Below are 142,515 nucleotides of genomic sequence, written 5' to 3' on the forward strand. Positions count from 1 at the left end.
CACTTCAATAGTTTAAAAAAAAAAAAGAAAAGAAAACCCAGAACACCCCACACTCCTTAACCCCTTATTATTGACCACTTCCTTCTTGCTGCTAAATAATATTCCATCATATGTATATATCACATTTTATTCATCCATTCTTGACCTGAAGACCTGGAAATAAAGAGAAGTTATCTCCCTCCCCTTCAATCCCTACACACCCAATGTATAATGGTGGCACAAGCGTAGGTTAACTGCTAGAGATATCTCTACTCAAAAAAAAGGGGAAAGTGGGAGGTGCAAAGGAGTCACGAGTGCACAGAAGTTCTAAAATCCAGAAGTGCACGGATGAGTAGTTCCTTGATTGAGGCCTGGACATAATTCCTCAGAGTTCTTGACTCTGCACTCTTGGTTCTGCACTCTTGGTTCTGCCCCCGGAGCCATTTTTCCTTTTCAATGAGAAGTAGCCTGTGTTTACAGCTGGCTACTTATCTGCCTGCTTCTGGCCTGCGGGAAGTTCACAGGCCCAAAGACCTCTTCTCGTTTTGTAGTTTAGCTTTTCCTTTCAGTCTAAGCTGGTGGTGGTTCTATCAATATAATTCTCTCAAAGTGTTTGTGGAACTTCTGTGAGTTTTACTGGGATCCTCAAAAGTCATACCCACAGATCCCATGGAGAGAAACTCTTGTCTACCTTGGGCTGCTGCTGAGTCTGCTGAGGGAGAACATTCTTAAGCCTCTTTGAACCCCTATTTTTTTCTTTTTGCCATATGTATATAACCAAATGTTTTTCTGAGGTACAACCTTAGGTCCTTCTGAGATTGTAACAAAGGATTTTATAGCCAATCTCGGCTCCATCTTTATATCACGTTTTCCTGAGAGTGCTCTGGATTTGAAATGGCCCAAAAGCCATTTTTTTAAAATTTTTAGCATCATTTGCTGTCTGAAGAGGCTGAGAATCTTAAAATCCACTGAATATTTTTGCTAGCTTATTTCTATCCTTTATTATTTTACTGTAAGCAGCAAAAAGAAACCAGGCTCACCTTCAACAGGAGGCTTAGAAATCTTAGCTAGATCTCCTAGTTCATTCGGTACGTTTCCTCTTTTCGTGTTACTGCAGGCGACAGTGTTCCTACACTTGCTGTAGCTACTTAATAAGGCTCCTCCTTCCTCCAGTTTTCAAAAGAACATTTTCTTCACTTCCCTCTAAGCCTTCACAGGCCATCGTGGTTCCACGGTCACTTCTAGGCATTCGAGATTTTTCACTAACATTCTTCCAATTTCTGCCCACTCCCCACTTCCAAAGTCGTCATTCCATTTGTTACAGCAACACCCCACTTATGGGACCCAAATCTATGTTGGACATCTATTGCTGTGTGACAGAGTACCCCAAAACTTAGCTCAAAACATAGAATAAACAATTATTATACCACACAGTTTCTAGGGGTCTGGAATTTTAAAATAACTTGGATGGTCCTGGCTCAGGGTTGAACTCAAGATATTGGGCAGGATGCCAGTCATCTGAAGACTTTTCTGGGGCTCCAGGCTCAGCTTAAAACACTCCAAAGCCTTCCTATTTCAATCAAAGTAAGAGTCAAAGTCTTTACAATAACTTAGAAGGTCCTATGAGATCTTTCCCTGTTTCCTCCCTAATATCCTCTTTTCCTATGCTCTTCCTTGCTCATTCTGTACCTGCCACGCTGCCCTGTTCATATGACTCTCATCTCAGGGTTTAGCATTTGTTGTTCCTTCTACCTGGAATGCACTTGTTCCCGAGAACCATATGGCTTATTCCTCATCTTCATCAGGTTTTCCAGGACCTTCCTCAGCTACGCGATCCAAAATTATATCCCCAACACTTTCTTTCTTTTTTTTTTTTTTTATTAATTAAAAAAAAATTAACTAACACAACATTTAGAAATCATTCCATTCTACATATGCAATCAATAATTCTTAATATCATCACATAGATGTATGATCATCATTTCTTAGTACATTTGCATCGATTTAGAAAAAGAAATAGCAAGACAAAAGAAAAAGAAATAAAATGATAATATAGAGAAAAAAATAAAAAATACAAAAAATATATATAAAAAAACAAAACAAACAAAACAAACAAAAAACTATAGCTCAGATGCAGCTTCATTCAGTGTTTTAACATAATTACATTACAATTAGGTAGTATTGTGCTGTCCATTTTTGAGTTTTTGTATCTAGTCCTGTTGCACAGTCTGTATCCCTTCAGCTCCGCCCCCAACACTTTCTAGCCCTCTTTTTCAATTAAAATTTTTTCTTTAGCATGTATCACTACCTAACATACTATATACTTGACTCGTTTATCAAGTTTTTTGCTTGCTCCTCTCATAAGCATGTAAGTTTCATGAAGGCAGTGGTCTATTTGTTTCCTACAGTATACCCAGTACCAAGAACAACGTCTGGCACACAGTAGAAGCCCAAGACATGCTTTTGCAATAAATGGATGAATGTCAGTCACAGCATCACATTGCTTATGTCATTTAACCCATTCATCTACCCCTTGTATGTTAGTCCCATTTTGCAGATGAGGAAATGGAAACTCTGGGAGGATATAGAACTCATCAAAAGCCACCCAGCTTGTAAGTAGTGAGGGCTAGATTCAAACCCAGACCATCTAACTCCAGAGTCCTTCTCCCTAACTAGTTTGCAGCACTGCCTTCCTAGGTACCGAAAGTTATGTTTTAAAAGAAGCATTGATCAGTTGAAATAATCCAGAGGAGGGTGATAGGAATGGTGAGGCGGTCTCAAGTCATGTCATAGAAAAACTTTTAAACTAGAGAAAAGGCTTGACTTTCATGAGAGATCGAATACATGAAAACTAGAATCAAATGTTTGAAGAGACAACTGCAAAAAAACAAACAATCCAATTTTAAAATGGGGGAAAGCAGTTTGGCGGTTCCTTAGAAAAGTAAAAGTTTCCAGATGACCCGGAAATCCCACTTTTACATATGTACCAAAAGAAATGAAAGCAGGAACTTGGCTGGATACCTGCACACTAGTGTTCACAGTGGCATTATTCATAATTGCCAAAAGATGGCAGCATCCCAAGTGTCTATCAACTGATGAATAGAAAACCAAAACATGGTATATACATACAATGGAATATTACACAGCCCCTAAAAGGAATGATGTCCAGATGCATGCTACAATATGAATGTGACTTGAAGACATTGTGGACTGAAATAAGCCAGACACAAAAGGACAAATATGATATGATCTTACTGATATGAGATAATTAGAATAAGCAACTTCAGGGTCAGAAACTAGAGTACAGGATACCAGGATTGGAGGGGGAAAGGGGAAATGGAGAGTTAATGCACAATGGGTGTAGAATTTCTGTTTGGAGCAATAAGAAAGTTCTGGTAATGAATGGTGCTGAAGGTAGCACAACATTGTGACTATGATTAATCCCACTGACCTGTCTGCTTGGGAATGATTGAGATGGGAGATTTTACATTGCATATGTGATTCTACAGTTAAAAAAAAAAAAAGTCCCTAAAGAGACAAATGCAATGCACAGTCCTGTGTTGGATCTAATAGCAGAGGAGAAAATGCCCAAAAGGACATTATTGGGACATTTGAAAAAAAAAGAATGTAGACTATAAGCTTATATCAATGTTCATTTTCCTGAATTTGATAACTGGGTTAAGGTTGTTACACAAGTGGATATCCTTGTTCTTAGGAAGTATACATGAAAGTATTAAGTGTTCAAAGAGCATGATGTATACAATGTACTCCCCAATATTTACAAAACAGGTAGATAGAGAGACAGATGCATAGATATTTAGATAGAATGATATGGCATGTGTGGCAAAATGTTAAAAGTTGATGCTTCAGGGTTTCTAGGTGGAGGGAATGTTGGGATTCTCTGTATGCATTTTTTTGTTTCTTTGTTACTTTTCCTTTGTGGTTTTTTTTTGTATGCTATATGGCGGGTGTCATATTTCATTCTTTTTCCATGTAAGTATCCCGTTATCGCAGCACCAGTTGTTGAATTTTTGTTATTTGTTGTTTTTTGTTTGTTTTTGGAAAGTGCATGTGCTGGGAATCAAACCCAGAACTCCCGCATGGCAGGCGAGATTCTACCACTGAATCACCCTTGCACCCCCTCTCTGTATGGATTTTGTATTATTTTTGCAAATGTCCTTGAAGTTTAAAATTATTTAAAAATAAAAAGCTAAAAAAAAAATTGAACAGGTGTAGTGTGTAACAAGAATTTGTTTACTCCTTACAGTCTGGAGGGCAAAAGCTGGAACTAATGGAGCAAATAAAGAATGTCTACTCCCTGCTTGAGGTACAGCAGCTGAGGGTGAATGTAAGGTAGATGCAGAAGGATGCCTGACCAGGGCCTTCGGGGTTCTTGACAACTCTTAGACTATTGGATTTCAGGATGGCATAAGGCCACAGATGACAAGGGCGAAGGGAGCTTCTAGAAGCCAGCTGCATAAGAGCTAAAATGAGGGCAAAGGACGTGAAGGCAGAGAGAGAGAGCTGTGGGGTGGAAGAAGGGGATCAAAAAGGTTTTTGAGGGAGCAGTTTCAGAAAAAGCCTGGGTTGGAATTCAAGCTGTAGAAGTTGGGTTAAAAAGAAATGACTGGTGAAGGAATGCAGACCGCTTTTTAAAAATTTTTAACTTGAGAGGAAAGAGAAGGATGGGGGAAATCATTCAAGACTGCAGCAGTATCCAGTAGAGAGCTTTTCAAGATGGGGAACATTCTGCAATGGAAAGAGGGAGGGAGATGAAGAGTTTGCCATATGGGAGCAAGTTTCCTTATGTGTTCCAAGAGAATGAAATGCAGTTCAACTTCTTAGGTGGGTGGAGACACCCTCCGAGGTTTGAGAGCCACCTCAGTCATGTCCAATTTTTGAGCCTCCGGTATATTACAAAATTAAGAAATACCAAGATGGTTTCAAAAATACTCGGTGTATTTTAGATGAAAACTTTCAGCACAAAACACTGCAAATATTACAGTGCTGTTCACAAGATACTTATAGGAGTTTTTAAAGTTACAAAGTTAAAAATGTAAGGGCCTCTCTGAATGTGAGACTGGAAGCAAAGGATCTCTTGATCCCAGGGTGGGGATGAGGATGGGAAGATTGGTGCAGGTTAGAGACCCCCCAGGAGGAGTGGGCGTGCTCTCCTCAGGGACGTGAGCTCTTCTATCAAAGCCTTCTCAGGTTCCAGGGTGCAGCGTCCCACCTGGAGCCCTCAGTGCTGTCGGCGTCCACAGGAGGGCAGTGCGACAGCTGGGCGTCCCTCTGAGAAGGGCGCCGAAGTGCCTCCCCGCTTTCTTCCGCAGACCCAGGGCCCCGCACCCTTCCCGCACTCCCGCCCCCTTCCTGGAATAATTCGAGGGCTGCCCAACGGCCCCCACACGAGGGCTGCAGACGGGAAGTCTGACTTTTCCCTCTCTGCAGCTGGAAGTCTAAGAAAGGCTTGTTTGCCTGTCTTACCCATCGTCCCACCCCTTTAAGTACAGGTGTCCTGAGAAGACACCGGGAAAGGGGGGAGGGCCCGGCTGATGTTCTTGGTGACTTTTGGGCCTCGCCCCCGCCTCTCCGAGTTCCCTGCGCTCGGACTGCAGTGCCATCGCCCAGCACAAGGGGGCGCCACCAGCCTGCAAACCCTGCCGAGCTGGTGGGGGCTGCAAAGTGCGTGCTCTCCCGCCAAGGGGTGGGGGGTAAGTGTTCCTCCGAGCCCTCTCCCCAACTTTCCTCCACCCGGCACTTATATGCAGTCTTGTGCGTGATGCGGGGGTGGGAGGGGAGAGTTTGGAGCTTGGAGGGGAGTAGGGAATAGCAATCTCTTTGACTGGGCCCCCAGGCTGGGCTGGGTTAGGGGTGCAACTGGGAGGTTTGGTGTCCCAGGAAGAGCTGGGCCGACACAGCCTAATCCCGACTTCTTCCAGACTAAGGGCAAGGCGTGGGCGGAGAGTTAGTACGCGAGGAGGGGTTAGGGCCTAGAGGGCCAAAGCCCTCTAGGTGGTTCTGGAGGTTCAAAGCTCTTTATCTCATTATATTTTTCTTCTTCTTTTTAAACCTTTTACAAGTTGAGGTAAAAGTATGCACTGAAGGTCAGAAAGTGCACTGAATTTAAATGTACAGTTCCATGATCTTTTTTTCTTTTGTGCATGAGCAGGCACCGAGAATCGAACTCGAGTCTCCAGGCATGGCAGGGGAGAGCTCTGCCACTGACCCACTGTGGCCCATCCCAGTTTCATGATTTTTAATTTATGTGTTCATCCTGGTATCCCCACCATGCTTCTGGGATATTTATGATGGTTATTCAATTGAATAAACTTTTATTGGGAGCCTTGGGCGTGCAAGCACCATACCGCCCTTTAGTAAGAAAGATGAGCACAGAATGTGTTTGTCCAGTGGCTGGGAGGGAGTCGGTATTATTAGGAATCATAGTAATTCCTTCTCAGACCTATACCCTTCAGTTCCTTGGAGGGCAATGGCTGTGTGATTTACTCACAGTGGCTGTATTTTTGGAATCCAGAATGGGATTGTCTGCAGTGCCTGAATCTCCGAACTCACAGCTCTGGGGGCATTATTGGGTCTGGACTATATGCTTCGGGAAGCCACGCTCCTCGCACAGAGACAGGCACTGCCGGGCGAGAAGAGTTTTTTGGACTCCATCCTGCTGTCTGGCCTGGTGCCACATGTCTCTGGGGTGAAGGGTGACGTCTCTGACCACAGAATAGATCAAAATGAGCTGGAGTCTGTCGCGTGTGTGTGAATCCGCCAGGCCTTCAGAGGTACCAGTCTGTGTCCCGTTTTGTGGTTAGCCTGGCCCTGCCCCACCCAGACCCCAAGTGCCCCTCACGGGAAGTGGAGTGAGTGCGCAGGATGTGACCCAGGGTGAGGCAGCACCCAGGCTTGCTTCTTGAATCACCGAGCTACTTTGGGCACTCAAAAAGGAAGTCCTTCCGCCTGTCCACTGCAGTGCTGTTGCCTCTTTTGTCCCCCCTGCTGCGCCTCCCCACCCAGGTGTAGGTCTTTGGGGGCAGGGAGCTGGTCTCCTCCCCCTTTAAGGCAGGAAGGCCCCAGGGACTGAGGAATAAGGGGCTCTTGGGAGACAGGTTTCAGCATGGAGGCAAGGAAGCTGCTCCCTCGGGATGTGGCAACAGTTCTGGCCTGGGTGCCGAGTCTGGCTGAGGAAGCCCCCAGGCCAGGATGGGTGGCAGGGGAGGACAGAGGGGGCTGGGTCTGCTTGGGGAAGGCTGGCCTGGAAGGAGCTCCGCCCGAGGCCCTGGGCCAGGGTGGAAAGTATGTGTATGAGCTCATTTGGAAGGTGGCCTCTGGCCAGTCGGGCCTGTTTCTCTTCCAGGCCCCGGCTGCCCACCCCCCTCGCAGGCAGGCTCAGGGTCTTCCCAGCCTCCCGAGAGTGGTGGGGAGTGGAGGATGGCCGGAGCCCCTGGCGGGGTGAGGTGTGTAGGAATTTGTCTCCGGACAGAGGTGAAGTCAGTTTGGGGGTGTGGTGAGGAGAGAGAGAGTACAGGGGCTGCAGGAGAAGGGAGCAGCCTTGCCTGAGGTTGGACCCTGCCCCTGCAGCCTCGACCTCCCCACTGAGCCCAGACACAGCCGCTCACCACCCCCACTCCTCCCCCAGCTCCACCATTGTCCTTCTCAGTCGTCCCTCTGGCTTCCGAGGCTTGCTGACCCCTTCCCTCTCTGAGTGCCAGGTTCTGCTCCCAAGAAGGGAGGCAAGGGGCGGGCCTGGAGAGGCGGGAAAGACCTCTTCTCCGCCTCGCTCCCACACCTGGTGCCGCCGCTGCTACACGCAGGGCTCCATGGGCAAGCGCAGGGGTGCTGCAGGGTCCCACAGTGCTCACTGCCACGTGGTCACCCGCCTGCATGGGTCCATGCGGGAGGAGACACCCAACGGACAGCGTCAGAACATGCCTGCGCAGAAAAATAAAATACAGGTGGACCTGGGTGTGAATTTTGGACTTACAGGCTGTGTGACCTTGAGCAAGTCATCTACCTTTCTGGGCCTCAGTTTCCTCAAATATGAAATGATACAGTGCCTGTATCATTGGGTGTTATGAGGACCTCAGTAAACGTTAGTTTCTTGTCCTTTCTCCTCCCCATCACTAGAAAGGGAAGTCGGGATCCTGAGGGCAAGGAGGACGGAGAAGTCAGGTAGATTGATGGGACCAGGGCCTGTGGTAGAGGGGCAGTGAAAAACCAGCAGAGCCAGCCAGATTCTGTATGTGTGTGTGTGTGTGTGTGTGTGTGTGTGTGTGTGTGTGTGTGTGTCACTCTATCTAGTCCTCTCTCCTCTTTAGGGCAGGGCTCCTCTTAGATTTTCCTATCCCATCCTGCTGACCTAGCCCCTGGCCAGCAGCCCTGGAGTCATGGGCACAGCTGGTGGCAGGAGCATTGGAGAAAGAAAGGCAGTGACAAGGGAGTCCCTGGTGCCCCCTGCAGATGTGCTGGGTACAGTGGTAGGCAGAAAACTGTCTCTCCTCATCCCTCACCCCCAGCTTCTCCTCAGTGCCCCGCTTCCCTGAGTCCTGTCCAAACCTCCTCACAAATTCCCCTTGGCGCTCTCCTGGCCGCTCCAGCTCACATGTGCTGCTTTCGAATAAAGGAACTTGGAACCATAGAAACTGGGTCAGACCCAACGGGCCAAGCCGCGTAGGGCCAACAAAAGCAGAGCTTGCAGATCTGTCAGGAGCCACGGGGCCCTCTGTTCTCCCCTCACACCAGCCTGGTCCTGGGGACTCAATCAGGTGGGACCTTCTGATCCCTAGGGGACCTTCTGGGGTCTCCACGCAGTCTCACTGGGGTGGATAGGGCAGGCACCAGCATGTCAGAAGCATGAGACCCGTAGCCTCCACCCCTCAATTCTCCCAGCTTATGGAGCCCATCATCTACCTCTCCCCCTTTGTCTCTGGTCCTTCGTTCCCTGCTCTCCCCCTTGGCTTTGGAGAGCATCTTGTGATTCCAGAATCAGGGCCAAACAATTTCCTCGTGATGGGGAAACCGCACTCCAGCCGCGGGAGCCCTGGGCTCCCCCTCCTCTTCCCTCTGGCAGCCCCCCCCTCCCCAGGCTCCTCCACTGGCTCCAGCTGTGTTTTGCAGAACTCCCAGTGGATAACATCTGTAATTGCCTCCAGATGTGGACCACGAAAACACAAAGGGGCCATGAGCTCATCTTTGAGCTCCCTGCCACACGCGCGAGCCCCACCAGCCTCGGATACCCCTGGCTTCCTTGTGCGGGCTTCTGGGGGTCCTCAACCTGAGGGTGCTGGAAAGGTGGTGCTAACTGCAAGATACCCAGGCCCTGCCAAACAGCTGTTGGCAGGGGAGGAGCAGGAGGCCAGGCAGAGGGTCAGGATTCCTGGCTGGCAGGAAGGTGGGGGACCCCCTCTGCCAAAGCAATCACACCAACCAGCCCCAAATAGCAGCTGGATAGACCGACAGGCCTAGGTGGGGCCAGGGCTCCGAGAGGCCGGCTGGGAGGGGGCCGGGGCAGGAGCCCGGGTGGGCTGGGCTGAGGCAGGAAGGGGCTGCGTGCCTCCAGCTGAGCTGACTCAGCAACTCAGAGATTCCTCCCTCCAGGCTGGTTTTGGAGGAAGGGTGGGTCGACAGCCTGGGAACCCTGTCTGGAGCAGCAGTTTGTAAGGAAAGAGGAGACAAAGCCTTGTTATTTTGCCCTTCCAACCTGACCATCCTGGTTTTCCTGGGCAAATGGGATGAGGCCTCTGTTCTGCCAGAGACCAGCTGATTGCGACTACCTAAGGGGCAAACTCATTCCGCCTTCCCCTTTGGTTCCTTCTGTCCACCAGCTGTGCTCAAGCCCCAGGCCTGGAAGAGGCTAAGGCCCTGAAGGCCGGGGTGACGGGTCCGCCACCAGGCTGGAAGCTCAGTGAGACCAAGGGAATCCCCTGTGGCGGGTGGAGAGGCAGCAGGGAACCCAGGGTCTGCGGCCAGATCACAAGACAGGGTAATGCAATTTAGGAAGATTTTCCAAGTGGCCTCAGCTTGACCACTTCCTCTTGTTGGCAGCCTTGGGTCTCAAAGGTAGCCTTTTAAGCCAGGTTGGCAGGGGAGCAGCTGGGCTCTGCCAGTCACTCCTCTGCCCTCAGATGGGATATGCTCTCCTCCCCAACTCTGGTGCCTGAGTCCTTTTGACAATTAAGAATCAACATATTGGGCGGTGCAAGGGTGGCTCAACAGCAGAATTTTCACCTGCCGTGACAGAGACCTGGGTTCGATTCCCAGAGCCTGCCCATGCCAAAGAAAAGAAAAAAAAAATTTTTTTTTTGCAAAAATACCCAAATCCTACCTCATGGAAAACAACTGCTCACACTGCATGTCCCCCACCCCCCTTCGTATTTCTCTCTTAAACACATCTCATTACCCTAATACGGACCCGCAGCCACGCCGAAGTGTGAAACACAGTTTATTCTTTGTGGAAAGGTTGAACAAGGTCAAAAATGTCCTTAGAGGGCAGTGACCCAGCCCCGCCCTGCAGGTTCCTGGGGTCAGATGCCTCTGCCCCCCACCCCCACCCCTCCCCATGCCCCTTGTTAACAAAAAGGAACAATTTGAATGGAATTCATATATAATAATTATCATAAAAATATACATTAAACAAAACAAAAAAAAAGAAACAAACGACAGAAATGTAGCCGAACTGCCAGCACCGTTCAACCCGTTCCCCCCCCCCACGCCCTCCCCCCGCCACCCCTCTCCTCCCACTCCCTCTTCACAGGGTCTCGCTCTCCGGAGTCTCTGGTACCATGACCACCTTCGGTGGCTCAAGGAGACTTCAAATAGGTGGGCCAGGGGTGGGGTGGAGAGGGAGGGCGGGACAGCGCGGGGTAGGCTGAGGGAAGGGGCGTCAGGAAGGGTCCCCAGGCCCAGGCAGGCCGATGGCGCCGGGCCTCTGGGCCTCTCCTCCGCTCTCTAACCGGGTGGTCCCACTTATGAAGGTCCCCGAGTGCCGGTCTCTGTCGTGTGTGCCCTCTCTGCTCCTTTCTCTGCGCTGCCCGCCCTTCTCCTCTCCATCTGGCTGGCTGGTGAGAAAGGGGACCCAAGAGGAGCAAGCCTGCCTTTCTCAGGACCCTCCTGAGAGCTCCGATGAATCGCGCCTTGCCCTGGGCACCACGGCCCATCCCGAGGCACCTCTGCTGGCCTGGCCTGCCCGAGCCCCAGCCATCCACTCCTGTAGCACCTTCCCGTTTACCATTTTGGTCCCGTCCTGCGCCCTCTGACTGCTCTGCCCCTGGGTCCCAGCCCCAGCTGCCTGCATTTGAGCATCGTTCTTTCTCGGCCTCTGTGATCTTCAGGCTCACCCCCAGGTCTCTTCCCCTGGCCCCAGCCCACCGCGGTAGTCATGCCCCGGGGTTTCAGCTCTCAGAACCCTGAAATCCCCATCAAAGGCCAACATTTGAGAGGCGTAGGGCTGCCAAGGGTTTCTCCAGCCCCACTTTAGTCCTTAATGGCTCAGACTCCTTCCCTGGAAGCTCTCCGGGGTAGGTGGGACAGAAGCAGGTCTTTGTGAAGAGGAACTGAACTGACCTAGCAACAAAGACCCTCTTCTGAATTTGCTCCCAAGGTCTCAGGGTGGCCAGGAAGTCCTGAGCCCCTAGAGTCTCTCAGGGTCTCCCAGAAACAAAGTTAGATTCCTTCGGCCAGAAAGAGTGATGGGAGGCTGCCAATTGGGTACATCCGGGGTGGGGGCTTGTGGGGCTGGGGTGCCCAGAGCCTCCTGAGGTCAGAGTTCAGAGGTTAAAGGGAATGGAAAAGGAGCAGATGACCCCAATTTGACCTTTACCAGCGAGGTCTGAGGGTCCTGCCTTCAAGTGCAGAGCCCCCAAGACATTCAGTTGGGGCTGGACACGCACCAAGCTACAAGGGTTCCCCAAGGGCAGGGGATGGAAGGGTCTGCCCCTGCTCAACCCTCAGGGGACCCACCTAGGAAGAAGCAATGCGAGGGGTGAGGGTGGGAGAGGCCAGTCAGGGGACGGAGAGAAGAAGGGGGTCAGGGGAAGGGGACGGGTTTAGAGGGAGACCGGGAGGGCCCGGGACAGGCAGAAGCAGCCCACCCACCACCCCCTGCTGCCACTGGCCTTCAGAGGCAAAGTTCTCGTGGTAGGAGTGGGCGAGCCAGTGGTGGGGGTCAGACCTTGTCCAGCAGGGAACGCTGGCAATACAGCAGCTGCTTAGGGGTCCCATGGCGTCTGAAGAAGAAGATGGCGAGGCCCACCACCAGCACCAGAAGCAGCAGCAGCACAGGCAGCACCACGGCGGCCGCACTCACTGCCCCGCTGCCTTCCTCGTCCACCTCGATGATGATCACCTCTGTCTCCTCCTCGGCCCCCTCGTCCGGCCGGCCCCCCGACGGGCAGCCCATCCAGTCCCTCAGCGCGGACTTGGGATAGCCTGGCTCCACCTTCAGCTTCTGGTTGTTGAACTTCCAGTATTTGTTCCCCTTGTAGAAGTAAGTGAAGACTGCAGGGGGTCCACAAGGAGGTGGCAAGGAAGGCAAGAGATGGAGGCAGGGTCCAGGAGTGGACGTAGAGAGGGGGAAGAGCAGAAGGAAAATCTGTTAGAGTGGCAGCTAGCTGAGCTGACATCCTCAGGCTGGAGGAGTGGTGGAGACGAAGGGCATGGCGCCTGGAAGGCACGCAGTGCAGTGCCTGGTGCCTGGGAAAGGCTCCACCATTATATCAGCTTCATTATTCTCCACGCAGTACTCTCAGTCTTTCCTCCTGTTCTTACTTAACCCCCCATTCCCCCGCTCCCCGCATGGACACCTTCTCTTGGTGCTCTCACCTTCATCGCTGCCCATGAATGACCCTCTGGGAGACTCAGGGATTCCTTCCCAGACTTTGATGTTTTTGGGGTACTCGCTGTCCACTGCCCGGAGTTCCTCATTGAAACGGTAGTACCTAGAGGAGAGGAGGGAAGGGGAAGAGGCTGGATGCTGGGCATGTCCTCCGCGGACAGTGGGACCCAGCATCGAATTTGCCATTTAGTGAGTAAAAGGTTGGCTGTGGAGAGGGTGGGGGGCAGGGGTTTTGAGTAATGAGGGCCTGGAGCTGAAAGAGACGGAAGGTAGAGGCAGGAAGGATGGCTCAGGCTCTGAGGAGCCACCAGCAGCCCTTAACGACAGTGTCCAGCTGCTGGGGCGGAGGCACAGTGCTGGGGACAGGAGGGGTCAAATGACCAGGCCCGAAATGATGACCCGGCCCCAGCCCACCCACTCAGCACCCAATGGAGGGTGTCTGTTGCTAATCAATAACTCTGCCAGCTCCTGCTGCAGGGGAACCTCTCCGAGGTGACGGGGATCTGCCTCCAGAATTGAGAGAAGTGGTGGGGGTTTCTGAGGAGAGAGGCCTGGGGCTAAGGGACTGAAGTCTTACTTGTTTCCCCGGAAGAAGTAGGTCTTCCCACTGGGCATCCAGAAGAGAGCGGCATCGATCTTGTCGGTAGGAAGCCCTCGGCCCAGCTCCTTGATATGCTTGGGGTAGCCAGGTTCCAGGGAAGCCTCGTCAAACACCCAGTGCTTGTCTCCTGGGGAGGAGAGAGAAGGGCAGAATCTGGGGCCAACTGGGGATATGATCTTTGGAGGAATCAACGAGAACCAGCCTCCCCCCACCTCCGAAGACTGAGGCGTATTGCTTGGTTACCTTTGAAGAAGACGAACTTGCCATCCTTCCTCTCGTACGCGGTGTTGACGGATGCAGGCAGTCCCCGCCAGAACTGGCCGATGGGCATGGGGTACCCGTCCATGACCTGGTTATTCCTCACCCGCCAAAACCAGCGCTCCTGAAAGCCAGGCAGTGGGAAGACACATGGGACCCCACGCGCCCCCACGGCCCCTGCACCGGGCTCTTAGGTGTAGACCCCCTGTTTCGTTTTAGACCAGCCTCTCAGCAACAGAGGCTTTGTGCCCCCCAAACCAGCCCGCTTCTTCCTCCTCTCACCTTGAAGACAAACATCTCCCCTCGGAGCACGGCCACCGTGTCAAAGTTCCCGTCACAGATGTTGGGCCCGTAGGTGGGGTTTTTGGGCTTATCGGGGACAGAGGGTCGGGAGGTGGTCCTGGGTTGATGGGGCGTCTTGGTGGGGAGCCCTGCCTCACTCCCTGGGAAAGAGAACACGAGGGCCACTTCAGACTTGTTGGTGGAGGAGGAGGGAAGTATAGACAGATGGATATAAAATACCCTTTCCAAGGTGGGGATGGGACTCTGGGGGAGGCTAAGGCAATCAGCTGGGAGGGGAAAGAAAAGGTGGGATCAACAGTGGGAGCCGAAGGGCGGGGAGGTGAGGGGAGATTGTGCAGGGCTGGGCAAGAGTGAAAAAGGAGTGTAGGGTTGTCAGGGAGTGGGAGAGACACACAGACTAGAGAGATGTGGGTGGGGAGAGGGCACAAGCCGCAGAGAGAAAGAGCACGTAGGGGGATAGGTTACTCGCCATAAAGCTGTTGGATGCCCCGGCGGTCGTCGTCCGGCAGCACGAAGTTCTCTGTGTCCATCCATTGGTAAAAGGGTGCCATGATGGCCGAGGGGTCACTGGAATGCTCCAGGCCCAGGGCATGGCCCAGCTCGTGCACCGCCACCAGGAAGATATCGTTTCCTGCAAGAGATGGGGATGCTTCTGACGGCAGCCTGAGTCCTGTCTCAGATTCCCTTCCCTCCTTTCCCACCGTAGGGCTCAGTTTCACTCCCAGGCATGTCTGCCATATTTTCCACCCAAAGCAGCCAGCTAATGAGCTCTAGCCCCATATTTGTCGGAAGAGGCACAAAGGTAGTCAGCAGCGTCCTCTGGGAGGAGGTGAGAGAGTGCTCTGGGGCGAGATCCCAGGGAGACCTCTGTTAAGGGAAGCTGAAGTCCTCTCTGGGCCTCAGTTTCTCCCAGGAGCCAGATGTGACACTGGCCTGGAAGAGTGGGTAAGAATGCTTTTAAGTCTTTGTTTGGGAAGGAAGTTAGCCAGCAAGAGAAGATATCGGCTTTGATTAGCTCAAGAGAGGAGTCCCCCGCTTTGTTTGGAAATCAGACTTTTGAGGTCCCTTCTAGTCCTAAGATTTTGGGGGGTGAGGCTCTGTGAGGAGGGAGTAGAAGCCCACCTACAAATGACCGCTGACTCTCGCTGGGGTAAGAGTTCCAGGGCTACCCCACTTACCACTGAGGTCCTCATTCCTGACAGTCCAAGGCTCGGCAGAGTCAAAGTGGGTGTCCCCTCCAATGTTGGGGCCCGGGAAATAGGCATGGGCCAGGAAGCCGCCTTCGCCGTCGAAGGGCGTGCTGTCACCGTGGAAGCCCTCGGCAAAGAAGATCATGATGTCCGCCTGCTTCTCGTGGCCCTCGCGGACGTAGGCGTAGGGCACCTCGCGGAAGCGCAGCGGCGTGGCGCTCTCCCACACGCGGAACGCCTTGCGAATGGCCTCGAACGTGGCATATTCGCCCACCTTGGGGGTGTAATTCTGGATGCTGAGGTCCAGCCACATGGGGAGAGGATGGGCAGGGGTTAGGATAACCAGGGCAAAATTCTCCTTCCCTGCGCTCTCCCAGCTCTGACTGAACTGCCCAGCCACTTTTGCCTGACCCACTCTTCCTGCTCCCTCGTGATGCCCTTACCCCAAAAACTGAGGGCTAGGGGCTCCCCCCTCAAGCTTTGGCTCTCAGGCACCTGGGTGCACCTTCTGCTGAGTGCCCCTCTCCTGGGATTACAGCCATTTTCTTCTCCATTCCCAAGGAGGCTTCCCAGGAATGCAGGGGAGAGGGGATAGCGGGTCCCTGCACCTCTGCATAGGTGCCGCTGATGGGGCAAGGGCACCAGATAGGAGAAACGCTGCTGGCTTGTTGGACTCACCAGAAAGTGATCTCGTTATGCTGCCATTTGAGGCCCTGGATGGCGTAACGCTTCCTTCGAACATTGGCCTTGATCTCAGCCCCAAACTTGTCTGGAACACCACAGCGGGGGCGTCTCATAGCCCTAGGGTGGGTTGCAGTGTGAGGACTCGGGTCAGTACAACGTATAAAAGAGAAGCGTCTTCAGGGAAGAGGGGGACTGTCTGGAACCAGGGTCAGGGTAACATAAGGCTCACTGTGTGTGTGGGGAGGGTCAGTGCAGGGAAAGGCCAAGGTTATGGGGTGTGGGTGAGCATGAGCGCGTCAGGGTCAGGATGCAGGGATGCGATATGGGGGACAGGAGCCAGGCATTTAGGTAGCAACATCCCTGGTGTGCCAGTGGTTACTGGGACTGAAGAGTTCCTTCCAGGGTCTGGCACTTACTTCATGGTGTTCGTGTCGGCCTTGCCTGTCACTTGTAAACCGTAGAACCTCTGCATGGCAGCGATGGCAGCTGACAGTGACTGGGGTGAGCGCTGGGTGTGGGTACGTAGGTCGCCAGGGGGCAGGTAGCCATACTGCTGCAGCCAGGCCTGCAGGGAAAGGAAAGCCCAGCCTGCCTTACCCACAGTACCCGGCATACACCCTCTGCTTGGCGAGGAAAGAGCCATGGGCTCCCAGCCTGGCTCTGGCAGGGGGCCTGGGGGAACTCCCATGCTGGACCTAAGCTCTGGCCCTAGACCAGGCATGGCTTATCCCCTTGGAGCTGTGAGCTCAACAGGGGTGGGGAGCCATAAGCTCTGGATTTTGGCTCTAGTTCTACTGAGAAGGGGGCCTTCACGGTTTAATAGAGTTCTAGGATGTCTTCTCAGACCTGAGCTTCCTCCTAGCACTCTCCCCCTCTGTGTTGGTGCTTTTGCTAATACAACAGCATTTCCCACCAGGGAACGGGGTTGTACCCATAATGCGTGGTGGGTGGGTGCAAGCTGAAGGGGCTCTGCTGTTGCACCTGGCAGAAAGCCCTCCTAGGACAGGGGTACCCATGCTCCAGGACCCACAGGTTGAGATCTGTACAGAAAAGAGAGCAGGAAAGGAGCTGGGGCTGAGGCTAAGGCTTTTGGAGGTGGTAAGATGGGTGATTTGAACCCAGAGCCAGGACCCTGCCACTGTCCCTATAAAGCAGCATCTGATCTGGGGCTCGTGGGACCTAAAGGCTTGTTTAAGGTTCTCAGTAGCCCAGAGGGGGAGTGGAAGATGGTGGAGGCTTGGTGATTATATTGTATTTCTTGTATGTTGTGAATTGTTCATAATATAAAAACTGGCATAGTGCCTGAAACTCAAAGTTAGGCTTTTGGTGTTTGTTTGAAAGGTACACACACTGCAAAGTCCTGTGGAGGAAAAACTGACCATTTTCATAAAGCCTGGAAAGGAAAATCAGCCAAGTTATATGTGGACTATGAGGGTACTTAGATTCTCCTACGGGGAGACACTACCCAGACTGCTCTGGCCCCTGGTGCAGCTTTGTCTTCCTAAGAAGTCCAGAGTGGGGTTGCGGGTGGCTTAGGATGGGAGCTTGGAGGGCAGAGGGGCACAGGCTGCTGCTGGGTGCTGCATCCCTTACCCTCCCCACTCCAGGTTCTCAGGCTGGATCTCCAGCTGGTCCACCACCTCCAGGCCCAGGCTCTGGGTGGCAGATCGGTGACTTTGCATTGGAGTCGGGGGTGATTCAGGAGCAGCTGACTGGGGACCTGAGCCCGCAGCAGCAGAAATTGCAACACGGTTCTGGGAAGTGATCCCCCAAGGCTGATGGGAGTTAGGGCCCTAACATGTAAACAACCCAGCCTTTCCCCAGCCAACAGGCCTAGCCAGAACCACCCTAGCACCACCCAGCTCTGACAGCCCCTCCTCAGGGAGTGAAGTTTAACCTCTGATATATCAGAGGGCAGCCAAGCAGGGTGCTCCAGTCGCGGGCTGCTCGCTGAGCTGTGGGCTTGTCCTGACCTGTGCAAGCTGATGCCACAGCTGGTGGCCAGTAAGAGGCAGGCCTGCAGGAGGCCTGCTGTGGCCTGTGCCCAAGTATGCAGGTAACTCCCTTTGCCCCTAGTCTCACCTGTAAGGTAGACACACCCCAGGCTTATGACCCCTGGTGGGGGAACAGCCTCTTCAGGCTTTGGGGAAGAATGGGAGCGGCTGGCTCCTGGATGGAGCTGGAAGGCCAGGCTCCCTCAACCCCAGAGAGCAAAGCTGAGGGGAATCTGTTAGAACAGGACAACAGAAAGGAAGGTGGCAGGGAGGTAGGGAGAATCCATACCCAGTAACTCTTCCTGATGAGTCGTTCAAGAAGGTAGGCAGGTCTACATATTCATACCTACGACTTTTACCCCATACTCTACAGAGCAGAATGGAAGCTTAGTCAAGAAAAGTACTTCCCTGGAGTCAAGAGAGCCACAAGGACTGGACATTATTCCCTCCTCCTCCTAGGCCCAGCCTTTCTTCCCTTAATCTCACAGGGACAGCCTCTGAGCAAAGCAGGAACCACAGAGAAGACTATGAGGTCGGAACCACAGAAGAGAGGACTCTTGTGTCTGCGGCTGGATGGGGGGCGGGGGTGGCGGGTAGGGCCGAGCGTCAGACAGGCCAAGGGGAGGAGAGGACAGTCCTGGACTGGTGCACAACTGTGGGGGGCCTGGTGGGAGGGACCTGGCTGCCTGAGGCCTGGGGCGTTCCAGCTCTCTCTCCAGATTGGCCTGGAGAAGGAGCAACTATTTTGAATCAAAGAACTTAGTCTGCTGGCTGTTTTGAGGAATGAGGGGTGCAAGGTATTCTAAGGGGAAAGTTAGGGGAACTCTTCCACCTCTGGCCTAGTGGTTCTGGCAGGGCTAGGGGTGGGGATCTCTAGCTCTACAGCAGACCCTAGATCTTAGCCTCTGGGCCTGCTCCTCCTCTCCTCTGCCTCCCACCCCCCGTGGCCCAAAAGCAAATGGTGGTTCTGGCAGTGGGACTGCCCATGACCCATTTAAAACAGAGCCAGGGCTGCTGCCCCTCCCCTTGGGGCCTGGCAGGCAGGGGAAGGAAAGCAGGCAGGACAGTGAAGTTGGCAGCCAACAGCCCCCCAGACATCCAGACTCCTTTTGTTGGGAGCCTTCAGGCCTCAGATGAGGACACCCGGCCTGGGAAGTTGGAATTAGGGCTCCCCAGTCCTGCAGAATCTCCAGCCCCAGGGCAAATTTTCACTCTCCCAGAACTGGTTCTCCACCAGCCCCCACTCCTAGGGATACACTTTTTCGTTCTGCCCAGATCCCATCAGGGACTGGAGAGGGCTGTTCTTTCCAGAGAGGTTTCCTCAGGGAGTGGGACCAGTGCAGAGAGAGCCAAATCCAGATCCCCTCCCCCTCCTCTGGCCCTTCCGGGCCCCTCCCAACCGCACCCAGGCCCGCTGAGGGCTGAGTGGGTTGGGATGGCCCAAAATAAGAAGCTGATTAAATCCGTCTCCCACCTTCACCCCAAAATAAAAGAGAGAGAAAGGGAAAACCTCCCCAGACAACTCCCACGCGTTTCCTCCCCGGCCCGGTGGGCCAGCGCAGGGCAGAAGTAGGGGACGTCCAGGTCAGTCGAGGGATGTGCAGGCGCCTTGGGCCAGGGCGTCACCCCACTCCCCGGCCGACATCCTCAGTCTTCCCGCAATTAACACAGAAAAACAATTAACAACGACAAAAAAGGGCCTGAGGCGCCGACCGGGCAGGAGGAGCCGCCCAGGCCGAGCCCCCAGCTCACAAGGAGAGCTTTGTGCGTACGGAAACGCGGCCGGAGCGCCAGTCCCGCGACCCTCCACGCTGGGCTCCCGCCCCCCGGGCCCCGACTCAGCGGGGTCCTCTCGAGGAGGCGGGAGTGGGGAGGCCGAGGCGTGGGGGGCCCCCCCGAGACCACCCTGGCCGACGGAGGGCGCGCTGGCCCGGGCTCGCTGAGCGCCGGGGCTGGAGAGCGCTGGGTAGCTGAAAGTTGAAGAAACAACAAACTTGCACATGACAAGAAACATGGACAGCGCGGGGTCTGCGCGGAGGCCAAATATTTATCAGGCTCCCAACCGGTTGCAGAGCTGAGCTCAGAGCCCAGGGGAATTGGGGTGGAGGAAGGGAGTCGGCCCCAGCTGGAAATTTCTTCCAAGGCAAGGAAAGAATGGAAAAGAAAGTCTAGAGGAGGGGGGGATAGAGGCAGGCTGAGGTTGGACCGACTTGGAAGTTAGGAGATGAGGAGGGGAACGGGAGGGGGAGCCTGCAGGCCGGAGCAGCTGAGACCGTGAGAGCCCGCCTCCCTGAATGGAGGCTGTCCTCGTGGAGACCCCCGAACGTGTCCCCTCTTTGGGCGCGACTCTGGGAAGGACCGAGGAGCTCACTTACTTCGGGGCTGAAGCTGCTGCTTTGGGCTGAGCCGAGGGAGGCGAGCGCGGTACCCAGCGTGAGCAGCGGGAGCAGCAGATTGCCGGCGGCTCGCGGGGTCGGAGACATGGTCCGCGAAGGTCCGGGCAGCCGACTCCGCGGCGAGGCCCAAGCCCTGGGGTCGCGCGGCCACTCCCTCGTTGTCTTTGTTTTCAGGAGTCCCTGAATTTGGGTTCTTAGAACGCTGCCGGCTTAGAGATGAGGGGTTTGTTCTTGAAAGTGCCTCTCCTCTTCTGTTTTCCGTTTTTTGATCTTTCTTCTGCTTAGTAGGCAATGGGTCGGGAGTCTCGCTCTCTTCTTTGGTCCCTCCCTTCTCCCGCAGCCTCTCCCCCGCCCCCGCCCCAATGCCCTCCTTTCCTGGTGGGGACGTGGTTGTTTCAGCCTGAATCCAATTACAGCCAAGAGCTGGAGGAGGGAAAAGAAGAAGTGGGGGGGGGGGGGGAAATCCCTAAGTTGTCTTTCTGTGGTGCAGGCTGCCATCTGCAGGGGTTGGGGCCAGGACTGGAGCAGGGGGCTGTGGTGGGGTTGGGGACCCAGGGGACAGGATGCGGGGAGGCTTTCTCCTCCTAAGCATATTTTGGGTGGCTTGTTTCCTCTGGTATTCAGCGTTTGTCTCACCTCAGAGTGGGAAGTATGGGGAAGCTTGGCAGCTGAGGCTACCAAGGACCTCAGAGTGTGGAATGGGGATAGCGGGAACTGTCTCATCTATGTCCATGAGGCTTGGGTTAAGACAAAGGGCCACTTCAGTAACAGTTTGGGGGGCTGTCTGTTGACTGCTGGTACCTGTGACCTGACCAATTTGAAACTTCTGTCCCTTATTCTTGACAGTTACCTCCCTCTGAAACAATAAAACCCAACAACAAACCCCTTGAAGACAATGGCTATGGGAGCTGGTCATTATAAAAAGAATATTACACTGCCATTATTATTGCTCTTTGCAATGTCTGCTCCTTAAACAATAGGACCGGCTGGGAAGGAAAGGGATGCAAGCCCACAGGATATGGGGAAAAGCAAATCAAGTTTGGTGAAGTTGTTGAGAAAAAAGGTATAGGGAGTTAGGACTGAGGTTTAGTCAGATCTCCACAATGGAAAAGGAAACAATTCCTTAAAGTAACGAAAATGCCCCTTCAAGGACTGACTAGATTCTGAGAACAAATGGTGGAGATATGTAGGGAAGGGGAAAGGCTGGCTAAAGCTGAGGGTGGGAAAGGGAGACAGATAGGTTGAGAACTAGATTTGGAAAAGCAGGACAACGGAAGCAGGAAAAGTGTGGGAGACAGAAAACTCACCATCAGCGAAATCTAAGATCCAAGAATTGCATTTGGTCAGCGAGAGAGAAAAAAAAGAAGGGGAAGGAAGGGAAGGAAAAAAAAAAAAAAGAAGGGAAGATTAACAGAGGTTGGACAGGAATTAGGTCAGGTAGGAAGTTTCAGAAATCCTAATCAGGAATGACTACACATTTGTGGCAGAGGAGTGGAAGAAAAATCCACATCTATGTACCGGCAGCTTCCAGGGTTGCAAGAAGTATATAGTGGGTATTAGATATCTATCCTACAGTAACTGTTTGGAGGGTCTGAGCATTTTCTTGCATTAACTGGGGTGGGGAAAAGAAGGCTTCTCTCCAGTCAACTTCTGGAATTCAGTCAGAACCATGGAGATCTAGAATCCAACTTTGGAGCGGAACATGTAACCCCCAAGTCTAGGGCCATCCATGTCAGCTTTCCCTATGGAAGTATCCTCCTAGGCCATGTATCTGAACCCTATTTCATGCCAAGAAATGGACCTCAGGGGGAAAAAAAATGGAAAGCCTTTTTCAGTAAAGCATTTATTAAATGTTTTAATTGTACCTGGCCTGAGTTGTATATGAGCTGTTAAGGGCTTGAGTACCTGGTTAAAACCAGGAAAACTGTGCCCCCTTGTAATGTTTGCAGAGCAGCCACTGGTCATAGTTGGGCCAGTCTTAGAGTCTGGAAAGGAGTGAGGTAAAAATCCCAGAGCAAGATTTGGCTTAACTGGGATTGAGCAAAGGTTGACAGCACTGAGACAAATCTCCTTACAGTGTGTTCTTGGTAGCAGAGTTCTTGCTCTGACAACAAATGGGGAACATAAAGGCTCCCTTCTGGTTGGGATGAGGCATATATGTGACAGAAAAGAAAGTCACAGAGAGGCTGGGGAATGGGGTAGGAATTGTTTTATTGACTTGGAAATGGGCTCTGCAACGAAACCCCTTTGGGTTTAAGAGCATTTTGCTGTTTCCTTTCCTCTTCCTGCAACTTCTCTTGCTGCCTTAGCTGCCATGCCTGTAATCCAGCATCCATTTCCTGTGACAGCAGTACAACTCGTCTCTAAAACAGACAGGAAAACAGTGAGGAGAACATCTGGGCTTTGAGCTCTGCACCATATATCCTTTCACTCACAGATCAAAGTCAGAGGTTTCAGCTGGAAAATGACATTGCTGACTGGGGAAGAAGTGGGACAAAATCCTGGGTGTGGAAGCAGAAAGCAGGCAGCAAAATGTGGGGCAGACTATTTTCTGTTGGGTCCCGCCCTAGGAGTGCCCCACTCTATTCTTCCCTTCTCCCAGTGCAGTTACAACCTAGGTGTGAGGTACTTATGTTATCTTAGGTGCTAACACAGCTCAAGACAAATGACACTTTAAATTTTTCTTCTCCAGTTACACACAGGTTGAGGCTATAGCCACTCACTGCAAGCTTCTCCCTTTGGGCTTTTCTTCGAAGCTGGCCTTTCATTGGAGGAGCAGGGCGGCCATCTGCAGATATAAGTGAGAGAAAAGGCAAGTGTTAGAGGTGACCTACAGCATCTGTACAAATACTGTGATAGGAATGAATGAAGAAGCAATCTCTAGCCCCTTTCTTCTTTTTCTCAACCACTGTAGCTTAATTCTCCTATAATATGTTTCTCATTTTCAAGGATGCGGTATAACAGGAGCTACCAAGAATAAGCTCCTAGGCATGTTTAAACTTTATTTCACTTAACTGTCTTTAGTCTGGAGGATTCAAGGTACTCTGTAACGCTGAATCTCCTACTTTATCTTCAGAAACCCTCCAGTGATGCTTCCCTTAAGATAATTTAATTCCCTTAATGAAAGTGCTTTACAATTTCCTTAAATTATCTTTAGATCTACCACAAGCCCTAACTTTCTCAGAAACCCTTAACACCTTCAACCCCTTTCTCAAAGTGTGTAGCGCTCTCTTTTCTTTTCTTTTTTTAAGTAAAGGTAAGAGGCTTTTCTAAAGGGAGCCTGCCATCCTCAAACTTCATCCTTCTATCCCTCCCTCTCTCTGAAAGGTTCATTTAGGCAGAGACCTCCTTCAAAGACCTCTCCCAGCATTTCATACCAAACTGTCAACAAGGTACTCACCACACAGAAGGGCAGTGCTGCCTTACTTTTAAAAAACCATATCCCCGTTTGAGAACCATAAAGGTCTTATCACCACCTCCCACCCCAGGGCGCTCCAATTTAGAATTGTCTTCTGCTTAACCTCCAAGCTAAAAAGATCCCGTCTAGTTTTACTTTCCGTAGACGTATTTTAATTTTCAAAATAAACAAGACGGCCTCTTGCGCCAAACTCCGTTTTCCAAATATAAAGTTACAATACATTTTCCACTCAGACACGCCGCCACCCGGACACTCCCCCCACCTCCAGGAGCGTTCCCTCTGGGTGAAAATCTCCGAAGGTCAGGTCAGCGCTCACCCGCGTAAGACCAGTCTGGGAGCTCCGTAAGAGGTCCGTATCCGGAAGGGTTGGCAGCCAGGCCCTGACTAGGAGAAGAAAAACAGTCCGGTGAGGATCCGGCCCTACTCTTGGACCCCCACCTCCCCGGCCCGCCCCGAGCACTCACCCGAGGCGCCACTCGCCGCCAGCCCGAGCCGCTGCGCTGCAGTGCACCCTCCGGACACCTGCTGGGAAAACAGGGCAGGGTTAGGGGACAGGCCTCACAGCCAGCTCGAGTGGAGGGAAGCTAGCCCGCCTCCCGCCGGCTCCCGAGTCGGCCCTCCTCACTTGACAGCAGAATTCCTAGAGCGGCCATGCTGTTGCAGAGGAGCCGGAAGTGGGTGTGGCCTCGGGGGGTCACGCGCTACGTTACGATAAACCGGAAGCTGCCATCTTGACTTTAGATTTCCAATCACGGGCCCCGCCATGTTGAACTGTCGTACGGAAGCGAGGGGCAAAACTGCAGTTCGAGTTTTTTAGTAACGATCGATGGTTCTGCGCCTTCCCTCTCATGGCGCTGGTATCCTCAGACTGCACTGTGAACGAAGGTTCCCACGACCTTCTTACAGCGGCCTCTAGTTATTTGAAACTCATAGTAACTTTTCTTTCAGAGGAGTAACTTCCACATTATCTCATTCTACAGCGTCCCGCGTCACTGTTTATTACATATTTATTGCAGACTACAAAGTGGTCCAATCAGGAGTAAATTAGAAAACTGGACTTTCAGTTCAGACTCATTTATCCAAAAAGTTTACTGAGGACATTTTCTGTGACAAGTGTTGTGTTAAGCATAGGAGATTCTGTGGAGATCAAAAGCAGACATTATCCTATCAGTGTAGAAGAGGGGGGACAATAAACAAATAATCACATAAATTAAGGTAACATGACAGCTGAGGTGAGTGCCTGGGAAAGAAAGATAGCTGGTGCCTATGAGCAGGTAATGGGGGTTGACCTAGAGTAGGCCGCCAGAGAAGGGGTATTAGCATTGAGAACTGATTGCAATTTAACGAGAGCTACCACCACAGATTGCTTAATATATTTCTTGCAACAACCCTGTGAGGTAGGTACCAGGTAAGTGGCAAACCCAGATGTGACTCTTCTTCTTTTTGTCACTTGCTATTCAGGCCTGCCTTGGGGGAGTCATTTATCCTCAATTTCTTTATTCAAAAGAAAAGCTTAATAATATAGCACATTTGTGAGAACATTTTAAACGTGATAGGAGAATGAAAGTGCTTTACAAATGGTGAAGCTCCTATAAAAGTGCCCAGTACTGTGCTAGGCTGAACACTCAAACACTTGCTGAGTGGGGGAACCTGAGGAAGTGGTATAATGGTGTTTCTGGAAGCTTATCATTTCCTTCTCTAAGATTGGGAAGTTTTTCCACAGGAGGTGGTTCTGAGCTGTGGTTTGAAAGAGGGGAAGGGTGGATCCTGTTTTAAGAAGCAGAAGCTGCTAATTCGATAACAATAAGAATGGTATAGGCTGGAGCTGAACCAGAAGAGGGGATAGGAAAAAAAGAAACTTGGCTAGAAGCCAACAGATTGACAACCCTCCCTCCAAAAAAAAGGGAAGTAAGACAACACAGTGCCACTACCGTCTTACATCCATACATTTCAGTTTTACTTATCAAAACAGCTCCATATAAATGATTGCATAATAAACTTGTAGACAGGATGGTCCAGGAAGCAGTCATTTTACATACTGCTTGAAGTCTTTCAGAGATCAGGAAAATGAATTAAAAAGTCATTGTTGATTGATTGTTTTACATTAGTGGTAGAATAAAGACTGAGTGACACCTTTCTCAAGCTTGGCTACATAAGCCTTTGTCTGGTGCTGAAATAGACAATTGAGATAAACAGCACTGGAATCCCACGAAAAAATTTACACTTGGGGAATCAAGTAGTAGAAGCCAAGGGCTAGAAAAATAACCAAAGTGTGATTGTTCAAGATTGACAGGAAAGAAGAGAGGCTGGCACTAACACTAACACTGTACAAAGGAGTCAGACTAGCCTATACTAGCTCACACACTGGGGACACAACACTGAACTTGCAAAATCATAGAAAAGGGTACATGTATTAAAATGAGCAAATAACTTGAACAATATGAGCTCCACAGGCAGAAATGAACACGTGATCATTTAGTAGTTGTAGGAGTCAGAGCTGGTGGATTTTGGAGACAGGATGGGAAGTCTGATTAGAGTTGGGAAATCTGAGACGGGAAAGGCTTTGGAAGGAAGACAAATGCAGCCTTTGACGTGGTTAGAGTGATGTGGCAGGGGGACAATCCATGGGTTGTAAATAGTAGGAAGTATGGGTTGGGATTTTGAGAGAGAGCAAGCTGACATCATCAGTCTTCTAGGGCGGAGGTGGGGGGTGCTCAGGGAACACTATGTGGGGAGGGGTCAGGCACCTGGACAGCGCTCCTCGATGATTTCATCAGTGTTACAAATCACAGGAAAGCAGCTTCATTATCTCAGATTAGATTTCTTTAAACCTTTGAACTTCGTCTGGCTAGGGCTGGAGTTAAGAGCAATGTGAGGCATCGAGAGTCTCAGCTTTGTGTGTCTCTCGGATCCTGGCAGTCTGGGAAACAGAAGAGGGCCTTTTTTTCTAGTGTTTCTTCTGGCCACAAAACAATTCTTTTTAAACTTGTTTTCTTCTCAAGGGCATTATGTCCTGTATTTGACTTTAACATTTCTTTATACACTTTTTTTTTAAATAAGATGCTCATTCAAATATTCTTCTGATCTAGTAGGTCTGTATAGAATTGCTTTTGTACAAATGCTTGGCTCTGGGAAATTAGGTGCTTTTTAATGGTTGTAATGAATAACAATGACAGAGAACATTAGTGAAGCTGACACTGGATATTTGACTCCATCTCATTTTCCAACCATTTCCCTTTTCTGCGTGCTTGTGACCAAATTCTAAGGTTGAGCAAGTTGTGGAGAGGAGGGTGGACTGCTTGGAAAATATCTTCTTTAACATTCTTTGTCATCCTCTTCAGGACATAAACCACCCACCCACGAACACACACTGCTGTGCATAGTATTTCTTTATTACCTACATAATTTATTGTAGTAGACTCCTTTTCTTTTCCCAGGGCTATCAAATCTCTGCTCAATCATTACTCCGCTAAATTCTGCATTGAATGACCTAGCTTCAAGATGGGTACATTATGACCTTAAGACTCTTCTTTCTTGCCTGGCAGCTGTGAAGTCCCTCAAGCTGTGTGTGCCTTTCCACCAGTCTGGTTTTGGAGGTGGTGACTAAAGACCTTTTGTGCATCTCTGCAGAGCCCCAGTCTGGGCTTTAAAAAATGCCAAAGCTGAACTGTCCTAAAGGTATGAAAAGGTGGTTGTATTATTTACAAGTCATCTTTTAAAGCCTTAGAAATATAGTGAAGCATTTCCAGATCCCTCTTCTTGAACTGGGCCAGCAACTCCCTCGTTCGTCTTGTCCATGCTAAAGCTCCCCAGATGAAACTCGTTTAGGCAACTCCAGCCCCCAGCCTCCTCGGCCGGGCCAGCTTTGGTTGAGTGCTGCCGCCTGGCGGTGGCTCTACCGCTCACCACCTCCTTCCCGGCCTGGCGGACACCACTTTCTTTAAAGATTGGGGATTTCGAAGCTGATGCAAAAGCTCTCCTCACGGGGCGGGGAATTTGGAACGCCCTCCCTGGAGACCCCTCCCCGGGCGGCCTGCCCCGACTCCTCCCAGTGTGGCTGCGGCCTCCCGGGTCCCTTCCTAGTTTCAGCCGAGCATCTCGGGGCGTTGCCAGGGTTTGGGGCACCGGATGTTCCCCGTCGGGCCTCCAGCTAAGGCTGGATGGTGAGGGAGGGAAGAGGAAGCAGAGCGTTCCTGGGGCTGACGGCGCGTCTCTAGGAATCTCCTCCTTGGTTTTCGAGTCCCGCCGCAGCGCTGCTGTGCGGAGCCCCCAGGGGCAGAGCCGCGGGGTCGCGGGGCCTCCGGGACCTCAGACCTTTGCACCCTTCGCCAACACCCAGCACAACCCCCCTCTTCTAGTGCTTTCTGGGGCCCAGGGAGGGGAAGGGACGCCGGCTGGGGTTGGGTCCTTGTTCCCCAACGCACAGCCTGGCGCGACCCGACAGCCAGACCTCGACAGTAAGCCCCCCCGAGCTCTTCCGGGGGGCTGGGGTCGAGGTCTGGGAAGGCGAGGTCCTGGGGCCGGAGACACGGAAGCGAAGGCCAGGAGATAAAGGGCGATATGGAAAGGCCTGGGGCGACGTAAAGGGGCCGGGCCCCCGGAAAGAGAGGGTGGGTGGAGGGAGTGTGGGAAGAAAAGGTGCAAAGGTGAGCGCGGTGAGCGCGGCCAGCCGGCTGGGCGGGGGCGGGCCTGGGGCGGGGGTGGGGGGGTGGGGGGACGGGGATTGGCAACCGACGCAGGACCGGCCCAAGGTGAGCGCGAGGGAGGGCAGGAGAGGAAGCGCGCTGGGACAGGGAAGGCGAAGGCTCCTGGAAGAGTCCGTGCTTCGGAGTTTGCCTTTCAGGTCTTGCTTCTTGAATCTACCTGCTTTGCGTGAACCTGAGCGCTTGCCTCCCCTCCTTTGACCTTGTGAAAGACAAAGGAGTTCCTGTGTCCTTTCACCCTTTGGGTGGTCGGTGGGCGTACTTCACCTCTACTTTCATTGTGCCCAGCCCAGTCATCGCCTGGGCCTGGGTGTGGACGGAGCAGCATAGGGCTCCCGGGACCCGGGAAGGAGCGTTAAGTGAGGGGCTTTCCACCGCTCGGACCCGGGAAGGAGCGTTAAGTGAGGGGCTTTCCACCGCTCCCACCCTGGTTGATGACGCAATACTGAAGATGAGAGATTTATGCTATTGTCTACTTTTTAAATAGTTTAATATGCCTACCAAGAAATTGTCTGCTTCGGAAAATTGCACATGATGATTCAAACCATTCTGAGTTCCCAGTAAAACGGTTAAAATCTCCTCCCTCCCTTCAATGCATTACACCCAGTAGAATACTCCTTGCTTAGGAGTTAGAGCAGCTGAACTGGGGGCCCTGGAAGGCAGGTTCAGGAACGTTCTGGGAAGCCCATTCAGCTGGGAGATCAGTCTAGGAAGAACAAGATTCTTCATTCATTCATTTACAATGAGTGGATCAAGCCAATCTTTCTTTCTTTTTTTTTTTTTAATTTTTAGTAATAAAACCGATCAACATTCAACATGAACATTCTTAACATATGACCATTCCATAATTGATGTGCAATCAGTGGCTCACAATATCATCACATAGTTGTATATTCATCACCATGATCATTTCTCAGAACATTTACATCACTCCAGAAAAAGAAATAAAAAGAAAAAAGGAAAAACTCATACATACTATGCCCCTTACCCCTCCCTCTCACTGATCACTAGTATTTCCCTCTACCCAATTTAACATTTGTTCCCCCTAGTATTTATATATTTGTAATCCATATTTTTTACTCATCCGTTTATACCTAGACAAAAGGAGCATCAGAGCAAGGTTTTCATGATCACACAGTCACTTTGCGAAAGCTGTATCATTATACAATCATCTTAAAGAAACGTGGCTACTGGAACACAGCTCTACAGTTTCAGGCACTTACCTCCAGCCTCTAATACACCTTAAACTAAAAAGGGATGTTCTAGTTTGCTAGCTGCCGGAATGCAATGTACCAGAAATGGAATGGCTTTTAAAAAGGGGAATTTAATAAGTTGCTAATGTACAGTTCTAAGGCTGAGAAAATGTCCCAATTAAGCAAGTCTATAGAAATGTCCAATCTAAGGTATCTGGGTGTTCTAGTTTGCTAGCTGCCAGAATGCAATGTAACAGAAACAGAATGGCTTTTAAAAAGGGGAATTTAATAAGTTGCTAGTTTATATTTCTAAGGCCGAGAAAATGTCCTAGTTAAAACAAGTCTGTAGAAATGTCCAATCAAAGGCATCCAGGGAAAGATTCCTTGGTTTAAGAAGGCCGATGAAGTTCAGGGTTTCTCTCTCAAGTGAGAAGACACATGGTGAACACAGTCAGGGTTGCTCTCTCAGCTGGAAGGGCACATGGTGAGCATGGTGTCATCTGCTAGCTTTCTCTCCCGGCTTCTTGTTTCATGACGCTCCCTGGGAGGCGTTTTCGTTTTTCATCTCCGAATCGCTGGCTTGTGAACTCTCTGCTTCATGGTGCTGCAGCATTCTATGCTCTCTCTGAATCTCTTTCATTCTCCAGAATGTTTCCTCTTTTATAGAACTCCAGAAATTTATCAAGACCCAACCAAATGGGTGGAGACACATCTCCCCTAATCCAGTTTAACAACCACTCTTGATTGGGAGACATCTCCAGGGAGATGACCTAATTACAGATGCAAACATACAGTATTTAATAGAGATTAGTCTGCCATTTTACGAATGGGATTTTGATTAAAACATGGCTTTTCTAGGGGAAAACATACATCCTTTCAAACCAGCACACTGGGGAAAGATACCTTGATTCAAGAAGGTCAATGAAATTCAGGGTTTCTCTCTCATATGGAAAGGCACATAGCGAACACGATCAGAGTTTCTCTTTCAGCTGAAAGAGCACACGGCAAACATGGCGCCATCTACTAGTTTCCTCACCAGGTCCCTGGGAAGTGTTTTCCTTCATCTCCAAAGTCACTGGCTGGTGGACTGTCTGCTTCATGGTGCTGTGGCGTTCTCTGCACTCTCAGAATCTCATGGCTTTTTCTCTTGAAGTTTTCTAGCTTTTTCCAAAGTGTTCCTTCTTTTAAAAGATTCCAGTAAAACCAATCAAGACTCACCTAGAATGGGTGGAGACAGGTCTCCACCTAATCAATTTTTAATGGCCACACTGATTGAGTCATATCTCAATGGAGAATTTCCAACATTCAGTATTGAATAGGAATTAGAAGAAATGGCTGCCTTTATAAAATGGGGTTAGGATTAAAATATGACTTTTCTAGGGTACATAAATCCTTTCAAATCAGCACAGAGGGTTATCTATATAATGTGTAAGAATAACCTCCAGGATAACCTCTGTATACTATTTGAAATCTCTCAGCCACTGACACTTTATTTTGTCTCATTTCTTTCTTCCTCCTTTCAGTTGAGAAGGTTTTCTCAATCCCTTGATGCTGAGTCCCAGCTCATTCTAGGATTTCTGTCCCATGTTGCTAGGGAGGTTTACACCCTTGGGAGTCATGTCCCATGTAGAGAGGGGGAGGGCAGTGAGTTTGCTTGCTGTGTTAAGCCAATATTTCTTTTTTTTTTTTTAATTAATTTTTAATTTTTAAAAAAAAATGACAAGAAAGAAACACAAACATTTGTAACATATGATCATTCCGTTCTACATATATAATCAGTAAATCACAATATCATCAAATAGTTGCATATTCGTCATCATGATCATTTCTTAGAAGAGTTGCATCAATTCAGAAAAAGAAATAAAAAGACAACAAAAAAAGAAATAAAACAAAAACAGAAAAAAAAAATTATACATACCATACCCCTTACCCCTCCCTTTCATTGATCACTAGCATTTCAAACTAAATTATTTTAACATTTGTTCCCCCTATTATTTATTCTTATTCCATATGTTCTACTCATCTGTTGACAATGTAGATAAAAGGAGCATCAGACACAAGATTTTCACAATCACATAGTTGTATTGTGAAAGCTATATCATTATACAATCATCTTCAGGAAACATGGCTACTGGAACACAGCTCTACATTTTCAGGCAGTTCCCTCCAGCCTCTCCACTACATCTTGAATAACAAGGTGATATCTACCTAATGCATAAAAATAACCTCCAGGATAACCTCTCCACTCTTTTGTAATCTCTCAGCCATTGATACTTTGTCTCATTTCACTCTCCCCCCTTTTGGTGGAGAAGGTTTTCTCAATCCCTTGATGCTGAGTCTCAGCTCATTCTAGGGGTTTTCTCAATCCCTTGATGCTGAGTCTAGGATTTCTGTCCCACGTTGCCAGGAAGGTCCACACCTCTGGGAGTCATGTAGACAGGGGGAGGGTGGTGAGTTTGCTTGTTGTGTTGGCTGGAGAGAGAGGCCACATCTGAGCAACAAAAGGGGCTCTCTTGGGGGAAGCCAATATTTCTTGACCGTCCACATGCGCGGGGCCCTGGGGATACAATGATGATATAGTATAATGCTTATACTCCAGCGGGGAGTCAGACAACAAACAAATAAGTAAAGTGCAGGTGATACTAAGTGCCCAGGAGGAAAAGTGAAACATGGTGAAGGGATAGAGATTGATAGAAGGAAGGAGTTGCTTTTTCAGAGAGGCCTCTCTGGAAGGGTGGTGTTTGAGTACAGTCCTGAACTGAGTAAGGGAATAAACAGTATTATGGGCAAGAATGTTCTAAGGATAGGGAAGAGCAGTTGCAAAAGCTGTGAGGTGGGCGCGTGCTTGACGTGGTGGCAACAGCAAGGAGGCCAGTGTGGTTGGTGCAGAGTGAGGGGGAAGCAGGGGCCAGTGCCAACAGCGGCTGCTTTAGGTCTGTCTTCGTAGGGGTCCCTTACTTACAACTTGAACCTGAAATCAGAATAGGATAAAGATATAAGCCTGCTGGACAGCAGCCTGGGTCTAAAGAGACTAAATATCATTGGAATAATTCAGACATTTAGTGTCAGTGAACTCTGATTTCTCTCTTTGACTCTTGGTGAGATTCAGATTGGCTCCTGCCCGCGGACATACACAGAATCCTTGATGACTCCTTGCCTGGACTACCTGTCTCTGGTGTAATTTTGCAGCAGGCAGGTGCTAGTTGCAGGGTATAGTCCAGAAGTCACAGCTGGAATTCTGAAAATGCAAAAATGCATCGCGAAAAGCCACTCCCTGAGGATAAGAGATATATGCTACTGTCTATATTTTAAGTAGTTTAATACGCTTACCAAGAAGTTTTCTACTTCTGAAAATTGCGTATGATTTATTCATGTATTAACACCTAATTGTGAATATGAAGAAAGAGATTTAAAGGCTTTATTCTGAGAAAAGCAGTTTTTTCCCACCCCACCTCCGCTAAGTAAACATTGAGCAAATATTTAAATAATCCTGGTTTGAAGGGTGCCAACTCAGCCTTCTAGGGTGCCCACTGCTTGCTAATGGCTGTAGTTGGCTCTTTACCTCGTGTAGCCTATAAACCCTAAGTAGTTGGGAATTTGAGCTGTGAGTGGACTTGCTTGATATTCAGGTGTGTGTTTGGCTTTCCTTGGCATCCATTTATCAAGGAGGCAGAAATGGCTCTGAAACTTGGGATGGGACTGCAAAATTCCATGGCCCTATCCTTGGGATAATATGCCTTCTGCAGGTCTAAGGACAGTGCTGAGTGGGAGATGAGTAGGAACTGGAATGCAAGGAAGAGGGAAGTTGTTGGAACCATCAGGACTAAGTGCTCAGTAGACATAGGTGAACAAGGAAGTACTGGGGCTGAAGGAAAGAAGAGGAGGAGCTGAGATTCCAGAGTGGAGAAGGTGCCTGGAGGCGGGCCGGCTAGAGGTCCTCTGGGTCTGACCAGGCAGTCCCGGCTCCAGCCCGTCCCCTGGCCCCTCCCCGCTGCCGGCCGGAGTCACACATGTGTTTTCCTGTTTTCCATTTCGGTCCCCGTCACCCTCTGCCTTTTCTGTTCCTCAGAGTCAACAGCTGCTGCAGCTCGAGCCATACCCCAGTTCCCCTTCCTAGCGCTCACCCCTTCCCTCCCACCCCCCACCCCCCACCCAGCGTGCTGGTAGCCCCTCCTCTCTACACCTGCCCAAAGGTCCCCGGGACAGGTAAGAGGTGGGACAGGAGGGACAAGGGGCGAAGAGGGGAAGTGCTGGAGGAGAAGGATGGAGTAAGAGTCCTAAAAACTGGGTGAAGGGCGTCCTAAGAGCCTCCCTGCCCCAGCCTCCTTAGGTAGAGCACCTCTGCCCAGAGACCTCAATCCAAAATTATGGAAACCCTAGCCACAGGAGTAAATCATTTCTCTCCTGTTTCACTTTTTTCAAAAGAGAGATCTTAGCCACAGTGGAATATAGAAAAACAAAGTGGAGAACTGGGGAGGGAGGAGCTTTGCTTCTAGCTTGGGGTGATGGGGAAATCTAGCCAGACAGAGCATGTCTATTTTCTGTTTCTGTTGTTAGGGAGGCAGCTTAGACTAGTTGGAGCCTGGAGCCAGGGAGGCAGGACATGGGGTCTCTCGGGGAGAAACCGTGTTCTCATGGTATAGCTCCCTTGGTAGGCTGAGAAGCTGACCCTGAACTGCATGTTGGTTCCTGGAAAGAAGTGTTTTGTTTTGGTATTGCCATTTGCAGGTGGGCTCAGGGTGAGGGGTTCCATTGGCTATTCTGCCAGGCACTGTGTGTTGCGGGGGCCCTACAGCTTGAGTTCCCTGAACCCCTGAATCTGAAACTTCTCCCTTGGCTGTAGGATTAGTTGTTCTGCAATCTCTGCTAGGACGTCAGAGGGGACTGCCTTTCAGACAGGGGAAGAAGGCATGGATGCTGAGTACCAGGAATGCTTTACCTCAACGGGTTGCAAGGTTCCTGTAAAGTCTTGTGTGGGACAGCCCCTTCAGGAAAGCCCCGGGGGTTGTGCTGGTACAGGCTGCTTGAGTGGTGGAAGCGTTACTCCAAGATCCAGGGTCCCAGGAAGGAATGTGAGCTGCCAAAGACGGCGCTTTCCTGCCCACCATGCTGAGCAGTGGTCGAGACAGGAGTGGGCATCCTCTCAGTGAGTGACAGCGTCCCCTGTCCAGTTCACGTGGGCGGGTTGAAGAAGAGGGTAGGAAGGATTCCACTTCCAGCGCTGCCTGGTAAGACCACTAGAGTATGCTGTTTGCTGCCTGTGGGTTCCATACCCCACTGGGTTTCTTTCCAGATACCACCACTCAGGAACTAAACCTTGCACATGTGTCTCCCTGTATTCCCTCATGGTTTTCCCTTCCTTTGCTCCTTCTTGGTTCCTTTTTTTTACATCATATTAGGACACATGCCCATCCCTTGGTGCCAGTGAAATTGGTCTGAAAAGGGCAGGCGTGATATGTGCTATGTGTTTTTGTTTGCTTTAAAAGTGGGTACCCTGGCAATAGCAGCACTGCCCAGAGGACTTGTAATCGCCTCTCATCCCTGCAAAGGGGAGGAGCAGCCTGAGAGAACAAGCTTTGTGGGAGCCTTTAACCTAGACTATATAACTCAAGGACCTGCAGAGGCCACAGGCATTCTTTTAATCAAATCACACCTTCCTCCAGGTAATTCATTAGGGAGCCACCTGAAGTGCTTTCTTGTCTAAAAGGAATTGTAAGAGACTAGGGCAGGTGGAGGGGGTCAGAAGTTTCCTGAGACAATTCAGTCCAATGGTTAAGAGGGTGACCTGCCTCCCTCTCAAGTTTGGAAGCCTGGCAAGTGGCTGAGGACCTGTCCAGAGACTGCGGGAGGATTAAATTAAATAACGCACCTAAATGTTTAGCTGTGTATCTGGCTCTGGGAAATGTTAAAAAAATGTTAGCTTTTATTATTATAGGAGCATTTTGGGTGAACTGGGAGAAAAGGGCATTCTCTTTGGATGACGTTCAGACATTTGGAGGCTGTGTCATGGAAGAAACATAATCCCTAGGAAGGCTAATGTTAGGGTCCTTTCTAGGTTAAAAAAACAAACAAACAAACAAAGAAAAAGGTTTAAGGGGCTAGAATGGAAGGAAGTGGAGTAGAGGTAAGAATCCCCGGAATTTTTAGGTCTCTATTCTCTGGTTGTAGGATAACCAAACAGGATTAGAAAGACAGACAGACATTTGGATTTCTGAATGGGTAAGGTGTATTTTTGTAGGTCAAGGAGACCTGGAATATCAGACTTAAAATAGACTGTAACAATAGAATAAATGATGTGGTTTCTAAAAAATACTTAACTTCCTCTGCTTGTTTTGGGCCTGTCCTGGATCGATCAGTAAAATCATATTTCCTCCATATTTATAGGAAATTGGAGCAAACTTGTATTTAGGAAGGTGTTTATAGGTGTTTATGCTTACCCCAAAGATCTTGGTGTATTTTATTAAGGATGAAAAGGTGTGGGGTGGGGGTGGGCAGGCAATCAGTGGTTTGAGTCTCATTCCTTGGACATGTTTCCTTTGAAGCAACCTGAGGTTCAGTCTTATGATAAAGGCCCAAGCTTCGGGTCAGCCACTCCTTGCCCTGCATGGGGAAGTATAGGGAGTTCTCCTCCCAGATGCCCAATCACGGGATGTAGGGTCCTCTCTTACACTTCCTCTAATCTCAGCATGTGAATAAGCTTTTGAGTCACACTGTGCAACCTTCCTGCCTTTCTTAACTGAGGCAAGAGAGAAGTGGGCTAGGGTGGGGCATGGAGGACAAAGAGAGGGCTGTATATTCCTTCTCAAACACAGCCTGCGCAGTCTGGGGACAGCTTCCTCAGTGCTGCAGAAATGGCACCCAGCTATGTGCTCTTTCTTCTGGGTCCCCAGCCCCAGAGTAGAGCTGACAAAGGAGATTCCTGAGGGAGGGACTTCTTATCTCAGAAAATGCTGAGCCAAGAGCTCCTAGCCACCCCTTTTGCAGATGTGAAGGGCCAGTGAACCTTGGAACCAGATGGTTGCTCAATTCTCCCCTCCCCTTCCCTCATCCCCTCCTTCACACACTCCCTTACCCCCGCCCCCCGCCCTTCTGGATTTAAATCCATAAGCATTTGCCTGGCCTTCCCTTGAACTGCTGCCTGAGAAGCAAGCGGTCTGACCACAGTTTCTTCAGGGGCCAGAGGGTGCGTCTCCTGGACTGTTGTCGGCTGCTCTGAGATCCTGCTTATACCCAGGACGAGGGAGTGAGTGTGCCTGCTGCCCTCTCCTCTCACCTCACTCATCTTGCTCACCCTAGCTCTTTGCTGTTCTGCAAGTATCCAATCACTTCCCTTCTGAGTGCCCCTTGCCCCAATATCTCTCCACTTGCTTGAGTAGCCTCTCCTGTCTTCTCCTCAGCTCTCTTCTGCTCTGGGTTTCTTCCTGCATCTGTTGCCCTGTTTTCAACTGACTCTTTGCCTTGGCTTTGGTTGACATCCCTCCAACAGTAGCTCCTGGTTGGGTAGCAGTCATCAGCTGCCTCCAATCATCTCTAGGTTTGGCTGTACGTTTGGATTACCCTTCTCTCATTTAGGCTTTTTTGGATGATGCAACTATGCCATTGTGTGGGGTTTGATGTCAGGAGGCCTGGAATTCCGGAGACTGGGAGAGATACCTGGGAAAGGAAAAGCAGGGAGAAGAGAATAGTTTATCTTCTAGGGTGGGATAGGAGGGCGTAGGGGCTTTGCTACGACTAAAGACCCCAGCTGAGGTTTGTCAAGGGGTGCTCCCTGAGCAGGGAGAAGATTGTGGGTTCCTGCAAGAGATCCTTTAGGTTTTCTAGAGTTACAGTCCTTGGAGAAAAGAGCAGTGTTTTAAGGAGACCCCTCAGGTTAGCTGCTTGCAAAGTTGGTTCCTAATGTTGCATCTCAATGCAAGTAGCAGATGAGACTGAACTTGGAGGGAAGACAGACTTTTTGGGGTAAGGCTGAAAACTCAGACTAAAACCTATGATTACTCCTTTGAGCTGCCAAACTGTCCCCGTTCCTGCCTTGTTCTGTATCACAGTGGGTTTAAGATAGAACCAGGATTTAGTTTTCTATGTTGTAAATCAGGTAGGTGATCCCATCCCAATGGTGACCGACAGATCCTCTCTCTCTCTGGGATATGGATGCCTTCCCTTAACAATTCAAGCTGAGGTTGCTTTGTTGAGCCAGCTGGAGGAGATGGGAGATGGGAGCAAGAGCGAGGTCTCTGAAATGGTGGGTGGGGTGGGTGGCCCCTCCTGGTCCTTATGTGTGTGGGGGGGCTTCTATATAATTGCTAATTGCTCAATCATATTGTCATCTTTTTCTCCATAGGGGGCAATGCCAGGAAGCCGGTGAAGGCTTTTCTCCTCTTCTCCGCCATGGGTGACAGTGTGAAGTACGAAGCGGCCCCCCAGCGTGATGAGGCTGCCTCTGCGTTGGCTGACGGAGCCAGCCCGGGGTCCGAGCAGGTTCAGCTGAAGAAGGAGATCTCGCTGCTTAACGGCGTGTGCCTGATTGTGGGAAACATGATCGGTTCCGGCATCTTTGTCTCCCCCAAAGGCGTTCTCATGTACAGTGCCTCCTTTGGCCTCTCCCTGGTCGTCTGGGCCGTCGGGGGCCTCTTCTCTGTCTTCGGGGCACTTTGTTATGCGGAACTGGGCACCACCATTAAGAAATCTGGGGCCAGCTACGCCTATATCCTTGAGGCCTTCGGGGGACTCCTTGCCTTCATCCGACTCTGGACCTCTCTCCTCATCATCGAGCCCACCAGCCAAGCCGTCATTGCCATCACCTTTGCCAACTACATGGTGCAGCCCCTGTTCCCGAGCTGCCTCGCCCCCTATGCTGCCGGCCGCCTGCTGGCTGCTGCCTGCATCTGTAAGTGGGGTGGGGTGGGAGGCGGCAGGGTGCCCTGGCACAGGTGGCCATGTGAGCCCAGTCGGGGGGGAAGGAGATGGAAAGGAACACCTCTGACAAGGCTTTTTTTTTTGGTTTGTTAAATTAATATATGCCTTATGTGAAATGTCAAATAGTACCAAAGTGCAAGAAAAGGAAACAACGCACTCTTCTCCCATCCTCCCACAATAGGCACCTGTTAGCTGTTTGCTTGCCCCTCCTGACGTGTATTCTGTGCTCATCTGATAGATGTAGTTTTGATTTGCCTTTACAAAGTGGGATCATATTATGTATATAATTCTATAGTTTGCTTTTGTTTCCAGCATTTAGCGGTAATTCTTTTCTACGTGCAATTTTTTTTTAATGCTTCATGTTATTCTATGTTAATTAATTTTAAGAAGTACTATATATAGGTTATTTAACCAGTCTTTGGTTCACGACCATTTCAGCTGGTTTCAGTTTTTCAATCTTACAGATAATGTTTCAGTGAATATCCCCGCTGCACTTGTATGAGTATTTCTGTGGGCTGGATTCTTAAAACTATAATTTTTTTTTTATTAATTAAAAAAAAAGATTAACAACATTTAGAAATCATTCCATTCTACATATGCAATCAGTAATTCTTAATATCATCACATAGATGTATGATCATCATTTCTTAGTTCATTTGTATCGATTTAAAACTGTAATTTTAATCCCTTTTGACTCTTTCACCATCTCAAATATTATTTACATCTGTGCATTCTGCAAATCCATATTGGAGGTGCTGAGAGGATGACCTACTATGAGCCGGTGCTTCAGGTGTCTCTGTCCTCGAGAAATGCCTTCCAGCCTTGGAGGGTCAGGGACCTTAGAGACTCTTCCACTCTTGTCTCCCCCCCCCCAACTATGAAGAATCTCAGAAATTCTGCCAGGTGAAGGGCCAACTACATGGTAGCAACAGAAATGGGGTGCAGGAATTTGCACCAGGACCGTTTGCTCATTGGAGCACTCTGTCCTTGGCTGTCTGATGAGTCTTATGTCCTTTTCTCCTTCCATTTGTCCATCAGCCTGTTTTACACCTTAACTTCTTTTCAGCCTCACTGTTTTTACTACTGTGCAGAGTGCTGGCTGTCCTCTTGTGATTCGTGTGTCAACGTGTATGGCTCGCATTTGTCTCTGTGTGGATGGGCATGTTTGTCATACATGGCAACAGTCAGGGATGGGTGGAAGGCAAATGTGTTGCAAGTAGGGTTTTTTCCCTTGAGGTCTTAAATGTGGTCTATAGTTTCACTTGCACCGATAACCTGTAGATTGCCTTGTGGGCAAAACAAGTTTTAGGATCTGTTGGTCTGGAGCCTCCTCAAAGGTAGGTTTGCATATCCACATTGTGTGTAGAGTAAGGATTGTTCCACCTAGGTAAATTTTTCCAAATGGCTGTGTCCCTTTAAGCACTAGAATTGTATTATTATTATTATTTTTAAATTTCTATTAATAAAACCAATCAACATACAAACATGAACATTCTTAACATATGAACATTCCATAGTTGATGTGCAATCAGTGGCTCACAATATCATCACATAGTTGTATGTTCACCACCATGATCATTTCGCAGAACATTTACATCACCCCAGAAAAAGAAATAAAGAGAAAAAAGAAAAAAACTCATACATACCATACCCCTCCCTCTCACTGACCACTAGTATTTCCCTCTACCCAATTTAATTTAACATTTATTCCCACTATTATTTATTTTTAAGCCATACTTTTTACTCATCTGTCCATACCATAGATAAAAGGAGCATCAGAACAAGGTTTTCACAATCACACAGTCACACTGCGAAAGCTCTATCATTACACAATCATCTTCAAGAAACATGGCTACTGGAACACAACTCTACATTTTCAGGCAGTTCCCTCTAGCCTCTCTAATACACCATAAACTAAAAAGGGGCTATCTATATAATGCATAAGAATAACCTCTAGTATGACCTCTTGACTCTGAAATCTCTCAGTCACTGATGTTTTATTTTGTCTTATTTTTCTCTTCCTCCTTTTGGTTGAAAAGGTTTTCTCAATCCCTTGATGCTGAGTCCCCAGCTTATTCTAGGATTTCTGTCCCACTTTGCCAGGAAGGTTTACACTCCTGGGAGTCATGTCCCACGTAGAGAGGGAGAGGGCAGTGAGTTTGCTTGCCCTGTTGGCCGAGAGAGAAAGAGACCACATCTGAGCAACATAAGAGGTTCTCTGGGGGTAACTCTTAGGCCTAATTTTTTTTTTTAAAGGAATTTTTTTTTAATCATCATATATTAACTTGACATTCATAAGTGAAAAGTTCCATGAATTAAATGCATGTCATAATAGAGCTCTTCAGAGAAACAGAATGAACAGTGTGAGGCCTAATTTTAAGTAGGTTAGCCTGTCTTTTGCAGGAGAAACACTCCTTTCTAATTTGGTGTTTCTAATTTGAAAATAGAGACATACTTAAATTCTGGTATACCCACATACATATTTGCTTACGGGCATACCCTTGTGAGAATGCATGTAAAGTAGCCACAGTTATGAATTAGTCCGCAGGGCCCCCCTGTGAAGTAAAGCATAGGCACAGATTTTTGTGCATGGATTCATGTATTTGAGACAATTCTGGTAAAGTAAAAAGTGCACCCAGACATGTGTTTGAGATGGTGGTGAAGGTGTGGTGACTGTTTACTTAAAGGTATTGTGAGAATGAAATGAGATTCAGTGAAAATCATCAATCATGATGCGAGTGTAATGTTTTGATGATTATGATTAAAATTTTATGTCTTTTGACTCCTTACAGGCTTTTTCCTCTTCCTGCTTCTTGGCTTTTTCTTGAGTGGTTATGCTAGATAAATGAGATATTACTGCATAGGTAGTGTCTGGACTTTGTTCTATCTTTAATAAGTTAAGAGAGAGATAGAGATCCAGGAGAAGGTTCAGAAGGGCAATCAGGATTGTGAAAATTTAGACATATGCTTCATGGATTCATTCCTTCAGTCACTAATGGATGAACACCTGACACAAGATGCTAAGACCTCTGAGGATGTTCTAACATCTGAGGATGTTCCTGGACTTGGGCTAACTATCCAGATTTAGCAAGAGAAGGGCTTCCATCCATTCACTCCCTATCCATTCAGGAAACATTTACTTGAGTGTACTATGTGCTGAATGTTTTGCTTTGTCCTGGGAAACAAGGAAGAATAAAGTATGACCCTTGCAGTCCAGGAGGGAGACAGACATAAGACATGAAATCTAGTAAGTGCGGTGATGAGAGGCACAACAGGAGCAAGCGGAACAACTTTCTTGTGGGGAGGAGGCCTTAGGAAGACTTCACAGAGAAGTTGTTATCTGAACTGAACCTGAAAAAGATGTCTGGTCATTTTCTCACAGGGTGAACTGTATGTGTAAAGGTGAGGAGGTACAAGAAGAGGCAGAATGTTCAGAGAATTCCAGGTATTGGCAGGGCTGGAATGTGGGGTGGGAGGGAGATGAGATGGTAGCAGAAACTGGAAATGTAGCCCAGGGCCAGCAACAAGGAGGGTTTTATATGGTGCATAAACAGGTTGGACTATCTTGAGGGTAGGAGGAAGCTGTGAGTGTTTTTTTAAGGAATTTTATTGCGATAATTTCACATACCATACAATCCTTCTAAATTTTACAATCACTGTATTCTGGTTGTGCATTTAATTAATTCTAGAATATTTCCACCCTGAAGAAGGTTAACTATGTTATACAGTTGCAACTTTCATCCTCTGGCTTTCCTTCTAGTGACGTACATGACCACAAACTTTTCCTTTCAACCACAGTCGCACCCACATACCACTGCTGTTAGTTATACCCGTTATATTGTGTTCCCATCACCTCCATCCATTTCCAAACATTTATAATCAACCTTGTTACATGTTCTTCACAAATTAAGCATCAGCTCCACATTCCCTGCCCTCATTCTATCTTTTGGTGACCTATTGTGTAGATATTAACACCAGGAATTCGCTGGTTATGTTTAGTTCACATTAGTGAGGTCATATAATGAGGAAGCTAGTGATTTTAAGTAGGGGCATGAAATGATCATGTTTGCTTAGAAGGTGGATTCTGGTGACCAAGGTAGAGGGTTCTTTTGGTAAGAGGCAGACAGAAGATGGGGAGACTGGTTTAGGAGTTAAAACCTGAGTTCATGTGCAGGGTGAGGGAGTGGCCTGTGGAACAGAGATGAGAGGGTAATTAAAGAAATAGTTACAAGGCAGAATTTCTAGGACTTCTGGATGTGGGAGGACTGGGAGCCTCAGGAGTTGTATATATATTTAAAAATATTTTTATTGAGAGAGCTTCACACACATACAACCTATACAAGGTATGCAATCAGTGGCTCACAATATTATCACACAGTTGTGTATTCATCACCTTGATCATTTTTAGAGTATTTGCATCACTCCAGAAAAAGAAATAAAAAGAAGAAAGAAACAAACTCATACATTCCAGACTCCTTACCCCTCCCTCCCCTTGACCACTAGTATTTCAATCTACCCAGTTTTTTACCCTTTATCCTCCCCATTACTTATTTATTTTTATCCTTATTTTTTAACTTATCTGTTCATACTCTGGATAAAAAATAAAAGGAGTGTCAGACACAAGGTTTTCTCAATCACACCGTCACATTGTAAAAACTATAGTTATACAGTCATCTTTAAGAATTAAGGCAACTGGAACACAGCTCAACAGTTTCAGGTACTTCCTGCCAGCCACTCCAATACATCATAAACTAAATAGGGATATCTATATAATGCATAAGACTAACCTCTAGGATAGGACAGCTTCTCGACTCTATTTGAAATCTCTCAGCCACTGAAACTTTATTTTGCTTCATTTCTCTTCCTCCTTTTGGTCAAGAAGGCTTTCTTAATTCATGATACTGGGTCCTGGCTCATCCCGGGAGTCAGGCCCCGCATTGCCAGGAAGATTTACACCCCTGGGAGTCATGTCCCACATAGAGGGAAGGGCAGTGAGTTCACCTGCTGAGTTGGCTTAGAGAGAGAGGCCACATCTGAGCAACAAAAAGGGTTCTCTGGGGTGACTCTTAGACATAATTATAAGTAGGCTTAGCTTCTCTTTTGCAGGAATGTTTCATAGGGGTGAGCCCCAAGATTGAGGGCTCAGCCCACTGATTTGGTTGTCCCCACTGCTTGTGAGAATATCAGGAATTCCCCAGATGGGGAACTTGAGTATTTCCTCCTTTCTCCCCAGTCCCCCAAGGGGACTTTGCAAATACTTTTTTATTCTCTGCTCAAATTACTCTGGGATATATTGCAGCATCATACTAATCTGTACAAACCAACAGGATCTCATGCCCTATTCAAGATTCCATGTAATTATGGTGTTCAGATAAACTGATCATACAAGTTAAATTAGAGAATGTGCTACTGAAAATATAAATTTTGCACCAAATAAACATCCCTTCCTTTGATCTCACACAGGAGTTGAAGTTTTAAAATATAGACCAAATCATCCTTTATCCTGTATTCTGATTTGCTTTAGTTCTATGCAAATCAGCTTCATTTTTTTTATCTCTAGTTGAAGTCTGATCTGATTGCTGCATGGTGTAATGATAACTTTCATAGCTTCAGTGCGCCATCTCAGAGTCTCAGGTGTCACATACATACCCAGAGTTTCAGGGAACAAATACATCAGTATCTCAGAATTTAGAAATAACAGTTAGAACTCCTGAATATATGTGACTGGTGTAGAAACTTACAACCTAGGCCCCTTTACAATCGGTCCCAGCCTGATAATTCATGCTCTTGACTTCACTTCTCTGGGTTTGCACATTATAGTTAGACCATATGAGTGAGGCATGATTATTTCTGCCATTTCATTCAGCATATTGTCCTTAAGTTTCTGTCACCTAGTTGCATGCCTCACACCTTCATTCCTTCTTGCAGCCACTCAGTAGTCTGTTGTATGTATACACAACAGTTCCCCCTTCCTTCCCTCAGTCATTGTCCCCTTAGGCTCCCTCCATACATTGTGAATCATGAACACTGCTGCCATAAACACTAGTGGGCAAATATCCATTTGTGTCCCCAGACTTAGTTCCTCCAGGTATATACCTAGCGATGGGGTTTCAGGATCATATGGCAACCCTATCCCTAGCCTCCTGTGGAGTCACCACACTGCACTCCAAGGGCCTGCGCCTCTCAGCTTCCCTACCAGCAGTGAACAGGTGCATCTCTTTCTCCACATTTTCTCTAGCACTTGTTTCTCTCTGTTCATTTTTAACCAGTTTATTTGCACATCATACAATCCAACCTAATCATACAATAGACATGCCTTTGCCACCATAATCTATATGAAGACATTTCTTTTTCTTCTGCAAAGAATCCATACCCCTCCCCCTTACCCCCCACTTGTTGACATTTAGTTTTGGCATAATGCCTTTGTTACATTCAGTAAAAACATATTACAATATTGCGGTTGACTATAGACCCTAGCTTGCATTGACTATATTTTTTCCTGTATACCATCCATTTTTAACACTTTGCAATGTTGACATTCATTTGTTCTCTCTCATGTAAAAATGTTTTTATATTTGTACATATAATCACCATTGTTGTCTACTCTAGGCATTCCTAAGTTATACTGTCTCAGCCTTTATCCTCTATCTTTCCTTTGGTTTCATTTGTGTCCCCAGCCCTTCTCCCTAAACCATACTTACATTCAGTTTCATTCAATGTACTTATGTTGTTGTGCTACCATCAGGTAGTATTGTGCTATCCATTTCTGAATTTTTACAATCAGTCCTGTTGCACAATCTGTATCCTTCAGCACCAAATGCCCGATGTAGACCCTATTTCTCTCTCCTGATAACCTGTGTTTTTAACTTTAACTCTCGAAGTTTACTCATTAATGTTAGTTCATATTAGTGGGACCATACAGTATTTGTCCTTTTGTTTGTGGCTAATTTCACTCAGCATATGTCCTCAAGATTCATCCATGTTGTTACATGTCTCATGACTTTATTCTGTCTTACAGCTGCGTAATATTCCATCATATGTGTATACTACAGCTTGTTTAGCCACTCATCTGTTGATGAACATTTGGGCTGTTTCCATCTCTTGGCAAATGTATATAATGCTGCTTTTAACATTGGTGTGCAAATGCCCTTTTGTGTCCTCGCCTTGAGTTCCTCTGAATATAGGATCAGAGGCTAGATCATATGGAAATTCTGTACTTAGCTTTCAGGGGTTTTATTGAGGGTTCAAGCTTGGGGGGTGATGGGGCCTTTATCTGAAATAGGGATGGTGGACTGAGTGATGAGATAAAGGGGGTTATTTGGGCTTTCTGCTGGGCTGCTCATATGGCCCTCCCTTGAGCGGGGCCTACCTGGGTCATTGTGACCCAGAGTCTGGTCATTTTTCCACTAGCTGAGTCACATTTACCTAAAAAAGAGGCTGATGTATAAATGAGCATGTCAGTTTACACTGTGCAATGGTGAGCAGATATGTGTAATTTCTGATGACCAGAATGCATGTGTCTACTATCAGGACACCACCTTCCTAGTACCATTGTCACTGGGACCCCATCTAGTGACAGAAAGTCACTTACAGAAGATGACATAGGAAGAAGGCCTTGACTATTTGAGAAAAATTTCCTGAATGCTTTTTCGAAAGCTGGGACAGTGATGAACTCTACAAAACATGGAGCTGAACGGTGGAGTTCCTTCCTACCAGGAATTCATGTGGTGATGGAAGGCAAGTAAATAGCCAATGAAACAGTGTACATGAAAGTGCTAGGAGAGGTTGGAGAGCAACTTATTCAGGAGATGGCATCTGCTCTCAACAGTGAAGGACAAAAATAATCACAGTACAGATAAGCACTCAAGTCTTTGCTGTGACCTACAAGGCCCTATTCCTTCTGACTTCTTTGACTCATCTCGGACCACTCTTGCCCTCTCTCTCTCTGCTCCCACCACTTCGGCTTTCTTGCTTTTCCTCCAATATGCCTGGCATAGTTCCATCTTAGGGTTTGTTTTTACTTATTTATTATTATTTTTATTGTTGGTAATACATACACAATAAATATAACATTTCCTATTTTAAATACTTTCAAATACACAGTTTAATGGTGTTAATTACATTCATAATGTTGTGCTACCGATGCCACCATCCATTGCCAAAACTTTCCCATCACCTCAAATGGAAAGCCTGTTCCCATTAAGCATTAACCTCTATTCTTTCCCTCACCAACTCCCATCTGTACACTATTATCTGCTTTCTGTCTCTATGAATTTACATATTCTAGTTATTTCATATGTGAGCTCAAACAATATTTGTCCTTTAGTGTCTGAATTATTTCATGCAATATGACATCTTCAAGGTTTATCCAGGTTGTTGCATGAGCTAGAACTTCATTTATTGTTAGGGCTAAATAATATTCCACTGTGCATATATACCACCTTTTGTTTATCCATTCATCAGTTGGTGGATGCTTGGGTTGCTCCAGTTTTTAGCAATTGTGAATACTGCCACTATGAACATTGATGTACAAATATCTGTCTGAGTCCCTGTTTCCAATTCTTTTGGGAATATATTTAGAAGTGGGATTGGGAAGTACTTTGGCTGGGAATCGAACCTGGGTCTCCCGCACGGCAGGCAAGAATTCTACCACTGAAGTACCCTCGCACCCTGTGAACTGTATGTTTTAAATCAGGGCTATATGGTATATAAATTACATCTCAATAAAACTATTGTTAAAAACCTGCATATGATGTTCATAAGAATTCTAGTCGTAATAACAAAAAACTGGAAATAGTCCAGAAACGTCCTTCAAGGGGAGAATGTTGAACCAGCTGTGGAGTGGCCACAGCATGGAACCAGCTGTTGTACACAGAACAACTTGGACAAATCTCATGGGAATTATGATGAGTGAAAAAAGCAATCTAAAAGTTTACAAAATGTATGATAAAAAAAAGAAGTGGGACTGCAGGGTCATATGGTAATTTTATACTTAATTTTCTGAGGAAAGCCACTGTCTTCCTCAGTGGTTGCAGCATTTCCATTCCTACCAAGGATGCATGAGGGTTCTTCTTCTTTTTTTTAAGTATTTTTATTATAAACCTTAACAAACATGCAAACATTCTTTTTTAAAATTTATTGGGGCGGGCCGCGGTGGCTCAGCGGGCAAGAGTGCTTGCCTGCCATGCCGGAGGACCTCGGTTCGATTCCCGGCCCCAGCCCATGTAAAAAAACAAACAAACAAACAAAATATAATAAAAAACAAGAAAATGTTTAAAAGATGTTTCCCTTTCTTCCTCCCTTCCTTCCTTCCATCCTTCCTTCCTTCTCTCTGTCTTTCCTTCCCTTCCTCCCTCTTTAAAAAAAAAAAAAAAAAATTTATTTATTAATTAAAAATAAGAAACAAAATAAAACAACATACATAATCAATAATTCACAATATCATCACTTAGTTGCATATTCATCATTTCTTAGAACATTTGCATTAATTCAGAAAAAGAAATAAAAAGACAATAGAAAAAGAAACAAAACGAACACAGGAAAGAAAAAAAAAAGATTATAGCTACCATACCCCTTACCCCTTGCTTTCACTGATCACTAGCATTTCAAACTAAATTTATTTTAGCATTTGTTCCCCCTATTTATTTTTATTCCATATGTTCTACTCCTTTGTTGACAAGGTAGATAAAAGGAGCATCAGACATAAGGTTTTCACAATCACACAGTCACATTGTGACAGCTGTATCATTATTCAATCATCCTCAAGAAACATGGCTATTGGAACACAGCTCTACATTTTCAGGCAGTTCCCTCCAGCTTCTCCATTACATCTTGACTAACAAGGTGATATCTGTTTAATGTGTAAGAATAACTTCCAGGATAACCTCTCAACTCTGTTTGGAATCTCTCAGCCATTGACACTTTGTCTCATTTCCCTCTTCCCCCTTTTGGTCGAGAAGGTTTTCTCAATCCCTTGATGCTAAGTCTCAGCTCATTCTAGGGTTTTTCTCAATCCCTTGATGCTGAGTCTCCGTTCATTCCAAGATCTCTGTCCCACGTTGCCAGGAAGGTCCACACCCCTGGGAGTCATGTCCCACGTAGAGAGGGGTAGGGTGGTGAGACTGCTCGTTGTGTTGACTGGAGAGAGGGGCCACATCTGAGCAACAAAAGAAGCTCTCTTGGAGGTGACTCTGAGGCCTAAATTTTAAGTAGACTTGACCTATCCTTTGTGGGGTTAAGTTTCATATGAACAAACCCCAAGACTGGGGGCTCTGCCTATAGCTTTGGTTGTCCACACTGCTTGTGAGAATATCAAGAATTCAACTTGGGGAAGTTGAATTTCTCCCCATTCTCACCACTCCCCGAAGAGGGCTTTGCAGATACTTTCCCACTCACTGATCGAATCACTCTGGGATTCATCGGGGCATCACTCTGGACAAACCAGCAAAATCTCATGTCCTACCTGAGATTCCAAGTACTTATGGCGTTCAATCAAACTATCTACATAAGTTATATTAGGAAATGCTATAATCAAAATATAAATTTTGTAACAAAAAACATTTTTTGCTTTAGTCTCACACATAAGGTGACATTTTAAAATATTAATTACCATCTATTTTCAGCACCCTGCAATAATGACATTCCTTTGTTCTTCCTCATGCAAAAACATTTTTAAAATTGTACCTTGTACATTTCACTATTATTGTACACTCTAGGCATTCCTAGATTATACCATCTCAATCTTTAACATCTATCTTTCTTTCTGATTTCAATATGTCCCCAGCTCTCTTCCCTCTATCATTCTCATATGCAGCTTCATTCAGTGTTTTAACATAATTGTATTATAGTTAGGTAGTATTGTGCTGTCCATTTCTGAATTTTTGTATCCAGTCCTGTTGCACAGTCTGTATCCCTTCAGCTCCAATTACCCAATATCTTACCCTATTTCTATCTCCTGATGGTCTCTGTTACCAACAAAATATTCCAAGTTTATTCACTAATGTCAGTTCATATCAGTGAGACCATACAGTATTTGTCCTTTAGTTTTTGGCTAGTCTCACTCAGCGTAATGTTCTCAAGGTCCATCCATGTTGTTACATGCTTCATAAGTTTATTCTGTCTTGAAGCTGCATAATATTCCATCGTATGTATATACCACAATTTGTTTAGCCACTCGTCTGTTGATGGACATTTTGGCTGTTTCCATCTCCTTGCAATTGTAAATAATGCGGCTATAAACATTGGTGTGCAAATGTCCGTTTGTGTCTTTCGCCCTTATGTCCTCTGAGTAGATACCTAGCAATGGTATTGCTGGGTCATATGGCAATTCTATATTCAGCTTTTTGAGGAACTGCCAAACTACCTTCCACAGCGGTTGCACCATTTGACATTCCCACCAACAATGAATAAGTGTGCCTCTTTCTCCACATCCTCTCCAGCACTTGTCATTTTCTGTTTTGTTGATAGTGGCCATTCTGGTGGGTGTGAGATGATATCTCATTGTGGTTTTGATTTGCATTTCTCTAATGGCCAAGGACGTTGAGCATCTCTTCATGTGCCTTTTGGCCATTTGTATTTCCTCTTCTGAGAAGTGTCTGTTCAAGTCTTTTTCCCATTTTGTAATTGGGTTGGCTGTCTTTTTGTTGTTGAGTTGAACAATCTCTTTATAAATTCTGAATACTAGACCTTTATGTGATATATCGTTTCCAAATATTGTCTCCTGTTGTGTAGGCTGTCTTTTTGCTTTTTTTTTTTTAAACTTTTTTTATTAATTAAAAAAATTAACAAACAAAGCATTTAGATATCATTCCATTCTACATATACAATCAGTAATTCTTAATATCATCACATAGTTGCATATTCATCATTTCTTAGTACATTTGCATTGATTTAGAAAAAGAAATAAAAAGACAACAGAAAAAGAAATAAAATGATAATAGAGAAAAAAAAGACTATACATACCATACCCCTTACCCCTCACTTTCATTTACCACTAGCATTTCAAACTGAATTTATTTTAACATTTGTTCCCCGTATTATTTATTTTTATTCCATATGTTCTACTTTTCTGTTGATATAATAGCTAAAAGGAGCATCAGACATAAGGGTTTCATATTCACAGAGTCTCGTTGTGAAAGTTATATCATTGTTCAATCATCATCAAGAAACATGGCTACTGGAACACAGCACTACATTTTCAGGCAGTTCCCTCCAGCCTCTCCACTACATCTTGAACAACAAGGTGATATCTACTTAATGCGTAAGAATAACCTCCAGGATAACCTCTCGACTCTACTTGGAATCTCTCCGCCATTGACATTTTGTCTCATTTAACTCTTCCCCCTTTTGGTTGAGAAGTTTCTCTCAATCCCTTGATGTTAATTCTCAGCTCATTCTAGGGCTTTTCTCAGTCCCTTGATGCTGAGTCTCAGCTCAACCCAGGATCTCTGTCCCACGTTGTCTTTTTACTTTCTTGATGAAGTTCTTTGATGCACAAAAGTGTTTAATTTTGAGGAGTTCCCATTTCTTTCTTTCTTTCTTCAGTGCTCTTGCTTTAGGTGTAAGGTCTATAAAACCACCTCCAGTTATAAGATTTATAAGATATTTCCCTACATTTTCCTCTAACTGTTTTATGGTCTTAGACCTGATGTTTAGATCTTTGCATACAAACATTCTTGGATATATAAACACTGTATGCATGGTGTACAATCAGTGGCTCACAATATCATCACATAGCTGTGTATGCATCACCATGATCATTTTTTTTGAGTATTTGCATCGTTCCAACAAAAGAAATAAAAAAGAAAAAAACCATACATATCATACCCCTTCCCCTTTCTCTCATTGACCACTAGTATTTCAATGTACTCGATTTATGTTAACCTTTGCTCCTCCTATTATTTTTTTTCCATTTTTTTATTCATCTGTCCATACCCTAGATAAAAGGAGCATCACACACAAAGTTTTCACAATCACACAGTCACATTGTGAAAGCTTTACCATTATACAATCATCTTCAAGAAACATGGCTACTGGAACACAGCTCTATAGTTTCTGGTACTTCCTTGTATGATGGTTCTTATTTCTCCACACCCTCTCCACCACCTCAGGAATTTTAGACTAGTTCCGGCTATTGAGAGGATTCTTCGCCTAGATGCTGCAGGGCTTATTCTCATATTTCATGAGTATTACTTTACCAGAGACCTATCCTACTCCCATTTCCCCATCTCATTTTGTTTTTCTTTATAGCATTCGTCATTATCTGACAGATTAATTCTCTACTTGTTTATTTTGTTTATTGTTTGTCTTTCCTATTAGAATGTAAATATCATGAAAGCAAGGACTGTGATTTGCCTACTTTGGAATCCCCAGCACCTAGAATAGTGCCTGCCTTCTACTAGGTTCTCAATAAATATCTGTTGAATAGAGAAGGTGACATGGACACTGTAGGCATAGGGAAAGGCAATGTAAAGGCATGAAAGTGAGGAAAGGAGGAGGTGGGAGGTGTGCATGAGTGTTGTGGGACATAAGGGGGGAAAGGTAGGTAAAGGGCTAGTGCATGAGACATGCTTTCCTAGGGGTTTAGATTTTATCCTAAAGCATATGAGGAACCATTGAGGGATTTTGAGCAGGGGAATGATGTATCTGGGGTACGACATAGGGGTCAAGGCTGGAAGCAGAGAGACCAATTAGGAAGCTCTCATAGCAGTCTAGGGAGGAAATGAGAAAATCCTGAAAGGACAACCATAATTGAAATGGAGAGGAAAGGATAGATCAGATAACAATTTAGAAGGATAGATTTCAAGAGCATATCAATACAATCGGTAAGCCTTACTGGAAGGTTGGGATTTGGGGTGTAAGAGAAAGGGAAATGTTCAGGAAAACCTCTACTAACCTGTAAGTTCTGTGCCAGTAAGAGCTGTGCCTGTCTTATGATCTGCTGTATCACCTGCAGAGAGACAGGCTCTGTAAATATTCTTTGATGGATAGATGCATTTTGGGTTTGCTCAACTGGTAAGTAGTAGCTTCATTTACAGAGATATGGGGGAGATTCAGGTGTGGGGTGGCGGGAGGGAGTAGGAGAGGGCCATGCTGAATTTGAAATTTATTTGTAGGACATGCAGGTGAATGTGCCCTTTTGGATGCTCAGGAATGAGATGAAGATGGAGATTGAGCATTCATTAAATGTTTATGGGGCACTTGCTACGTTCACTGTTCTCATTGAGCTTTCAGTGTGTGTGTGTGTGTGTGTGCTGAGAGGGTGGATTGACAACCCAACATAAGAATACAATGGACTGTGATGAGTGCTGTGATTTGTGAGGCACAGGGAGCTGGGGGAGTCTTCAAGAAGAGACCAAACTTAGTCTAGGAGTTTAGGAATCCACCATAAGGAAGTTTAAGCAGATATCTGCCCAACTGATGAAGAATCACTCAAGAGAATGGGAAGGAGGATTTCAGAAGGAGGGAACATAAGTGTGACATCCTGAAGGCAAGAAAGAAGGCCATTTTGAGACCTGAAAGTTGTTCTGAGTGGGCTGTAGTGCTGAGTTTAAGGCAGGAAATGTTGAGTTGTGTATGCAGAGGTAAATGGTAGTCAGGGTTGAGGAGAGGCTGTTCAGGGCTTTGTAAACTTTTCTAGTTATTATTGCTGCATGACAAATCACCCAAAACTTAGTGGCTTAAAACAACAATAGTCTTTTTATTATCTCTCATGTTTTCCTGGCTCAGGAATTTGGGAACAGTTTGGTGGGGCAATTCTGGCTCAGGATCCCTCATGTGGTAGCAGTCACATAGTGGTGGAAGCTGGAACATGGGGTGCTGAAAATACTGGGGGCTTACTTGGTGTGGTAATTAGGTTCAGGTGTCAACTTGGCTAGGTGAAGGTGCCTGGTTCTGTTGCTGTGGACATGAGCCAATGGCATGTGAACCTCATCTGTTGCTGATTACATCTGCAGTCGGCTAGGAGGTGTGCCTGCTGCAATGAATGATGCTTGTTTTAATGGGCTAATGCTTAAATGACAGAGCTCAATGTAGCACAGCCCAAGCAGCTCATCATACCTCATCTCAGCGCTTGCAGCTCAGCCCAGGCCTTTGGAAATGCAGAAAGGAACCACCCTGTGGAAAGTTGTTGGAACCCAGAGGCCCAGAGAGAAGGCCAGCAGAGATCGCCCTGTGCCTTCCCACGTAAGAGAACCTCAGTTAAAAGTTAGCTGCCTTTCCTCTGAAGAACTATACATTAATTAAATAAATTCCCTTTTATTGAAAGCCAGTCTATCTCTGGTGTGTTGCATTCTGGCAGCTAGCAAACTAGAACACTGGGCATCTCTTTCTCTCATGTAGTGTCGGGGCCTTTTCATATGGTCTCTCCAGAAGGGCTAGTTTAGCTTCCTCACAGCAGGGCAGCCTCAGTGCAGTCAGACTTAAGGGTGACAGCTTAAAGCTTCAAGAATGAATATTCCAGCAAACAAAGTGAAAACTGCATTGTCTTTTATAACCTAGCCTCTTAAGTTACCTGGTGTCATGCCAGCCTTATTTTGTGGGTAGAGGTATCTACAGAAGATCAACTCAATTTCAAGGGGAGGAGCACAGACTCCACCTCTTGATGGGAAGAGTGTCAAAGTCACATTGTAAGAAAAGCATGTGGTACAGGAGATTTTTTTTAAGTGTTTTAAAATTTATTTTATTTATTAAACATACCAACATACAAGCACAAACATTCTTACCATATGATCATTCCATTCTACATATATAATCAGTAATTCACAATATCATCACATAGTTGTATATTCATCATCATGATCATTTCTTAGAACATTTGCATCTATTCAGAAAAAGAAATCAAAAGAAAAAAGAAAAAAATTCATACGGTCCATACCCCTTACCCCTTCCTTTCATTGATCACTAGCATTTCAATCTACTAAATTTGTTTTAACATTTGTTCCCCTTATTTATTTATTTTTAATCCACAAGTTTTACTCATCTGTCCATAAGGTAGATAAACGAAGCATCAGACACAAGGTTTTCACAATCACACAGTCACATTGTGAAAGCTATATCATTATACAATCATCTTCAAGAATCATGGCTACTGGAACACAGTTCTACATTTTCAGGCAGTTCCCTCCAGCCTCTCCATTACATCATGACTAACAAGGTGATATCTATTTCATGTGTAAGAATAACCTCCAGGATAACCTCTTGACTCTGTTTGGAATCTTTCAGCTGTTGACATTTTATTTTGTTTCATTTCTGTCTTCCCCCTTTTGATCAAGAAGGTTTTCTCAATTCCTTGATGCTGAGTCCCAGCTCGTTCTAGGATTTCTGTCCCACGTTGCCAGGAAGGTCCATATAAGGGAGATATTTTTGAGGCATCTTTGGAAAAAGACAATGTCACATGAACCATGTTATGGAGCTTGGCGGACTTTCTCCTAAGCTAATGAAAACCTTTTTTTTCTTCTTCTTCTTCTTGATATTTGAAAACCTCTGAAGGCTGTTAAAGCAGGAGAGTGACACGATTAGATTTGTGATGGTAGAATGATTACCTTGGCTTCAGTGTGTAGGACTGAAAGTAGGGAGACCAATTAGGAAGCTGTTGTCATGATCCCAGTAAGAGATGATGGTGGCTTAGAATAGAGTCATGTTTTGGGAATGAAGAGATTGTTTAACACTTAGACTCTGATTAATTGTGGATGGCGGCTGTTGATGATAAGATACCCAGGTTTCAGAGTTGAGCAAATGAGTGAATTGTAAGGCCAGTTGCTTATATGGGAAACACTTGAGGGCAGTAGGTTTGAGAGAAATGATGGGATCAGTTTTGGATATGTTGTTGTGCTTGGTGATGGATAGGCAGTTGGATATTCATATGTATCTGGAATCATGAGAAAGAGAGAGAGTTGGGCTGGTGACACACTTTTCAGAGTTAGCAGAATAGATATGATAATTGGAATCACAGGAATAGTTAGATTATCTTAACAAGATGAAGAATGGGAGAAATGGGCTCAGGATGGCCTTTTGAGGAAGGTCAACGTTTGAGAGACATGTATCTTGGAAAAGAAAAACAAAAACCAAAAAACAAAACAGAGAATACCAACAGTGTCCAATCTGCTGAAATGTCAAATGAGATTAGATAACTGAGTGAGGTTGTAAACATGGTCGTCATTGGTAACTTTGGAGAGGGAAATTTCAGGGCAATGGTGGTTAGACTTTGAAGATACCGTTCATTGACTCAGCAAAATCTGTTGTTTACTATGTGCCTATCTATGGGCTAGGCCCTGGGGATAAAAAGATGATGGACCCAGTCTCTGCCCTCAAGTAGCTCATGGTCTATGAGGGAGACAAATATGTAAGCTGCTCTAATGCAGTGTGTTTAATGTAGGGCTGTGTGAGCACAGAGGAAGGGCAGCTCACCCAGGGGTGGTCTGGTTTACATTCAAGAGTAGCCTTTCTGGAGGAACTGTCAAATAAGAGAGAATGGAACAGCATTTGGAATTGGCAGGTGGGAGGTTAGGGTAACCTTTGTGTAGTCATTCAAATGGAGGGGTGGGGTGGACTGGGATGGGTTGTAGAGATAAGGGAAGGGGAGGGAATGTGGATATGATTTCTAGAAGATTAACTCTGAAGGGAAGGGAGATAGTCATGAGAAAGAAAAAGACCAAAGTTGAGGGAAGATTTTGTCTGGAAATGCTGGATGAAATATCCCTGTCCTACAGTGCAGACACTTCCTCCATGGTTGGAATGCTTGGACCCCTGAGTCGGCATTGAACATTTTAGGGGACACCCTTATCCCTTTGAGAGGCAGTAGTGTATGGTAGTTAAGAGCATGGAATCTAGCAGGTCTGGGCTCAACCCTAGTTAAATTTATTAGCCTCAGTTATCTCATCTGTAGAATGGGCTCTTTACTTCATAGGGGCATAATTTATGTATTTCCATCATACTTTCATCCTTTTCTATTTAAAGCAGTGACAGTTTCAAGAGAGCACACTTAATTTCTGCTTTTGCCAGAGCGATTTCCTGTCCCTTGACAGGCAGTCTTTCTTTAGAACTGTTGATGAACTTCAGTCTAGGCTAGTATTGCTAATAGACCTTGAAATCCTTTACCAATTATAACTTAGGTAATTTTTTTCTAAGGATGGGTGACTTCACTCATTACTGACTTCATTGTCAGGTAATCACATGCTGTCCTCTCTGCCAGGAATATTGCCTCCCCTGCCCCCACCATCCCAGCACTATGCTCCATACAGACTTTTATAGCACCTGATTCTTCTAATCATCCACATTCACTTTTCTGTGAAGGCTAAGGATTGGGTCTTAATTACAGAACTTGACATTGGACTTGATACACAGTGCGTGTTTGGAACATGCTTCTTAGATGAATGAGTGAATGAGTGAATGAGTGAATGAATGAATGAATTTTGAGTTCTGAAGAAGCTCTCTGTCCAGGGTTACTAGACGAAGGTAGCTTTTCCCAGCTCCAAGTTTTCTGTAGCCAGAAATTCCTTTACCATAGGGGCAGATAATCCCATTCCTAGTCCTACATTCTTGAACACAAATAGAGAGGCACATGGTGTGGTGGAATGTGCGGGCTTTGTAGCTTGGCACTGGCTGAATTCCCCCAATTGTAAAATAAAGATAATAAAACCTACACTATGTCAGATTAAATTAGGTAACGTATATAACTAACCTGGCACATAATTGTTGGTCAAAAATGATAACTACTACTGCAAATTATATCCACAATTATATGCATCTTATTACTTTTTAAAAGCTTTACTTTCTACAGTTTGTCTTTAGTTGACTTAAAAGCAGCTACAATAGCTCAGAGATCAGAAAGGGGGGTTGAGACTTCTCTTCCTGTTTTGCAGGAGAGATAGAACTGTTGTCATAACCAGCCATAGGTATCCAGAATCTAGCTTCATAAGATCATCCTTTCCTCCCAGCCAAGGTGTTCTGGTGTACTGTTAGCATGGTTGGACATTTCTGCTCCTGCCTTCACTTGCCTACATTGTGATCTGTTTTTTTGTTTTTGTTTTTTAATTTTTACCTATTTTTTTGCCTTTCATAAACAGGACATTTGACCTCCTGTATCTTTTCTTGTTTAAAGCAGTTTTATTCACACATCATTCGATCCATCCAATGTGTATGAACAATGGCTCTCAGTGTAATCACAGACTTGAGCTTTCATCACCATAATCAATTTTGGAGCATTTTCATTGCTACAAAAGAAAAACCCCATACCCCTTCACCCCCTGTTCTTGGTACTTGATTGGTGTTGTACCTTTGTTACAATTGATGGGAGAATGTTAAAATATTATTATCTATAGTTTGTAGTTTACATTAGGTGTGTTTTTTCTTTTATACCACCCTGTTAGGAACACCCTGTAATAGTGACATATGTTTGTTCTAGTTCATGGAAGGTTGTTCTTATATTTTTGCTATTAACCACCTTCATTGTCCACAGCAGGGTTTCCTAGGTTATCCAGTCTCATGTTTCATTCTCTAGCTTTCTTTCTAGTGACGTACAGGACACTAAACTTCCTCTTTCAACCACAATTGCATGCATGATTCAGTCCTGAAACTTACATTCACAATAATGTGCTCTATCCATTTTCAGACACTTAGAATAAACCTTATTACAAAATTCTGCACGAATTAAGCATCAGCTCCCCATTCTCTGCCTTTACTTTATCGTCTTGTAACCTATATTCTATATATTAACTCCATGAATTTGATCATTGTATTTAGTTCATATTGATGAGGTGATACAGTATTTATCCATTTGTGTCTGGCTTATTTCACTCTACATAATGTCCTCATTATGTTGTGAAATGTATCAGAACTTCATTCCTTCTTACTGCTGAATAATTAATGCTATTTATGTATACACCACATTTTCTTTATCCATTCATAGGTTGAAGGATACTTGGGTTGTTTCCATCTTTTGGCAATTATGAATAATGCTGCTATAAATATCAGTGTGAAAATGTCTGCTCATGACTCTGCTTTCAGTTCTTCTGAATATATATGCCTAGTAGCTGGATTGTTGGATCGTATGGCAGCTCTCTACTTAGCTTTCTGAGGAACCATCAAACTGTCTTCCACAGTGCTCGTACTATTTTATATTCCCATAGCAGTGAGTAAGTGTTTCTATTTCTCCACATCCTCTCCAACACTTGTTGTCTTCTATTTGTTTAATAGTGGCCATTCTAATAGTAAGTGTGAAATGATATCTCATTGTGGTATTGATTTGCATATCTTTAATAGCTACTGATGTTGAGTCTCTTTTTTTTAACTTTTTTTATTAATTAAAAAAATTAAAAACAAAACATTAAGATATCATTCCATTCTACATATACAATCAGTAATTCTTAATATCATCACATAGTTGCATATTCATCATTTCTTAGAACATTTGCATCGATTTGGAAAAAGAAATAAAAAGACAACAGAAAAAGAAATAAAATGATAACAGAGAAAAAAAAGATTATACATACCATACCCCTTACCCCTTGCTTTCATTTACCACTAGCATTTCAAACTAAATTTATTTTAACATTTGTTCCCCCTATTATTTATTTTTATTCCATATGTTCTACTCTTCTGTTGATATAGTAGCTAAAAGGAGCATCAGACACAAGGTTTTCACATTCACAGAGTCTCATTGTGAAAGTCATATCATTGTTCAATCATCATCAAGAAACATGGCTACTGGAACACAGCTCTACATTTTCAGGCAGTTCCCTCCAGCCTCTCCGCTACATTTTCAACAAGGTGATATCTACTTAATGCATAAGAATATCCTCCAGGATAACCTCTCAACTCTGTTTGGAATCTCTCAGCCATTGACACTTAGTCTCATTTCACTCTTCCCCCTTTGGCCGAGAAGGTTCTCTCAATCCCTTGATGTTAATTCTCAGCTCATTCTAGGGCTTTTCTCAGTCCCTTGATGCTGAGTCTCAGCTCATTCCAGGATCTCTGTCCCACTTTGCCAGGAAGGTCCACATCCCTGGGAGTCATGTCCCACACAGAGAGGGGGAGGGTGGTGAGACTGCTCGTCATGTTGCTGAAGAGGGAGGCCACATCTGAGCAACAAAAGAGGCTCTCTTGGGGGTGATGTTGAGTCTCTTTTCATGTGTTTTTTAGCCACTTGTATTTTCTCTTTAGAAAAATGTCTAAGTCTTCTCCCCATTTTTAAGTTGGGTTATTTGTGTTTTCATTATTGAGTTGTAGGATTTCTTTTTGTATTCTGGATATTAAATCCTTATCAGATATTTAGTTTCCAATATTTTTCCCCATTGAGTAGGCTGCCTTTTCACCTTTTTGACAAAGTCCTTTAAAGCACAAAAGTCTTCAATGTTGAGGAGGTCTAATTTATGTTTTTTCTTTCCTTGCTTGTGTTTTGGGAGTAAAGGCTAAGAAACTACTGCCTCCCTTAAGATCTTAAATATGCTTCTCTTTATTCCCTTCCAGGAGTTTTATGGTCCTGGTTCTTATATTTAGGTCTTTGATCCATATTTGAATTAACTTTTATATAAGGTGTGAGATAGGGGTCTTCTTTCCTTCTTTTACATATGGTGTGCTGATTTAGAGGATGTATGTACCCTAGAAAAGCCATGTTTTTTTTTTTTTGTTCCCCCTATTATTTATTTTTATTCCATATGTTCTACTCATCTGTTGACAAGGTAGATAAAAGGAGCATCAGACGCAAGGTTTTCACAATCACACAGTCACATTGTGAAAGCTATATCATTATACAATCATCATCAAGAAACATGGCTACTGGAACACAGCTCTTCATTTTCAGGCAGTTCCCTCCAGTCTCTCCATTACATCTTGAATAACAAGGTGATATCTACTTAATGCGTAAGAATAACCTCCAGGATAATCTCTTGACTCTGTTTGGAATCTCTCAGCCATTGATACTTTGTCTCATTTCACTCTTCCCCCTTTTGGTCGAGAAGGTTTTCTCAATCCCTTGATGCTGAGTCTCAGCTCATTCTAGGATTTCTGTCCACGTTGCCAGGAAGGTCCACACCCCTGGGAGTCATGTCCCACGTAGACAGAGGGAGGGTGATGAATTTGCTTGTTGTGTTGGCTAGAGAGAGAGGCCACATCTGAGCAACAAAAGAGGTTCTTTTGGGGGTGACTCTTAGGCCTAATTTTAAGTAGATTTGACTTATCCTTTGTGGGGTTAAGTTTCATATGAACAACCCCAAGACTGGACGCTCTGCCCTTAGGGTTGGTTGTCCACACTGCTTGTGAGAATATCAAGAATTCAATTTGGGGAGGTTGAATTTTCCCCTGTTCTCACCATTCCCTGAAGGGGACTTTGCAAATACTTTTTTATTTACTGATCAAATCACTCTGGGATTTATCGGGGCATCACTCTGGACAAACCAACAAAATCTCATGTCCTACTCAAGGTTCCATATACTTATGATGTTCAATTAAGCTATCTACATAACTTATATTAGGAAATGCACTAGTCAAAATACAAATTTTGTACCAAGTAAACATTTTTTGCTTTAGTTTCACACATAAATTGAAATGAAAAGCCATGTTTTAATCCTAATCCCATTTTGTAAAGGCAGCCATTTCTTCTAATCCCTATTCAGTATTGTATGTTTGAAACTGAAATCATATCATTTCCCTGGAGATGTGATTTAATTGAGTGGTTGTTAAACTGGATTAGGTTGAGGTGTATCTCCACCCATTTGGGTGGTTCTTGATTAGTTTCTGGAGTCCTATAAAAGAGGAAACATTTTGAAGAATGGGAGATCCTGAGAGAGCAGAACACATAGCCATGAGAAGCAGAGAGTCCCTCAGCCAGCGATCTTTGGAAATGAAGAAGGAAAACACATCCCGGGGAGTTTCATGAAAGGAAGCCAGGAGAGAAAGCTAGCAGATGATGCTGTGTTCACCACATGCCTTTCCAGATGAGAGCGAAACCCTGACCCTGTTCACCATGTGCCTTCTCACTTGAGAGAGAGAATCTGAACTTCATTGGCCTTCTTGAATCAAGGTATCTTTCCCTGGATGCCTTTGATTGGACATTTCTATAGACTTGCTTTAACTGAGACATTTTCTCGGCCTTAAAACTATAAATTCCCCTTTTAAAAGCCATTCCGTTTCTGGTATATTGCATTCCAGCAGCTAGCAAACTAGAACATATGGATATGCAGTTCTCTCAGAAGCATTTGTTGAAGAGACTGTTCTGTTTAAATTGAATGGATTTGGCAGCCTTGTCAAAAATCAACTGACCATAAATGTGGAGGTCTATTTCTGAACTCTCAGTTTGGTGCCATTGATCAATATATATTATCTTTATGCCACTACATTCTGTTTTGACCGCTGTAGCTTTGTAATATGCTTTAAAGTCAGGAGTGTGAGTCCTCTAACTTTGTTCTTCCTTTTCAAAATGTTTTTAGTTTTTTGGGCCCCTTACCCTTCCAAATGTATGATAACTGGCTTTTCCATCTTTGAAAAGTAAGGCTGTTGGAATTTTGATTGTGATTGTGATGAATCTGTAACTCATTTTTGGTAGAATTGACATCTTAATGATATTTAGTTTTCAATCCATGAACACCTAATGTCCTCCCATTTATTTAGGTCTTCTCTGATTTCTTTTTATGATATTTTGTAGTTTTTCTGAATATAGGTCCTTTACATCATTGATTAAATTTATTCCTAGATGTTTGATTCCTTTAGTTGCTATTGTAAATGGAATTTTTTTCTTGAGTTCCTCTTGAGATTGCTCATTACTAATGTATAGAAACTTTATTGATTTTTGCATGTCAATTTTATATCCTGCCATTTTGCTGAACTTATCTATTGGCTCTAGTAGCTTTGTCATAGATTTTTTTGGGGGGACTTTCTAAATATATATCATATCATCTGCAAACAATGAAGGTTTTACTTCTTCCCGTTTAATTTGGATGCCTTTTATTTCTTTTTCTTGCCTAAGTGCTCTAGCTAGAACTTCTAGCACAATGTTGAATAACAGTGGTGGCAGTGGGCATCTTTGTTTTGTTTCTGGTCTTAGAGGGAAACCTTTCAGTCTTTCACCATTGAGTACAATGTTAGCTGTGGGTTTTTCATATATGTCCTTTATCATGTTGAGGAAGTTTCCTTTGATTCCTATCTTTTGAAGTGTTTTTATTAAGAAAAGATGCTATATTTTGTCCAATGCCTTTTCTGTGTCAATTGATATGATTATGTGGTTTTTCCCTTTTGATTTAATGTGGTATATTACATTAATTAGTTTTCTCGTGTTGAACTACCCTCACATGCTTGGAATAAAGCTCACTTGGTCATGGTGTATAATTCTTTTAATGTGCTGTTGGATTCAGTTTGAAAATATTTTTTAATTTTTGCACCTCTGCTCATTTGTGTTATTGGTCTGTAATTTCCTTTTCTTGTGGTATCTTTATACCTTTCATAAAAGTTGGGTAAGCGTTAGCCATTATTTTCTCAAATATTCTTCCTTCCCCTTTTCCCTTCCTTCTCTTCTTCTGGGACACCCATGGCACATATGTTTGTATGCTTCATACCTGTCATTCAATTTCCTGAGACCTGGCTCATTTCTTCCTATTCTTTTCTCTGTTTTTTTGGTCCGAGTTTGGATATCCTGTCTTGATAGCTTGCTGATCCTTTCTCCTGTATGTTCCAGTCTGCTGTTGTATGCCTCTAGTGTATTTTATTTTATTTTTTTTTGCATGGGCAGGCACCAGGAATCGAACCTGTGTCTCTGGCATAGCAGGTGAGAACTCTGCCTGCTGAGCCACCGAGGCCCACCCTCTAGTGTATTTTTAATCTCATTCCCATAAGTTTGCATGCTTTTGAATTCTTCTTTATACTCACCCAGTGTCTTTTATTTTTTGTCTACTTACATTAAAAAATAAAAAACAATTTTTATTGAGAAATATCTACACACTTACCATGAAACCATATTATACAATAAATATTTCACAGTATCATCATATAGTTGTGAATTCTTCACCATGATCATTTTCAGAACATTTGCATCACCCCAGAAAAAGAAATAAAATGAAAAAAAAGAACTCATACATTCCATACCCCTTACCCCACCCTCTCATCGACTGGCAGTATTTCAATGTACCCAATTTTTTACCCTTTAACTCCCACTATTGTTTATTTATTTTTTATCCTTATTTATTTATTTATTTATTTTTACTTATCTGTCCATACCCTGGATAACAGGAACATCAGACACACAAGGTTTTCACAATCACCTGGTCACATTGTAAAGGCTGTATAGTTATACAGTCCTCTTCAAGAATCAAGGCTACTGGAATCCAGTTCAACAGCTTCAGGTACTTCTCTCTAGCCACTCCAATACACAATAAATTAAAAAGGGTTATCTATATAATGTGTAAGACTAGCCTCTAGGATAACCTCTTCACTTTGAAATCTCTCAGCCACTGAGATTTTATTTTGCCTCATTTCTCTCTTCTGCCTTTTTTTCAAGAAGGTTTTCTCATTCCCACGATGCTGGGTCCTGGCTCATGCCTGGGAGTCAGGTCCCATGTTGCCAGAGAGATTTACATCCCTGGGAGTCATGTCCCACATAATGGGGGGGAGGGCAGTGAGTTCATCTGCTCAGTTGGTTTAGAAAGAGAAGCCACATCTGAGCAACAAAAGAGGTTTTCTGGGTATAAGCCTCAGGCATAATTATCAGTAGGCTTAGCTTTTCCTTTGCAGGAATAAGCTTCATAGGGGCGAACCCCAAGATTGAGGGCTCAGCCCATTGAATTTGTTGTCCCCACTGCTTGCAAGAATATCAGGAATTCCCCAGATGGGGAAGTTGAATATTTCCTCCTTTCTCCCCAGTATCTCGAGGGTACTTTGCAAATACTTTTTTATTCTCTGCCCAAATTACTCTGGGCTGTATCGGGACATCACACTAACCGGTACAAACTAACAAGATCTCATGCCCTGTTCAAGATTCCATATTATTATGGTGTTCAAGTAAACTGACCATGCAAATTAAATTAGATAATGTGCTACCCAAAATAAAAATTTTGCACCAAAAAAACATCTCTCCCTTTGGTTTTGCACAGAAGGTGAAGTTTGAAAATATGGGCCCTGTATCACCCTTTACCAGTATTCAGATTTACCTTAGTCCTATCCAGATCAGCTTTATTTATATCTCTAGATGAAGTCTGATCACTTTGTCAACTTTTTAAATAGTTGCTGCATGGGGTAATGCTGACTTTCATAGCTTTAGTGATCTAACTCTGAGTCTCAGGTGTCACATACATTCCCAGAGTTTCAGGGAACGACCAAGTTATATACCAATAGCTGAGTACCTCAGAATTTAGAACTATCTATTATAACTCTTAAATATTTGTTTCTGTTGTAAGAGCTTACAATCTGGGGCACTTTACAATAGGCTCCAACCTGATATCTTATGCTCTTGACTTCAGTTCTTTTGAATTTGTATATTACAGTTAGTCCATATGAGGGAGGCATGGTACTATTTTTCTTTTTGTTTCTGCCATTTCATTCAATATACTGTCCTTAAGGTTCACTCACCTAGCTGCATAAGGCTTTTCTTTGACACTTGGTTTGTCTGTATTTCCCAGCCAAAAACAAGTCCAGGGACCCATATAAGGGGTGCAAACCAATTGCCAAGGACCCTGGAGAGAGGTTCAAGAAAGATGCCAAAAAAGTCTATTTTTTTTTCAGTTCCCCAAGGCTGTGCTTTCCTGGCCTGCCCAGCAGATGGCAATCCTTGGCAATCTATGGCCCACAGTGCTAAACAGGCAGGATAATTTTAGTCCTCTGCTGGCTCCGCTTCTGACCTAGGTGGGAACAGTGGTGCCATGGTGCCTGCCCAGGATGTGCTAAAGCAGTGAGACCCAGTGGTCTAAATTCACCAGCCATTATCTGGACCAGTACTGGGCTGTGTCTCCCTCTTTTCCTGGGGAGGAGGACTTCTGCCGCTCTCCGGAGTCTGCAGCAGCCTCCAGGCAGGGACCAGACAGACCTGGAGCCACTTGCTTTGGTGGGGGGCGGATAGGCACCAGGAGCTGTGGCTGAGTGAATTACGGTTCTGCACCTCAGTTTCTCAGTCTTTTCATCCTGCTCAAAAAAATGCTCCCCTGGTGTCTGGAGCCCCAGAAGAGTTGTTCTGGACAGTTTCTGCCTGTCCACTAGCTGTTAGATGAGTGAGCCCTGCAGCGTCCTACTCTGCCATCATTCTGGAAGTTCTTACCTCCTGTATCTTGTCTGCACACTGTAGCAGTCAGCCGGTGACACTTATTAAGAGCCCCTTGCGAATATGGTACTTTTCTTTAGGGATCAAGCTGATTCTCTGTGTCACTGACACTTCACTTGTAGTAGGTGCTTCAATAAAGTTTGGCTGTATAAATGAACAGAAGATAATGGTTCCAGATTCAACTTGGCTGAGAAGGGCATTAAATGCTTTTGGCTTTCAGAGAGATGATGGGATGCTGTGGGAACTAGGCAGGGTGAAGGTGCAGTAAACAGCTCATCCTAAGTCTTGTGGACTGTCAAGGACTTCAGATCTCTGTGTGTCTGTCTGAGAGCTTTGGCCACATGTCCTCAGTCAGCTTCTCTTGGTATCAGAATGACTCATGTACTTGTGGCTAACGAAGTAGAACAGCCAGATGCTCGCCCCTCAACTGATTTTTTTGCCCTTTGAACTTTCTACTTGGAAGCTAGTTACCTCTCTCAGAGGGTTGTTCCCAAGAGCCATCTTATAGTTGGAGGTAAGGAAGCTTAACATTTCATACTTTGCACTGACGTCAACAAATGGACTGGTGTTCAGCCTGTGGACTCTTTCTAAGGGGGTCTGTGTGAACTTTGAAACAAATTCTTTGCTAGCAGTGAAGGTGTAGAGCCCTGTGCCGGTCTGATCTTCAAGGCTTTTTGAGGATTCACCTCCTTTCTCTGTTTCCTTTCTCTCTGCTTCAGAAAAAGTTGAGAGGATTAGTCTAGGATATTAGACGTGGTTGGGGAAGGAGATGGGGATAGCTGGTCCCAACGCTGGCTGCTCATTGGAATCACCTTAGAGTTAAAAAAAAACACTCACGTGTTCCTCCCTCCCTTTTGACAAAATAAATCTGAACCACTGGGTGCAAGAAAGGGAATTGGCTTGGAGAGTGAGAATTGAGAAAGCAGAAGCATTGCTGCTGTGGGTAATTGATAGGGTCTTTGCATCGCAGGAGGTGGGAAGAGAGATTGTCAATTATCGCCATGCTTCAGGATCCCCTGGGGAGCTTAAAAAACATGCCAGTAATTTCATTGACCTGAGCACTGGAATTTGTTAGAGCTGTCAAATGATGCCACTTTGCAACCAGGGTAGAGGAGTCCTGAGTTAAGAATTTAGGTTCATTCTGATCAAGGTTGTTCTGTATATGGTTATTTTGTTTAGTGATTGTACTAGGAAGCATGCCCAGAACAGGGAGATCATCAGGCTCCCCTGCAAAGTCCCATCTCCGACTTCCTGAATCAACTTCTGGGGACGGAGGTCCGACATTGTAGGCTAACAAATGCTTCAGGCAGTTCTGATGCTCACTCAGGCTTGAGGCCCATGTAGTTGAGTAAACCAATAAGGATCAGATTAACAAGGACTGACAGGCTTTGAGAAGGGAGCAGATGGGGCTGTTTAATATCAGAGCCTTCTACACAACTGCCTGCTTGCTCCCTCAGTGTAGTGCAGGGCTGCAGGGATGAAAGTGCTGACTGAGTTCTAGGAAGGAGAGCAGGAAGAATCTGATCCAGTGACCCATAGGGTTCGTGCTTGGCTTTGTCTCCCCAGAGGCTCTCACCCATGATGCCTGAGTAAGCGAAATGGCTCTCTAGCCAGAAGAGGTAAGCGTTTAAGGACCATCTGCTACTTGGGAGAAAGAATAGCAACCTAGAAAGCATGGAAGAAATAATACATCAAGGAAACCAGGAAGAAAAAGCGATCTTAAGGTGTAGAGAGTATCCCAAGCCAGCATTAGACAAAACAAGCTAACCAAAAATGGGATACAGCAGAGAAAAGGAGGAAGAATAAACTTGAAAATTCTGGGTTTAGCAAGTGGGTATGAGGTTTTTCTTAGAAAGTATGAATCTGGACCTTCTGAGGAAATAGAAGCTGTAGAGTACTCGGGAGATGTCAGGGTCTCAGAGACTTGGCTGCCCCATCTCCACAGCATGACTCTGAGTATAAGCAGACCCAGCCCAACGCAGAGACATGTGGATTTTTTGAGAAACACGTGACAAAGAGCTTGCTTACACCAGTTAAACACACGGACTGTGCTGCACTTCTGCTGATTGCTGTGGGATGGATGACATCACTAGTCATCTCAAGAAGACACTCAAGATGTGTCACTCGTGACTTTGAAGTTCAAAGTAGCGAACTGTGTGACAGGTAGAATTTTCATCTCCGTCAGTTGACGGCTATGTACGTAAAAGAAAAAAGTGAACACAGAAGACAGCACCTGACTGTAAATGCCAGGACACCAGAAAGGTAGGCTTCTGGAAAGGATGGAGCACATTTCATAGGGATTAGGAGGGATGCGTTTAATACTGTTTAAACTGAAATTTGGATGGAAAGGAAAAAAATGTTCAGATAAAAGTAGAAATCTAAATAGTTTAGAAGCTATCAGGAATTATATAGAAAGGAGAATAAAAGTGGAAAAATTGCTCAGTAATGCGTCTGGAGAAAATGGGAAAGAGGGTTGAGATTAATGTTTTTGGGCTCACATCAACAAACATTCAAAATAAAGTAAATAAACACATTTTCCATTTTACTACAAGGGCTAAACAATTTCATAACTATCACTGATATTTGATTGGAATATGGCAGTCAAAGGATATATCTTGTTCAAAAGACACATTTGCTAGAAAGAACTGGGACTGATGTAGTACATCAAAGAGATATGTACTTGTATCAGGCTCTGATGTAATAGGCAATGCCTGCCCTAGCTGGGAAGGTCATATTTTGATTCTCTGAATTGCAGTGAGAGGGAAATTTTAGTACACCAAGTGTGGTAGTTAGATTCAGTTGTCAACTTGGCCAGGTGAAGGCACCTAGTTCTGTTGCTGCAGACATGAGCCAATGGTACGTGAACCTCATTTGTTGCTGATTTACATCTGCAGTTGGCTAGGAGGGGTGCCTGCTGCAATGAAGGACATTTAACTTAATTGGCTGGTGCTTAAACGAGAGAGCACAACGTAGCACAGCCAAACAGCTCGGAATTCCTCATCTCAGCACTCGCAGCTCAGCCCAGGCCTTTGGAGATGCAGAAAGAAGTCACCCCGGGGAAAGTTGTTGGAACCCAGGGGCCTGGAGAGAAGGCCAGCAGAGACCATCCTGTGCCTTCCCACGTAAGAAAGACCCTTAGTGGAAAGTTGGCTGCCTTTCCTCTGAAGAACTAACAAAATAAATCCCCTTTTATTAAAAGCCAATCCGTTATTTTTGCAAGCAATGGGGGCAACCAATGCAATGGGCTGAGCCCTCGACCTTGAGGTTTGCCCTGATGGAGCTTGTCTCTCTCTTCTTGGGGAGAACAACTTTTGGTTGTTCCTAGGAGTCAGCCCCAAAGAGCCTCTTTTGTTGTTCAAATGTGGCATCTCTCTCTAAGCCAACTTGGCAGGTAGACTCACTGCCCTACCCCTGCATGGGACATGACTCCCAGGGATATAAATCTCCCTGGCAATATGGGACAGGACTTCAAGGATGAGCCAAGACCTGGCATCATGGGATTGAGTGAGCCTTTTCGACCAAAAGAGGGTAGAAAGAAATGAGTCAGAGTGAGGTTCAGGGGCTGAGGGACTTCAAATAGAATAGAGATGTTATCCTGGAGGTTATTCTTAGGAATTAGATAGATATCCCGTTTTAGTTTATAACATATTGGAGTGGCTGGAGGGAAGTCCCTGAAACTGTTGAACTGTGTTCCAGTAGCCCTGATTCTTGAAGACAATTGTATAACCATATAGCCTTTATAATGTGACCATGTGATCATGAAAACCTTGTGTCTGATGCTCCCTTTATCTAGGGTATGGACAGATGAGTTAAAAAGTAAGGATAAAAAATAAATAATGAAGGGGATAAGGGGTAAAAATTTGTGTAGACTGAAATACTTGTGATCAATGAGAAGGAAGGGTAAGGGGTATGGGATCTATGAATTTTTTATTTTTTGTCTTTACTTCTTTTCCTGGAGTGATGCAGATGTTCTAAAAATGATCATGGTGATGAGTGCACAACTATGTGATGATATTGTGAGCTACTGATTTTACACTATGTAGGGACTGTATGCATGTGAAGACTTTTCAATAAAATATATATAAAAAGAAGACACACACACACACACACACACAAAGCCAATCCGTTTCTGGTGTGTTGCATTCCGGCACCTAGCAAACTAGAACACATAAGTAACAGAGAAAGAATTTTGAACTCCTTTCTTTATTTCCCAAGAAATATAATGACCAACGCTGGCAAGGTACTATTTTAGCCCTCTGCCTATAGGTGGGTTCCTTCCCATAGTGAAATACATCTTTCTTCCCTCACTATAGATATATAGCCCATCCTTTAGAAGGACATCAAAACACTGGTTTCTGGTAATCCGATCTGCTTACCTTGGGAACAAAAATCGTTGCTTGGTGATGGGGTCTGGGAGTATTCAGGTTCCACAGGAATTTTTCTTAAGATCTCCCTTAGCACTAAATAAATCCCCGTCCTGAAGCAAGAAGGCTGGTGGAGAGAACCAGAGGAGAGGATCAAAGATGAAGGAAGTAGAAGTAATGTAATTGTGGGCATGTAGTGCAGACCACCTGATCAGAAAGAGAATAAATATTTTGCTTTCATAATAAAGATTACAAAATCGATCAAAGTGAAAATATGGTAGCAGTGGAAGCCTCCCTGAAGAATCTTTGCCAAAAACTGGTTTCATTCTGTTAAAAGCAGTACCTCTACATTTTTAAAAGATGGTTTATTGTGGAAAATTTCAAGCACATACGAAAGTAGAGAGAATTAGTACAATGAATTTCCATAGTCCAAGCAACCACTTGAACAATGGTCAACATAGTTTCATCTAAACTCCCTCCTACTCCTCCCTTACCCTTCTAGATTATTTAAAGCAAATTCAAGACATCATACCATTTAATAATTAAAGGCTTCAATATGAATCTCTAAAGGATAAAGACTTTTCAATTTATTTTTATTATTAAGGAGAAATGTGAAATCCTTGGGAGGGAGAAGTGACTGCTAAGAGTTTATACCTCCCAGGAAAAGAACTGCTGTGTTTGTTTCCTCAGAAATGCACTCAAACTTTTTTAGGCAAATAGATCACAGAAAAGTTCAGGAAAATAAAACATTGTAATCTCTTCAACAGTGTTTGAAAAACAGAAAAGACCTGGAGGCACTTAAAATTGAAATTCTGATAAGATAGTTGAAAATGATCACGGTCAGGAGGAAAAGGAAACTTATCTGAAGAAACTAATGTGACTGAAATTGCTTTTGAAAAAACATTATGGTTATACAACATAAGATTTGCCATTTTAGCCATTTAAAAATTATTTATTTATTAATTAAAAAATTTATCAACAAACGAACTAAAACATTAATGTGATCATTTCATTCTACATATATATCAGTAATTCACAATATCATCATTTAGTTGCATATTCATCATTTCTTAGAACATTTGCATCAATTCAGAAAAAGAAAAAACAGGAAAAGAAATAAAAAGAAAACAGAAAAAAAAAAGATTATACATCCCATACCCCTTACCCCTTGCTTTCATTGATCACTAGCATTTCAAACTAAATTATTTTAACATCTGTTCCCCCTATTATTTATTTTTATTCCATATGTTCTACTCCTTTGTTGACAAGGTAGATAAAAGGAGCATCAGACACAAGGTTTTCACAATCACACAGTCACATTGTGAAAGCTATATCATTATACAATCATCTTCAAGAAACATGGCTACTGGAACACAGCTCTACATTTTCAGGCAGTTCCCTCCAGCCTCTCCATTACATCTTGGATAACAAGGTGACATCTATTTAACGCATAAGAATAACCTCCAGGATAACCTCTCGACTCTGTTTGGAATCTCTCAGCCATTGACATTTTGTCTCATTTCACTTTTCCCCCTTTTGGTGGAGAAGGTTTTCTCAATCCCTTGATGCTGAGTGTCAGCTCATTCTAGGGTAACCATTTTTAGGTGTACAATTTGGTGATATTAATTATATTTACAATGTTGTGCTACCATCAACACCATTCATTACGTAAACTTTTTCATCACCCCCCTGGCCCCCTACAAATTGCTTTTTGATGAGCTTAGATTTTGAAAGACAAGATACACAAGAGAGGGCAACAAGTGGTGTAACCAAGAATACATACATGGGTGGCCCAAACCTGCAAGAAGAGTGTCTTGAAGATTAACGCCCAGAATGAAATGAATGAATAAATGACTGAGCACAACAGAAGACTCTGAAAAGAATGTTCATTGTGGGAAAAGCAAGGGAAGGGTTGGATGCTCTGGAGGCCGTTAGTTCTATGATAATAGGTGATACAGAGAAAGGAGGACATATGTCTTATTTTCCTTCTAAAGTTGTCTGTTTAATAGAAGGATTGCTAACTTAGAAAGAGTTCAATAAATATGGTTATGCCAAAGAAGAAGCAAGGCCAAGAGAGTGGAGGAGATAGTAATAAAGCATGTCAACAGGAATATCAGGTACATACAGATTTCCAGAGGCTCTTGGCAAACTCTGATGATATTCTTTTTTTTTTTTTTTTTGAAATATGGAACGCTTCACGAATTTGCGTGTCATCCTTGCTCAGGGGTCATGCTAATCTTCTCTGTATCTGATGATATTCTTATTGACAAAACGGGAAAAAAAGGTGGACTAAATAGAAGAATAGTTTGGTGGATTTTGGTTGGTTGAATAATTACAGATTGATGGTAACATAGTGGAAGGTCTACAGTGAGGGAGTATAGGGCTCTGCCTATTCTGGTGAACATTTTAAATTAGTGACTTCAGTAAAGCCCCAGAAAGTAAGCCAATCAGATTTGCATAAAATTGAAGGGGTTTGTACTGAATGATAAAATCAAGCACATATAATTCCATTTCCAATAGGTGGGAATGATTCAAAGAAAATTCATGGAGGAAATATACTATAAATAAATCACTTTTACAGACCCAGAAAGGCCAGGCAGGAAGAGCTTATCAGCTTGCGATGGAAAAAAAGAAGTTGTAGTTGACCACGAGCGCACAGTGAGACCCCCATAGTCTGCAAACAATGTTTGGAGTTTTCTGTGTGTGTCTGACATTTCAAGGGAGACACTGATAAACCTGCAGTAAATGCAAAGGAGAGTCTTGCAATGGTGTTTTGGTTTGCTAATGCTGCTGGAATGGAATACCAGAAAAGGAATGGCTCTTATAAAGGGAATTTATAAAGTTGCAAGTTTACAGTTCTAATACCATAAAATTTGTCCAAACATCCAGAGAAGACATTCAGAGAAAGACACCTTGACCCAAGAAAGGCTGATGGGTCGGGAATATCTCAGTCGCTGGGAAGGCATGGGGCTGGTGTCTGTTGGCTTTGGCTTCTGTTTTCCAACAATTTCACCAGGGGTATTTTCTTTCTGTGTCACCAAATGTCTGGGTCTCATGTTGGCTCTGTTGCTTCTAAGATTTCTGCAAAATATTTCCTCTTTTAAAGGACTCCAGTAAACTAATCAAGACACCTTGAATGGGCAGAGTCACTTCTCCACCTAATCAAAAGTTCACACCCAGAATTGGGTTGGCCAATCTCCATGGAAACAATCCAATCAAAGATTTTTACCCTAAACAATAGGTCTGGCTCCACAAGATTGGATCAAGATTTAAACTTGGCTTTTCTGGGGTACATTATAGTTTTAAGTAGGCACAGATGGTCAATGGTGTAGATGCCAGATTTGCCAAATAGGGGTTGAAGAAACTGGATTTGTAGCCTGAAAGAAGGAAGCCTTAAGGGTGTTAGGTTTTGATCTTTAGTTATACCAATAGCTATTGTGTGGAAGAGGGTTTAGCTTGATTCTGTGTCGCACCGAAGGAGTGGTCTAGCACTCTGGGTGGAAGTTATCATGAAGAAACTTTTGGATTAGTGGAAGGAAGAACTGTAGACCTCTTAAAAAAATGGAATGAGTGCTAATAAGGTATTGAAGTTTTATAATCCTTGTGTATTTGATGCAGAAAATGGATTAAATAGCAGCCTAAGTTTTGTGTTTCATGTATGTATGTACAGCTTATAGTGTTGGGAGTGTTGATAAAGAACTAGTTCTTTATCAAGGGACTGTTTAGTTTGGGTACAAATAAAACCTGGGCATATGATCCAGAGTGGGCCTGAAAGCTTTGTTCTGTTCTGGATCAACTTAGCCTGGTGATTTCCTGGCTTTTAGTCCTGGAGCTGACACTGGGCCTTAGTGCCAGAACTAGCCTCCCACTTCAGAGGAACCCATGTGTATAGGGTTTGATGATCCACCCGGGATCTCTTTAGGTGATTATGGGAGTGACTTTCCCTTGCAGCTTCTTCCTCCTCCTCCTGGGGTCAAAGTGGGACTGGAGCTGCACCTGAGTTGAGGGTCAGTCAAAGGAGATTCCAGGTCACCCTGCTGTGGACTTGGCCCAGTATTGGGTGGGGACTGAATTGTTCCTAGAGAAATGAGGGTAGGGCATCTCTGTCCTTGAGTTAACTTCATATTAGTTTAATCCCGAGGTCTCCTCCTGTCCCCTTCTTTGCAGCAGGAGGTTGGGCTTCACTTCAGAGCCCTGTACTTGGTTGGGCTCTGGGGACACGGGTCTGCTGTATCCGCTGGGGGTGGGGAGAAAGAGGCCAGTCAGCGCTGCTGCTCGCCATACCCACTTCCTGCTCCCACAGGCAAGAGGCCCTGGAGGAAGCTGGTCCCTGGGGTTCTGGGGAGGGTGAGGGCCAGCTCTCTTCTGGCAATTCCTTCTGTTCCCTGGTTTCTTTCAACAGGACTCATTTCTTTCAAAACCTGTGCTCGGCGTAGGAAACAGATCAGGGCATGGAGGCGGAACAGTGACTGAGAAATAAGGCCAAGGGGTTGGGAATGGAGCAATATGAATGGATGGATATGCAAGTAGAGCAGGGAAGCAGTAGGGATTAAAATGTGAATAATCCATGTATTTTCATTTCAAAACTTGCTGTGAAAAAGGGTAGTAGGTTTCCCTGGCCACCTACCTGGACAGAGCTGATTACAGAACCTGTGGCATACAGCAACACACTGACTCTGAACCTGACCCTGTCCCTGAGCCTATTCCAATGTGGTGTTGTGACCCGTGGGTACCCTGAGGGCTCACTATGAATTTAGGGGATCCTATTCCTCTGTGAATATGGAAACATCGCTTATCCCTGGTGTTTCTCATCAGAAACTTAATTCTATTTATTAGCCAGCAGGAGCCTGAGGGTAAGGGAGAGAGGTCACAGATGGCAGAGAATGAGTGTTGTAGAATGGCTGGAGGCAGAAGTCCAGTGGGGGAGTCAAGTCTAAGTAACTAGCTGGTGGATCCACAAATTTGAAAAGTGCCGGCATTTTGGTCATTTTGTGGGGTGCTTGAGAAGACTGTACACTTAAGGTTTTAATTATTAACTCATCACTGGGGTGGCTTGGAGCTATGGATGTATTTTTGCCCAGCTCTGTGGTAAAGCTTTGTTGTTCATTAGGCAGAAAGACAAGTGTTTGTTAAGGACAGGAATGCCCCTTCTCAGAAGAAGAAACAAGAACTGTGGCAGCGAGTGGAATAGGACTACTTAAAGAGGGGAGAAAGAGAAGATGGGACAGCTGTCTGGGAGGATGGTTTCTCTAGCCTCTGGGCCAGAATGTGATGAAGCCAGGACACATCAAAACAGAAGGACTTGGGACACTGAGGGCCACACCACTGTCAAGAGAACTCTGAGACAGGGAATATTTTCTGACTGTGTTAGTGGCCTGAGGCCAGCAAGCTCAGCATCAGTTTCTCAGTTGGTAAAGTAAGGTGACTCTGACCTTCCTGTTGGAGTCCTTGGAAGAAGGGCTGTTAAGCCATCCTTTGAGTGCTCCAGTTGCTGAGCTGGGAAGGAGGGAGCAATGAAGCGATTCATTACCCTGGCAGTGGGGAAGGTGTGTTTTATGTGCCTGCCTGACTGCTTACGCGGTTGGTGGGGGATCCAAAGAACATTCTGCTGAGTTTCAGAATTGTTTCTTCTGACTTGCTTTCCTGCCACATTCTGGGGCTATTGGTCAACTTCACAGCATGTGTGGGCTTCCTGTCTTGAATTTCTTCTTCTAAAGTAGTGGTTCCTAACTTTTTTTGGGCACAAAAAAAGTTAGGTTTTGATGAAAGTTATGTTATCCTTCTTGGGAAAGTAGATAGACTCACACATATGAAACACTTTGCAGAGACTTTCAGGGGCTTGTGAGGCTCATGGCCCTAGGTTAAGAACCCTGGCTCTAAACTGTGATCCACACACTTTACTGAATCTCATCCAGGTAAAAAGATTTCCTCTTCCTGAGGATAGAAGGACTTGGGAAATGTTTGTAGTTTTTGCTTCTGCATTGTTTGGTCCGAAAAATCCTGTTCCTATTCTGCAGGCTTCTCTCTCAACTCCAAGATTCTTTCCAAGCCGGAAAACAAGCAGCTAAACTGGCAGGCAGTGGGCAGGAAGTCTGGCCCCCATCCTAGTCCTTGGCCACACGTCCTGACCTGTTGGCCCAGACATTGGATCAGTCGCAACATGACTTGTCAAGGTTAAAAAAAACTCGGCAGTAATACTGCAGAGTCAGAGTGCTGGGTCCTGGAGCTACTGTCTAGGAGAGGGGAGAGACTGTGGCTTTTCAGTCAACACCTGGAACCCATCACTGATCTGTGCAGGTATCGGTTGGCTCCTACAGCTGTGCCTGGGAATTGGGCACTTCTATATGCAAGCATATCCAGTCAGTGCATCTTGCATCTCTTATATAAGTTGCTAGATGGTAGTGCTACCTACAAAGGTGCTCAGCACGTGCCCAATGCACAGCAGGTTAGAGCTTGAACATTTATGCTGTCTTTGGCCAAAGGGTCTATCTTGGGGACCAGGTACTGGAACAATTGCTTGGGAGTATAAGGCCCTTTGAGTGATAGGATCATTCACCAGTCAGTATTCTTTTTCTTTCAGGCCTATTAACCTTCATCAACTGTGCCTATGTCAAGTGGGGAACGATGGTACAAGATGTTTTCACCTATGCTAAAGTATTGGCGCTGATAGCTGTCATCATCGCAGGCATCGTTAGACTTGGCCAGGGTAAGAAATAAGAATAATAGTAGTGATGGCAGCTAACATCTGTTAAGCATTTTCTATGAGCCACATTCCTCTAAATGCTCTTTGTGCATTATTTCATTTAATTTTTAATGTAACCTTATTTGGGAGGTACTCTTGTTATCCCCATTTTATAGATCAGGATGCAGAGTTAAGTAATTTGCCCAAGGCCCCAATTAGTAAGTTGTGAAGCTGAAACTTATACCCAGGCAGATTGACCCTAAAGTCTGTCCTTTAACCTGTGCATGTTGCCTCCCAGAGGCAGCTGATCTTGGGTGAAAAGGCTGACAGAACTGCCCTGGGGACTGGCTTTGGTAGATTGCTGAGCTCAGTGCTGTGGCTATGAGTTTTCTACCCTCGGGAGCGGGCAAGGTCAGAAATGAACTCCTGTATCCACTGCTCTTCAGTTTCATGTATGAATACCTACCTTAATGCCCCTCTGCTGACCTGGGCATATTAAAGCCTATCCTTCCTCTACCCTGCGTCAGCTCCATCTGGTGTTGGAAAGGGTCAGAAGGCAGGAAGGGTGCAGAGCAGAGCTGCATCGTTCCTATTCTCCAGTCCTTCCGGTCCCTTGTGGCTTCTTGTCTTAGAAAGTGGCCCTGGACCCTTCCTGTCAATGGCTCCATGCAGTTCCCTCTATTCCAGTCCATCTCTGTAGATGTCCCTCTTCTGTTCCCTGTCCCTTTTATGGTACTCTTGCTGCTAAAAGTAACAAACCACTTATCTGCTCTTATTATCATATTTTTCTATTCCTTTACTGGATCTCTTTGAAGTTGCAAGGATGGACCATTAATCCTTCTGCTTTCTAATATTCTTTGGGTTCCAGGAGCCTCGACTCACTTTGAGAATTCATTTGAGGGTTCATCATTAGCAATGGGTGACATTGCCCTGGCACTGTACTCGGCCCTGTTCTCCTATTCGGGCTGGGACACCCTCAACTATGTCACCGAAGAGATCAAGAATCCTGAGAGGTAGGTACCTTGCCATCAACTTCCATGACAATAAGCAGGAGCCATCATTTATTGAGCTCCTACCATGTGCCAGGCAGCATACTGCAACAACCATGAGGTTGGTTTTATCAGCCCCATTTTAATAGCTGAGGAATCCAAGGCTCAGAGAAGTAACTTGTCCTTGGTCTCACAGTAATACAGTCAAGATGTGAAACTTCTTATGTAATTTTTTATAGATCTTTCATCCATCCTTATCTCCACAGAGAACATTAGGCCGCAGACTTCCAGAAAATTTCTTACTAATCTGATCCCTCCCTCCCTTGTTTTCCAAATTCATTCTGACATAGTGATATTGTCTCAGTGATTCAAATCTATCACTTTACCAGTATTACTCTAAATTACCCGAGAGCCATACAGAGTGAAAAGAGCACTGGACAGGGGGCCAAAGGCCTGGAGTCTATCTTTTCACTGAGCTGCTAGATGACCTTGAGGGAGTCACCCACCATCTCTCTCTCTGCTTCCTTATCTGTAATTGAGGAGGTTGGATTATAGGATCTCCAGGGCCTTTCCTGGCTCTGAAATTCTGATTCTGGGAACTAAGATTTGCCAGGAAGCAGAATTTCTGTAAATTTTCAAGTCAAAGGAATAACAATTCTCACACCACAAACCCATTTTGACTCTGAGAAACAAAGAGCACTTTTGGCACACACTTAGTGCTGCAGCCTTGGAGAGCCCTGAACAGCAGCGAGACCCAGACCTGGGTGGTGCTTCCACCTACTGGCCAGAAGCTGAATGAGTTGAGAGTATTTGCTCCCTTTCTCGCCCCCTTTTTTTTTTTCGGGCATTTTCACTGCGAGGATGTTTTTATGAAGATTATGGCTTTGTTGGGCCTTTGTGTCTCTCTTAGCCACCAGACAGGATGGCACCCAAGATTTTCAAATTGAGGAAGGGCAGAGAGGACATATTTCCCAGGTTGCTTGTTCAGATATACACATTGCTTTTCTTACTAAAAGGCTTACCAATTCTCTGGGGATGTTAGATTTCCCAAAATACCTCCATAATTTCTTCTTAAATTTCTCAGCCTTAAGACAAATTTTACAAAGCTGAAGGAATCCTGATAACAATAGATCTTTGGATTTGAAAAACAAACAAAACAAAACAAAAACTATCATCTTCCTGAGCTGTCATTATACTGTAACATAGTCCTCTGTAAATCCTTTTTCTTTCTTTTGCATAGACCTTTATCTGAATGTGATATTCCTTTCCCCTGATGTCTTTAGTTCTTAAGAGTTCAGAGCCTCAGGGCTTGAGCCAACATCCTAGGCAATCTCAGAGGCAAAGGCCCTGGAAAAACACAGTAGGAGGCCCCATCCCTGGGAAGATTGTGATGATAGGGAAAGTGTCAAAGAACTGAGGGAGAGAGAGAGCTGGGACTGTGAACTAATGTATCTTTTTTTATTTGGCATAGGAACCTGCCGCTCTCCATTGGCATTTCCATGCCCATTGTCACCATCATCTACATCTTGACCAACGTGGCCTATTACACAGTTCTGGACATGAGGGATATTTTGGCCAGTGATGCTGTTGCCGTGGTAAAGGGTTTTGACTAGCAGAAGACTGAGTGTGTGTCGAGGGCTTCTGGGTATATCTTAGCTCTGAAAATCCTGGAAAGGGTATAGGCAGCCTTGAAAGGGGTACACTTCGGGTGGTGGACTTGGAAGAAGGTCATTCATTACCTTTGTTGTGTTAGAAGGGCTAGGTTTCTAGTAGTGAGATATTCGCTTCTATAGTAGCGAATATTTGCTACTAGGCATGCATGTTTATACCCTTCAACCTTCTTAGGCACTACTGATGATTGTATTCCATTCATTTCCCTTAGACTTTTGCAGATCAGATATTTGGAATATTTAACTGGACAATTCCACTGGCAGTTGCATTATCCTGCTTTGGTGGCCTTAATGCCTCTATTGTGGCTGCTTCTCGGTAAGAATGGTATCTTTTATTGAGGGGTACTGTGAGGAAGAATGGTAGGGGATGGTATGATTTGCAGAACCCAGACTTTACTACCCATCCCCCAAATGATACCCACAGCCTCTTTGCTCTTTTCGTTCCCAACAGCAGCCTCCAGTTCCTAATAATCTCAATATCAAACTCTAATCCATATTATTCATTCTTTTGAAGATGGAATGACAGAAAGGGAGGGTTGGGTGGCAGGTGAACCAGGCTGCATCCAGGGTCCTATAATTTTATCTTAACTTCTCCTTTTACCTGAAATAGGCTTTTCTTTGTGGGCTCAAGAGAAGGGCATCTCCCTGATGCCATCTGCATGATTCATGTTGAACGGTTCACACCAGTGCCTTCTCTTCTCTTCAATGTAAGTGATCTCAAAGATGAAAGTGAATGCCAGATGAAGCTTGTGGGGAAGACTTTATTAACAGCAAATGTGATTGTTGAAGCTTCCTGAAAGCTCTAAGGGAGATTCCAGTAGAAAACTATTAATGGAACACCCAACTTGGGTGGGGCTCTGTCCAAACTGCTACAGTCATTGCTAAGAGAGGATCTTATCTTTTCTACTGAAAGGTAAAGTCCCCTTGTCCAAGATAAGGAATAGAGAAGTACATGGAATAGATGTTGTAATGAATGATGCAGGAAAGATATTGAGTGGTGTTGTGTCCAAGGGAGGAAGTGATCATTTCTATAAGGACAGAGGGTGGATGAAGAATTGAAAAGGATTTTCTAAGTTAGGGTTGCAAATGGTAGGGACTAGGTAAGAGAAACAGCATTAGCAAATCCTAAGGATTTGTGTGAAACTGGAGAGTGGGGGACAAAAGCTGGAAATGTAGGTTGGAACCATTTGATCTTAGGCAAAAGGTTTTTGAGATTGTTTTGAGCTGTGCTTTATAATGGGCTAACTTGGCAGGTTTGAAGGATGGGCTGAACAACCAGTTGAGAGACTACTGACTTCTAAAAGAGGTACTGAAATGAGGGTAGAGAGGGGGTATACAGAAAGGACAGTTGGGAGACTGAGGACTTGTAAGGGGATGGATTTGTCAGGGATAAATGAAAGTGAAAAGCATGTTGAATAACAAAGGCCCTGACAGAAGCTGGCTTGGACTTGTGCCTACAGGGTGTCATGGCACTGATTTACTTGTGTGTGGAAGACGTCTTTCAGCTCATTAACTACTACAGCTTCAGTTACTGGTTCTTTGTGGGGCTCTCCATTGTGGGTCAGCTTTACCTGCGCTGGAAGGAGCCTGATCGGCCACGTCCTCTCAAGGTAATTCACTTCCATCCTACCCCTGCTCCATCCGGAGGGCTGCTGCTACAGGGGATGGAGAAAGAGAAAGGCTCTGATCTTCATGGGAGGTGGGGGTTAATTTGGCTGTCAACAATTCCAGTTGTCTAATCTCCAGTTGTGTTTTCTTGTACCCTTAGCTCAGCCTTTTCTTCCCCATTGTCTTCTGCCTCTGCACCATCTTCCTGGTGGGTGTTCCACTTTACAGTGATACCATCAACTCCCTCATCGGCATTGGCATTGCCCTCTCAGGCTTGCCTTTTTACTTCCTCATCGTCAGAGTCCCAGAGCACAAACGACCCCTTTGCCTCCGAAGGATTGTGGGTAAGCCCTGAAAACTAAAATGAGTTCAGCTATTACATAACTTAGTTTGGCTTTTCTGCAAACCTAGGGTCCCAAGTCACCTTTGCCACATCTCTTCCCGTAATCAACCCTGCAGCTTAACTGAATTGCTTCCCATTCAAGTGCCACCAGAACTGAGCCTGAGTGATTTCTTCCCAGTTTTAACTCAAACTTCTCTTAACAGCATCTGCCACACGCTACCTCCAGATCATATGTATGTCAGTTGCTGCAGAGATGGATTTGGAAGAGGTGGGACAGATGCCCAAGCAACAAGATCCCAAATCTAACTAAATACCACTTTGAATCCTGGAAATGTGGAAAGCAGGGGCTTCTTGTCTCTCAGAACCAAGGAAGTTAAAAGGGTAACTCTCACTTCTTTGAGGCCCCTACCCAGAAGCCTGGTCTAGGCAGCTTCAACAACCTTTGAACTTGCTTTTTGAGATATGGAAAGTAATTTATTTGTTTTGCTATATATTGTTCCAGACTTTTAAAAAAGATCGTAATGCAGACTGTGATGTGGAGCATGTCAGGCATGGGTTTGCTTGTTCTAGTAGCACACTTCCAGGTGTTAATCAAGATAATCTTTTACCTCTGGGTTGTGCCTACCTGCTTCTTTTTCCCTTTAAAAGGGACAGTAATGCTCCAAACTTCCTGTCTCCTTTAGAGACATGAAACTGTCATAGGTGCTGGACAATAAAAGGAATAAGTTCCTAAGCTTTGAGTGGATTATTTTATATAGACCTTTGGGACAGTTCCCATTAGTCCGGCAGAAAGACTACAACTAATCTTATGCCTGAAACAATCTGAGCATTTTCTCTACATACATAAGGCAGACAACAGAACACCTAAACTGTTGTACTAAAATATTACTACATAAAAACTACATCAACTTCCCTTTTCTCTAATTATCACTAAGAATTTGAACACATCTATTTCTTGGAAGGAATTTTATAGGTAATCCTAGGGTTAATAAATGGGATGACTATATTTAGGTACAATCTCAACTTATCAGTCATGCCTCTCTTACTGCAATGTGAATGTGGATGAGAACAACACATCTGGGAGGTGGGGGTTAAGGTTATAAAGCCAGGTTAAAAAATTTTAAGACATTTCCATCTTGCTGTGCCATGGGACATCAAGAACAATCACCACCCAATCCATTCTTCATTTTTCTGAAGCATACAGCCCATTTTCCTGTTTAATAAGTATCAGGAAACAGAATGTATACAAAGATTTACTAACTCTGTGAACGGGAAGATAACCTGGCTTCCTAGTGTTCTCTTTTACATTTAGGTGCAAAAGCCTGAACATTTCCATGTCCCACACTTCCTAGACAGGAACAAGGACACAGCGCCAAGCCTTATTCTGAGGATGAGTCTCTGAGACAGAGTTCCTGTAGGTATAAGCAGGGACCATAGGTCAACCAAGTGTGTCTTGCCAGGGCCGCTTTGACTTTGGTTTGCTGCTGCTGCTGCTGCTGCTGTCAAGGGCGGTGGGAGGGGGATTCTTTCCATGCTGTAGCAGAGGGTTATGAGTAAAGGTCTGTCGTAAAGGACCTGGGGGGAAGAGAAAACAAATCTCATTGAACAAGAAAGAGAAGAAACAAAGGACAGGATTTAGCCTGAAAAAATTATTTACCCTTGGCTGCTAGCTCCAAGTGATGCTGCATTCGTCGTTCACGCTCTCGCTGCTGATGTGCTATTTCGGCATTCTTCCAGCCTGTGTAAAGAGGACAAGGCAACCAGTCCCATGCTAATTTTTTAGGCCATTCCCCCTAGTCCTGTTTCACAGAGGACTAGCTCTTACCTCTTTTGAAGCTCTTTAAGAAGCCTTCGCGTGGAAGCAATTTGTCAGGGTCATGCACAACACGCTGGGGGATTTTAAGTACAGTACGCACGGCTGGTATCCGGAGGCAGGCCACCTGGCCCAGGGAAAACAAATTGGAGGACAGCCAATACATGAACACGGCCTGGACAAGAAGAGAGAGAGAAAGTACTCAGAAGCTGCATCCCTGATCCTTTTGTTAGGAAATGGATTAAGTGGAAGGACTCAGAGCCAGTCCCTGTACCATTACCTACCGAAGGGAAATGGATGGTTATGGGCAAGACAACCAAGGGCATTACTCTGATAACATTTCTCATCCACTGAAGGTCAGAACTTTGCATACCTGTCTCAGCACCTAGCTGCCAGAACCAAAAGAGAAAAAAGCAGGGGGAGAGAATAGCAAAGGCATGTGAATGTGACTTTTATTTCTTACCCATTAACTGTATTTCTCCAGGGAGGGAACAGTGACCATTTTGTACAAGTGTCTGCACCCCACGCCCAGTTTAGTTGAGCCATCAGCTTTGCAGGTCAGGTACTTGGTCAACGTGGGCTTACCTCAAGGACACACCACATTGTGGCAGTGACTACCAGTGGTAATACATAGATGGGGTCAGATACTGTGAGATCCTGGAACCACCAGAGGCCACCTGTCTGCAGGCTGGGCACAGGAAGGTTGGCCATCTCTCTCAATGCAATGAAGAAGGAGATGAAGATCGGGGCCTATTAGACAGGAGAAGTAGTGTCAGAACCTTTAGTGGAGGGGAAAATTTTCACTACCCCATTGTTGAAAGTTGTGTCATAATCACCATCACCTACTTTTGGGGAGCTGGGACACAGGAAGCAGAGAGGAAGCAATTTGATGGGTTCAGGATTAAACAAGGAGGGTAATGTTTTTGCTTACCTGAGTCAGAGGTAGAATGAGAGGCCTAAAGAGTTTTACATCATGCTTCTTCTGATAAAGAGTCATCTCTGAGGAGGCCCTGTAAACTGTGAGGTGAGGGGAAGGTAATGGTCAGGGCTAATAGGTGGTAGAGGGGAACATTCTCATCACCTGTCCATGACATTTCTAACTGACCCTGTCCAGTTATTGGAAGCATTAGGACCAGGAAGCAGATAAGTCTTTAGAACTTGCCCAAGTACAGCAATTCCTGTTTTAGGTTGTTCCTTTCCCCCAGCAGAGTGTCAGGAAAAGTACAAATGTGGTCCCTCCAGGTTCATCCTGCAACTGACTCACATTCAGCCTGGTCTCCTGCCAACTTGGCCTCTCTGATTCGAGTGGAGAACTTCTGGATTTCTGGCAAGTGGTTGTGGATCTTGGCTGCTTCTCGTTGGCCCTTCACAATGAGAGGAAAAATGAGGCAGCGGGCAAGGACTGTACCTGGAAGACACAAGCCAGGATTGGAGCAAAATTAAAAGCAGGTTGAAATTTTGAGGTCATCACTGAAGGAGTTTCTTATTGCAGCCTTTGCACTGTGACTCATGTTCAAGGGGTCTAGAACTAAGCGCCAGGGGACAACTTAGTTTTCTGTTTTGGCATCACAAAACACTTGTCATTGACTTAAGCTAGAATCTCGCATGCTTCTTTGAACAAAAAGTTGACAAAAACTGCTTTTTCAGATCAAGGATTTCAAACTTCTCTATTATCAATGGAGCTTTTTGTTCAACTGTAAGTGTAGGTCCAATATACAAAAAAGATAAAATCAAGCTGCTCTGGGGGAAGAGAGAACCTGGTTCAAAGATTGTGTAGGCTCTGGCTTTTGCTTTACTGAGCTGTACCTTTTCAGAATCCTGGGACTCCAGGAATGAAGTTTAAAATTCCTGGAATGGGGGGCCATGGTGGCTCAGCAGGCAAGAACACTTACCTGCCATGCCAGAGGACCTGGGTTCAATTCCTGGTGCCTGCCCATGTATAAAAAAAAAAAAAAAAAAAAAAAATTCCTGGAATAGGGGGTGCAAGGGCAGTTCAGTGGCAGAATTCTCACCTGCCATGTGGGAGACCAGGGGTCGATTCCTAGCCCATGCACTGCCCCTTGCCCCCAAGGAAAAAAATTCAACAAATAGTGCTGTAATAATGGGATAGTCACATGGAAAAAGAATGAAATGTGATCCCCACCACACAACATACAAAAATAAATAAAAATAAATAAAAAATTCCAGAATAGGAGGTAATCTGCTGACCTATTGTTTAAGTTTCTTCCTATTTCTTCTCTTACACTTCATATTTCCTGATCATTCCAACAACATTTATTTAGTTTGTAGTATATGTAGGATATTTAAGTAGGTCTTAGAAGAGACCAGGGCAGAAGAAATGTGTTTAGGAAAGAGAAAAGAACTGAGGCTGGAACCCAGAATACCTGCATTAAAGGGGTAGGTAGAGGAACGGGCAATGGAGAGGGGATGGTGGGTCAGAAAGAAAACTAGGGAAGATTCTAACAGAAGCCAAGGGATAGATTTCAAGGTCTGAAGTGTTTAATGCAGAAAGGACTAATACCTTGATTTTAACCTAAATCTCCCTTTCCCCAGAAAAAAGTACATTTAACCACAATGCCACTAGCAGTTAGAATGAGGTGATATTAGTAAAAGCCAGACTGTTAAGGGTCAAAGAGTGAATGGGAAGAAGGAAGTAGGATGCAGAACATTGTTTTAAATAATATGAAAGGAAGAAGATACGGGAACTAAGGATCAACGGAAGGAATTTTGCCCCAGGAAACATATGGTATGCTTGAGTATATTTACATGTTGAGGGTAGGTCAGCAAAGAGGGAGAAGTTTAAGACAAGAGAAAAGCAAGGTGTATGAAGAAACAGAATCCAAAGCACGGTCTTAGCCTTTTACAAGAGGAGTCATGTGAATGGCTTCCCAATTTGGGGGTTTAACTGTCTGATCTGACCCTTCACTCTCCTAAACCAGGGTAGATTCATCATTAACAAGGTCTCCTTACTCTAACCTTGTACTCACATTCAAATATCTATACTTTCTGAATCCTACAGGATCTAGTGGTTCTCCTAATGTACTTTAAGAAATGCAAGTGGAATGCACCTAAGTATCATGAGCTTCTATCCCTTATTTGAATCTTCTGCTTTCCTAACCCCTACACTTTCCTTGATTCACTCACAGAACTGTCATCTTTAAGGTTTTATCCATAGCTCCCCATTTCCTCTACCCTTGTCCAGGATGTAGTCCCCTTACATGCAGCAATGGCTCCCCACCATGGTAGGCCCAGGTCAACATGCATAAATTCCAGAAAGTTCTGGATCAGTCCCACTGGGGTGTATGACCCCAAGCCCAGTTCAGTGAAAGTTGGTTCTGCAGCAGCTTGGATGACATCTGCAATCTCTCCAGGAACCACCTCAGTCACTGCTGTGGGTGAAGGAGTTGCAGGAATGATGGGAGAGGCTTGGACCTGTGTGAAAGGAAACCATATTCAATATCCAGTAGGGGAACATACTGAAAGGCTCAGGGTCCCAGAAAAAAACAGTTTTGGATTTTGTTCTTGTGACTCTACTTCTTATTCTCCCAGGTTTAGCAGATAACCAACAACTTCTACAGAAGTAAAAGCTTAAATAGGTCATCTTATTTCTCCTGCTAAGTGAAAGGTGTTACTTGGGAGTAAGATTTCATGACTTCCCTTCATGGTGAGAAAGTATTTCTTCTCAGTGTTACCCAAGCCTCACTTATTTGAATACCACTTTCACGATTTTTGCCATTTAAATTATTCTACTTACAATGTTTCTTTAAAATAACTCACTTTTCAAAACCCAAATACCTACTTGATCTCATCGTAAGAAACAATATCCATGAAATCATGGATTTGATATGCAAATTATTTTTCTAATACACATACACATGGAATCACATCTCATATAACGCCTTGATTTTAACATAAAACGCCCTTTCCTCATTGAATTGAAAACCCGATCCCAAGCGGTGACGCCACCGTTTTCGGGAGTTCTGCAGAAGTTCGGGGACAGGGGGCCTGCTTTATAGTCCCTCCCCTCAACTCATCCCAACGAACAAAGCAAAATAAAACAAACCAACCAAGAAACACTACTCTTAAAGTTGCATGAACAAATCGCCTCTTACCTGGGCATCTGCAAAAGAGATGGCAGAGGTACTGAGGCAGCGGGGCCCGGGGGTGGCGATGATGTGGCGCGGATGCCGGTAGCACCCGCGGGCTGGGAACAGCGGTCCCGCGGTCAGAGGTTTCTGGGGCAAGTGCAAGGGCCTTGCGACGCTGTGGAACTGAACGGGTAAAAGGGCGATGGAACTCCTTTCTCGAGAGCATTAAGTCTCAGTATAGGGGCACAAGGCATTCATAATGCTCACTCCTCACGAAGCAGGCAGCCAGGCTACCACTGGGGAGGGCAGTGCTACTCTCCGAGCGTAAATGTCTGGCCTGAGGGCATGCAATTAGTGGGTGCAGAGAGAAGCTGGAGCCCGGGTTTCCTGGATCTCAGTCACCGCAGACCCATCTCAGGGCCTAAAGTGCCGAGACTGAGCTGCCCTTGGCAGCAGGCGAAGCCTGAGATTCTCGGGAGCAGACAACGATAGGGGTCGTTGAGTCGGCTGGGCCGAGAACGTAACCTCCCCGCGTCCTCAGATCCCCGGAGGTCAGGAGACGCTGGTCCGGGTGAGGGGAGCAGAGTCTTGTTTTTATGTCCCCAGGACTAGCTGTTCCTGGGTTCGGGCTATGGGGACGGGACATTATCCTGGCACTAAGCCCTGGAACATTCTTACCTGACGGTGAGGTCGCAGCAGCAGTAGAAGCTCCCGGCGTCTGCACACCCCCACCATCGCCATCTTGCCAGGAAGAGACTAACTCTCGCGCCTGCGCACTCAAATCGCAATCCCGCGGGAGAAGGCCCTTTTGGAAGTGGGTTTGAAGCCAGAGGTGTCGTCACGGATTAGGTGGCAAAGGAGAATCGAGCTTGGCGGCCATATTTGAAGCGGGTAAGAAGCTGCCGAGGGCCACCGAACGCGGGAAGATCGTCATTGGCCGCATAAACCCGGAGTATGGTTCTCTGTTAGCGAGAGCTGTTTTCCTCAGATTTGTTTAATAACCTCGGGACAGTTGTGGCTGTGCTTGTCACGTTTTTTTTTTTTTTCCCCTCGCCTGAAAATATTCAGTTCTTATTGCTAGGTAATACTGTAATCGCAGCCCCGTGAAATGTGAGGGTAGTTTGGAGTTGACAGGCAAAGTAGGTCTAATCATCCAGAGGACTGGGCAGGTTGTTAAAGACGCAGGGGTTCGAATCCCACCTCTGCTGTCTCTGCCACCTTGGGCAAAGTTTCGGGCTTCCTTGGTGGTTAATTGTGAAGATTAAATGAAATGAAACGCATGGCGGTATTTTGCCCACAGTAAGTGTTCAGTCATTATTTCCTGAACTGTAAAAGGGAAGGGACTGTTTTAGTTTTTCAGTCTCTTAGTACAGGAAGGAGGAAAGTGGGCTGCCTTGCAAGCACGTTACTAACAACCGACCTAGAAGAAATAACAGAAGGAAAATGCCTAGGCTGTTAGGGTTTTAAGATTCTCTGAGTTTAAGAATGAGTGTTTTTTTTTTTTAACCTTTAAAAATGTTGCACAGACTCAAAATATTGATGAATGCTGGGATTCCTTCTGCAGAAAACTGCATTTTACCCATGCATAATTCACATAATTTGAGGGGTTTTTAAGATGCCGGGAAGCTCATTCATGGCTTCTTTACCTATGTTAAAACTTCTGACCTGGACCAGTCCTTTCTTTTTACAGATGAGGAGTCAGGACTCAATTTTACTTAATTGGACTTCCCACAGGCTCCTCAGACCAAGATGAAACATGTCCACAATTAAATATATCATCTCCTTCCCCTTATTAACCCCCCCCCCCCATCTGCTTAACTTCTTGTGTTGGTATTCCTTCTGATAAATGGTACGGCCATGCACTCTTTTGTTCTAGACCGAAACCTAGGCTTCATCCTTCATCTTTCCTTTAGTACTCACCATATCTACTGTATCTGAACAATCGTTAAGACCGTTTGACTTTAAAATTTTTGACTTTCATCTTTAATTTTTCACCATTATTAAAATAATTTAATGTTCCCATTCCCCCCCCCCCCCCCTTTTTCCCTCTGGGACTCCAATTACCAATATGTTAGATTGCTTGATATTGTCTCTTAAAATATTTTAAGCTTTTTTTTTTCCTCTTTGTATTTTAGTTTGGATTGTTTTTATTGCCATGCCTTCAACTTCACTGATTTTTTTATTCTACAGGGTCTAACCTGTTAATCCCATCCAGTATGGTTTTATTTTCAGATACTGTATTTTTCATCTTCAGAAGTCTCATCTGTTTTCTTTTAAATGCCTCCCATTTCCTCTTCGTTATATTCCTATTTTTCTTTTATTCATGAGCATATTTAGATTTATAATAATTTTTTATAGTCTTATCGGTTAATTCCAACATCTCTGTTTGTATCTATGTGGAATGAATTTTCTCCTAGTTATGGGTCATATTTTGTTGCTTCCTTGCATACCTGTTTTTTTTTTTTGGTATTTTTTTATTAGATGCTGGACATTGCAATTTTTTTGTTATTGATTGCTAGGTATTGTTGTATTCTCTTAAATAATGTTAGATTTTATTCTGGCACCCAGTTAAATAATTTGTAGATCAGTTTGAGCTACTGTTGAGACTAGGTTTTAAGCTTTGTTATGGTCAGGGTCTACAGTAGCCTTTAAAATTTTCCCTCATGCACGTGCAGATCAGTACTCAGCCAAAGACTCAAGGAGATTCCTCTGCAGATCCTTGGAAGTGTCTTTTCAGGCAACTCTTTTTTCTTCAGTACTTAGCCTTCCATATTGTAGCTGCTTCAGTTTCCTTGAATGCTGATCTCTGTTAGTTCCCCATCCTTGCACTGCATCCTTGGAACTGCTTCTAGGCAGTAAGCCCTGGACAATTATAGAACTCAAGCTTATTGTTTCTCTTCTCTTAGGGAGCACAGTTCTGCACTGTCCAACATCTGAAACCTGTTTTTCCATAGATTTTGTTTGGTTGTTGTGCTGGTTTGAAACTATTATGTACCCCAGAAAAGCCATGTTTTTATCCTGATCCAACATTGTAGGGTGGTGTTCTAGTTTGCTAGCTGCCAGAAGGTAACACATCAGAGATGGATGGGCTTTTAAAAAAAGGGGATTTATTTCGTTAAAAATATATAGTCCTTCAGAGGAAAGGTAGCTAACTTTCAACTGAGGTTCTTTCTTATGCGAGAAGGCACAGGGTGATCTTTGCTGGCCTTCTCTCCAGGCCTCTGGATTCCAACAACTTTCCCCGGGGTGATTTCTTTCTTCATCTTCAAGGGCCTGGGCTGAGCTGCGAGTGCTGAGATGAGGTATGCTAAGCTGCTTGGGCTGTGCTACGTTGAGCGCTGTCATTTAAGTGCCAGCCAATTAAATCAAACATCATTCATTACAGCAGACACGCCTCTTAGCCAACTGCAGATGTAATGAGCAACAGATGAGCTTCACATACCATTGGCTCATGTCCACAGCAACAGAACTAGGTACCTTCACCTGGCCAAGTTGACACCTGGACCTAACTACCACAGGTGGAAACTCTTGATTAGATTAGCTCCATAATAATTTAATTGGGTGCAGCACACCCAATTGTGAGTGTGAACTCTTTTTTAAAAATTTATTTATTAATTAAAAAATAAACAAAATAAAACAACATACATAATCAGTCATTCACAATATCATCACTTAGTTGCATATTCATCCTTTCTTAGAACATTTGCATTAATTCAGAAAAAGAAATAAAAAGACAATAGAAAAAGAAATAAAACGAACACAGGAAAGAAAAAAAAAAAGATTATACCTACCATACCCCTTACCCCTTGCTTTCATTGATCACTAGCATTTCAAACTAAATTTATTTTAGCATTTGTTCCCCCTATTATTTATTTTTATTCCATGTGTTCTACTCGTTTGTTGACAAGGTAGATAAAAGGAGCATCAGACACAAGGTTTTCACAATCACATTGTGACAGCTGTATCATTATTCAATCATCCTCAAGAAACATGGCTATTGGAACACAGCTCTACATTTTCAGGCAGTTCCCTCCAGCCTCTGCGTTACATCTTGAATAACATTTGGTATCTACTCAATGCGTAAGAATAACCTCCAGGATAACCTCTGGACTCTGTTTGGAATCTCTCAGCCATTGACACTTTGTTTCATTTCCCTCTTCCCCCTTTTGGTAGAGAAGGTTTTCTCAATCCCTTAATGTTAAGTCTCAGCTCATTCTAGGGTTTTTCTCAATCCCTTGATGCTGAGTCTCTGCCCGTTCCAAGATCTCTGTCCCACGTTGCCAGGAAGGTCCACACCCCTGGGAGTCATGTCTCACGTAGACAGGGGGAGGGTGGTGAGACTGCTCATTGTGTTGGCTGGAGAGAGAGGCCACATCTGAGCAACAAAAGAGGCTCTTTTGGGGGTGACTCTGAGGCCTAAATTTTAAGTAGACTTGACCTATCCTTTGTAGGGTTAAGTTTCATATGAACAAACCCCAAGACTGGGGGCTCTGCCTATAGCTTTGGTTGTCCACACTGCTTGTGAGAATATCAAGAATTCAACTTGGGGAAGTTGAATTTCTCCCCGTTTTCACCACTCCCCGAAGAGGGCTTTGCAGATACTTTCCCACTCACTGATTGAATCACTCTGGGATTCATTGGGGCATCACTCTGGACAAACCAGCAAAATCTCATGTGTGAGTATAAACTTTCGATTAGATGGATATGTGACCCCACCCATTCAAGGTGGGTCTTGATTAGTTTACTAGAGTCTTTTAAAAGGGGAAACATTTTAGAGAAACTGCAGATGCAGATGCTTGAAGAACAGTTGCTTTAGAGCTGACAGAGACACAGATGTTTGGAGATGCTTAGAGTGCCAACAGAGAGAGCCCAGCAGACATTGCCATGTGCCTTTGCATGAGATGCTAAGCAGGCTAGAACCCAGAGTTGTGTCCCGGAGGAGCTAAGTGAAGGCCCACAGGTGCTTACAGAGGAAAATACTGGCATCAGAAGCTGGAAGCACAAACAGGGAAAAAGGACCAGCAGATGCCAGCCATGTGCCATTCCAGCTGACAGAGATGTTCTGGATGGCATCAGCCTTTCTTGAATGAAGGTAACATTTTGTTGGTGCTTTAATTTGGATGTTTTCACTGCTGTTCCATTTCTGATGTATTGCATTCTGGCAGCTTTAACAAACTAATACAGTTGTTTAATACTTAAGGGCAATTCCCATAGCAGTTAATCCTTCGTGGCATGAAGTGGAAGTTGATTTACCCTTGAATATGACTGCATTTAAGAAAACTGAGGCCAGGATTGTAAGCTCTTATAGCATCAATTTAGTCTGGAGTAGTAATTGTTATTTCTGGATTTTGAGGGGCTGTTTTATATGTGTATAACCTGGTATTTAGAGATAAGAATGAAGCCGATCAGGTTGGGATTAAGGTAATTCAGAATACAGGGGAAAGGAAGACATTGCCTGTATTTTAGAACTTCATCAAAGGAAGAAAGCTTTATTATGTCCAGAACTTAGGTTTTCTGTTGCATGTAAGCTAACTTGAACCTGTCTGGATAGATCATTTAAACAGCCCACACACAGGAAGCCCAGAATAAGAATGAGAGCTTTTAATCCTGTATAGTTTAATGTAATGCCTGGATACAGCCCCAAGTATATTAAGCAGATAATCAAAAAGTATTGGCAAAGTCCCTTGAGGGATGGAAGAAAAATTATGGGTATATTAAACTTTGCCACTGGGGAACCCCAAATACTGTGTCAGACATTGGGGGCACCTAAATCAATAGTCATGCCCTTGATCTTGAGGCTTGCTCTTGTGAAGCTTATGTATGTAGCAGAGAAGCTTAGCCTACTTATAGGTATGCCTAAGAGTCACCTTCAGAGGACCTCTTTTGTTGCTCAGATGTAGTCTCACTCTAAGCCCAACTCTGCAAGTAAAATCAGCCCTCCTCCCTGTGTGGGACATGACGTCCAAGGATGACAGTCTTCCTGGCGGTGTGGGAGATGACTCCCAGGGATGAGTCCAGCCCCAGCAATGTGGAATCAACAATGCCATCCTGACCAAGCTGGGGAAAAGAAGGGTAACAAATAAGGTATCAGTGGCTGGGAGAGTTCTAATAGAGTCAAGAGGCTACGCTGGAGGTCACTCTTAGGTATGCTTCAGTTAGACATTGCTATCTACCATAACTTGCCAACCCCCAACCAGAACCATTCCTGCCAATCCTAAAGAACATCTAGGGCATTATATAAGATTATAAAGATTCCATGGGTATCCATAGGGTAACTTTTCCATCCTCCAGATGGGTCCCTGGACCAGATAAGTCCTGAAATGCAGAGGGCCCAGCTCTTCCAGAACATCAACTAGTTCCTTCCCCCAGCCCATATTATTGACAGCCCCATCCAACATGAAAAAGTTAGCATGGGTGTAGCCTAAGTATCCTTTAAGAGTGGGAGAAAGATCAAAGGTGATGATGGAGTTATGCAGCAAAGTTCGGGTTTAACAAATGAGTATGAGTGCTGAATCATGTACTGATATTTCTTTTAGCCTCCAGTACCTTAGAGCAGCTAGAAATAAAAACCTTAAGTTGTGGAATTATAACCCATACCAAACTCTGAAATCTGTTCTACAACTGATCATTGTGATATACTTTGAAATTTATGTTATTTAAAAAGGAGGAGGAGTAAAACAGAGAAGATAGGATTTAACAAATGAGTATGACTGCTAAATCATTATATTGATATTTCTGTGGGTGTTCAGTGTCTTGGAGCAGCTAGAAGAAAAAACAAAAAATCATGGCACTGTAACCCATACTAAACTTTAAAATCTGCTTATAACTACTTGTTAAAATGTACTTGGACACTTATTGCTTTTTTGTATATAAGTTATATTTCACAATAAAAAATTAAAAGATATGACTGTAATCTTTTCTTTTTGTTATATCTTTTACCTTTTTGTAAGACTTCTCTTCAGCCTGGATTACTGTAAATATTACTATATGCCTAAATATACGGTGTGGTAGATATGTTCCTTGCTCACCCAATAGCCACTCCATTTCCTTCTGGCTAACAGAATCACAGTTTGTTCAGTTAATGTTTGGAAAGCCTTTGCTTTCAATAAGTAGGTTCTTCTCTGTGCCCCATTGAATGAATCATGATTGATTTGAGGCAGTCATATTAATTTTATTCTTCTTTGCCATGATTGACCTAGAGGTGGAGGTATATGACCCAGTTCTGAGCAATGAGAAGCAAGAAGGTATGGGGGGAAGGCAGCTTTTAGGAAATATTTTCCCCCTGGATAATAAAAGATGAAAACCTAATATGCTGAAGATGGTTGAATGGAGAAAGAACTTGAATACTTCATGATGTCATTGAGCGGCTACACCAAACCTGATCACCTATCTCCAAACTTTATTGTCTGAGGTCGTCATGGTCAGGTTCATGTGTCAACTTGGCCCAGTGGTGGTACCTGTTTGTCTGGTTGGGCAAGTGCTGGCCTGTCTGTTGCGATAAGGACATTTTATAGAATTAAATCATGATCACGTCAACTGCATCCACAGCTGATTCCATTTGTAATCAGTCAAAGGGGAGTGTCTTCTGCAATGAATGATGCCTAATCTAATCACTGGAAGCCTTTTAAGGAGGATTCAGAAGAGACAGGCTCTCTTCCTGCTTTGGCTGGTGAGCCTTCCCTGTGGAGTTCGTCCAGACCCTCCATCGGAATTGTCAGCTTCACAGCCTGCGCTGTGGATTTTGGACTCTGCATCCCCACGATCACATGAGATACTTTTATAAATTTTATGTTTGCGAGTGTTCCCTGTTGATTCTGTTTCTCTAGAGAATCCTAACTAACACAGAGGTAATTAAAGGTCTTTATTGTCTATACTGTAGGTCTCTATTGCTCAGATACTGTTTTTTGAAGCTGAAAGCATTCCTAAAGATAGATAAGGTGAACTTCCCCTCTTCTGAAGGAAAAGATAATTATTGCTTAGAAAGTTGGGCATTGATTATATTTGGGTCCTTACAAATCCTCAAACTTCATAGTGCTTTCTCATTTTCTTTTGAGCAAAAAAGTATAGTTTGTGAAAGATACGATACCCTGAAGTGATTTTAATCACTGCTAGTTTGGTAGGGTTATGAGTGAATCTGACAGAAATGGTAAAAATGGGGTAAAGAAATAAAATACAGATGTAGTAATAACTAGGGGTGTGACCCAACAATCTCATATATTGGGTGCTGTTGTAAACAAATTTTTAAAAATAAAAATCAATACAGTTAGACATGCTGACAAATATTCAGCAGCAGGATACTTGGTGGGAGGAAAAACTATACTATGGTAAACTTACTAATGAACCATACCTCTCGGTATTCACACTGTGGGTAGTTATCTCCTCCTGAGTCTGGGCTATCCCTGTGACTTGCTTTAATCAATAGAATGTGGTAGAAGGAATGCTGTGCCAGTTCTGGGCAGTTTTTAGGAAGTCCTTGTAGTTTCTACTTTTGCGTTCAGAGGGAAGTTAGCTGCCATGTTAGAAGTTTGACTGCTCAGACTTCCATTGGTTGGGGAATCTAACTGAGCCACATGGTTTTGCACTGATGCCCTTGCTAACAACCCCATCTGAGTTCCTAGTCAACATTCAGCACTGATTTGGCAGCCATGTGATAAGGCCATTTTGGACGTTGAATCTACAGTCCAGTGGAGCCACCCAACATGTGGGTTGTCTCTTCCCAGCTGTGCCCAAGTTGCAGAATTACAAGCAAATAAATAAAATGATTGTGTTTATAAGCCACTAAGTTTTGGATTTGTTTGTTATGCAGCAAATGATAACTGGAATGAATTCTAATATTAAATGAATGGGTACTTACATTTGGAAAAATGAATATTTCTATATTGCCACAACTAACAAAGTTATGCCTTATATTACTTTGCACTTATTTCTGTGTGTTTGTACCTCTTTGTGGGGATTGATCCTGTTTCCTCCTTGAGATTGTATATTTCTAGAGGCAGTGAACATGTCTCCTATTGGTTTTTTTTGTTTCTTTTTTCCTTTTTAAAAAAAGTATTTATTTTTATTGGTTTTTCTCTATATTCACAAACCATGTAATCATCCAAAGTGTACAATCAGAGGTTCACATTATCATCATATAGCTGTGTGTTTATCATCACAATTGACCCTTTTCTTTTTTTGTGTGTGAAAAATAACATATTTACAAGAAAGCAATAAATTTAAAAACACATCACAACAATCAGTAGAACAGATTACAGAGTTTGGTATAGTTTACAATTCCACAATTTTAGGTTTTTATGTCTAGCTGCTGGAGACTAAAAGAAATATCAGTATAATGATTCAGCACTCATGCTCATTTGTTCAACCCTACCTTCCCTGTATAACTCCACCATCACCTTTGATTTTTCTCCCACTCTTTAGGGGTGTTTGGGCTATGCCCATTCTAACTTTTTCATGTTGGAAAGGGCTGTCAATAATATGGGTTAGAGGACTGGAACTAGTTGATGTTCTTGGAGAGGCTGGCCCCTCCAGGTTTTAGGACTCATCTAGCCTAGGTACCCATCTGAAGGTTGTAGTTTTCTGGAAAGTAATCATAGTGCATGAAACTTTAGTAGAATCTGAGATAGAGCCCTAGGTATTCTTTAGGGCTGACAGGGATGGTTTCGGTTGGGGTGTGGCAAACCATGGTAAATAGCAATATGTAGCTGAAGCTTGCATAAGAGTAGCCTCCAGAATAGCCTCTTGATTTTATTTGAACTCTCTCAGCACTGATACCTAATTTTGCTACATTTCTTGACCCCTTTTGGTCAGGAAGGCATTGTCTATCTCACAGTGCCATGGCCAGGCTCATCCCTGGGAGTCATGTCCCACATTGTGAGGGAAACTTTCTTCCCTGAATATCATGTCCCATGTAGGGAGTAGGGTATAGACTATGTATATTTAATGTGATGATAAATTTGGATTAATATTGACTATATATCTGTTTTATATTTGTTGTCTATTTTAGTTTGTTAATTCTTCCGGAAAAGCCAGCTGGGTTGGCTTTTATAGAGGAAATTTATTAAGTTACAAGTTTACAGTTCTGAGGGCACAAAAATGTCCAAACTAAGGCATCCATTGAAAGATACCTTGACTCATGAAGGGACTGATGACATTCAGCGTTTCTATGTCATCTGGGAAGGCAGTTGGTGGCATCTGCTAGTTTTCTCTCCTAGCCTCTGGTCTTAAACAGCTTCCCCAGGGACATTTTCTTTCTGCATCTGTGACCATTTTTCCAAAATGGTACCCTCTTAAAGGACTTCAGTAAGCAACTTGCCTTGAATGGGTGGAGATGCATCTTCACAGAAACCATCTAATCAAAAGGTTCCATCCCAAATTTGGGGGGTCATATTTCCATGGAAACAACTTAATAAAAAAGATCTCATCTATCAATATTGAATCAGGATTAAAGAACTTGACCTTTCTGGGGTACACAACACTTTCAAGCCAGCACGTTGTCCTTTTTTTTTCCCTCCTGTTTTGTGTCCCACTTTTTTCTGCCTTCTCAGTTTTAAATGAGCTTTTTACATGATTCTATTTTATCTTCTTTCAGCATATCATTATAAATTTTTTTTTAGTGGTCCCCTTAGAGTTTTAAATATATATATTACAACCAGTCTAAGTCTGCTTTCAAATAACACTATACCACTTCACAGGTAGTATGAGTACCTTATAACAGAGTATTCCTCCCTCCCATCACTTGTAAAATTGCTGTCATTTATTTCAATTATCCATAAGCTATAATCACCCAATATATTGTTGCTATTACTATTTTGAACAAACTTTTATCTGTTAGCATTCTAGTTTGTTAGCTGCCGGAATGCGATATACCAGAAATGGAATAGCTTTTAAAAAGGGGAATTTAATAAGTTATTAGTTTACAGTTCTAAGGTCGAGAAAATGTTCCAATTAAAACAATTCTATAGAAATGTCCAATCTAAGGCATCCAGGGAAAGACACCTTGATTCAAGAAGGCTGATGCAGTTCAGGGTTTCTCTTTCTCAAGTGAGAAGGCACACAGCAAACACGGTCAGGGTTTCTCTCTTGGCTGGAAGAGCACATGGCGAACACGATGTCATCTGCTAGCTTTCTCTCCTGGCTTCCTGTGTCATGAAGCTCCCCGGGAGGTGTTTTCCTTCTTTATCTCCAAAGGTCGCTGGCTGGTGGACTCTGCTTCGTGGTGTTACAGCATTCACTGCTCTCTCCAAATCTCTCATTCTCCAAAATGTTCCCTCTTTTATAGGACTCCAGAAACTAATCAAGACCCACCCAAATGGGTGGAGACACATTTTCCCCCATCCAGCTTGACAACCACTCTTGATTGGGTTACATCTCCAGGGAGATGATCTAATTACAGATTCAAACATACGGTATAGAATAGGGATTATTCTGCCTTTATGAAATGGGATTTAGATTAAAACATGGCTTTTCTAGGGGACATACATCCTTTCAAACGATTTTATTTTCCTATTATTATATAGGAGCTCGGTTGATGTGGTGATGTGGGAGGAGGGAAAACAGTCTATGTGCTTATGATTAGGTCTCAGTCTTTAGTGGGAATGTGCCCCGGGCAGTGATCTTCACAGGTGCTGCTCAGCTTTTTTTCCCTCCTTAGGTGAGACAGAAAGGCTAGAGGTGACATGGAGTTGAACATTTCCCTTTCTTTACATTGATTAGGCTTTGGTAAAATAGTTTCCCTTAACGGCAGGCCTTTGTTAATGAGAACAGAATGCTCTAGGCATATTTCAGAATGGTCATTTTCCTCTTCCCCTTGCCGGAAACATGAGGGGATTTTTATCCCATCTTCACCCTGAGAACCTAGTGAGAGGTTCCTGGATGTAAAATTCAGACCTACCCTAAGAGTGGGCCGCCAGGAGTTTTTCCCTCTTAAGTTAGCCCATGCTCAGTCTCCAGCAATTGCTCTCTTTTTTTTCTTTCTTAGTATTTTCTTGATGTTTTTTTTTTTTTTTTACAAGTTATTGCCAACTATTGTTTGAACTTTTCAAGGATATCATTGTACTTCAGCAGTTGTTCTTGAAGTATTTCTGTCAGGCTCCAGCTGTGGTTTCTGCGTCCAGTAAGCTATGATTCTCTGTATTTGCCTGACTTTTCAGTTTTTAGGGTGGCAGTTGCCCTGCAACCTCAATTTCTTAATGGCTCTAAAAAGAGTTTTTGATTTTTAGTTTATTCCTATTTTTTCTTGGCAGGTTCCCAGGTTCCCTTGCCTTCTGGCTGAATAGTCCTTGCCAATGGAAGCCATTGGCAGAAGAGGGTAGAGTGGAAGGGGAAAGAATACAGGGTTTTTCACCTCTCCCCACTCTGCTTCTTATGGTATTCCTGGTAACTGCATCTCTTCCTCTTTAGCTCTAGTCTTTGTTAGACAGCCTTTCTCTCCATGGTCTTCTTTCCCTCCCATGCACACCTCACCATGCTTCTAGCATCTTCTAGATGGCCTTAGTTTCTGGGCTCTAGTAATACCACCAGCTCTTGTTGTATTTCAGAGTCTAGGGATGGTAGCAGCTTCTGACTCTTGCTGATTTCTGGATTGCATCACTGTCCCCTGTTTGGCTTCTTAGCTCTTCTATTAGCCATGTATCAATTTCATGTAGTAAAAATCCCTTGAATACTTAGAGTGGCTTCTGTTTCCTGGCTGGATTCTATTTAATAGAGTTTAGAAGTTGTGCCAGTTGTTAATGCCTCTCAGCTCCAAATCGAACTGTTTTGCATTGCTGGGTCTGGTATTTTACAAATTGCTTTTATGCTTCACTAGCTGGGGCTACCTATTAGACTCTGTCAATAGGGGGTGCTGGAGAGGGAGAAGGAGACACTTAGGGGTGCTAGAAAGAGAGAGAGGGAGGGAGTAGGAGGAGAAGGAGGAAAGACTTTGGAAGATGGAGGAGAAAGAACTTGCTTGGTCTTGCTTGTTCCCTGTGGACTTCCTATCTGATTTCAGTTCCTGTGAGCAATGCAACAGCAGTACTTCTCTACCTCAGCAGTGGTGGTTTGTCTCATAGTTGTAGCTGAATTCAGTTTTCAATTTTCCAGCACTTAGAGAACCAGTTTTATCACATACCCTCAGAGATAGCAGTATATCACAGATATTTGAATTTCAGTTCTTTGGAACCCCTTCTCTAAGCTTCAACATTTTAATAATCCTAGCCTCTTTCCTTTGTTCTCTTGACCTTAGAGGTAGTATAGCTGCTTTCTGCAGCTGCTACTTTAGTGATGCGTTATAGTTCAGTGTTTACCCTTTCAACTACCTAGTTACCAACTCTTTATATTCATTTTTTCTTAGTTCAAATAACTGTTTTGGTTTCTCTGTCCTGATTGGACCCTATTTCAGAAGCGGAACTTAGTTTTCTTGGGACAATTTCATTTTGTTTTTGGATATATTCAATTTGCAGTGACAGTGAGCTATCCAAATGGAGATACCTTGTACTAGATGGAAAGATGGAGTTTGTGGGTGAGATGGGAGCTGAAAAGATTTTGTCATTGTAAGCACTGATGCGATGATGAAAACCATGGGACTGCTTGAATTCTCTGGGTGAGTGGTGTGGGGAGCCCAGATATCATGTTTGAGGATGGCCCTAGGTTACTCACAAAGATAAAGCAGCACAATACCGCTCCCCCCAATTTGAAGTTACAATGAACATTTCCTGATAAAACATTGATAAATGAAGTTTACACCAAGATTTTTTCTGACTACACTTAACGTTTTGTCCAGCCTTTATTCCTGAGTGTATTCCAACACTGAGGCCACCCTTACTATAAAAGCTTTCAGATCCTGGTGCCAGCATGCCCGGCAATACTGTGGATTTTTTTTTTTTTCTGTTCTACATATATAATTAGTAATTCACAATATCATCACTTAGTTGCATATTCATCATTTCTTAGAACATTTGCATCAAATCAGAAAAAAAATAAAGACAACAGAAAAAGAAATAAAACAAAAACAGAAAAAAATATACATACCATATCCCTTACCCCTTGCTTTCATTGATCACTAGCATTTCAAACTAAATTTATTTTAACATTTGTTCCCCCTATTACTTATTTTTATGCCATATGTTCTATTTGTCTGTTGACAAGGTAGATAAAAGGAGCATCAGACACAAGGTTTTCACACTCACACAGTCACATTGTGAAAGCTATATCATTATTCAATCATCATCAAGAAACATGGCTACTGGAACACAGCTCTACATTTTCAGGCAGTTCCCTCCAGCCTCTGCATTACATCTTGAATAACATTTGGTATCTACTCAATGCGTAAGAATAACCTCCAGGATAACCTCTCGACTCTGTTTGGAATCTCTCAGCCATTGACACTTTGTCTCATTTCACTCTTCCCTCTTTTGGTTGAGAAGGTTTTCTCAATCCCTTGATGCTGAGTCTCAGCTCATTCTAGGGTTTTCCTCAATCCCTAGATGCTGAGTCTCAGCTCATTCTAGGATTTCTGTCCCACATTGCCAGGAAGTTCCACAACCTGGGAGTCATGTAGACAGGGGGAGGGTGGTGAGTTTGCTTGTTGTGTTGGCTGGAGAGAGAGGCCACATCTGAGCAACAAAAGAGGCTCTCTTGGGGGTGACTTTTAGGCCTAAATTTTAAGTAGACTTGACCTATCCTTTGTGGGGTTAAGTTTCATATGAACAAACCCCAAGACTGGGGGCTCTGCCTATAGTTTTGGTTGTCTACACTGCTTGTGCGAATATCAAGAATTCAACTTGGGGAAGTTGAATTTCTCCCCATTCTCACCATTCCCTGAAGGGGACTTTGCAAATACTTTCCCGCTCAGTGATTGAATCACTCTGGGATTCATCAGGGCATCACTCTGGACAAACCAACAAAATCTCATGTCCTACCCAAGATTCCAGGTACTTATATTGTTGAATCAAGCTATCTACATAAGTTATATTAGGAAATGCACTAGTCAAAATATAAATTTTGTACCAAATAAACATTTTTTGCATTAGTTTCATACATAAGGTGAAATTTTAAAATATTAATTACCATCTATTTTCAGCACCCTGCAGTAATGACATTCCTTTGTTCTTCGTAATACTGTGGATTTGACACTTGCTTAAACAGTGTTTGAACGGAACAGACCGGGGGACTATCCCCCCACCCCCCCATAGACAATCTCTTCAGCCTTAACCTCCTTCCAGCTGGGACCATCCTCTCAGCTATCTCCTGCTTCTGACCAACTTCTTGGTCATCCCCTGCTTCTGAGACCAGGTAACACTTTTTTTTTGGTGGTTAGCTCCTCATTGTCGACTAATTATGAACTCCCAGATCCTTCAGAATCATCTGCAGGCCTCCTACATTTAACTGTCTGTGGGCTTCTATTTATTATTATGTTTTAGAAATTTTCTTTCTGCACTTAATTTTAAAAAATTAATTTTTAATTTTTTTTTAAAAAAGATAGCAACGAACAGATGCAAACATTCTTAACATATGATCATTCTTTTCAAAATAGTTTGGATGACTGGAGTTTCATTTCCAACCCAATTACTGAAGTTTGAAGGGAGGTAGAAGAAATAGTGGAGTGTCACCAAGCAGCTGAATGACTGCTTTCTGATTTTGCCCAATGATGTTAATATTGTTCAGGGGTTGGTCCTCAGCTTGAGAGGTCTAGATATTTGATTTTGTCAGAGGCTGATTAAAGTAACCATCTTACAAGAGGCTAATGCTCCCCATATACTCTCTTCTCTGCACGATGCTAGCTAGATAAACCCTGACAAATCTTTTGTTTCTGATCCCCTGATTTCTCCAAGTTACAACTTTTCAGATTCTAGACTTAGATATATTAATTCTGTTGTTTAAGCTATGGTCAAACTCTCTCTTCTGACTTATTGTTTTAATTACTACCAGTATGTGTTGATTTTGTCAAACTTTTAGAATTCTGGAGTTATTATCAACCCTAAGAGTCACCGACAGTGCTTGTATATAGCAAAATAAAACAAAACAAAGTATTTCTGTTGACAGACTTTTCTTTCTTCTTAAGTATAGAAGTTTTGAACCAATCTAGGTTTTGAAAAGTGAATACTTCTTGGAGATTTTATATTTGTTATTCAAGATGCAGAAAACAGAACTCATTGTTGTATGACAGGAATTGTCTCTCCTTAAATAAGAAGTACATACTTGAAAAAACGTCATCATCATGTGAGGCTGGATAAGAATAAGGAAAATACCTGGGTCTTCTATTATAAACAATTTCTTTTTGTATTGTGCAAAGTTATAGTTGAAATATTGTTCTTATTGTCATTAGTTAATACTTATAACAAAAGCTTTAGGCAAATAGAAAGAGTTCTGAGCATTGTGAGTTGAGGGACAAAATTGCCTCTACAATAAAGAAAAAAGAAGTCTGAAGTTGTGTCTCTGTGAACTTTAACTATTTATTTTGTTGTTTCAAACGTGGCAGATTTTAGTAGAGCCTTGAAATTCACCTTTGTTGCTGTCATTTGCCTTGAACTAACAATTTGTTGATGAAACTTAAAGACACAAAGTAGGGAGATTTCTCTACTTAAGGTTCATAGCCTTTCCCTAATTTTTCCTCTTTATTCTCTTATTTTGTGAATGCCTTCTCCCCTGTACGTTTGTTGTAATTGGGTACATTGTATAGTTCAAGTGTACAATCTATTTTTACTTCAGTATAAGGGAATTTCAGGGTACAAACTCACTCAGCTAGGAATGAATAAGTCAGGGCAGTAATGCATCCTGGACCTTCTATTAGCCAATTCTGGGACAATTTGGGTGTCAAAATTAATAATTATGGTAACAGATAGCCCACTGACTAAAATCAGAATCCACGAGTCCATACTTATATAAATGAATGATTGAATAAATATATAAATGGGGGAGAAAGGAAAGCTTCTTCTGACAGCAGAATGCCAACTAATAAATGTGATAAAGGCAGAAGTATTGATGAACTAGAAAATCACTATTTGGCAACTACCATATTAATAATTGTTTCAGTAAAAGTCAACAATGGAAGCTGAAATTAGTGAGTTTGATGAGGAACATGATTCTTAAATTATCTCCTGCAAGATTACCTATTGATTACCAAGGGAAAAATAGTGAATTTACAGTGACGCAGCCTGGTAAGCATTGCCTTAAGTTAGTATCACCAGTAATGTAATAAAGTGATATCATGTGCCTCTTATATGATGCATTGATAAAGGAACAGCATCACTATTGTGATATTTCTTTCCTGCTCCCAAAGCATAAGCTGATTCTAATCATGATGAGAGATTGAACAAATACAAATTGAGGGATATTCTACAAATACCTGGCCTGTAGCCTTAAAAAAAGGTCAAGGTCGCGAAAGGCTGATTAACTATTCTAGATTAAAGGAGACTAAAGAGACGTGACAACTAAATGTAACATGTTTTCCTGGTATTGGAGACTGGGCTGACAAAGAAAAGGGCACCGTTGAAACAATTGATAAAATTTGACTATGGACTGTGGATTGGTTAGGGGTGATGTATCAGTGTTAAATGTCTGAGTTTCATAATTGTGATATGGTTATGCAAGAGAATGTTTTGTTCATAGGAAATGTACATTGAAGTAAGAGGGGAAATAGGTGTTATGTCTGAAACTAAATCTCAAATGGTTCAGAAAAAATGTTTCCTCAGGGCTGGCTGGAGGTGGGGTGGCTGTTAGCAAGCACTGAAGGGTTAATCTCGTTGGGTGGAGGTTGGATGGCAGACTGGAGTCTGGAAGCTCTTTCCTCAGGGCAGTCAATTACAGGTCTAAGTAGCAGAGGCTCAGCAGATTCCAGGGATTCTGTCTCCCCAAGCCATATATCACCATCCCAAGGTTTAGGATCCCATTCTTTTCCAATCAAAACCCTTACTTTAACAGCAGACACCTGCAAGGTTGAGATTTTAGTTTAACATTGTAAATCTGCTACTTGCGCAATGAGGCTGTCTGGTTTTCAGACATCTCAAGCCTGTGACTACTGGAAATAAGATTTTCTTTCAGGGCAAACTTGGAAGCTTTTCAATCATTCACAGGAGCTTAAATTGCTAATTTGAAGCCTTCAGTTTATCCCTTTCCCTTATCACTGTATCTAATGTATCCTACAACAACCGGCCAACATCATGATACCTCTTAATTTCACAAAACTCCGTAAAGGTGTCGAAAACATTCTCACCCAGAGCCTTACCTCTAAATGTATAAGCATACATTTAGCAGAATCTAATGGTGATATTTTGTGTATCTCTCTTGCCAAATCAAGCCATGGACTGTCAGTGTCATCTAGATTATTGGAAACAGAGTCATTATCGCCTTTGAGTCTAATCAGAATAGAAAACCAACTGTAAAAACCCGTTTCTATAATTGTTTCTCCAAGAACCACTCCTGGTACCAAGCTTTATTAGAGATAGTTCTCTAGAGAAACAGAACCAACAGATATCTGTGAACATGAGATTTATACAAGCGTGTTATGCAACTGTGGGAATGCAAGAGTCCAGAATTTGTAGGGGAGGCTGTGAAGCTGAAAACTCTGATAAAGGGTCTTGATGAACTCCACAGGAGTGGCTCGCTGGCTGATAAAGAAATGAAAATTCTCTCTTCTCTCTTAAAAGTCTGCACCTGATTGCATCAAACCCAACGGATTAGATTATCTCTAAACTACCCTTCTGGTTTATCAGTCAGCCATGAAATATCCTTGCAGTAACAGTTAGGCTAGGGCTTTCCTGACCAGACAACTGGGCACCAACACCTGACCAAGCTGACACCAGAACCAAACCATCACATATATATAGACACAGACACAGAGTGAATGATAAAGCAAACTCACAATTGGTGAATCGAGATAAAAGTATACAGGAGTAGATCAGTCCAAGATGATGGCTTAGTGAATTGTGGAATTTAGTTCCTCCTCCAAAGCAACTAGTAAATAGCCAGGAACAGTACAGAACAACTGCTGGGGCCACATCCGTGACTGGACACACAGTGTACCCCAGTCTGGACAAGCTGGACCAGCTGTGATCCCACCCAGAACCATGAGCCCCCTAAGCCGTGGAGGCTGGCACCCCACACCCGCCCCTCCCGGCACAGGCTGGTTCCCAGAGGGGAAAGTAAAGAGACTACTAGCGGCAAGGGGCTGAGCTCAACCAAGCTCCAATTGTGGAATTAACAAATTCTCACTACTAAAAATAGGCCCCCAGCTCAGCTAAACCCCGAATAAAAGCTGAAGTTAATAGTTTTTGCCCCAGTGTAAAGGGGGCAGGGCGGATGGGGAAAAAAACAAACAAACCAAAACACAGAGGATTTTGGGATCAGACAACGCAAAATACTTGAAGAGGTCTGGGCCCTAGGAAAAAAAAAATAAATAAAAGGCACATAGGACCTGGAGATACAGAGAGCAATGTACCAACTTAAGCTCTTGATTAACAAACCCGAGGAATGGGGGTCCAGCTCTGAAAAGGATTTTTTTTTTCACAACTGCAAGGCTTCTCAGGCTCCTACTGCCCAGGGCAGAATTAAGCGTGTCTGAGAGATGAAGAGGCTGGTCAGGTGAAAGGAGTTAATTCTCTGGAGCCTGTGCCTTTCCCAGGAGAGGGGTGAGGCCCAGCTCAGGTGGAATCCCTCCTTCAAGGAATTCAGACCCCAGGGACTGGAAAACTGAAGCAATTAAAGCCAGCCTACAGCCTCTCCTTTGTCTCAACCACACCTCCAGCAGGGAGAGTCTGCTGAAGTTAACTGTTCCTCATCACTTTATGCTGGTGGGACCCGCAGGCAGACAAGCACTACATACTGGGCAGGACAGGAAAAACACAGAGTCCAGAGGCTTTGTAGGAAAGTCTGTCAACCTGCTGGGTCTCACCCTCAGGGAAAACTGATGCAGGTGTCTCTTTCCTCCTGAGAGAAGGTCAGTCTGGTTTGGGAAAATCTGATTGGGATCTATAATACCTAAGTAGATGCTACTAATAAAAAAAGGCACCATACAGGCAGGGAAGGAAACAAGAAAACAAGAACTGAAAAATTCTGCTCCGTTAAACAAAACCTATGCTAGATGTCTAGAATAAGCTGAACTGAATGTCAAAGAACAGTCGGAGAACAAAGCTATTCAGCAAGAAAATCCTAGGTAAAAGAGTGAAAACAATCCCCAGAATAAACGAATTAAGGAAATTAAATGCCTAGGCAGCAAAAAAAAATAATGAACCCATACTAGGAAAATTGAAGATATGGCCCAGTCAAAGGAACAAACCAACAACGCAAATGAGATACAGGAGTTGAAACAATTAATTCAGGATGTTTGAACAGACGTGAAAAATCTCATCAAAAATCAAATCAACAAATTAAGGGAGGATATAAAGAAGGCAATGGGCAAACAAATCACAGAATTTATGGGAATGAAAGGCACAGTAGAAGAGATGAAAAAAAACAATGGAAACCTACAATATCAGATTTCAAGAGGCAGAAGATAGGATTAGTGAGCTGGAGGATGGGACATCTGAAATCTGACAAGCAAAAGAAAATAGAGGGAAAAGAATGGAAAAATATGAGCAGGGACTCAGGGAATTGAATGCCAACATGAAGCGCATGAATACATGTGTTGTGGGTGTCCAAGAAGGAAAAGAGAAGGGAAAAAGAGAAGGAGTAATGGAGGAAATTTTCACTGAAAGTTTCCCAACTCTTATGAAAGACTTAAAATTGCAGATCTAAGAAGTGCCAGCATACCCCAAATAGAATAGATCCAAATAGACATACTTCAAGACACTAATCAGAATGTCAGGTATCAAAGGAAAGAGAGAATTTTGAAAGCAGCAAGAGAAAAGCAATCCATCACATACAAGGGAAGCCCAATAAGACTATGCGTAGATTTCTCAGCAGAAACCATGGAGGCAAGAAGACAGTTGTATGATATATTTAAGATTCTAAAAGAGAAAAACTGCCAGCCAAGAATTCTATATCCTCAAAAGTGAGGGGGAAATTAAAACATTTTCAGACAAAAATTGCTGGGAGAATTTGTGACCAAGAGACTGGCTCTGCAAGAAATACTAAAGGGAGCACTAGAGATAGATAGGAAAAGACAGGAGAGAGAGATGTGGAGAAGAGTGTAGAAGTGAAGACTATCAGTAAAGGTAAAAAGAGGAAAAATTAGATATGACATACAAAATCCAAAAGGCAAAATCGTAGAAGTACTGCCCTTACAGTAACAACTCTAAATATTAATGGATTAAAGTCCCCAATCAAAAGATGCAGACTGGCAGAATGGATTAAAAAACAGGACCCATCTATATGCTGTCTACAAGAGATGCATTTTAGCCTCAAGGACAAACATAGGTTGAAAGTGAAAGGTTGGGAAAAGATATTTTATGCAAACAACAATCAGAAAAGAGCAAGAATACCTATACTAATATCCAACAAATTAGACTTCAAATGTAAAACAATTAATGAGACAAAGAAGGACAATATATATTAATAAAAGAAACAATTCAACAAGAAGACATAACAATAATAAATATTTATGCACTGAGCCAGAGTGCTCCAAAATATGTGAGGCAAGCACAGAAAACATTGAAAAGAGAAATAGACCCATCTACCATAATAGTTGGAGACTTCAATTCTCTGCTCTCATCAATGGACAGAACATCTAGACAGAGGATCAATAAAGAAACAGAGAATTTGAATAATACAATAAATGAGCTAGACTTAACAGACATTTATAGAACATTACACCCCACAACAGCAGGATACACCTTTTTCTCAAATGCTTATGTTTCATTCTCAAGGATAGACCATATGCTGGGTCACAAACCATGTCTCAATAAATTTAAAAAGATTGAAATCGTATAAAACACTTTTTTGGGTCATAAAGGAAGTTGGAAATCAATAACAGGCAGAGGGCCAGAAAATTCGCAAATATATGGAGGCTCAACAACACACTCTTAAACAACCAGTGGGTCAAGGAAGAAATTGCAAGAGAAATCAGTAAATATCTCAAGGCAAATGAAAATGAAAACACAACATATCAAAATTTATGGGCTGCAGCAAAGGCAGTGCTAAGAGGGAAATTTATTGCCCTAAATGCCTATATCAAAAAAGAAGAAAGAGCAAAAATGGAGGAATTAAGTGTTCACTTGCAAGAACGAGAGAAGAACAGCAAAGTAACCCCAAAGCAAGCAAAAGGAAAGAAGTAACGAAAATTAGAGCAGAAATAAATGAAATTGAGAACATGAAAACAATTGAGAAAATCAGCAAAACCAGAAGTTAGCTCTATGAGAAAATCAATAAAATTAAAGGACAGTTAGCAAGGTTGACAAGAAGGAGAGGATGCAAATAAATAAAGTCAGAAATGGAAGAGGAGACATAACCACTGACCCTGCAGAAGTAAAGGAGGTAATGTGAGAATACTATGAACAACTTTATGCTAATAAACTAGATAATGTAGGTGAGATGGACAACTTCCTAGAAAGGCATGAACAACCAACATTGACTCGAGAAGAAATAGATGACCTCAACAAACCAATCACGAGTAAAGAAATTGAATTAGTCATTAAGAAGCTCCCAAAACAGAAAAGTCCAGGATCAGATGGTTTCACATGTGAATTCTACCAAACAGTCAAGAAAGAATTAGTACAAATCCTGCTCAAACTCTTCAAAAAATTTGAAGAGGAGGGAAGGGGTTCTAGTTTGCTAGCTGCTGGAATGCAATATACCAGAAACAAAATGGCTTTTAACAAGGGGAATTTAATAAGTTACTAGTTTACAGTTCTAAGGCCGAGAAAATGTCCCAATTAAAACAAGTCTATAGAAATGTCTAGTTTAAGGCATCCGGGGAAAGATACCTTGGTTCAAGAAGGCTGATGATGTTCAATGTTTCTCTATCAGCTGGAAGGGCACATGGTGAACATGGCGGCATCTGCTGGCTTTCTCGTGGCTCTACCAAAAAGGGATTCTCTCCAAAATGTTTCCTCTTTTAAAGGATTCTAGCAAGCAACTCCACCCTCAGTGGGTGGAGATACACCTCCATGGAAATCATCTAATCAAAAGTTACCACCCACAACTGGATGGGTCACATCTTCATGGAAACAATCAAAATGCTCCCACCCAGCAATATTGAATGAGGATCAAAGGGCATGGCTTTTCTGGGGTCCACCACAGATTCAGACCAGCACAGAAGGCTACCTAACTCATTCTATGAAGCCAACATCATCCTCATACCAAAGCCAGACAAAGATACTACAAGAAAAGATTACGTACCAATCTCCCTTATGAATATAGATGCAAAAATCCTCAACAAAATTATTGCAAATTGAATCCAGCAGCATATTAAAAGAATTATACACCATGACCAAATAGGTTTCATCCCAGGTATGCAAGGATGGTTCAACATAAGAAAATCAATTAATGTAATACACCATATCAACAAATCAAAGCAGAAAAAACACATGATCATCTCGATTGATGCAGAAAAAGCATTTGACAAAATTCATTGTCCTTTCTTGTTGAAAACACTTCAAAGGATAGGAACAGAAGGGAACTTCCTCAAAATGATAAAGGGAATATATGAAAAACCCACAGCTAACATCATCCTCAAAGGGAAAGACTGAAAGCTTTCCTCCTAAGTTCAGGAACAAGACAAGGATGTCCACTGTCACCACCGTTATTCAACATTGAGTTGCACGGCAGGCAGCCTCTAAAATGGCCCCCAAGATCCCTGTAATCCTTTCCCCTTGAGTTTAGGCTTGACCTAGTGACTCAAATGTTTTTGCTTCCATAAAAATGTTGTCACGAAAAGTCCTTGTAGTTAAGTCTTTGCGCATATCTTCAGTTATGTTCTTGGAATAACTTCCTTAAAATGGGATTATTGGATCAGTTTAAAGTTTTTGTGGCCATTTGCCAGTGGTGCTCCCAAGGGATCACGCTCACCGATGTAAAGCCACTATTTCTCTGAATCCGCTACAATATGGAGTAAGATAGTTTTTGGTGCTGATTTTGTAGACAGTAATGTTGAGATAAACATTGTTTTCAGTTTTAATGACTTGAGACTAAATAAGGCTATGGATCTTATATGGAGTGGATGGAAGAGCTTGAACACAGTCACTCTGTGTGCTTTCAGTTACTCGTTCCCCGGAGGAGTGCGCTAGCACTAAGGGGCCCATCTCTTTAGTAAAATAGATAGCAGGTTACCTACATTAAATTATAAAAACTCTAACATGATAGTGGATTTTCTTAATAGTATATGATGGGTAAAAATTAAGGGTAATTTTGTTTATTCAGCTTTGGTCAGAGCCTTCTTCACATGTTGTGTTAGATTTGAAGCTATATAACTAAAACAGGATGCTTGAAATAGTCCATAGATATGTCTAAGTAATATCAAAGAACTAGAAGAGCATCTAGAGATGCAGGATACTGGTGGTGGTATTGAGTTATTTAAATGGGAGAAGAATGGGATAGAAAAGGTTCTGATCTTTGCAGATTTAATGGACTGAGCTTGAGAACTGGAAGAAACTGTCTGTCAATAAGCCTGGAGTGTTCAGTTGACCACAGGAAGTACATCTTGAAAAGTAGATATTAGCGGAAGGTGTGTTATATTTCTTGGAAGTCTCAAAGGAAAGATCTTTGCACATCCTCCCAATACTTCCTCAAAATGAGAATTGCCTTAAAGATAGAGGGAGAAAAGAATGGCTTGTTTGACTCTGTGTATGTTTAAGAGAATTGTGGTACATTTTAAGGTGGGTATGACCATTGGTTTCAGTGGCATCTTTCCACCAGCAGCCACCTTCCTTTTGTGTTTTTAGTTATTTTGGGGGGATACTGGGCCAGGGAGTCTGGATGAGAAGATGGTTGCTGTGGGAGTATGAGAAAGGTAGGGACTGAAGGAAAAGGAAGGTTCTGGGAAGAGCTAGAGCATAGGGATATATTTTGGAAAGAAAGAAGCATTGGAGTGTCTCAATTCCAGCTGCCCCCTTGGGTTACATTTCTTCATCCAACTGGCTGGCAGTACTGTGTGAGAAGAAGATAAAAATATAAGAAGGCTGAAACAAAAGTTCTGGAAGGTCCTGTTTCAAGGTGGTGGGGTGAAGACAGTACTGGCCTGAAAGTCTCAGATTTGATATGGCCTTGGACTTACTTTACTTTTCTTTATTTTTTTTCCTTTCCTCTAAAGACAGCAAATGTTTACTATTGAACCAGGCACTGTAAAATGAAGGGATTGGAAAAGATCAAGGGTCTTAAGTTCATGGATAAGAATTAGGTGGTTTGTGAACTTATAAAGAGTTTTTCAGGGGAAGGAGTCAAAGCTTTCATCACATTTCATGGGAGTGAGTAAGCCAGAAAAGGTTGAAAACCACTGGGCTAAATAAGCTCTGTGTTTCTCCCAGCCTTGACCTCTGAGTCTTCTCTTTTAGAATGAGTGCAGTTGTACCTGGCAGCGAGATCCTCTTTATCTGTCTGCCCTTGGAAAAGGTTGGGGGTGGCAGAATTGTGAGGAAGCCTGGGAATAGGTGAGTGGACAAATATGGCAGAGCTTCGTTTCTGGGGCCAGACTGCCTGGGTCTAAGCCCACTTTATCACTTATTAACCAGGTAATTTTCGGTAAGTTAAATCTATCTGAGCCTTAGGTTTTTCATGGGTAAAATGGGGATAATGCCATAATTAACTCCCAATGTTGTTAATTCATGTAAAGTGCTTAGAGTAGTGCCTGGCAAAGAGCAAGCATTATTTAACTGCTTGCTGTTACTATTATTTTAAGATAGTATATGTGTAGATATAAGTATATAAATAAAAATGTTTGAGAGACAGAACATTGTGTGTGTGCATGTGGTGTGTATATGGGGGGGAAGTATATGAGACCATTTGTACTTAGGTAGCAGGACATGAATTCTCTTAGTCATTTTTTTATGTGAAAATTTAAATTTTCTCTTTCTTTTCGTCAGAAATCATTTGAAAGACATAATTTGTTCTATCTTGGCAGGGTAGAACAGGGTAGAGCAGGGTAGAACTCTATTCTCAATCCCTACTTTACTTCCAGGATTGGCATGAGTTTAAGAACTCAGATACCTGCAGTCTGATCTTGGTGTCTGACTGATGTTTCTGTTCTAGAGATGCTTAGACAAGCCTACCTAGAAGAGTACTCCTTTGAGTACAATGATTTCAGAACCCCTGGTCTGGACTGGACCCGAGAACTCATCAGCCAATCCTTTGGTCTTTGCCTGAGTCATTTTAATTGCATGGGCAGGCACTGGAAATTGAACCCGGGTCTCTGGCATGGCAGGTGGGAACTCTGCCTGCTAAGCCTCCATGGCCCGCCCTTCCTGAGTCTTCTTCATTGGTCTTCTTCTATTGGTGTTCCCCGGACATCACCTGTGGCCAGAGCCCTTGAGCTAACATCCAGCCACTATGTAATCAGAAACAACATCTGCTCATGTCTCAGATGTGTGCTATGAGAAGAACCCGTTCCACTTGGCTTTTGTAGGAGAAAGGACACCCCTAGAAACTTGGTTGAGTGGGGGAGCTATGCCTGTGCCTATACTTTGGGTTGCCCTGTGTGACTGGTACAGTGGAGGCTGGACATCTGGCACTCACATCCCTGCTATGTGTGCAGGCTGCAGTATACTCTATGGATCCATCTTCTAACCCACTCTGACAGTCTTCTCTTTATTGTTTTTATAAATGGAGAGAAAGTACCTTTTGTCTTTGATCTTGTCCTCTAATACTCTGTATATTGCAATTATTCGGTCAGGGCATTTCTTTGCGTAGGACAAGTTTCCCATAAATATTTGGGACCCTCCCTATCTTTCCTTTTCTTAGTGAGAAATTGTATGCATTCCAGTTAGGGATGGGCCTGGAATTAGGAGCCCTGCCCCTTTAGGAACTCTGTAGTGAAGAAGAGATCAGAGTTAAGAAGGAATTAGAAGCCACAAGAGAAGACTTGGATTTCATATTGAGGTATAATTTACATCAAGTAAAACTCACAACTTTTAAATGTATCATTGAATGTGTTTTGGCAAATGTTATAGTGGTCTTACCACAATCACAGTTAAGAAGAGTTCCATAACCCTCCAAATTTCCCTCTTTCCTCTTTGCAATCAACCTCCTTTCCCTCATCCTCTACAGCTATGGCAACCATTGGTCTGATTTCTGTCCCTTTTGCCTTTTCCAGAATGTCACATAAATTGACTCATGCAGTATATAGCCTTTTGTACCTGCTTTATTTCACTTAGAAGAATGCTTTTGAGATTCATCCATGTTGCATGTATCACTAGTTTGTTCCTGTTTATTGCTGAGTAGCATTTCATTATGTGAATGTTCTACAATTTGTTTTCCATTCACCAGTTGATGGACTTTTGGATTGTTTCTCTTTTGGGCTACTATGAATTAAGCTGTTATGAACATTTGCATACAAGTCTTTGCATATACATATGTTTTCATTTCTCTTGGTTAAAATGCCTAAAAGTGAGATTACTGGGTTGTATGGTGTATTAGTTTGTTAAATCCTGCTGGAATGCAATATAGAAGATATAGAAAAGGGAATATAATAAGTTCTAAGCCTATTAAAATGTCCAAACTAAAGCATCCAGGGAAAGATACCTTAATTTAAGAAAGGCTGATGGGTCTGGAACACCTCTGTCAGCTGGAAAGTCATGTGGCTGGCATCTGCTTGTCCCTTGCTCCTGGGCTCCATTGCTCTCAGTCTCTTTCCCTGTAGGGGTTCCTCACTTTGCTTCTCCAGGGCTGGCTTTCATCTCTTGGCTTCCCTTGGTTCTCTCCAGGTTCTGACTTGTTTAACATCTCATGGCAACGTATGTTGGGCTCCAACCATCTACAAACATCTGTCTCTTTGTTCTCTGAAGCAACTGTTCTCCAAATGTCTACATCTGCTCTCTCTGTCAACTCTGAGTCTTCTTTAAAATGTTTCCCCTTTTAAAGAACTCCAGTGAACTAATCCACCCTGAATGGGCAGAAATAAATCTCCAACTAATCAAAATCTCCAACAATCCAAGGCTGATATACAATTGGGTGTATCACATCTCTGTGGAGATAATCTAATCAAAAGTTTCTAACCTGCAGTATTGAATCAACAGCTGCTCCCACGAGATTAGATCAGGATCAAAGCATGGATTTTCTGGGGTATATAATATTTTCAGAGCAGCACAGTTCTTAGCTGAGGAGCTTGACCTCTGTGAGCTCCTAACTGGAGGCCCCTAACACTCCTCAGCCTTCCCACAGCATCTCAGTTCAGGTAAGCTACAACATGTGGAAGCCAGGTGTCTTCCAGCATGTCTGTGAAGCTGACACTCACCTCAACCACTGGGATCACCTCTGGAGTCTGCTTCTTTAGGGGAAATAGAAAGTAGGGAGCAGGTTCAGAGGGGAATGGCAGAGATAACAAAAGACCAATAAGAGGATCTATAAAGAAAAATTAAGAGGAACAATGTTATTGTGCCTGGAGAAGAGAAGTCAGAGGAGTGATGGGTAATAGTAACAGGATGAGGATTCAGAGTTCTCTATTTCTAAATAAGAGAATTTCCTAACAGAGGAAGCTGCTGTGGTTAAACCCTAGAATGAGTAACTGAAATCTTTACTAGAGATTTCACAGTAAACAGATCCTCCCGAAATAATCTGTTATGGTGGGGAAAGTACAGTATGAAAGGTCCTGTAAAAAGACTGTCTATGACTGAAATTCTCATATACTACTGATAGGAATGCAAAATGATACAGCCACTTTGGCAGGCATTGGACAATTTCTTCTGAAGTCAAACATACTTTTACCATATATGCTGGTTTGAATCTATTATGTACTCCAGAAAAGCCATGCTTTAATCTGGACACATCTTGTGGGGCAGCTGTTCCTTTTAATCCTGATTTAATATGGTAGGTTGGAAACTTTTGATTAGATCATTTCTGTGGAGATGTGACATGCCCAATTGTGAGTGTGGCCTTTTGATTAGACAGAGATATGACTCTGCCCATTCAAAGTAGGCCTTGATTAGTTTACTGGAGTCCTTTAAAAGGGGAAACATTTTAAAGTAGCCTCAGAGCCAGCAGAGAGAGCACTGACAGAAACAAAGGAGCCAACAGAGACTCTTGGAGAACAGTTGCTTCAGAGAACAGAGACTTGGATGTTTGGAGATGCTTGGAGCCATGAGATGTTAAGCAAGCCAGAACCTGTCCATGATAGCCACCACAGCTATGATTCTGTTCTAATCTAGTCTACACCAGCAAGGCAGTAAAGAGAATAGCCGTACCCCAGAGACAGAAATATAGCCTAGTAGTACTTAGACACTTTAGGTATGTGTATACCCTATAGCCCAGCAATCCTACACCTATGTACATATTCCAGGGAAATTCTCACACATCCATAAAGCTCCTTATATAATCATGTTTGTCACACATTGTGGTAGCAGGAAGTTGTTGGCAATACAGTTGACCATCATTGGGGGAAATGGATCAATAAAATGTGGTGATGCACATCTTGGAATACTATGCAGCAGTTAGAAGCAAAAAACTAGAAGTACACATAGAGATAGATCTTTAGAGTATACTGCAGGGTAAAAAGAGTAAGAGAAAGAACTATAACACTTACATAAAATATAATTATATACCCAACACTATATATAGTTTATATTTTACGTGGACACATGTAACTTCAATTCCTCTCCCATGGGGCAGAGGAATGAGAATTCAGAATGGGAATGAAAGGAATGAATAAATACTTGCAAACAAATATGTAAGAGACGTGGTGATGTGCCATGCCATGCCTTGAGGATGGGCCAGTCGTGGGCAAAAGCCAGTTCCTGCCAGCTTTTAAGAGTCAGTGTGCATATCTCTTCCCAACTCTGTGTTCAATGATATTGTACTGGTACCTTAAAATTGGCTCTAGTGGGAGTATTTACACAATGGAAATTGGCAAACACTACAAAACAGGCTGCCTTTTTCCCCCCTAAATGCCTGTTGTAAAACATTTACCAGCATATCACTGCTCCAAAGCCCATATTTTTCTTCCTTACCACTGATTCTCTACCTCAAGAAATAGGTGGTCAGGAGGAACATGGTGGCTTGAAAATTTTTACCAGGCAATTTGGATCCAATGATCTATACCTAGCCCAGATGTAAAGCACTATTCTATAACAAATGCCTTTCAAACAGTTTATGTCAAATTCAAATGTATCAAACGCCTTAACAACTTTAGATCCCTCTGAGCTAGTAATGTCAATTCTAGGAATATGTCCAAAGAAAATATCTCAAACATGGAAAATGCTTTTCATACAAAGATTTTTATCCTTGTCCTATTTTTAAAATAATTTTATTGACAAGTCTTCACACACATAGAGTCCATACATGGTGTACAATCCATGGCTCATGATATCCTTCAAAGTTGTATATTCATCACAATGATCGTTTTTAGAACATTTGCATCACTCCAGAAAAGAAATAAAAGGAAAAAATAAAAAACTTATACATCCCATACCCCTTACTTTCCCTTTCTTTGAGCACTAGTATTTCAACCTATGCAATTTATTTTACCCCATCCCCCCATTATTCATTTATTTTTTATCCATATTTTTTATTCATCTGTCCATACTGTGGATAAAAGGAGCAACAGACACATGTTTTTTTACAATCACACAGTCATATTGTAAAAGCTATATCATTATATAATTGTCTTCAAGAATCAAGGCTCGACAGTTTCAGGTATTTCACTCCAGCCACTCTAATATACCATAAACTAAAAAGGGGTATCTATATAATGTATAAGAATAACCTCCAGGATAATCTCTCAGCTCTGTTTGGATCTCTCAGCCACTGAAACTTTATTTTGTCTCATTTCTCTCCTCCCCCTTTTGGTCAAGAAGGCTTTCTCAATCCCATTATGCCAGGTCCCAGTGAATCCTGGGAGTTCTGTCAAGTGTTGCCAGGGAGATTTACACCCCAGGGGAGTCATGTCCCATGCAGAGGGAAGGGCAGTGAGTTCAGCTGCCAAGTTGGCTTAAAGAGAAAGGTCACATCTGAGCAACAAAAGAGGTTCTCTGGGGGTGACACTTACAAATAATTTTTAGTAGGCTTAGCCTATCCTTGCAGGAATGTTTCATATTCATTTGACTGTTTCAAACCCCAAGATCGAGGGCTCACCCTATTGATTTGGTTGTGCCCACTGCTTATGAGAATATCACAAATTCTCCAAATGGGGAAATTGAATATTTCCTCCTTTCTCCTCATTCCCCCAAGGGGACTTTGCAAATGCTTCTTTATTCACAGTCCAAATTACTCTGGGATATATCAGACATCACACTAACCTGGACAAACCAACAAGATTTCACACCCTATATCCCAGTCCTATCTTAACAATGAAAAAAAACCCAAATAATAGGAAATTATACATACAGCATTTAATATTATGTTTATGTGGAGTTTTTAGTAAAATGGAAAACACTTCTGTTGTTACTTTAAATGAAAAAGCAGAATAAAAATGTGCGAATATATATAATTTTAATGTGATACTAACCACCTGAGCATCTTCATGAAATACAGATTCTAATTCAAAAGGACTAAAGTGATGGAAAAGACACAGCATTTCTAGCAAAAATTATGCTGGTCCTGCTGATCTACAGACCATGCCTTGAGAAGCAAAGGTGTATAGGATATATCACCGTTTGTAAGAAATACATAGGAAAAAAGTATTATAAACTATCTTTTTTTTTTTTTTTTTTACATGGGCAGGCACCGGGAATCAAACCCGGGTCCTCTGGCATGGCAGGCCAGCATTCTTGCCTGCTGAGCCACCGTGGCCTGCCCTGGAAAAAAGTATTATTAACTATTAATGATATTGAGTTGGGACCATGGATGAGGAATTTTTAAGACTATTTTTGTAGAGTTTGCAGATTTTCTATATTATAAGAGTATATACTTCTATAATAGGGGAAATGGCATTAAAATAATATGCTTTAATTTTCTTATGAACAAGGTTAAAAGCTGAAATACCAAAAACTATTTGGTGAGACTAATTGCATATCCTTGTTTAGAACTATGCCTATTCTTCAGTCTTTGTTCTGCCTTTCTTGACCATACCTTGAGGGATCTGATCTTTTTCCAAATGTTTTTGAATTTAAAAAAAATTTTACATTAACATAGCTATCACTCAAAATTTAGCACTTTAACCCTTTTTAAGTGTAAGATTTGTTGGTATTATACTATTAAGTTTTTAAGCAAAGAAAAAAATTTTAATCCCAACTTTTTCATTACATTACATTTGACTTTCCCACCAACACAACTCATACCATATCCCAGCCTCTGTGAGTTAGGGGTTGAGATAGGATTGGCCAAGGCTCTTTAATACTTGTGATGTTCCCTTGTATCCTATAACAATACAACAGCCTAACAGCCTAAGCCTAATAAAAACATTAGATATAACTCCCAAATTTCAGAGGAATAATTGGATTCATTACTTTACCTGAAAGGGAACTGTTATTCTGGATCTGAACAAACAGGAGAAACTTTTGTTTGCAAAGTTGTAGTAAGTAACAACCAAGAGAGTTGGGAAGAGGCCAAGTGAGGCTCATTATACTCATTCTCTGGGGATCCCAAACCCCATCAAACTAGTAAGAAGAGTAGATCCCTTTAGAAAACAAAGCTGCAACCCAAAGCTTTCAACCCTGATGTCACCTGCACAAAGAGACATGTCCATTCCAGGATAACACACCCACTGTCACCTAGATCCCATATGCCCACAGAAGAAACATTACCCCACTAAGCCTGGCCATGTGTTGATAAAATAAGTCAGAATCGTCCTGTTATTTCAGAAGGAAGATGAAGAAGTATTGCTCCAAATGATAACTGTACTTTTTAAAGGCATTCACCAAAATGAGCTGGCTGAAAAGGGGAGCTGTCAAAACATTCTAGACTTATCAGAAACTCTAAGTTCAACACAGACAACATGCAAGGAAACCATTCGCCTACTCTGAATCAATTAGGTACACTGGCTGCGCATTCAGAAAAAGAAAATGTTTAGAGGATGCCATCAAACTCATGGGAGCAGAAGAACTCACATCAATAGCATTGCATTTCAGGCTGATAGATAATATTGCAACCCCAAGAAAGACCTGTGAGAACCAAGTATCTTCTGCAAACCTGTGAGTAGCATATTTGGTCTTTTTAAAATTATTTATTTTTATTGATATATTTTATATATTCGCATAATATGTAATCATCCAAATGGTTCAAAATATCATAATATAGCTGTGCATTTATCACAATTGACTTTTTTTGCGTGTGAAAAATAACATATATAGGGGATGTGAAGATGGTTTTGTGGTAGAATTCTCTCCTGCCATGTGGGAGACCCGGGTTTGATTCCTGGCCCATGAACTTCCCCCAAAAGCAAACAAACAAACAGGATACTCACGTGGAAAAAGAATGAAATGTGACCCCCACCATACAATATGTGAAAAATAATAACATATATACAAAAAAGCAATAAATTTCAAAGCATATTGCAAAAAATTGTTGCAGAACAGAGTTCAGAGTTTGGTATGAGCTACAGTTCCACAATTTTAAGTTTTTAATTCTAGCTGCTCCAAGATACTGGAGACCAAAAGAAATATCAATATAATGATTCACAATCGTACTATGAATAGCATATTTGGAATGGCCTGAATGGGACTTCCCCAGAGGATTGCTAAACACCTGTCCCAGGTTCTGTGACGTCATCTCCACTTTACACCTTCAGAGGCTGGCAAGGGGCTCCCTCAAACTCTTCTTACAAGCGCTTGTTCTTTAAGTTTCTTTATAAGATCTGGCACATCAAGGACAAATATCAGGTCTCATTTGTAGCTTAAGAACCGTCATCCATATCTGTACTGGAACACAGCAGGGGCTAAGTCAATGTTCATTCCATCGGAGCCTATAAGTTACTATTAGCATTGAGGAAATTTGCCTGGTTTGATTTACAACATGTCCCACCCTGTGCTTTGTGTAACTGTCCCCTTGGAAAATTGAATGTATAAAATTTTTAACACTTTTCCTTAGAAGGGAGAGATCTCATTCTCCTTCTAAGTGAACGAAAACTGTCTAAAAGAGCATACACTTCCAGCAGTGGCAGGACAGACCTCCAGGGCATTGTCAGAGAGTTTCCCAGTGGGCAGAACATTAAAACTGTGAATCATCTAAAGTGGAGGGATGCAACCATGTCCAGGTATTCAGATTGTTGGTAAGTCTTCCCCTTCCCCTTCATCAAGTATTGTTCTAGTTTGCTAGCTGCCGGAATGCAACACACCAGAGACGGATTGGCTTTTAATAAAAGGGGATTTATTTTGTTGGTTCTTCAGAGGAAAGGCAGCTAACTTTCCACTGAGGTTCTTTCTTACGTGGAAGGCACAGGATGGTCTCTGCTGGTCTTCTCTCCAGGCCCCTGGGTTCCAACAACTTTCCCCGGGGTGATTTCTTTCTCCATCTCCAAGGGCCTGGGCTGAGCTGCAAGTGCTGAGATGAGGAATGCCAAGCTGCTAGACTGTGCTACATTGCGTTCTCTCATTTAAGCACAAGCCAATTAAGTTAAATGTCACTCATTGCAGCAGACACGCCTCCTAGCCGACTGCGGATGTAATTAGCAACAGAGGAGATTCACCTACCATTGGCTCATGTCCACAGCAACAGAACTAGGTGCTTTCACTTGGCCAAGTTGACAACTGAATCTAACTACCACATGTATGTTAGATACAAAGGAGAAAGCCTGGGATACATGAAATGACCCACTACCCTATATATCTGGACGGACCCTGAGCTGGTGACTTCCCAATTGAAATTGAAAAAAATAGGAGCGTATCAGCAGCACAGTCTAAGTACTGTATCCTTGGACTGCTCACAGTAACTCTTCGTGGTTCACTGGTACCCAGCTCATAATCTGGTGTGAACCCTAAGCCTTTTTCACCCCTTCCACTCATGTCTAGCTATTTCCCATCTTAGTCTCTATTCCTATCTTTATCCAAATATATCCCACCAAAGGTAAAATAATTCACTGTTTTATTTTTTGCTGATGTTTCTGGATATCACATTCATGTTAGATTCTGCTTCTGTTCTAGAAAGAGCTGGATAACTTTCCTTGGGCCATCTAGCATCCCCCTGAAACAAAACAGACTGCAGATATCACTTTTTCATAACTGCACATGAATCAGAAAGTGCTCAGGCTCAAAATGACCCCTGAGGATACCCCATGGTTCTATCAGAGGCTGGCCAACTGTTTGTGTGTTCTTTCATACCTATCAACAAATGCTGTATGTAATGGTAGTCTGTGGAATAGTTTTGAGTAATATAGCAAAACTATAAAAAAGGGAAAGTCTGTAAAATTTACCATTTCATCCTCCCCTTTAATGCCATTTTCATCACCTTGGTGCCCCCATCTTCGCAATGCATCTCCTTCGCCCAGGTACCTAACCTGGGACCTAAATTGATTCCCCAGAGACTGAAAGAAAAAATTCTTTCTTCAGCTCTGTCTAATAAACAAAGAGTAGCTGATAATGCTTAAGAAAAGACTGTTCCAAGGATGCTGACTTTGTAAGAGAGAACTATTTAAGTTTACTATTGTTGTTATTTTGCAGCCAGGAGCCCTCCAGCAAACCCAACCAGCCCGCTGTCTGCTAAGTGATCAAATTCTAGAGGACCTGAAGTTGGAGAGCCTCCCTTCAGGGAATGATGGTGAGGTGATACCTCTGCCTCCTCATGAGGATTAGCAAACTTGGACCAACTTCAGACTACTTAGCACACTGACACTGCATGGCTTCTATGCCCTTGGAAATAATACATAAATGACATGTACTTAGGCACTTGTGTGTCAAACACCCAGCAATTCCATGTTAAAGATATTTGAGGGGTTATTCATTCATTCAATGAACGATAATTAAAGCTACTTATTATCTAGAAACTTGCCCTTGATGCTGTAGAAAATACAAAGATTACTAAAAAAGTGTGTGACTCAGTGAGCAACATATGAAAACAACTATGAAAACACAATCACAGGGTGTAAAGATGGTTCAGTGTTAGAATGCTTGCCTTCCATGCGGGAGACCCAGGTTCAATTCAACGACGGTGCACCCCCCCGAAAAAAATCACAATAATATGAGATATAACAGAATTATGGAGGACACAAAGGGAAGAATAATTCATTCAGAGGAGAAGTCTTCATGAAGGAGACAACATTTATTAACAAAAGTCTTAAAATTTGAAAGGCTAATGTTTCCAGGCTGAAGAAATACCACCTGCAAAGCATAGTACATGGAAACAGATCAAGAATCAAAGAATTGCAAAGAGTATATTTTACCTAGAACTCTGGGTTTGTGGGAACATAAAAAGAGGGAGGAATTTGGAAATATTATTTAGGAAGAGATCATTAAAAAGTTGAATACTAAACTTCCAAAAAGGAACTTTGATTTATGCATATATTCGATTTTTCTTTTTTTCTAATTTCTGAGATGTGTGCTTTTCCATTATAGACGTCCTCCTTCCTTTTTATTAATCCAAATATTAGTTTAAAAGATCTTGATTCAGGTAATCTTAAAACTGCAATAACGTGTCCATCCATTCCAAGTCAATCTTACGATAGGAAGCTGTGAAAGGCTATGTTCAGTATAAAGGGTACTATGCTCAAATGTGAATTATTTCTGAATGAAGACTCAATATGGAAATAAAGAATAAATGGTATTGAAAGAAGATTTTATGACTAAGGAAAAGAAATTAAATGAAGAATGAGAAATAAAATTTGAGAAAAGTAAGCAAGGATAATTCTTGGTGTTGAGCCTATCTTAGCCCACATCGCACATTACCACTTCTTTCTCCAACAGGCAGATCCAAAAGCCAAAATTGAAATGAGTCCCCAGGAACTCTGCAAAACCAGCCTGTGTAGTTAGCAGTGGAAAGGAATGTGCTTCACAGAAATAGAGGACTCCATAAGCTCAAACTGACACTCATCCCTCTTTCTTTTCAATTCTAGGTTGTCCTCAGTACCCCAGAAAATCACAACTCCTGATGCTGACCACCTCTGACCTTCCACAGAGGACTGAGGAGCCATGGGAAATGGCACCAGTGTCACTGAGTTTGTCCTGGTGGGGCTCACAGATGCCTGTGAGCTGCAGATGCTCATCTTCCTGGGGTTTCTCCTGACCTACCTCCTCACACTGATGGGGAACTTCCTCATCGTGGTCATCACTCTCATGGACAGGCGCCTCCACACTCCTATGTACTACTTCCTCCGCAATTTCGCTGTCCTGGAGATTTGGTTCACCTCGGTCATCTTCCCCAAGATGCTCACCAACACCCTGACTGGAAAGAAGACCATCTCCCTTCCAGGCTGCTTCCTACAGAGTTTCCTCTATTTCTCCCTGGGTACAACAGAGTTTTATCTCCTGGCAGTGATGTCCTTTGACAGGTATGTGGCCATATGTAATCCCTTGCGCTATGCCACCATCATGAGCAAAAGGGTCTGTGCCCAACTAGTCCTTTGTTCATGGATGGCAGGATTCTTTCTCATCATTGTTTCAAGTATCATCACCATTCAGCAGCCATTCTGTGGCCCCAATATTATTAATCACTTCTTCTGTGACAACTTTCCTCTCCTGGAACTCATATGCACAGACACAAGTCTGATAGAACTTCTGGGTTTTGTTGTGGCCAACTTCAGTTTATTGGGCACTCTGTCCGTGACAGCCACCTGCTATGGCCACATCCTTCACACCATCCTGCGAATTCCCTCAGCCAAGGAGAGGCAGAAAGCCTTCTCAACCTGCTCCTCCCACATCATTGTCGTGTCTCTCTTCTATGGCAGCTGCATCTTCATGTATGTCAGGTCTGGCAAGGGTGGCCAAGGGGAGGACAGGAACAAGGTGGTGGCCCTGCTCAACACGGTGGTGACCCCAATGCTCAACCCCTTCATCTACACCCTGAGGAACAAACAGGTGAAACAGGTGTTTAAAGAGCAGGTGAGCAAGCTCCTCTCGTGAAGCTGTGGAACTAAGGGGCTAGAGCTAATATTCCTACCATGGGAACTACCATGTTCCCAAGGTCAGGGAACATCAGTCCCCTGTGTAGAATTTTGCCCTTCCCTTTCAGAAAAAGCTGTGATGATCTGTCTTCACTGCATCAGAAAAGATGACAGCCGGCATGCAATTAGCATAAACTTAGAAGCTCTCTTTTCTTATTTATCATATTTGGATTTTTCTGTTCTTTGCACCTATGTTGCTTGGCTTCTCAACAAAATTCAAGCTCTGAGCACAGAGACTAGCTTTGTAATTTATCAGTAGCTCCAACCATCAATCCATTGCCAGAGATAACCTGTATGCTCCATATTTACAGATTGAGGGCTATGCACCCTAAGAGGAGAGAACAGTCCTCTTTACCAGGACCCTCTTCTCATACCCATAGTCCTGTCAGAAAAATATGTCAGCAAGAATACAAAAGCCACTAAGGCTAATTGCTTCTTATTTTGCATATAAGCCACTTACATGTTTTAACATTAAAATTTACAGAAATTCCCCATTCCTGTGGACAAAGGCTCTTACACCAACTAGTTGTATCGGATAAGTCACTGAATCTCTCCCAGCAGAGAGATTTTCTTATCTATAAAATGGAGATTTCATCCATTTCCCCCTGGTTTTCAAATTTGTCATTGAAGGGTTGTGTGTGATATTTTCTTACAAATTATAGTCCTTTGTATATTTTCTATTTCCTTTATTAGATTTCAATTTCTTCAAAGGCATAGATGATTATGTATTATCCCCCATACCACCTAGTACATTCCTTGAATATGGTGTTTTTATAATAATAACAACTTTGGAATGAATTAATATGTCAGTTAAGTTGGTTACTTATTTAACATTTATTCAGTTACTAAAATACCATTGTTTATGTTAGTCTGCATCAGTAATGACCATTTTAGTAATAAATCACATTTGGTTAAATATTGTAATTAATGCTATATGAAAGCAGTAACAGCATTTTGAATATAAACTCTTTAAGAATGCTTTTGTTGATAACTGATGTGAGATACAGATGGAGGAGAAGTAAAGGAACTAACATTTATTGAGGACCTATTGTGTATGAGTCTCTTTTTAAGGCACCTGCATAAAATATCTGATTTGACTTTCATAATAATCCTCTGGGATGGAAAATGTCATCATTTTACAGATTATTCTGGTGCTGGGAGACGTTCAGTCACTTATCCAACCCAAGTGTAGGTGAAAGACCCTTTGTCAACAGGAATGAGAAATTTCTATGAATTTTAACATTAAAAAAGTATGTATCTTATACATCACCCCTAAATCCCAGGAGAACTTAGAAGCCACAGTAAGGTGAGCAGGACATTGCAAATTCAGGAAAAGTGAAGCTAACAACATATACTCTTTCTTTCTGAATATTTCCTACCTGAAACAGGCCCGAGAAGGATAAACGGTGTAGTAGTTAGGTTCAGGTGTCAACTTGACCAGATGATGGTGCCCAGCTCTTCTGTTGCCATGGGCTTAAATCATCAGCGTGTGAAATTCATCTGTGGCTGATAACATCTGTGATCAGCTAAGGGGAGTGCCTCCCACAATGAGTGAATTTAATTTAATTAGCTGGAGGCTTATAAGAGAGAGGTCAGACCATGGCCCAGCAGAGCTCAGCAGCCCAGCACACCTCAGAGCTGACACAGACTCAGATATCTGGATATGGAGAGAGGAAACACCCCAGGGAAAGCCGTTTGAACCCAGAAGCTGGGAGAGGGCCACCAGGCATAGCCATGCCTTCCTGTGTGACAGAGAAATCCAGATGAAAGCGAGCTGCCTTTCCTCTGAGGAACTATAAATTTGTAGCTAAATAAATAACTTTTAAAAAGCCAATCCATCTCAAGTGTATAGCATTTCAGAAGCATTAGCAAACTCAAACATGGGGTAAGTTTTAACTTTAAATTATGTTCAGGATTTTAAAAAAATTATATAATTTGAACAACAAAATAACCTTATTTTGGCACTGACAGTGAATCGGGAACATCATTTTTAACTAGATGAGTCACCATATGGATAGAATATATGATAAATGAATATATCTCATTATCTGCCAAAAAAAGTCACCAGAAAAGTCATGAACCTGCCTGAGATTCCATCCAGGGGTAAGGGAAGAAATAACTTCACAAAGGGAGTTGAGTGGTGTATCCATCAGGGTTTCCTAGAGATACAAAGCCAGTACAACATATATATATATGTGTGTGTATAAAGATATAATATATAAGGAATTGCCTCAGGCGATTGTGGGATTACTAAATCAGAAATATTAGTTTAGGCCAGTAGGTGTGAAACTCAGACAAGAATTGATGTTGTAGTCTTTGGCAAATTCCTTGCTCTCTGGGAAACCCCAGTTTTTTGCTCTTAAGGTTTTCAATCCATTGGATGAGGTCCACTCACTTTATCAAGAGTAATGTCCTTTACTTAAAATCAATTGACTATACATGTTAATCATATCTACAAAATGCCTTCACAGCAACACCTAGACCAATGTTTGACCAAACTATTAGGCTGTAGCTTAGACAAGGTAACGTAAAATTCGCTATTTCAGTCCACCCCTGGTCAACTGAATACCCATAAATGTCTCATTGAACTGTATTTACTCTCCAAACAAGACCGTAACAATTGGAATCTTGTCATTTCATGCATCTTGCATGCAGTTTGACAACAAATGGGGGTTCACCTTTCAAGATAACCCATGAAATTGAAGCAGTTGGTGGTAAATTAAGTATTTAAGTATGCAATAAGGGGGAAAAATAGTTTATACTGTGGAATGCCTGCAGGGTGATGTTGCCATTCTAATGACATCCTGCTCAATACTACTAAAGTACCAGAATATCATCTTGGAAAATATCTGTTCTTCAGTCACAGCTAAAGATGGACAAAGTTGTAGCTTTTCAGAATCCACAGGTTCAAGACATTGATAATTGACATGCTGCAGCTTATTGTAATGTCTTGGCTAATTCTCTGTATTGTCCTGATTTTAGCATTGGAACAGGGACATCAGAGGAGTAATTCACTATGTTCAGAACCATTTTACAAGTGCAAGAATGACTTTGATTGACATGCTGTGAATCATGTCAATCATGACTGTCCTACTTGCTGAACAGTTTCTCAACATGGTAAGTGGAACTGGGTTAGATAGTGCAAAGGCCAAGTACCATGGGGGCGAAATTCGAGAAGAGGATGAAGACAGTCTCATCCATGCTGCTCTTGTGGCTGAATGTGCATTCCATGCTCTCCAGCATGTCCTCAGGGCCGGACCTCACATCCAAAAGGGCACCAGCTCCACCAGCTCCCTATGCCAGGCTGTGGACAAGGGAATTCACCAGCAATTTCACATTTCCATTTTCAATGCCAGTTATTCCATCCCGGACTCTCAAGATTTTTATACGATCTATCAGGCTGCAAAATGTTATCAAGGGTTCCTGTAACCTAGCAAAACAATCACTCAGGGAAACATTTCCAATCCAGATGTCCCAGTTGACGAGAATGCACTGAAAGCTGGATATGTCAGTGGAGTGTTGAGGGTTTCCTGGATGTAGTCGGGCCCCAGGCAGCATTTGCTGGTTCACAAATGCCAGTAGTCCTTCAGCAGATTGACTCAATAGCTGTTGCTGATGTAGTAAATGCAGGAAAAAAAGTGTTTCTGGCAAGAAGTCAGTGGCAAAAAGTGGAAATTTGGGAAGAGAAGAAGAAGAAGAGAGATGAATGTTTTCTCAATTCAGAGCAGCAGACACTGGAAAGTCAAATCTCTAATAAAACATTAATCTTTTTTTCAATAAGGTGAAATATCTTATTGTATGAATGCAGGTTGTTACTCCCAGCTGACTTAAAGACACTAAAATATCCAGTTTAAAGACTTGACCCGGGGGTGGTGCAAGGGTAGTTCAGCGGTAGAATTCTCACCTGCCCTGTGGGAGAAATTCTTGGCCCATACACTTCCCAAACAGGCAAACTAGCAAACAAATGAAAAACCAAACAAACAAAAATTCGACAAATTGTGCTGCAGTAAGGGGATACTCACATGGAAAAAAGAATGAAATGTGACCCCCGCCACACAGCATACAAAAATAAATAAATAAATAAATAATAATGACTTGAGCTGGGAATTTCAAATCCTGATCTCATCCTCTTCTTTCTCCCCTTCTTCCACAGAAGTCAGCAAAGCGGTCAGCCAATTTCACTGCACTCATTAGTCTGACACTAAAGTATCACATACATGGTCCTCCAGAACCTTGCCTCTTATAAAAACATAAATAACGTATCCAATGGTCATATTTTGCATTTTTCTATTTTCACCTCATGCCGTGGACTATCAGTGCCCTTTTCACCACTGGAAATAGAGTCATTGATGCCCTTAAATCTAAACAGATTAGAGAAAAGTTCCAGAAACCCCAGAACCAATTCAAGAATTTCATCCTGAAAATTCTGCTCCTCAAAAATCATTCTTGTTACTCTGGGATCTGTCCTATAACTACTTGTTGAAAAGTGTTTTGAAAACTATAGCTTTTTTCTTTCTTTGCTTGGTAATATGTTATATTATACAATTAAAAAAGTAAAAAAAAATCACTGTTGTCATCAAGCTAAGAAGAAAACTGTGATGTTATTATTTACAAGCTTCTCTCTAATCACATCGATAATGAAGACTCGATATTCCAAATCCAGGAAGTAGTAAATTCTATTTTCTGTAGGATTATATGAGAAACATTAATGAAATAAATGGAGGTCAGGTTCAGAGTATAAGAGAGTTCAAAGAAGCCTTCATCAGCAGACAGCTCAAGATCAAATGTTATAGGTTGTCAATTTAGAAGTTTGATTAATTATATTATCTATATAAAGATTCAAATAAAAGAGGTAGAGAGTGGGCCATGGTGGCTCAGCAGGCAGAGTTCTCGCCTGCCATGCCAAAGACTTGGGTTTGATTCCCAGTGCCTGCCCATGCAAACAAACAAACAAAAAATAGTGGTATAGGAGTCTGTTATTTTTAAAAAAGGTATTAAATCTCAAAAAATCTGTTTTGTCTACTTTTAGCTTCATTTTCCCACATTTTGAAGGGTGTATAACTTCAGCTCTGCAGGATAAAATTTATTGCCCACACGTGAATTTTTGCTACGTTGTAGGTTGTGATCATTTTGCCCCACTGAAGCCCGTGTATCTGACTTTACCTGTCTTTTGAAATGGGGGAATCAGGCTAATTCATTAATGATGATAATGATAAAGTATCTGTACAGCAGTTTTTACATTTGCAAAGTGCTTTCCAATCCATGTTAGTTACTAGTTATTACAGCTATAAGGATGAAACACATCGTGTGGATTCACTTTTAATTCGTGCTATTGGTATTTCCTGTTATTGCTAATAAATGGAAAATGGTGGTATAAAAAAAGTTATAGGTTGCATGATATCAAGGGCGGTCTCCTTTACTGAATGTCCACTGACTGCTGATGTTAACCACCTCTACAAAATCTTCACAGCAGCATCTAGACTGGTCTTCGACCAAACTCCTAGGCAATAGCCTATAGCCAAATGGACACATAAAATTGACCATCACAAATGGGCATGCAGAAAAGGGGTGGAGTGGAGAACACATATAACAAGTAAAAGGTTATAATCCATGAGCTACATAAACCAACCAACAGATAAATGAGCTAAGATATGCATAGCCTCTTCACTGAAAAGCGAATCCAAAGGGCCAATAAATAAAAGATATTTAACCACATTAAAAACCAGGACAATTCAAATTAAAATAACAAACAACCCCTCTAATGACTGATGAATGGTTTTAATTTTTTTAAGTAATAATGACTTTATATTATTTTTAAGTACCACTGCTTTAATCTTCACTGAAACAATTCAGATGAAATATTTGATGTCTGGGATTGATTCAAAGTAATATGGGAGAGGAGAGAAAAGTGTGGTGTAGGTGAAACAAGAATGATTTAGTTGGTTATTGTTGAAAATAGGTGATAAGTACATGTAGATTCATTATAGAATGGGTCTAGTTTTCTAGATGTTTGAAATTTCTATAATAAAATATTACAATGAAATGATAATGAAAATACTTCAGACAAGAGGTAATGTAAATACGATCTTCAGTGGTACCCATGGCAATGGAACAAGAAAAAAATATATAAGGGTGCTGCACAGGTAAAACCTGACAGAATTTGGATACTGAAGAGATTAAAGTGATTGGAAGAAAAAAATTGAAAAAGAACACCCCCAGGTTTTAATGCTGCCAGGTATTATGTCTGGGTAAGTAGAAAGATGTTGATAACACAGAAATAGAGGAGTCAGGAGGAAAAGCTGGCTTGGGAGGTAACAGGATGGCACTCATTTAGAAATCTATGTGGTGGGCACACCAAGCATGGGACATGCATATTGTCTGGAAAGGAACTCTTCACAACTGTCTGCAATGGCAAGTCCTTCTCCATCTCCCCTCCTAGGTTATGCCAAAGCAGATTCTCTAAAAAGTGGACTGTCAAAAGGATCAGAAGAACATTGTGATGCTGATGTTTGTAGGCCTCTCTCTAACCTCAGGAACAATGAAGTATCTATATTGCAAATCCAGGAAGTAGCAAATACTATTCTCTGTAGGTTTACATGAGAAACATTAATTAAATAAATGGAACTGAAAGTACAGAGTATAAGAGAGCTCAATCTCTTCTTCATCAGCAGAAACAGCAATATCAAAAATTAGATAAGGATGTAGGATATCTGCAACCAGTCCAACGTGCATTGCCCTACAGTGACACCTCAAAAGTAAAGGCTACAATCATGAAGAGAACTAGATAAGTTATGTAGTGTTGTGCAACACATTACCCCTAAACTTAGCATGTTAAAACAGTGAGTATGACCTCATGGTTTCTTTAAGAACTTGGACTTGGCTTGCCTGAATGCGTCTGGCCCAGGATCATTCACAAGATTTCAGCAAAGGTGTGGGCTGGAGCAACAGATATCTCAAGGCTCACCTGGGGGAGGATCTGATCCAAGCTCATGCATGTGCCTGTAGATAGGCTTGAGGGACTCACTGGCGGTTGCCCAGAAACATCAGTTCCTTGCCAAGGGCAGCACACAACATGCCAGTTGATTTCATTTAGGCGAGCAAGACAGCAAAAGCAAGATAGAAGCCACAGTTTCTTTATAGCATTCTCAAATGCGACATCCCATCACTTTTACAGTATTCTTTTCATTAGAAGTTAGTCACTAGGTCCAACCACATGCATGGAAAAGGGATTACACAAAGGAGTGAATAATAAGAGGCAGCGATCACTGGGGCCATCCCCGAGGTTGACTCACACAAAAACTATGCCAGGTCAATCTCTAACACCAAGTACATATGTTGTTTGTTGTCCCATGGATTGTTACAAAAGTTCTCTAATAGCATAGATATTGCACTACAGCTATCCTCAATTCTGACACAAGAAGCAAACATACCCTCCCAAAGGTTCCACAGACTATAGTACAGTCCGGTTATGTGATAGTTACCTAGAGAAAATATTATATTTTGAACTCTGCAGGGGCAAGGCCCATTACTTCCTCATTGCTGGCTTCCTGGAGGCACTTAAGCAAGTTGAGCATTTAATGGATACTGATTTAACTAAGCAAATTAAATTTAAGTAGCATAGTAACAGCTAAGAGAAGACAGGGCAGGCAAAGAGTGGAAAAAAAAGAGTTGCAGAATGACAGCTGTGCATGGACTCAGAGACAGTTCCCTCATGGAAATAGTTGTCCTTTCCTCATTTGACCCTGCCCACCAAGTTGATACTGTCCTGACTTCAAGCAAGGAGATTTTCAAAGTTCCAGCACAGCCGTGAGAGATTCAGCCTTAGTCCCACCTGCTAGCAGTCCACATTCAAGCTTGTACTCCACGTACAGTGACTAAACTTTCACCCCGTTTCTGCTAAAAAAATCTCTCATGTCAGCTGGGAACCGGATATTATATTCAAAACCTCATACCCGATCCTGAGACCTGCCTATTCTTCTATGCATTAAGGTTATGTTTCTATACAGATTTGCCAGGCTGTCCCCCAACCTCCCCAGAGACTCCAGTCATACTCCTGAACTCCAAACTAGCTACGTACTTTGCCCACTCTAGACAGACATCCCAGATATCAACTGCCTGCAGCATACCAGTCAACAGATATTTCCTCCTTAACGATGCCCTTTCTGTGCTTTGCCTGCCTGACCTGGCCTTGCAACTCTCACAGCCTTATCCTCTGTGAGAGTTACCTTGGTCATGCCCGCAAACTGTCTTTAGATTAACACGTCATCAACAGTAATGACAGTTTTTTCTCTCTGGCACCATCATCTCCTCACCAGTTCCTGCAATGACCCCCTGATCTCTTTTCCTAATCCTTTTACCCGCTTAACTTTCTTCTCCATATGTCCCCAGAAAAACCTCCTTTAAAAACATAAACAAAATCGTGACATTTCTCTACTGAAAACATTCCAACAGCCTCCAATTTCAGTTGGAATAATATCCATCCTTCTTGCCGAGAATGGTCTCCAAGTTCCTGCGAGTTTAAACCCATCTATCCTCTCCAGCCACATTTCAAAACACCACCATTCTCTTCCTAACTCCTTGACCTTCTTGCTGTTACTCAAAAAAAAAAAATAACAGCTCTTTACCCATGTCTTGGCCTTTACAACCCTCTTTGCTTTGCCTGGAACTCTGTGGGGATAACTCTGCCTTCAAACCTCAGCTGAAAGCTAATTCCCACAGGGAAACCTTTCCTGACTTTTGTCTAAGGCAGATCTTGCCTAGTATTCTTTCCTCAATCATCCAGTTCTTTTTCTTCATAACCCTCATTGTGTCTTTCTATTACATATTTATTCACGTTTCTCTTCAATTTTCGTATGACAAAGACTAATTTTTCAGTTATGGGGGTGGGGGATAAACCCGGTCCTTTTTCTTTAGATGAGGGGTTCTTTACCTACAACCAAAAACCAAATAATAAAGACGAAACCATAAACGAGTTTTAATACTCTCCAGGCCCTCTCAATACCCAGTGGGGAAGAAAAGAAAGACCCAGTGCTCACATAAGGGAGTTGAAGTTTCCATTATCGTCATTCCTGGCAGGTTCCCACTGATGGGGTGGGGGATCACTGCCAGATGGCTGCAGGGCTCTGGCTTTCTGAGCCAGGTCCTCTCTGCTCTGACAGAAGAACAACAAAACTGCTACAAGGTGATCCCAGCAAATATAACAGGCATATGTCATGTATGCTCTTTATCCTCAGCTATGCAACCATCTTATAAGTCACTGGTATAGTCATGACCCTTACCAGATGTGGTGGTTTGGAGAGATGTACCCCAAAAATCCAGGCCTTAAACATAATCCATTCCTGTGAATGTGAATATATTGTTAAGTAGAACATGTCTATGAGGATGTATCAGCTAAGGTATGGCCCATCTCAATCAGGATGGGTCTTAATCCCATTGCTGGAGTCCTTTACAAGCACAGAGAGAAGGTCACAGAAAGCAAAAAGTCAAAGACAACGGAACCCGGAAGAGAAAGGAGAAGCCTGTAGAAGCCACAATGTACATTGCCATGTGACAGAGGAGCCAAGGGTCAAGGATCACTGGCAGCCAGCCCCAAAGTGTCAGTCTTCAGAAACAAAAGCATTGTCTTGATGACACCTTGATTTTTTACTTCTCCTAGCCTCAAAAACATGAGCCAATAAATTCCCAAATTGGCTAAACCTACTTACTGCATAGTATTTGCTTTAGCAACAAAGAAATTAAAACAGTAGGTGTGACCACATATGAAGTTCACAGGAGGTGACCAGCTATATAGGGGGTGAGCTGCCAGCCTAATCATCCTGCCACATGATGGACAGTCAGTTCTGGAGTTTCCTTCACTTTGGAACTCTGTGAGTCCAAAAGAAAGTGTAATCCTTAGGCACCTCTGCAGCTACAGGAGCTCCCCATGAAAACCGGAGTCTCTGTCACTAGAAGCACCTCTGAAGGGAACCGAGGACTTTGCCTAGTAGGTAGAGAGGTAAATTCTATTGGTGCAGGTTTTAGAATAGGGAAGGACACCTCTGGATGCTCTGCCAAGAAGCTTGCTATCTGCTTTCAAGTGTCCACTGATAGGGTATGACAAAGCCGTGTTCCATGACTTTTCCATCTCTTTCAATACTCTGACACCTGTTCAGCTGTTGAGTCAGCAGACTCCCTAAGGCTCTTTCCAACCCTCATCATGTAGAGCCATTTATTTCCCCTGGCTCCTGAAATGGTCCATCTAACTTTTAATTCAAATGAGTTTACTGTGCTGGTTTATTTTATGACTGAATTTAATTTCTTGTACAAACAATAATAAAAATAATAAAAAGGAGAATGAAAACTCCCCCACAATTCTCCTATTCTTAGATGTTCATTTTTTTCATGTTCATATCCAGTTCTTCCTCAAATAAATAGATACTTCACATAGCTACAATGTTATGATTCAACCTTATCACATTAGCTCTTGCACCTGACCTGGATAAAGTCAGTTCTTCCCTCCTGAAACCTAGCCTTAATCTATCACTTCCATTATGAACTATGACAAGGTTGCCTAGTTCTTTGTAAGATCTCTGAAGATAGCATTAATCAAGGTAAGGCCTATATATAATAATCATTTAAAGCAAAGTATATCTCTGTAGATGAAATTGAATCAATTCAATAATAATAACATTTTTATTATTATTTATTATATGGATTATCCAGAAGAATCAAGCTTGATAACTAATCTACAAATACATTATCTCTCCCTCTTTATATTCATATCATAGCACATGTAACCCTCAAAACATATCAGAAAAATAATAAATTAGCGAAAAGATTGTAATAACGTGAGAAAAATCATTATAGTAATTGGGGGGGAAGAAGTGTAGAACCTAATCTCTGAACATAGCAATAACTATGTAATTGAATAAACAGCAAATAAGAAAAGAAAAAACTTAATGGTTATATATCTAAATGTTAATGGCAGTTGTCACTGTGGAACAAAGGGTGATGTTATTCTATTCCTCTGTATTTCTCAAATTTTCTACAATGAGCTTACAATATTTTAATAACTCAAAACTTCTTATTTAAATACATATTGCCAACAAATCCCACTATCTTTTCTCCAGCTTCACTGTTATTTATTCTCATTATGCTACTAGAGTTCAGTCAAATGGGGAAAAATTAAAATACTTAATATTATGTGACTGTTTGCTCTGTGACAAGTCCTGAGCTAAAGATGCTGGCATGCATCATTCATTTTATACTAGGAGAACCCATTGACATAGGGGCTATTACTATTTCCAGCAATGAACTAGAGGCTTCATGAAGTTAGATAAGCAACCCCAGGTAAGATAGTGTGATGGTTCTCAGATACATTCACAATCTCTCTGTTCAAAATGCTTTCAGTAACTAGTTTTAGAGGTAAGTTCCATCAATGCTTTCAAAAAAGGTTGTGAAGCATTGGATGTGGGAATTGGAAAAGGCAATATTTTAATGGACTTGGGAGACTCCTGCATTTGGAAGAATTTTGGAAAAGACACACTATGATCTAAAAGAAAAGAAGGAAAGGGATTTAAAACAGAGTTTCTTAACAGAACAAGGGCTATGGAAAAAGAATTGGTGAATGCAAAACTTTTACAACAAAATCCCCCAAATCTCTTGAATCCTAAATTGGGCAAAAGCATAAGATTTGATGTTTCTCACCCAGCCTGAGGAGAGAGACAAAGAGAGGAGATTGCAGCTCAAAGGAAAAAGGGGCTCTTTCAGCTCAGAATGACACTCATCCCTCCTTCCTTTCAGTACCAGATTGTCCTCAGATTCTCAGAGCATCATGACTCCTGATGCTGATGACCTCTAATAGGCCTTCCCCAAGAGAGGACCAAGGAGCCATGGGAAACAACCCCGATGTCTCTGAGTTTGTCCTGCTGGGGCTCACAGATGCCTGTGAGCTGCAGATGCCCGTCTTCCTGGGGTTCGTCCTGACCTGCCTCCTCACTCTCATGAATAACCTTCTCATCGTGGTCATCACCTTCACGGGCAGGTGCTCCCACACTCCCATGTACTATGGGACAATTTTACTGTCCTGGAGATCTGGTTTACCTCTGTTATCTTCCCCAACATGCTCACCAACAGCCTGACAGGAGTCAATGCAATATCCCTAACCAGCTGTTTTCTCCATTTTTTCCTCTGTTTCTTCCTGGGCACCAGAGTTCCTCTTATTGGCAGTGACGTCCTTTGCCTGGTACGTGGCCATCTGTCATCCCTTGTACTAAGCCACCGTCATGAGAAAAAGAGTCTGTGTCCAACCAGTTTTTTGTTCATGGATGGCAGGATTATTTCTCATCATCATCCCAGGTTTGCTCATATTTAAACAGCCACTATGTGACCCTAATATCATTAATCACTTCTGTAACAACTTTCCTCTTCTGGAACTCATATGCTCAGACACAAGTCTGATAGAACTTCTGGGTTTTCTTGGGGCCAACATTAGCTTATTGGGCACTCTGTACATGATAGCCTTTCTTGGAACTTTCCTTGGATGCCTTACTTTGGACATTTTCATAGGCTTAGAACTGTAAACATGTAACTTTTTGGATTCCCTTTATTAAAGCCATTCCATTTCTGTTATATCACATTCCAGCAGATAGCAACTGAGTTGATTCTAATGATTTAGAAGACCTAACTGGGATGAGGGTCTTTGAGTTGTTGAACTTTTGCTAGGGATCTAGGTGTTGTTTTACTCTGCAACTTTAGGGTTTGAAGTCACAATCTTTTCAGTGAAGTTTGCTTGTCTCTGTTGTAATTTCAGTACTCTGCCATAAGAGATGGATACAGAATCAAAAGGTTTGACCTATAAGTGTGTGTGTTGCTCAGAGTATCAGATGGGATTTTCTGTTCAAGGCTACCCACATTTATTATGAGGTTTCACAAATATTTATATCTAAATACTCTCTTCATTAAAAGACCACAGCTAACAATGATGGCCAATTAATCAAGCATTAATGTCAAGAATTTTATCTTTTATGTTTTAAATAAAAATTTAAGCTGCATTACTGTGCTTCTCTTATCATTCTTCTTTTTTGAAAGAACATTCTTATATTTGTACCATCAATCCCAGACACCATCACAACAGGGTTCACTGTGTTATACCGTCCTATGTTTTATCCTCTAACTTCCCCCTAGTAACATACATGACTGAAAACTTCCCCTTTCAACCACATTCACACACACAATTCAGTGTTTTAATTACACTCATAATAATGTGCTCCCATCACTTCTATCCATTTCTAAAAATTTACAATCAACCTAATTAGAAATTTTGTACAAATTAAGCATCAGCTCTCTATTCTCTACCCCATTCTATCTCCTAGTCACCTATGTATTAGTTTCTAACCCTATGAGTTTGCTTATTATGATTAGTTTATATCAACAAGATCTTGTAATATTTGCCCTTTTGTGTCTGGCTCATTTCATTCACTATAAGATCTCAAGGTTCATCCATGTTGTTGTATGCATCAGAACTTCATTCCTTCTTACAACTGAATAATATTCCATTGTATGTATATACCACAATCTGTTTATCCATTCATCGGTTGGTGGGCATTTGTGGTGCTTCCAAAATTCTTTTGGCAATTGTGAATAATGCCTCTGTGAACATTGCTGTACAAATATCTGTTTGAGTCCCTGCTTTCAGTTCTTCTGGGTACATACCCAGTAGTTGTTGGGTCATATGGCAATTTTATACCTAGCTTCCTGAGGAACTACCAAACTGTTCTTCCACGGTGGTTGCACCATTTTACATTCCCACCAGCAGTGAATAAATGTTCCTATTTCTCTACATCCTCTCCAACATTTGAAATTTCCTGTTTGTTTACTAGTGGCCATTCTAGTAGGTGTGAAATGTTATGTTGCTGGTTTGCATTTTCCTAATAGCTAGTGATGTTGAACATCTTTTCATATGCCTTTTAGCCATTTGTATTTCCTCTTTGAAAAAAGTATCTATTTAAGTTTTTTACTGATTTTTAAATTGGGTTGTTTGTATTTTTATTGTTGAATTGTGGAATTTCTTTATATATTCTGGATATTAAATCCTTTTCGGATATGTGGTTTCCAAATATTTTCTCCTATTGAATAGGCTGCCTTTTCACTTTCTTGACAAAAAGTCCTTTGTTTGAAGCACAAAAGTATTTAAGTTTTAGGAGGTCCCAATAATCTATTTTTTATTTTGTTGCTTGTACCTTGGGTGTAAACTCCAAGAAGCCACCACCTACCACAAGATCTTGAAGATGCTTCCCTACTTTATCTTCTAGGAGTTTTATGGTATTGGCCCTTGTGTTTAGGTCTTTAATGCATTTTGAGCTAACTTTTATATAAGGTGTAAGACAGGGGTTCTCTTTCATTCTTTTGCAAATGGATATCCTGTTCTCCCAGCACCATTTATTGAAGAGATTATTCTGTCCCAGTTGAGTGGACTTGGCAACCTTGTCAGATATCAGTCAGCCATAGATGTGAGGGTTCTCTTATCATTCTTAATTTTTTCTTTATCTGTTCTCCCTGAATTTTAATTTATAGACAAAAGCACTTCTTGGCGATTTATGTTTCCCTTCAGTCTGGTTCTTGGTGGAAACCCCTCCTCTCCTTCTCTGGCTTAGCAGCACCCAGTCTATTCTCAGCTTTCTGATTGGTGGTGGCATGTGCCTGCCTTGGCTGCTTGCATGGGAACACTGTGGCCTTGGCTTATTCTTAGGCCTCCATGCATGCAGAAATTTTGCTTCCTTTCTCATGCTGTAGAAAGGAAATAGAAACAATTACATGGTACTCAGACTCTGCATGTCCAGGAAAAGCCAATGAGATTGGAGCTCCTCTGCCCCTCACCAGTTTTTCTTATCCACTAGACCTAAGCATTTTATTTCCACTTGAATAGAGGCACAAGGCTGTCCATCTCTTCTTCTCTTTTTGAGACTGGAACTGGCTATTTTGCATAGCACAAAGAAGTTATACATTAGTATGAGGTAAATAGCTCCTCTCAGTAGCTATTTATCAGTGACTAGAGACAATGGTTTAATTATAGCTTAGCCCAGTTTAAAGACTCATAACACACATATAACCTCTGAACAAAATCTCACCATTCCTTTTGAAAGAGATTTAAACTGGTTTGCAGATCTGATGAAGAACCTTCTTTGTTCCTTCTGTTTCCTCACTGCTTCCAAATTACTTCAGGCTTATTTCAGCCTCTGGCCTTTCCAAAGCTGGTCCACTGCCTGGGGTGCCTTCCTGCCTTTCTTTTGTTTATATATTATTTACTTTTTCTTCAAGGCTCAGTTCAGGTACTCTACTTTTTTTTTTTTTTTTTGCTTTTGTTTTTTTATAACTTCAGTTCTTTGCAAGCTCCACTGTCTGAGACCAATCATTGATGGAACCATATGATTTAATGCTGTCGATGGTCTTGTCCTCTTTGCAGAAATGAGCTATTTGAGAGTAGAGACCACATCTTTATCATTTTTGCTTTCTAGAACCTAGCACAGATCCAGGCAACATAAAATTCTGTTGAATTAGCGAATGGTTGAATGAACATTAGGCATCTGGCAGGTACTCAATAAATAATTGTTGATTAATTGATGATGGGGGTACTGTAGGAAATCCTCCCTAACCAGGCTCACAGCATCACTGTCTTTCTGGTAGTCAGTACTGTTTGCAGAGCTTTTTAAAGAAACAACCTGCCCTTCTCATTCCTTTCTTCAGCATTGACTGCTTTCCCTCCTCCCCCCAGGATGAAACATAAAGCAGGCTTAGAAGGGATGAATAGACAACTGGAAAATGTTTTCAAATATTTTATAATCTTGGTTATGACTTTTATTCAGACCCCCACATTGGGAATTATATTCCATAATGATTAAATGAAAAAATTCAGGGCATATGCTGACTGAAGGGGCAAGGTTTTGTTCATGCGTAGTTGTGAAAACCACTGTGCACAGTGCTTATTTCCAAGGATCACAGCACGTTTTGAACTGAAGTTCCCTCATGGCCCTCTGGAGACAGGGACACTCCACCTGTATGTTATCCACAGAATCAGGATTCAGGAATATATCTGGGACAGAACTCAGATGGCTTCTCAGTGGCCAATTATCACTCTCTCCTCCATCCTGGGCTTAGCACTAGTCAGACAACTGGAAGCAACTGAATGAGGAGAATCCCTTTCTGGTTCTTCAGGCACCTGCTTCCAGACCCTTGAGGCTTGTCCTCCCAGCAGGGAAAATGCCTTCCAGACTGAGGAGCTAGCAGACTCTTTACTCAAGATTTCCTCTCCAAGTGTTCAGGTGATTAAGGCAGAAGTACAGTTAGGTTGTTCTCCAGGGAATAAGTGAATGGTTCCATTTTTTTTTAATTTAAAAACTATTTTTTTATTAATTAAAAACAGAATTAACAAAACAATTAGAAATCATTCCAATCTACATGTACAATCAGTAATTCTCAATAACATCACATAGTTGCATATTCATCATTTCTTAGTACATTTGCATCGATTTAGAAAAAGAAATAAAAAGACAACAGAATAAGAATTAAAACAATAATAGAAAGAAAACAAAAACAAAAACAAAAACAAAAACAAAAAACCTATACCTCACATGCAGCTTCATTCAGTGTTTTAACATAATTGCATTACAATTGGGTAGTATTGTGCTGTCCATTTCTGAGTTTTTATATCCAGTCCCGTTGTACAGTCTGTATCCCTTCAGCTCCAATTATCCCTTCTCTTTTTTCTTTTCTTTTTTTTTTTTTAATTAACGGAAAAAAAGAAATTAACCCAACATTTAGAGATCATACCATTCTACATATGCAATCATTAATTCTTAATATCATCACATAGATGCATGATCATCATTTCTTAGTACATATGCATTGGTTTAGAAGAACTAGCAACATAACCGAAAAAGATATAGAATGTTAATATAGAGAAAAAAATAAAAGTAATAATAGTAAAATCAAAACAAAACAAAACAAAACAAAACAAAAACCTATAGCTCAAATGCAGCTTCATTCAGTGTTTTAACATGATTACTTTACAATTAGGTATTATTGTGCTGTCCATTTTTGAGTTTTTGTATCTAGTCCTGTTACACCGTCTGTATCCCTTCAACTCCAATTGGCCATTATCTTACCCTGTTTCTACCTCCTGCTGGACTCTGTTATCAAGGACATATTCCAAATTTATTCTCGAATGTCTGTTCACATCAGTGGGACCATACAG

At 43.0% G+C, this 142,515-nt stretch overlaps 5 protein-coding genes and 2 pseudogenes across 20 annotated transcripts; 3 read left to right on the top strand and 4 right to left on the bottom strand.

Moving 5' to 3' along the window:
- Positions 1 to 10,423: 10,423 nt before the first annotated feature.
- Positions 10,424 to 20,594, bottom strand: MMP14 (matrix metallopeptidase 14). The gene is made up of 10 exons (XM_077127212.1): positions 20,226 to 20,594; positions 16,273 to 16,421; positions 15,851 to 15,973; positions 15,161 to 15,468; positions 14,452 to 14,613; positions 13,962 to 14,122; positions 13,665 to 13,803; positions 13,398 to 13,548; positions 12,808 to 12,923; positions 10,424 to 12,483 (listed from the first exon to the last, which is right to left on the bottom strand). Exons 1-10 carry the CDS (start codon positions 20,331 to 20,333, stop codon positions 12,152 to 12,154), a joined length of 1,749 nt encoding a protein of 582 aa, XP_076983327.1. The 5' UTR covers positions 20,334 to 20,594; the 3' UTR covers positions 10,424 to 12,151.
- A 1,846-nt stretch (positions 20,595 to 22,440) lies between these two features.
- MRPL52 (mitochondrial ribosomal protein L52) lies at positions 22,441 to 24,376 on the bottom strand. 5 transcript variants are annotated; one of them, XM_077127230.1, is made up of 5 exons: positions 24,290 to 24,376; positions 24,129 to 24,186; positions 23,981 to 24,048; positions 22,963 to 23,034; positions 22,441 to 22,609 (listed from the first exon to the last, which is right to left on the bottom strand). In XM_077127230.1, exons 1-5 carry the CDS (start codon positions 24,315 to 24,317, stop codon positions 22,500 to 22,502), a joined length of 336 nt encoding a protein of 111 aa, XP_076983345.1. In that variant the 5' UTR covers positions 24,318 to 24,376; the 3' UTR covers positions 22,441 to 22,499. The 5 variants fall into 5 exon arrangements, with proteins under 5 accessions (XP_076983345.1, XP_076983343.1, XP_076983342.1 ...); XM_077127228.1 differs by having other exon boundaries at positions 22,970 to 23,034; positions 24,290 to 24,361; XM_077127227.1 differs by having other exon boundaries at positions 22,970 to 23,034; positions 24,129 to 24,189; positions 24,290 to 24,338.
- Positions 24,377 to 24,393: 17 nt separating this feature from the next.
- SLC7A7 (solute carrier family 7 member 7) lies at positions 24,394 to 82,328 on the top strand. Of its 11 annotated transcripts, none has more exons than XM_077127214.1 (11): positions 24,423 to 24,549; positions 27,210 to 27,342; positions 37,899 to 38,444; positions 76,653 to 76,778; positions 77,623 to 77,767; positions 79,215 to 79,338; positions 79,626 to 79,729; positions 80,024 to 80,120; positions 80,874 to 81,023; positions 81,182 to 81,365; positions 81,568 to 82,327. In XM_077127214.1, the coding sequence occupies exons 2-11, from the start codon at positions 27,318 to 27,320 to the stop codon at positions 81,672 to 81,674; spliced, it is 1,608 nt and encodes a 535-aa protein (XP_076983329.1). In that variant the 5' UTR covers positions 24,423 to 24,549; positions 27,210 to 27,317; the 3' UTR covers positions 81,675 to 82,327. The 11 variants fall into 11 exon arrangements, with proteins under 11 accessions (XP_076983328.1, XP_076983329.1, XP_076983330.1 ...); XM_077127215.1 differs by lacking the exon at positions 24,423 to 24,549 and adding an exon at positions 24,565 to 24,896; XM_077127216.1 differs by lacking the exon at positions 24,423 to 24,549 and adding an exon at positions 24,938 to 25,061.
- Positions 72,252 to 72,344, bottom strand: LOC143656633 (U6 spliceosomal RNA; annotated as a pseudogene).
- Positions 82,329 to 82,601: 273 nt separating the features above from the next.
- OXA1L (OXA1L mitochondrial inner membrane insertase) lies at positions 82,602 to 88,033 on the bottom strand. 2 transcript variants are annotated; one of them, XM_077127225.1, is made up of 10 exons: positions 87,944 to 88,033; positions 87,290 to 87,448; positions 86,396 to 86,609; positions 84,442 to 84,585; positions 84,109 to 84,194; positions 83,763 to 83,927; positions 83,462 to 83,566; positions 83,190 to 83,352; positions 83,022 to 83,102; positions 82,602 to 82,939 (listed from the first exon to the last, which is right to left on the bottom strand). In XM_077127225.1, exons 1-10 carry the CDS (start codon positions 88,004 to 88,006, stop codon positions 82,803 to 82,805), a joined length of 1,317 nt encoding a protein of 438 aa, XP_076983340.1. In that variant the 5' UTR covers positions 88,007 to 88,033; the 3' UTR covers positions 82,602 to 82,802. The 2 variants fall into 2 exon arrangements, with proteins under 2 accessions (XP_076983340.1, XP_076983341.1); XM_077127226.1 differs by lacking the exon at positions 83,462 to 83,566.
- Positions 88,034 to 124,314: 36,281 nt separating this feature from the next.
- LOC143655278 (olfactory receptor 6E1) lies at positions 124,315 to 125,244 on the top strand. Its single transcript, XM_077126681.1, has one exon. The coding sequence runs from the start codon at positions 124,315 to 124,317 to the stop codon at positions 125,242 to 125,244; it is 930 nt and encodes a 309-aa protein (XP_076982796.1).
- A 2,679-nt stretch (positions 125,245 to 127,923) lies between these two features.
- LOC143655279 (cytochrome b-c1 complex subunit 2, mitochondrial pseudogene) lies at positions 127,924 to 128,991 on the top strand (annotated as a pseudogene).
- The last annotated feature ends 13,524 nt before the right edge of the window (positions 128,992 to 142,515 follow it).

The sequence above is a fragment of the Tamandua tetradactyla genome, chromosome 14 (assembly GCF_023851605.1).
Source record: "Tamandua tetradactyla isolate mTamTet1 chromosome 14, mTamTet1.pri, whole genome shotgun sequence".
NCBI lineage: Eukaryota > Metazoa > Chordata > Mammalia > Pilosa > Myrmecophagidae > Tamandua > Tamandua tetradactyla.

What these genes read in the sequence shown, in the direction of transcription:
- MMP14 (XM_077127212.1), bottom strand. Translation starts at nt 20,333, where the DNA reads ATGTCTCCGACCCCGCGAGCCGCCGGCAATCTGCTGCTCCCGCTGCTC. An exon ending in GGGCATCCAACAGCTTTATG is followed by an intron (nt 14,123 to 14,451) that starts GCGAGTAACCTA and finishes TCTCTTTCCCAG; the next exon opens with GGAGTGAGGCAGGGCTCCCC. An exon ending in CAAGTTCGTCTTCTTCAAAG is followed by an intron (nt 13,549 to 13,664) that starts GTAACCAAGCAA and finishes TCTCCTCCCCAG; the next exon opens with GAGACAAGCACTGGGTGTTT.
- MRPL52 (XM_077127227.1), bottom strand. Translation starts at nt 24,317, where the DNA reads ATGGCCGCTCTAGGAATTCTGCTGTCAA. An exon ending in TCTAGGAATTCTGCTGTCAA is followed by an intron (nt 24,190 to 24,289) that starts GTGAGGAGGGCC and finishes CTGTTTTCCCAG; the next exon opens with CAGGTGTCCGGAGGGTGCAC. An exon ending in GGCGGCGAGTGGCGCCTCGG is followed by an intron (nt 24,049 to 24,128) that starts GTGAGTGCTCGG and finishes TTCTTCTCCTAG; the next exon opens with TCAGGGCCTGGCTGCCAACC.
- SLC7A7 (XM_077127213.1), top strand. Translation starts at nt 24,513, where the DNA reads ATGGCGCTGGTATCCTCAGACTGCACTGTGAACGAAG. An exon ending in CATCGTTAGACTTGGCCAGG is followed by an intron (nt 76,779 to 77,622) that starts GTAAGAAATAAG and finishes TTTGGGTTCCAG; the next exon opens with GAGCCTCGACTCACTTTGAG. An exon ending in TCTATTGTGGCTGCTTCTCG is followed by an intron (nt 79,730 to 80,023) that starts GTAAGAATGGTA and finishes TACCTGAAATAG; the next exon opens with GCTTTTCTTTGTGGGCTCAA.
- OXA1L (XM_077127225.1), bottom strand. Translation starts at nt 88,006, where the DNA reads ATGGCGATGGTGGGGGTGTGCAGACGCCGGGAGCTTCTACTGCTGCTG. An exon ending in TCTCTTTTGCAGATGCCCAG is followed by an intron (nt 86,610 to 87,289) that starts GTAAGAGGCGAT and finishes CCTTTCACACAG; the next exon opens with GTCCAAGCCTCTCCCATCAT. An exon ending in CTTAAAGAGCTTCAAAAGAG is followed by an intron (nt 83,103 to 83,189) that starts GTAAGAGCTAGT and finishes CTCTTTACACAG; the next exon opens with GCTGGAAGAATGCCGAAATA.
- LOC143655278 (XM_077126681.1), top strand. Translation starts at nt 124,315, where the DNA reads ATGGGAAATGGCACCAGTGTCACTGAGTTTGTCCTGGTGGGGCTCACA.